The sequence below is a fragment of the Staurois parvus genome, unplaced genomic scaffold (genome assembly GCF_062004578.1).
Source record: "Staurois parvus isolate SC_StPar_1 unplaced genomic scaffold, SC_StPar_1.0 ptg000658l, whole genome shotgun sequence".
NCBI lineage: Eukaryota > Metazoa > Chordata > Amphibia > Anura > Ranidae > Staurois > Staurois parvus.
In genome coordinates, this window is record NW_028318454.1 from 60804 (window position 1) to 204982 (window position 144179).

At 41.5% G+C, this 144179-nt stretch overlaps 1 protein-coding gene across 1 annotated transcript; it reads left to right on the forward strand.

Moving 5' to 3' along the window:
- Positions 1-36483: 36483 nt before the first annotated feature.
- Positions 36484-94003, forward strand: AP1S3 (adaptor related protein complex 1 subunit sigma 3). The gene is made up of 5 exons (XM_089694298.1): positions 36484-36612; positions 78913-79091; positions 85628-85736; positions 91486-91623; positions 93530-94003. The coding sequence occupies exons 1-5, from the start codon at positions 36499-36501 to the stop codon at positions 93563-93565; spliced, it is 576 nt and encodes a 191-aa protein (XP_089550424.1). The 5' UTR covers positions 36484-36498; the 3' UTR covers positions 93566-94003.
- The last annotated feature ends 50176 nt before the right edge of the window (positions 94004-144179 follow it).

Genomic DNA, 144179 nt, shown 5'->3' on the forward strand with positions numbered 1-144179 from the left:
GTCAGAACAGAGTAACAGCAACACAAAGACACAAGACACAAGTGCAAAGAGCATGTGCGGGCCACAGGCTTATATGTCATCAGCCACACCCCTCTGGAGGATGGACCACAGAAACCTGAAGGCATAAAAGGGCTCCCATCATGCACAGCAGAATCCAAGATGGACACCAGCACATGAAGTAACATAACCACAGGAAAAAGGTAGGACCTTGACAATAGGTGAGCTGAGTTGCAACCAATCTTTGCACCCCCCCAGCCACAGCTCAGCTCTGCACCCCCTAGCCACAGCTCACCTCTGCAACTCACCCCTTCACCCTGTCTGTGGCTCATATCTGCACCCTGTCTGAAACTCGCCTGTCAAGTCACCCCTGCAACACCTGACTGCAGCTCACAACTGTCATCAATCGGCCCTCTCCATAGTAACCCTCATCCACAACTGCCCGCAGCTCACCTCTGCACCCCCTATCCACACCTGGACATTTAAATAGTAAGACCTCCCCCAAAAATAAGACCTAGTGTGTTATATTTTTTTTGGCTCAAAAAAAACAACAAAAAAAAAAAGACCATGTCTTACACAGTGTTCCAAATTATTATGCAAATGATATTTTTCTCATTTACCTAAATAATTGATGTAAATAACAGTCAGCATAATTCTCATCTTATCAACTATTAAGAGTACAATTCACATTTTATTGAACAAACCTCCTAATAACAGTATTTTTTTTAAACATAAAACACTTACAATGCACTGTTCCAAATTATTACGCACAGTAAGTTTCAAAACACTTTACAGGTTGTAAAGAACTGAAAATTGTCATTTGTTGTGTTTGCAGCATATTTACTGAAATCAAAAGCGATTTCAATCAAACTTTTAACAACATTTTAACTTTTTAAACATTTTAACAGGTCACGTTACATTGTAACATAGGTCCCTTTATTTGATAGCAGCTTCACAAGTCTTGCATCCATTGAACTTGTGAGTTTTTGGACAGTTTCTGCTTGAATTTGTTTGCAAGATGTCAGAATAGCCTCCCAGAGCTGATGTTTGGATGTAAACTTCCTCCCACCCTCATAGATCTTTTGCTTGAGGATGCTCCAAAGGTTCTCAATAGGACTGAGGTCAGGGAAGGATGGAGGCCACACCATGACTTTCTCTCCTTTTATCCCCATAACAGCCATTGATGCAGAGGTATTCTTTGCAGCATGAGATGGTGCATTGTCACGCATGAAGATGATTTTATTACGGAAAGCATAGTTCTTCCTTCTGTACCAGGGAAGAAAGTGGTCAGTCATAAACTCCACATACTTTGCAGAGGTCATCTTTACACCTTCGAGGGCTCTAAAGGGGCCGACCCGCTCTGTTCCCATGATTCCGGCCCAAAACATGACTTCACCACCACCTTGCTGACGTCACAGCCTTGTTGGAACAGGGTGACCGTCTACCAACCATCCACTACTCCATCCATCCGGACAATCCAGGGTTGCACAGCACTCATCAGTGAACAGGACTGTTTGAAAATTAGTCTTCATGTATTTTTCTGCCCAATGCAGCAGTTTCTGCTTGTGAGCATTGGTTAGTGGTGGTCGAATAGAAGGTTTATGCACAGTTGCAAGACTCTGGAGGACTCTACACCTTGATGTCTGTGGGACTCCAGAGGCACCAGCAGCTTCAAATATCTGTTTGCTGCTATGTAATGGTATTTTAGCAGCTGCTCTCTTGATCCGATGCATGGATCTGGCAGAAATCTTTCTCAATGTGCCTTTATCTGCACAAACCCGTCTGTGCTCTGAATCAGCCACAAATCTCTTAATAGTGCGATGATCACGCTTACGTTTTCGTGAAATATCTAATGTTTTCATACCTCATCCAAGGCATTGAACTATTTCACTCTTTTCGGCAGCAGAGAGATCCTTTTTCTTCCCCATATTGCTTGAAAATGGTGCTCTGCTTAATAATGTGGAACACCCTCCTTTAGTAGGTTTTCCTTAAATTGGGCTCACTGGCCAATCTAATTATCACAGGTGTCCGAGATTGTTTTCAGTGATCAAAAGAGCCCTGACACACAATGCCATCCATGAGTTAAACTGAAAAACAAAATATTTCATCTGTGTGACACTTAAATAGAATTTGCATAATAATTTGGAACGCGGTGTATTTTTGGGGAAACACGGTACTGATAAATGGAGAGAACAGTTACAGGGTAACTCCTTGTCATGCTGTTTTTTCATTGTCCAATCAGACTGCTCAGGGACAATCCCTGTAAGCTCCAAGGAGCAGGGCCCTCGTAACCCTCTTGTCTCCCTTTAATATTGTAAAGTGCTGAGCAAACTGTTGGCGATATATAAATCCCCTATTATAATAATAATAAAAAGTGTTACTGAACTGCAGCAGAGAAAAATGGGGTCTACTGGCCGGTCAGACAGGTTATGCTGTGTTTTAAGCACTGTGTATATCTGAGAACTTGGTGGAAAGTAATACAAATCGTTTGGCAATCAAAAGAGCTCCCTTATATGTATTTAATCTGCATATTTAGATGTTTGCCTGTAGTTTGGATTTAACACATTGAACTTTGTTGTCATCCAAAATCACTAATCTAAAGAGTGTGTTCCTTATGTATTATAAACATCAGATTATTAAAATGGAACTCTAGCCAAAAATATTTAGTTTTGGCTAGACTGATGAAGGGTTAGAACAGGGGTGGGCAAACTTTTTGACTTGAGGGCCGCAATGGGTTCATATATTGGACCTGGGGGCCGGACCAAGAGTAGATGAATGATGTGTATGTGTGAATTAATATAAATTAAATTACCTTTGCTCCGCGCGTTCCTCTCGCCATGTTCCCGCGCCGTTCCGGTCTTCAGGGCGGACTGTGAGAGGAGCCTAGCTCCCCTCACGTTCGTCACGCTGCCCCGCCTACACACATCCTGACAGCCAATCACTGGCTATCAGGATGTGAGTGGCAGCGAGACTGGCCAATCATTGCATTTGAGCACGCTGAATGATGCAAATGTTTGCCTGCCCTGGCTGTTTTTTTTTCGTATCACGCTCTGCGGGCCGGATTAAAAGGTCCGCCGGGCCGTAGTTTGCCCATTGCTGGGTTAGAACCTATCTGGTTTTTTTTGCCATCTGTGACCCCAATGGACAACAAAATTTATACCAAAAGGGGAGGCTCTGATGTGTATTATAGCACTCTGCTCCCAGAAAGAGGATGAAGGAAGTTGTACTATAATACCATGCTGTCTCTATCATGACTATACAGTGTGCCAGGGGTTTGTGTAAGTGAATAAATTGGTTAAAGAAAATACCAATATATTTGCACGCAAGAGCTGATGATTTCATGCATGTATATTTAGCCATAGACAGAGGTGTCCCTAGAATTGATGTCACCCGCTGCGGTAACACTTGGTGACACCTCCTCCGTCGATCCCCGCAGATTGGATCGGATCTGCGGATTGAGCATAATGGATCAATCCATTTTGCTCAATCCGCAGATCCGATCCATCCTGCGGGGATCGTCGGCTTTCTTTACAACTTACCTTTTCTTGGAGCAGGTCCGTAGCGGCAAGATGTGTCTCCCATGTAAAAAATAAGTGGAGATCCTCCTGTGCTATTGAGAGTGAAGGAATAATTATATAAGCAGCCAACACCTACTCCTATACCTAAACTAGGATAATATACAGAGTGGTGCAGCGCTATTTACTACACATAGAATAAAATCAGTGGATACAGATCAGTAAGCATATACAATTGTAAAACCTACAGGTGCCATAGATCTGCCAGGATCTTTTTAAGGTGGTAAAAGGTACAGAAAAAAATATATGGTCCAATGGGATCCAAATGCGTGTCTTGAACCTGTCCCTCACTGGGACCAATCCCCAATAGTCAGGTGTGATATGCACAAAAGAGTGGGTCCCTATACAGGGATACGTATCGCAAACAGCAAGTGCTCAGTGTGACATTCACAATTGTTGTAAATCAAGTGTAAACACTAATGTCCATATTAGGCCATCATACATGCTAATGGCAAGAGTATAACAATATTGCTCCTTATACGGGTGCTCCAGTGTTAGTGCAAGCGGTGAGTATAAATCCTAAATAGCCAGCATGCCCGCTCAACTTCCTGCTCCGACCCTAAAGGGTCAAAACACTTTTTGGATCTCCCCGGATCCTGCACACAATCTCCAGGTAGGTTAGATACCACAGCCCCTTACTGGTCTCTCCTTCACTTTCAACTCCTCTTCCATGTACAGGTGACTATAGGCTTACGTAAAGACCATGTTGGAATCAAATAAGGACAAAACAAAGATCCTCCATAGTGCAATATTGTATTTATTGGTAAATAGGATAAAAACCGCCAAGTAAGCAACTCAAATTTAGGTAGAAACAGTCAGGCACTTTACACCACTAACCATGGGTGTACTGCAAACACTTTGGAGTCCTAAGATGGTGCTCGCCGGAAGTGCGTCACCACGCCGCATCGACGTGTTACGTCACGCCCTCGTAACTTCCTCAGGAACCCCCATGTAGATATATCCCCCCTGAAGCAACTGCTCATGTCCCGGTTTCAGGCACGATCAATCGATGATAGAACTACTGTATCCGACCATGTACTTTTTGGTGAAGTAACCCATTCCATGCCAATTTGCTTCAGGGGGGACATATCTACATGGGAAACACAACTTGCCGCTACACCGGCCCGCCCATGTCACTGACCCCCCTACATATCACTGTCCTCCCCATGTCACTCCCTCCCCCATGTCACTGTCCTCCCCACGTGTCTGTACTCCCCATGCCAATCCCCCCCATGTAACTGTCCTCTCTCTGATTGGCTTCTTATGTCTGAAACCAGGACATGCGCAGTTGCTTCAAGGAGGACATCTCTACATGGGAGACAAATCTGGTGTCACCCCGTATAGGTTGCAAGCCGACGATCGACGATCCCCACAGGATGCAACCTATATGGAGTGACACCGGACGTGCTCCAAGAAAAGTTGTAAAGAAAGCTGATGATCCCCGCAGGATGGATCGGATCCATTCTGCGGGGATCGTCGGCTTGCTTTACAACTTTTTTGTGGAGCGGGTCCGGTGTCACCCCTTACGGTCGGTGTCACCCACCCAGTGCGGACCGCACCCCCGCGGGATGCCACTGGCCATAGGGCTATACTTTTTTGACATTTCTGAAAAAGAATTTAGTTTGAAAGCCCTTGCCTCTGTATAAGGTATAACAATAGACAATTTACCCCTGCAAGTATTCAGGACATTTTTTAAGGACTGTTGCCATTGATAAAAGCTCAGCCTGTTAATCATTTTCTACATGATCAATTGAAATTAACTTTAGTCATACATAGCTTTTCTAGTGTGCACAGTTGCCAAGCAACAGCGGATTGATGTGTGTAATTACACAAATTCAACCACCAAGCAAACAAAACTCAATCAGAGTAGGTAACTAATAAAATGTCAATTGCAATCACTGTCATCTAAGGAGAGAAAAAAAATACATCTAGCTTGTCTTTGCAAGATGGTGGCAATGCAATGAACACTTGATTGCTTACGTTAGTGATTTTATTCAGTCTTCTACGGTTGTAACTGCTTGGTTTAACCTGTAAAGCAGTCCAAAAAGCAACAACATGCAGTTCATCAAGTATTGTTGCTCATTTGCTATGGGAAACTGCATTTTGCGTATTGCTTTCACTTTTTTAAGAAAAAAGCCTTCTATTTTGCAAATCTGCTTATTAGCTTATATAGTTTTCAGTAAACATCTCATCAAACCATATAAATGTAAAATGCTTACCAGATTAATATTCCCACTTTACCTTTTAGTTATTCAGTATCTGACATAATCTGCATCCTGTTCATTTAGAATGGTGTGGTATTAGCATTCATTGCTTACATGTTGGCAGCAGAATGTCACAGTGAAATATTGCTGGTATCTTCAGCAACATTTCCTCCTCATAATGGTTGAATAGGGAAATGACTTGACTGTATTTTTTTTAAAAGGGCAATTCTGACTTGACTGTAACTCAAATAAATTGCCTCTTTTAGAGAATGCATTTCATTTTAATCAAATTAAAAATCTCAGTGACTAAAATTTAACTTTGTTAATATTGTTAGGTAAGATCTCTCTCTCCCTCCTCCTCTCTTCCTCTCTCCTCCCCTCTCTCCCTTTCTCTCCCTCTCTCTCCCCCTCTCTATCTCCCCCTCTCTTCCTCTCTCCCCCTCTCTCTCTCCCTCTCTCTCATAAATATACTAAGCAGGTCCAAAATTCCAGCAGGAAACCACTGGTCAGTTGAGTATAGACAGTTTTTGAGGTGTGGTTAATATTAATAGTAGTGCTAAAGACAAATTTTTGTGTTTTCCATTTTGGATAGAGTAAGAGAGCATTATAGCCCCTCTCATTTTTTTTTTTTTTGCCATCTGTATCCCATTTGGCAGATTTTCACTCATTTCCTTTCCCATAGCCAAAACAGAAAGTGAGAGAAAAATCTTCCAAAATTAGGGATTTTCTGGTTGTTGCCAGAACTAGGGTCCTTATGGGAAGATTTCCCCTGTGCTACTGTCCTGGGACACCCCAAAATTTGGTAGTTTCTTTTACTTTCACAAACGACAATAAAAATTTGACAGGTGTTCTAATCTCTCTCCACTATATACAACACTGAAAAAAAAAGGTTTGCTTTTAGTGATATTCTAAAGTAAACCTGTGGAGCAATTCTTAAAGTTCAGTGCAGAAGCACTGCAGTCATCTCAGCTTCTTTTAGAAGTTTAGTTCACTCTGCTCCAGCACCCAGAAGACCTTCTCTGTATATACATTAGAGAACAGAGGACTACCAAGTCACTTCTGTAATAGGAGAGAAGGGTGAGCCAAGTGGTGCAGAGAACTTTGGTGTTTCTTCTGTGACCTTTGAGGATGAGTTACTCCATAGTGCCAGCAGTCAGTGAAGGCTTGTTTAAGACATACTGTTTGCTAAAAAGTGTATCTGCTGATTGGAGCAAAATAGGATCTGTCCCCTGATCCCCTGCTGATAGGAACAGTGGGTCGATGACAGGTCTGCGTCTACCCAGACAAGGACTTGAGCCCATTCTGCTTTATGGATAGCCGGGTGTATATGGACTTCACTGTCCATTTACACCTGACTGCCCTCAGATCTGATCCATCTACATGGAGGAGGATGGATCACAATTTTTTTTTTAACAGACTTGAGGTAGGCAGGTGTAAACTGACACAAGTCCACTTACACCTGCCTGTCCATAGCGGTGGATGGATCATCTGATGAGGTCCGCCTGAAAAACTGACAGACTGACCTGATTGAACCTTTCATGTGAAAGGGGCCTAATGCATTAAAATCTATTGTGTAGAAAACAGATTTATATAATGACAAACTGAAGGTTCGGTTTGGTGTGGAAGCCGGATGTTACAACTGGCAAGTGTAAGAATCGGGCTGTTCGTTCACAAGTATGTCTTCTTACATATACAGTCAAGAATCTGCAATGACCCCTAGTTATACGGCTGAACAATCCTGTCTTTCAAATCTGTATTTTGTGATGATTTTATCCTCAACAAGGGAAACATTGCATACGTGGAAACGTTTTGGTGATGCTACATTTCCTTCAAAGTTTGGTTTTGCCTCTCAATTCTAACACTATATGATCATTCTGTTCATAGATATGGTTTGCTAGGAGACATGGCCTTTTCTAGAAAACTTCTAGCAAGCTATGTTAGTTGCTAGTTCATTTTTATTGCAAATTGTGCAAAACAAATTCCAGTAAATAGTTTTGTGTTACAGTTGTGTAACAAGTGCCTGCTGTACAAATTAAAGCTTTAACAGTCTAGAGTAGCTGGAAATCTTCTTCATAGCTCAGTGCAGAGATAAGCCAGCACCAGGTCAACCTGTAGGGAGCACTTCCTTGATGTATCCGATAACCTGAATCCAACTTTACAGGCATTGATATAACTGACAAGAACTTCCCATATGAGTCATATATGCTTATCTACATCTTATTGTTTACATAATTACACATTTAATGTGTAACTGTGTATCTTGGGACTGATGGTCCTCCAGGATCATGATCGATAAGATGCCCTGTTTTAGCTGGTTATGCTTTAACCTGGTTTTCATAATCTTGTGTGTTTTATCTAGAATTCCCAAGGGCAAACGCTGGGGGGTATTCCTGCTAGAAGTACAATGCAGTGAGAGGGACCTGCTTCTTATTCCTAGAATCTCTACAAGGTGAACTGAGTTTATGCTGAAGAAGGAAATCATGACTATTAGGCTCCATGCACACTGGGTGTTTTAATAATGCTGGTAATGTTAGCTTTGTAAAGTCACATTAAAAATGTGAGTTTTTCAGCATTTTTGCATTAGCATTTAGCCGCGTTTTTTTTTGTTAAACTCCTCTAGAAACCCACTAATTCTGTTTTTTGTTTTTTTTTCTCCAGCCAAAAAACACCCCTGCCAAAAACCGCTGATTAAAGTCTGTGTTTATGGACACATAGGGTAACATGCTGGGGAGTTTACTGGCTGAAGAAAAAAAACCACCAAAAGCCAAAAACAGCAGCTGTAAAAACGCCCAGTGTGCATGAGGATTAAATGTCTAGGACAATACTGTACACTCAATAAGTCCTAAGGCAGACTTGTCACATGTTGCACTTGATAATACCGTGGGTAGAGGTGTTTATACTGGTCCTAAACTCAAGGAGAAAAGATTTCATACTGTAGGTTAACTGTGCTTAATCAGTGCTACAATGGATTTAAATTCTGTCTTGAATTTCACCTAAAAAAATAGTGGTGCACGTCCTGGTAAGGGTCCCTATGCACTCCTGTGCCTACAGTCTTTTAACTGTGTATCTGCAGTATGAGAGCTAAGGCACTGCTGCCTCTGACTTCCACTCTCAGGAAATTTGGAGTGAGATGGGTGACAGCACTATTGTGCTGCTTGTTTCTCCTTCCTAGAGAAGAAGTTGTACCTCAGGACTTTCAGTACAAGGAACCCCTTGCTCCAGCTTCATCCTGCGCATTCCTTCACCTCTGCTGCTGCTCCTTGAATATACCTCCACCAGTCATCAGATTACAACTCATTAAGGGGGCATCTTTGACATGAGGAAGCAAAGCTCTGCTCATCTACCAAGATGGCAACTTTCACACAGACAGGCTGCAGAGCAAAGAGTAGCAAGTCAGTAATGGAGGAAGATCAGTTATAGAGACCACAGTCAATACTAATGGCTTTTTTCCTCTGCTTGCCTTTTGGAGCACAGTTTAAACTGTTAAGGTTCTCTTTAAAGTAAAACTAAATCTAAAAAAAAAAAAAATGGCAGATTAGCTTTTTATGCCAAAAGAGAGCCTGATGGTCTCTTTTGTCATAAACCCTTCTCCATGTTACATAGTTTGGCTGAAAAAATACAAAAGTCCATCCAGTTCAACCAAAAAAATAGTAATAATCCTATACCTGCAATGGATCCAGAGGTAGGCAAAGCATGATCCAATTTGCTCCTGCAGGGGAAAAACATTCCTTCCTGATCCCCCCGAGGGGCAATCAGATATTCCCTGGATCAACTTTACCTATAAATGTTAGTATCCAGTTATATTCTGTGTATCCAAGAAAGAATCCAGGCCTTTTTTAAAGCAATCCACTGAGCTGGCCAAAACCAACTCTTGAGGGAGTCTATTCCACATTTTCACAGCTCTTACTGTGAAGAAACCTTTCTGTATTTGGAGATTAAATCTCTTTTCCTCCAGACATAAAGAGTGCCCCCTTGTCCTCTGTGATGACCTCAAGGTGAATAACTCTACACCGAGTTCACTATATGAACCACTGATGTATTTATACATGTTGATCATATCCCCCCTTAATCTCCTCTTCTCAAGAGAGAATAAATTCAGTTCCTCTAATCTTTCCTCATAGCTGAGCTCTTTTATGGCTCTTATCAGATTGGTTGCCCTTCTCTGCACTTTCTCCAGTTTCCCAATGTTCTGTTTGTGAATTGGTGCCCAAAACTGAACTGCATTTTCCAGATGAGGTCTTACTAATGATTTGTACAGGGGTAATATGATATCTCTCTCTCTGGAGTCTATACCTTTCTTAATACAACAGAGGATTTTGCTCGCTTTAGAAACTGCAGCTTGGCATTGCATGCCATTATTAAGCCTATGATCTACCAGAACTCCCAGATCCTTCTCCACCATTGATTCCCCCAGTTGTACCCCCCCCCAGTATGTATGATGCATGTATATTCTTAGCCCCCAGGTGCATAACTTTACATTTATCAACATTAAACCTCATTTGCCACATAGTTGCCCAACTAAACAGTGCATTGAGGTCGGCTTGTAAATTGGAGACATCCTGTAAGGACGTTATTCCACTGCACAGCTTGTTGTCATCTGCAAAGACTGAAATGGGATTTTTAATCCCAGACCCTATATCATTTATGATTATATTAAAAAGTAAGGGTCCCAACACTGAACCTTGGGGTACACCACTGACAACCCTAGACCATTCAGAGTATGAATCATTAACCACTACTCTCTGATTACAATCTTTTAGCCAGTTTTCTATCCATGTACATACAGATTTTTCCAAGCCCGTAGACTTTACCTTACACATTAGCTGTGTGTGGGGAACTGTGTCAAATGCTTTTGCAAAATCCAAGTATACCACGTCCACTGCCACCCCTCTGTCCAAGGTTTTGCTCACCTCCTCATAAAAAGAAATCAGATTTGTTTGACAACTCCTGTCTTTCATGAATCCATGCTGTCTGTTGCTTAAAATATTTTTTTCTAGCAAGAACTCATCTATGTGGTCTTTTATTAAACTCTCCAGTATCTTCCCAACTATAGATTTTAAACTTAACAGGTCTATAACTTGGTAAAGATTTTGACCACTTTTTAAATATAGGCACCACATTGGCCTTACGCCAATCCAATGGTACTATGCCAGTCATTAAAGAGTCCCTAAAAATTAGAAACAATGGCTTTGAAATGACAGAGCTCAATTCTTTAAGGACCCGTGGGTGTATGCCATCCAGTCCAGGTGCTTTATTCACCTGTATTCTGTCTAAATATTTCTGGATCATATCAATTGTGAGCTAATCTGGATCATCTGAGGCTGTGTCAATACCATGCCCATTATGGACAATAGCTCCCCATGCTCCTTTGTATACACAGAGCTGAAGAAGATATTTAATAAATTTGCCTTCTCTTTGTCCCCAGTCACCCACTCTAGATTATTTTATAAAGGGCCTTCATGCTCGGACCGGACCTTTTTACTATTAATATATTTGAAGAATTTTTGGGGATTGGTCCTGCTATCTTTTGCAATCTGTCATTCGTTTTCAATTTTTGCAGCCTTGATCTCCTTTTTACATACTCTGTTATATTCCTTGCAATGTTTAAACGATGATAGCGTTCCTTCATTTTTATATTTTATAAAAGCTCTTTTGTTATTATTTATAGCTTTTTTAACTTTGGCCGTAAGCCACATAGGTTTGATTTTTAGCCTTTTAAACTTGTTGCCCATGGGAATATATTTTGCAGTGTGTTCACATACAGTCTTTTTGAAGAACTCCCATTTCTGTGTTGTGTTCATCCATGCCAATATTCCCTCCAAGTCTTTGTTTTGGAGAGCAGCTCTCAGCCATGCAAAATTAGCTCTTAAAGATGAGCTTTTTTATTTTTCCCGTATGTGCTTGTCGTTTACAGCTAATAATAAATGAAATCATGTTATGGTCCAGCAGAGCATCATTCCTAGTTGGGGCTTCTATGAACTGTACCATAAAATTGTCCTGTAGTAAGTTTATACATTTTTGCCCTTTAACTGTTCCTGCAGTGCCATTACTCCAGTCAATTTCCGGGTAGTTAAATTCCCTATTATTATCACTGTCCTAGCTCTTGCAGCCCTTTTAATCTGTGCAAGGAGCTAAGTCTCCACCTCCTCATTAACACTGGGTGGCCTATAACAAACTCCAACGATTACCTTTGTAGTACGCACCCCCATGTGCAGTTCCACCCATAATGCTTCAGCATCATCACACTCTCCATCAACTAGGTCCTCTTTCATATTTGCTCTGAGATCACTTCTCACATAGAGACAGGCACCACCACCTTTCCTTTTTACCCTGTCTCTCCGAAAGAGCATATAGCCAGGAATATCAATGGCCCAGTCATGGGAAGAATGAAGTTAAGATTCAGCAATACAAATTAAAGCATAGTTCTGTTCATGCACCAAAGCATCCAACTCATCTATTTTGCTTGGCAGACTTCTGGCATTGGTGAAAAAACACTTTAATTCATTGACACCTTTTGCACACGTATTTTGCTTATTTTTTATTTTCGTTCAAATGGTACCAATTCCACTGATTGTTTGTAACATGGGCACCTTCTTATCACCTGCCATAGCCCTCCCCCCATCCTTTCCCCATTCCACCCACTAATAAGGACTGACCCCTGTCTGACCTGTCTGCCCCATTATAATCTAATTCTCCCTCCCCCCTCGATCCTAGTTTAAATACTCCTCCAGCCTTCTCATAAACCTCTCCCCCAGTACAGCAGACCCTCTTCCATTTAGGTGCAAACCATCTCTAGCAAATAGGTTGCATCCCAATGAAGTCAGCCCAGTGCTCTAGAAAGCCAAATCCTCCCCTCTTACATCAGGTCCTTAGCCATGCATTTAGTTCTCTAATCTCCCCCTGTCTTTCCTGAGTTGCACATGGCACAGGTAATATTTCAGAGTATATTACCTTCAATGTCCTTCCTTTCAACTTGCAGCCTAGTTCTTTAAATTGATTCTTAAGGAGCCTCCACATTCCAGGTATTCTGTCATTGGTTCCAATAGGGACCAAGACAGCTGGGTCATGCCCAGCCCCTCCCAGTAATTTATCAACTGCCACATGCCAAACCCTGGCACCAGGGAGACAACAAACCATTTGGCTGAGGCAATCCTGGCGACAAATTCTATCAGTCCTTCTGATTATAGAATCCCCTATTACCACCAACACATCAGCATTTGTGTATGCTGAGCCGCACATGAACAGATTAGCATACATGAACTACTTGTAAATGTACTGTGGGTGGGCAGCATGGGGAGCCTGGATCACGTGCATATACGTCATCCATCCTTTTCCAGGTTGGGAGCACACATTGTGCCACCTCCTCAACTGCTATGTCCACTGAACATAGTGGATTGCGGCTCCTGATACCCCGCCACTTTAAGTGGCCTGGGGATCATGTGATCGCCATGTGATCACATGATCACAATGTCAATAAAGCTGTTATGAATGACTGATATAACTGCTGATGAGAAAAGGTGTTTAGCGGTTTATATTTACTATAATAATTGCATGTCCATGTTCTGTGTACTATGGGAGACCAGATTTAGTGAATGCATGGTCCTGGGTTTAGTAACACTTTATTTGACCAAGCTGAAGTTAGAAGCTGATTGGCTACCATGCAGAGCTGCACCAGATTTTGCACTCAGTTTTAATAAATCAACCCCAGTGTGATTTTGCGGAAGTGACTTCATTGCAGCCCAGCCAACAAAGCAGCCAAAGAGTTAGAACCTGGAAGGAGAACTGGGATGAGATGGCAGTGCCCATAACTGACAGGAGATCTGACAGCGCAGCGCTGGAGGGGATAACTACCCATGTAAGTCTGCCATAATATGCTAATATGCTGTGCGTACTAACACATTATTTCTAAAAGCTCATGGGGCCCAATTTCAAACATTTTTTTTTCTGGAGAGGTTTAATTTCATTTGGCCTGGGGGTTGAAAATAGCCCATTGAAACTACAATACTTGTACAGTACAGCTCTTGAGAGTACTTTTTCTATTGTCTTCATTCATCAATAGAAATCTAAGATGTGAGATACAATGGTATGACCTGAGTCTATTGCCCGATACACACAATGAGAAAATCGGATGAAAAAAAAAACGCATTTGGAGAGATTATTATTATAATACAGGATTTATAGAGCGCCAACAGTTTGCGTAGCGCTTTACAATATAAGGGAGACAGTACAATTACAATACATTTCAGTACAGAAGGAATGTGAGGGCCCTACTCGTGGAGCTTGCAATCTAAAGGAAGGGGGAGATGATACAAAAAGTAATAGCTGTGGGGGACGATCTGGTAGAGGTGATTCAAGTACAGATCTTAGGTGGAGGTGGGGTAGGCTTCCCTGAAGAAGTGCATTTTCAAAGATTGCCTAAAGGCAGACAGGGTGGGGGCTGACCGGACATGCTGTGGTAGGGAGTTCCAGAGGATGGGAGAGGCTCTGGAGGAGAGCGTGGGAGGAGGTGATGAGGGAGCTAGAGAGGAAGATATCATGGGAGGAGCGGAGTGGGCGATTTGGCTGATATCTGTGGATGAGGTCTGTGATGTAGCTAGGGCAGTGTTGTGGATGGCTTTGTAAGCTGTGGTTAGTATTTTGAATTTTATACGTTGGGTTAGTGGAAGCCAGTGGAGGGATTGGCAGAGAGGGACAGCAGTCGCTGATCGGCTGGTAAAGTGTATGAGTCTAGCAGCAGAATTCATAATAGACTGAAGGGGGGACAGCCTGTGTAACGGTAGACCAGTGAGGAGGGAGTTGCAGTAATCGAGGTGGGATATAATCAAGGCATGGATAAATTGTTTTGTGGTGTCATTAGTCAGGAAGCGGCGGATTTTGGAAATGTTCTGGAGGTTGAGGTGGCAGGATTTAGCCAGTGATTGGATGTGGGGCCCGAAGGAGAGGTCAGAGTCTAGGATTACACCTAGCACCCTGGCATGAGGGGAAGGACCAATGGTTGTGCTGTTGATCTTAATGGTAAAGTCGTGAGTGGGGGATCGGGGAGGAGGAAATATTACAAGCTCAGTTTTTGAAAGATTGAGTTTGAGGTAGTGATGTGACATCCATGCTGATATGTCGCTTAGTAGATTTGTGATACATGAGGAGATTGATGGGGTGAGCTGGGGAGTGGAGAGATAGATCTGGGTGTCAGCAGCATAGAGGTGGTATTGGAAGCCATGGTTATCAGTTGGCCCAGGGAGGAGGTATAGAGAGAAAAAAGGAGGGGCCCAAGAACAGAACCTTGAGGTACCCCAACAGAAAGTGGAAGAGGAGCGGAGGAGGAGTTATATGTGACACTGAAAGTGCACTGAGAAAGGTAAGAGGAGAACCAGGAGAGAGCAGAGTCACGGAGGCCGATGGAGTGGAGTTTACTGAGGAGGAGCGGGTAGTCGACTGTGTCAAATGCAACGGAAATGTCAAGGAGTATGAGTATGGAGTAATGGCCATTGGTTTTAGCAGTTAGTAGGTCATTAGTGAGTTTTAGTAGGGCAGTTTCTGTGGAATGTTGTTGGCGGAAGCCAGACTGTCGGGGATCAAGAAGGTTGTTGTCGGTGAGGTAGCACTTCATACGGTTGTGAACAAGGTGCTTGAGAATCTTGGAGGCAAACGGGAGCAGGGAGATGGGTCTTAAGTTATTCAAACAGGTGGGGTCCAGCGAGGGTTTTTTGAGAATGGGGTAACCAGTGCATATTTGAGTGGGGAGGGAGAGGTGCCCATGGAGAGTGAGAGGTTGAAGGTTGACTGATAATGTATCCTTTAGTCCAAAGCTTTCAAGAGCTGATCATGACAGTTCATGCGAAAATATCCAAAGTGAGAAGCAGGAAAATTTTTTTCATAAGATAACAGAGTGAAAAAATGAAGTGACCAAGACCACACATGATTGGAAACAAAAGAATATATTACAATGCAATACATTACATCACTTCTGAAGTTGTATTCTGTCGTACGAGAATTGTTGTAACCTATTAATTTTCAATATGAGACTAGCATGCAAAAAAATATGATCATTCGTCCAAAATTCTCATTATGTGTCCTAAGCATATGGACTACTTTACCGTTTATTTCTCAGGATTTTGCACAAAGATTTCTGACTTGCCTGATATACTCCTAGGTACACAGCCTAAGTAAACGTCAACTAATACAATCTGTTTTCTTGGCAGTTAAACTAGCATATAGCAACAGTTTAAAATGAACACTCCATTTTTTTTCTTAAAGGTGACATCTAGACTAGATGAATTCATGATTAATCAAAAAATGTATCAGTTTATATAGACACGCTCACAAAATTTCTCCATATATGGAAACGGTGTGGAAATTTCCCCATATATGGACAGTCTCCTTTCTTCTCTTTTTTCGTAAAGTGTTTGTAAACCCAAAATGTATTTTTCAGTATGTTTGCCATTGTGTTGGGTCTGTGAATCTGTTGCAAGGCTGCTTACCTGGAAAATCCGCCATTAACAGTACTTTTTGTTGCAGGCTGATAACACTAAGCCATCACCTCGCAATTAGCAGCAGCACTTTCAACCCGCCATAATCATCAGTATCCCTAGGATGATTGGCTGCCCATTTGCCCTGCTCTGTGCTCTAAAGCTGGCCATACACTGCTCAGATTTTGATGATTCCTGCAGAATCGGCTGATATTCATGCACTTGGAAGACCTTGTTGGCATTACTTTCCCCAACAAAGTTTGACTGAAAACTCAAAGGAGCTGTTTGGGAAATTGTGAGATGAACAGTTTCTGTGTCCCATGCAGTAACTCTTTGGGTCTTCAGACAATGCAGCTTTTTAAAGCCCAACTCCAGACAAATGCTCACACTGCATGGGTTAACTGCTTGTTTTGTCTAGGTGTGAACACAGAGCCTATACTCACCCAATGATTCAATCCCCCTGAAAATGGCACTTCCCCTTGTCCAGCGCTGGACTGTTATTGACATCTTCACGTTCAGAGCTGGTCTATGGGCGTGATGAAGTCAGGAACAGTCCACTGCACAAGACTGCTAGACCGCATGGGGGCAGGAACTGCAGGGACCAGTCTTGTGTTGGGAGGATCGGCGGATTAGGTGAGTATACCTCGGCTCTCCAATCCCCTAGACAAAAACAAACAGTTAACTCATGTAAGTGCAGGCACAGGCCCACTGCATGGAAAAAAATGCCAGGTGTTCAGCTTTAAATACAATAGCACGAATGGAAGTATGTATTTGGGTTCTCACATGTTGAGTCTATGGACTGAATGAGAGAAATCTATGTGTGTATAGTTAGCATAACCATCTCTATCTCCCACACTATGTAATGATAAACTGCTTCTTTGAATACCACTTGCAAATTGCCATTCACGCAATCTAATAATCCTTCACATACAAGTAGTCTGTTTTTTATTGTTCAGTACTGACTGACTATTAGGCTAAATGTAGTCATTAGCAGACGTTTGCTATTATTATACTGGTGAGATTTTGATCCTCCCTTTTATTCTCTGTGCTTACTGTAGATTCTTTATAGCCTTATTGTATTATGTTGTTCTTTCCGAGTTGCACTGTTACTATGTATACAAATGTTATAAATGTCAATACGCCTCCTAACCTTGTCTGTAAGACTTCATTCATGTATTTCTTTATTCTTTCAACTCAACAGAAATGATATTGAGACTCAAAAACAATATATTTAGAACAGGGAGAAATAAAAAAGCTTTGACTAGATTTACCCTATAAAGGAAGAAATGTGTTCTTTACAAATAAGTGCTAAAATGTGTCATATCTGATAAACATGTTTATGTCTCTAGGGAAGAAGCATTTCTTTTCTGAACAGCTGCAAAGAGCATATAACAATTTCCAATGTACAATGGTAAATGATATAAAGGCTAAAACTGCAAAATAAAAATTGTATAGACCAACGATAAGACACATTTTAAATATAATAGTATATGCAGTGATCACCCCCGGAGGGGCCACAGATAATATACTCAGGTCTCCCTTGCTAGTACAGAGGCTGCCAGTCACATGCATAGTTCTATGGATGCCAACAATACAGGCTCAGTTTAGGGGGGTGTCTTTTTAGAATTTAATAACATGAGCAGGAGAGGATCTCAGGGATCGGGATACTCCAAACAATAGCAGAAATAACAGGACTTAACACTTTTCTGGAGGTACCAGGGCATGGTCAGTATATCTAGGGCTCTATAAGAGCAGTCCCAGTCCATAAAGTATCCTCTGGCACTTAGTTCCCTTCTAGTATGTACACCCAAGAGTCCACAGCAAGGTCTTTACTCACAATGTCCCAGGAACTGTCTGCCACCAGGTATCTACAGGTAGTTCCTCAGTGAGGGAGCAAAAAGGTCCTTCTCCAAACCAGTACTCCTGGATGATGTCCATCAGCAAATAATCTCCTCCAAAAGGGTGCTGTTAGAAACCATGGGGCCCTATACAGCCAACCTGACAGACCCCCTCCCCCCAAAAAAAACAGTTTACTGTGCTTCAGTTATGAATGAACACTGAGTGATGGGTACCTATCACTCATTGTGTTTGTTCAGGAAATAAAGGGGCTGGTAAATGTAACACATTTACTGGACCCTTTCCCCACTCTCCATCCTGAAGGATTCTATTGTGTGCTTGCAGCTGCCGGGGGGAAGGAGGGGAGGGAATCCGGCAGTACTGCTAGGGTGGTGGCACGCTGGGGGGGCCTGGGCTGCAGGGAAAACATATGGTGCACAGGGAGGGCGATGGGTGCAGCACGGGGCGGGGGGGGGCTTACTGGAACCGATCCCCTGTATGGATCTTCACCCAGCTGCCTGGGCCACGTTCAGGAGGATTGGGGGTACCTCCTTGATGATGGCTCTGTTCTCCAAGCCTTCATCCCACCACCTTCTGAGGCCCAGACTGCAATTTCGTGTCTCACTAGCTATCTCTTAGAGACAGCAGCCCCGGGAGAACTGGACCCTTCCCTGGAGAGGAAAGAACATTCTGGAAAGGCCGCCCAAGCATTTATCACCTCCTGGATACCTCCTTCCAGTGATTGGCTGGGGCATTATAAATGTTCATACTGGTCATTTGACTCTCCCTGCCCTATATTCTGATAGCTTCTTTTAGAAGCAGGAGGGAGGAATCAAACACCCAGCTTAAGAAAACCCTGACCAGATAAAAACGATAGATCACTGCTACACTGAGTACAATGAAGCCATAAACTAAACTTAGTTTAAGAACCATAACTAGAGGAGGGCACTACAACTACATAAAGCAATGTGGATGTTTCCTGACTGTAAAACATTGGGTCATTGTATATTTGAATAAAGCACCAGTAAAAGAATGTTTTTCTTCTGCGGTGTGCTGGGGTGGTTTATTCATAAAGGAATGGGACCACCATTTTTCTTGTGTTACCGCTCAATACAGTACTGCAACACATCAATGTGAGTCCAGTTTAAAGTGTAATCTGTGTAATTGCTTGTAAATAGTGTTTCCTGCAATATGTGGGTTCCTCAGTGTGCTCTCTCAGGTTTGGGATTCGAGCAATTTGGTTTGATGGGCATAATCCAAATGCATTCAATCCTCCAATGCCTCCAAGCATTTTGGTGTCCATCAGGTGTTGTGTTATAAGTGGCAGGTATATGTAGTGCACACACTCGTGGAATACCTACATCTTTGTACTTTTCTTTACAGGCCAGGTTACCAACTGGCCTGAACTAAAGGTGGGATCAAATTTTTACCTGAAAATTCCTATTTACTGTATATCTATTATGACATATGTTCATGTATCAAATATTATTGTTACGAGAATGGTTCCCTTTTGTTTTTCTGTTAGATTTCCTTACGTATGTTCATTCAATTGTGTTTAACCGCTTGCCTAACATGACATTTTTTTATTTTTTTTTTTATTTTTGGCACTTATATTAAAATCTGCATTTTTTGCTAGAAATTACTGTAACCCCCCCAAAAAACGTATATATTTTCTGAAAGCAGAGACCCTGGAGAATAAAATGAAGATAGTTGCAATTTGTTATGTCTCATGATATTTGTGCAATTACTGTATTTATCAAACATATTTTTTAAAGAAAGATATTAGTGCAAACAAACACGGTATTATAGAAAATTTTTGTCAACATATAAAAGACAGGGTTGTGCCGAGTAAATAGATACCAAGCATGTCAAATCTTAAAATTGTACATGACTCTGAAATTGCAAAAATGATAGTACCGAAAATTCTTTGTAGGCGATGCTTTAAAAGCCTTTAGGTTATCAGTTTAGACTTAATTAAGAGTTATGGTCCTAGAATTATTGCCCTCACTCTGATGCTCAAGATGATACCTCACATATGTGGCGCAATTGATGTTTACATACTTGTGGTTCCCCTATGCCAGGCTTTTTATATGTGTGTGTGGGGGTGGTTTACATTTTTTTTCCAATTTTTTATTTATTATATGTAATTTTTTTTAACACTTTTTGTTAATTTTTTTTACCTTCATTGCTATCACAAAGGGGCTAGCAAGATCTCTATGTGATGGCATGCACAGGTGACAGGTCTATTAACCCCAATGTCTTCCCCGCCCTCCATTGCTGTTACACTAGCTGAGGAATGACAGCTGTGACCAGGAAGTGATGTAATACACATCGCTTCCCAAGTCATTAGCCAGGGAGGGATTGGGGAACAGATGTATTCATTTACGGAAAGCTCCCTTAAAGCTGGTACCAAGCTCACAGCTGTAGCTATGAGCTTGATTTAAACACTTGTCTACTACGCCGGTAACTTACCTTGGTAGACAAGTTGTAAATGTTGGGATGAAAGTTCAACCTAAGCACATTTTTCCCACTCCACCCACCCTTTAGCTTATCTATATTTATTTCTTAATGAAACTAAAACTTGTTTTTTTTTTTTTAACATTATGACCATGTGAAAAGCCATGTGCTGGTATGCAGTGTGGGAAGTTCCTTCTTGCACTATGTCCTTCATGACGAAACTATCCATTCACTATCTGAATCATCCAATAATGGCGTTTCCAGACTTCTCAGGGGGTCTCAATTTTGCTTGTTTTTTTTTTCCTTACGATTTAAGTAGTAATCTTAATCTTTCCCTTGACCCTGTACCTGAATTTCAGTTATGGCCACTTTTTATGCTGACTTTTTAAATACAGACAAATACTGATTGCCATTTTTTTATTGCAATCTATGTCTCCACCAGGACGCTTACCCCTGGAGGAAGGTAGAAGTGAAGGAAAAGCTTCCTATGGGGAGAAATATTCTGGTGACAACTGTCTGATGAGAATTCCCCTTCCTTTGGCCTGATGGAGGGAAAATTTTCCTATCGGGAGAAATATTCTGGTGACAACTGTCTGATGGGAATTCCCGTTATTTGTCCTGTTGGCCATGTAATGAGTCCAAAAGAGGATTCAACGAAAGAGGTCAAGTCTGCACACTGTATTTACCGTGTTGAAACAAGCTTTATTACTTGAAACAGATTACGTCTCTTGTCATGCTCAGGTCATCTTCTTACATGTTTCATCCTTTGCCAAGGCAAGTAGCATTGGCAATAAAGTTTGTTTGAACACGGGAAACATGCTGTGCAGCCATTTGGGATTGTGCAGAAACCAGCTAAAAGCTGACTGGAGAAAGAAATAAGGAAGAAGTGAGGGAAAATCTTCTTATGGGGAGAAATAATCTGGTGACAACTGTCTGATGAGAATTACCCTTCCTTTGGGGGGATTTCCTTACACTTCCTGTTGTATGCATGAGACAGGAAGTGACAGAAAATTCCCCTACTAGGACCCAGACAGCAAAAACATAAGAGTTTAAACCCTTCCCCATTCTATTCAAAACTAAAAATGTTCTGGTTATATGTGCAAATTATTATTTAACAAGTTATAGAGGTAGGATAATAGTAACTATATTAGTAATAGAAACTGTAGCAAATGTTCTTGGTCACAAAGCTGATTTTCTCCTACACTCCAAAGACATGCTGGATGGTTAATTGGCTCCTGTCTAAATTGGCCCTAGTGTATATGAATGTGAGTTAGAGACCTTAGATTGTATGCTCCTTAAGGGTTAGAGACTGATATGACTGTATAAAAATATTTATATGTACAGTGCTGTGTAAATTGACGGCGCTATATAAGTACCTGTAATAAATAATAATACATATGTAAAGCGCTGCGTAATTGATGGCACTATATAAGTACCTAAAATAAATATTGCTTATTTTAAATAATACAGGCCTAGAAGCATGAAGACTGGGCTTTTTCCGGCCTTTTCTCCATGCTTTATTTTGTCAAGAAATCACTTTGAAAAACACCACCCTAGCTGCAACCATCTTGAATAAGGGCAGATGATTCATGTAGCATTTACTTCCTGGAATCGATATGCCTTAGCTCAGGCATACAGGCGTAGGGGAGGGCTTAGCTGAGAAAGCCCCTTCTTCCCTCCTCAGATGAAACAAATGCACATGAAGACTCCTGGAATGTATGACATCATTTTGGCCTAGGCCAGAAACCAGGAAGCAACTGAAGAAATGTAAAAAAAAGTTTAAAACAAGTCAATATATTATATCTTCCTATTTATTTGCTAATGCTAGCAGCATAAGGAATACAAATAGTTAATGTTGATTGAGAGAGTAAAATTTTGATTTAAGCAGTTACAGCAGGTTTTTTTCTTTTTGGGATAAAGCTTTTACATAAATGAATAAAAGCTGAGCATTGTAAGCAGCCCTGTTAGTGGTAAATGGTTTGATTCAACCCTCTAACTGACACTTTTTCGGCACAGTTTGGTCTGTAAAGGATGATAAAAAAAGAGACAGCATTACTGGCAAGAAAATAAAGGAAACAAAATCTGAATTCCAGAATAAGAAATATCACCTACATACAATGGTTATATGCATTGTTACTGGAATTGTGGGGTGCTTTGTGTCTTTCTTCCAGATCTGTATAGTAATCCAGTGTGTAACATTTCCTCTGTACAAGAGTTTCTAGTTATTGTAGCCCTACCCCCAAAGGAGCCGCTGATAGATTTGGATCTGCTGCTCTTCCTTGGCCCTAAGTGAAGCCCCACACCTGCTGATACCAGAATACCTAGGTCGGGAGTCTCCCGCCAGTCACACAAGAAGGATTCACACCAGCTGTGAGAAAATAAATGGGTTGTATTGGTAGAAATATGATAGTAAAGCAAAGCAACAGTTTAAATGTTAACCATTAAGACACAGTGAATCAACACAGTAACAATACAGTACAGGCGGTACAATATACCATATATGGTGGGGATGCCCAAAAATACAGATATTCTGGAAGACAATAATCCACTTGATAGGAAAATTAACAGAAATAGACATAGATCTAGATCCAGAAGTATGTATTTTGCATAACATGGACATAACAGTAAATAAATATAAAAAATCAGGGATATGGTACTATATAAATGCTGCAAAAGCTCTGATACCCAAGTTCTGGCGGCGAATAGAGATACCGAATGAAGAGGACTGGATTGAAAGAGTTGAGCAGATCAAAAAGATGGAAAGGTTGTGTCATATCCAAGAAGATAGGATGGAGGCTTATTATGGGAAATGGGAGAACTGGGAAAAAGCTAGATTATATATGAAGTATAGGAAAGAATAAAGAAAACAGAAAAACTTCACTTGCTGATATAAGAAGACGCAGAGAAAAGGTAGGATAGGCAGAGGGGATTAGGGTGGGGGGCGGAGGTGGGAGGGAAATGTTGCATAGAGTAAATAAAGTAGAAATGTTGGATATTATAATATTATAAAATATATTTATATATATCTATATATATATATATATATTGTGATGATGAAATGTATTTAAAATGAAAAATTAATAAATATTTAAATTATAAAAAAAAAAAAAATACAGTACAGGCAAAAAAAATCCTTTAAAATGGAACCACTTACAGTTGTGTTCAAAATAATAGCAGTGTGTTGAAAAAAGTGAATAAAGCTCAAAATCCTTCTAATAGCTTTTATTTCCATACACACAAATGCATTGAGAACACTACACATTCTATTCCAAATCAAAACATGAAGAAAAATATATCAAATTTGTGTTGTTCCTCTAAAAAAATTGAAGAAAAGTGAATATTAGACTGTTCAAAAAATAGCAGTGTTTGTATTCTTCTTTGCAAACTCAAACATTCACTATATAAACTGAAAAATGTTTGAAGATTTTGCTTTCCTTTGAATCACTTAATTAATATTTAGTTGTATAAGCACTGTTTCTGAGAACTGCTGTACATCTGTGTTGCATGGAGTCAACCAACTTCTGGCACCTGTGAACAGGTATTCCAGCCCAGGATGATTGGACTACATTCCACAGTTCTTCTCTATTTCTTGGTTTTGCCTCAGAAACTGCATTTTTGATGTCACCCCACAAGTTTTCTATTGGATTAAGATCCGGGGATTGGGCTGGTCACTCCATAACGTCAATCTTGTTGGTCTGGAACCAAGATGTTGCACGTTTACTGGTGTGTTTGGGGTCGTTGTCTTGTTGGAACACCCATTTCAAGGGCATTTCCTCTTCAGCATAAGGCAGCATGACCTCTTGAAGTATTCTGATGTATTCAAACTGATCCATGATCCCTGGTATGCGATAAATAGGCCCAACACCGTAGTATGAGAAACATCCCCATATCATGATGCTTGCGCAACCATGTTTCACTGTCTTCACAGTGTACTGTAGCTTGAATTCAGTGTTTGGGGGTCGTCTGACAAACTGTCTCCAGCCACTAGACCCAAAAAGAACAATCTTACTTTTATCAGTCCACAAAATGTTACGCCATTTCTCTTTAGGCCAGTCAATGTGCTCTTTGGCAAATTGTAACCTCTTCAGCACGTCTTTTTTTCAACAGTGGGACTTTGCAGGGGCTTCTTGCAGATAGCTTGGCTTCACATAGGCGTCTTCTAATTGTAACAGTACTCACAGGTAACTTTACACCTTCTTTGATCTTCCTGGAGCTGATTGTTGGCTGAGTCCTTGCCATTTTGGCTATTCTTCTATCCATTCGAATGGTAGTTTTTCGCTTTCTTCCACGTCTTTCAGGTTTTGGTTGCCATTTTAAAGCATTTGCGATCATTTTAGCTGAGCAGCCTATCATTTTCTGCACTTCTTTATATGTTTTCCCCTCTCCAATAAACTTTTTAATCAAGGTACGCTGTTCTTCTGAACAATGTCTGGAACGACCCATTTTCCTCAGAATTTCAGAGAGAAATGCACTGTAACCAGCATGTACAACATTTGCTGCCTTCCTTCCTTAAATAAGGGCAATAATTGCCACCTGTTTTTCAAAGAATGAATGACCTCACTAATAGAACTCCACACTGCTATTATTTTGAACATGCCCCTTTCAATTAGGGATTCAATTACACAGAATCAGCAGCATGCATGTCATGACTGTTGGGTCTGTTGGATTTCTATTACTCTACTACACCTGCTAGTAAATTATTTGCCATGTAGAAATATCATTTCTACCAAAAACAGTTATTGATCAGGTTAGTGATGTCTGACTGCTATTATTTTGAACACAACTGTTTGTCCTGCAGCACTAAAAGCATAAACAATATCCCTGACTGGGAGGTCGCTCCTCAAGTGAGGCGTATAAAAATAGCAAGGAAATAACAGGCAAGCTCATTTGAAGGCCTTCAGTCAGGAGAGTCTAGGTTTAAGCCTGAAAATCTGTAAGACCTCGTACACACCAGTATAACTAAATGAATAGGCCCAGAGTATGAAAACAGTCTGAAGATTGAGACTTCTGCTGGTTTAGCTGGGGCCCTTACGTTGGTGCGCGATGTAAGATGCTGTTCCTTTAAGGTGTGAAGACGGGGCTGTCAAAACGGGGGTGCGGTGACCAGTCCATTTGTAACATTTTACACCCTGAATATGGGTGTAATGTAATATGCTATGAAAGGTGAACTTATCTTTTAATATATGAAGGTGTCAGCCATGGTCAATTTAAACTGGTGGAATTGTAGGTTTGGTTCACTTTAAAAGGCAAATTCAAGCTTAACCAGCAAAAGCACCCTCTGTAATTGGCTATGGCCAAAGTACATGCAGTTACAGGGATGAATTCTGTTTAGCAAGAAGCAAAGGGTTGACTCAGTTCAGCAACCTGCAGGCAGTTGCCATGCTAGCAAACAAGGAATGGCAGCTGGTGCCAATAAAGAGTAAAGATATGTTTGTTTCTACTATAGGCCAACACTGAAGGCCTGGATTGTTTTTTAGATACACAGAATACAACAAGATACTAACATTTATAGGTAACGTTGATCCAGGGAATATCCGATTGCCTCTCGGGGGATCAGGAAGGAATTTTTTTCCCTGCAGGAGAAAATTGGATCATGCTTTGCTGTTTTTTTTTTTGCCTTCTTCTGGATCAACTCCGGGTATAGGATTATAACTTTTTTTTTAATGGTTGAACTGGATGGACTTTTGTCTTTTTTTCATCCAGACTAACTATGTAATTGAACTCAGCAATGGCTGGCAATAAAGACTAAGGCCTTGCTCAAACCACATGTGCAGAAAAACTGATGGAAACTGACGTGCAGATTTCACTTGCAGAGACATTAGTTTCCATCAGTTTTCATGCATGCTTCAATAAGCTTTATACACGTTGCCGATTCCTGCGCAGAAAAAAATCAGCAGATGATACAAGTGTTGTGGTGTGAACAGGGCACATAGAGAACAATTGATTTTGTTGTGCCCTTGTAGTTGTGTGCAGAAAAACTGACGTATCTGCATCATTATGTGAACGAGCCCTTAAAGTAACTAATAGTTTTGATGCGTAGGTAAGCGACCCATTCACCCAGTCCTTCTGTGACAACTCAGCGATGGTCATCCAGTGCTGGGGGGGGCCCCCTTCAACTGAAGATGCGGCTGTGACGTCTGCGACTCCCGCACTCCTGCAGCTGAACGGTCTCCCCTGAGCAGCATTCTCCATGCAGTGTTTGGCTTAAGCGTCTCCTTCTCAGATTCCCCAGCTATGCTGTACAGTCTGGAACGACACGACCTGGTCTGAAAACAGCATGGCTTGCCACAAACTCTCACACACTCCTTCCCTCTACAACATCTCTCTCCCACACTTCTCTTGTCTTCCTAGGCTTTTTCCTTTTATATCTTCATGACCCTTGGCAATTGCCCATGGGCTCAGCCTACAACTCCCAGATGTCTCTGAACACCTGTATTAAGGCTACGCAAGTATAAATACTGAATGCTGCCATCTTGTGGATAAATACAGTTCTGCAATCTCAGTAACAATGCACAGTGTTACATAATAAAGACCAGTCACTGATGTTCTCTCTCATTGTGCAAGGTGACTGGTCCTGTCTCTACCCTCCTCCTCTAGTGTTCTGAAGGCAGCCTGTAGAGGGTGGAGCCTGCTGCGTCCTTCTTATAGCTCTGCTCTCTCCATAGGCTATGTACAGCACTGTGCTAATGTTACTAGTACTTTTACAAGGTAATATCTGGGTTTGCAAAGGCCTCTGGTACACACAAAGTGGATTTGTATCCTTTGTGGCTATTTAGGAATATATTTACATTAAAAATGTTTGTGGTCGGAGGTCAGCTTTATGCTTAAAAAAACCTAATGCAGACAACACATTTAAGAATTGGTGGACTGCAGTGTATAAGATTTTTACTTTTGGGTTAATATATGATTTAAGGAGGGTAGCATAGTAGCAGCCACAAAAAAACAAAAACATCTTAGCAATGGCAACTCTCATATTTCCATCCTGACATGTGCCCTTTAAAGATTGCATTCACATTTCTCTATCTTTCAGTTGTATTCAGTAAGGCGGCTTCCCTTTGTGTATTCTGTGCATAATAGAACTTGTTTGGCAGGACTGATGGAGGAAGATAAACAGGCTTGCTGAGTCTGACGCACAGTGACATCATTACAGTCTCAAACCATGCAGCCAATTTACCTGAGCTAAAAATAATCCAATCTGAAACACAGGGTGAACGTGAAGCCAAGCTCGGGGGCCAATTCACACAGCTGGAGATTTAATTGGACAAAAAAAGATCAATGTAATTTGGAAGTGTGTTAACCCTCTCACTGTGATTCTGTTCAGCTTGGCTGTTCATAGCTGTAGAAAGAGCAATGTACAAAGTACTGTACACGACCAAGTCCTATTATATAGGTATGAGGACATGCCTAAGGTGCTCTGTGATGGGGGGTGGGGGGACTGTGTGATTGGTGGGCTCTGTGATAGGGGGGGACTGTGTGATTGGTGGGCACTGTGATAGGGGGGACTGTGTGATTGGTGGGCTCTGTGATAGGGGGAGACTGTGTGATTGGTGGGCACTGTGATAGGGGGGACTGTGTGATTGGTGGGCTCTGTGATAGGGGGGGACTGTGTGATTGGTGGGCTCTGTGATGGGGGGGACTGTGTGATTGGTGGGCTCTGTGATGGGGGGGACTGTGTGATTGGTGGGCTCTGTGATGGGGGGGAACTGTGTGATTGGTGGGCTCTGTGATGGGGGGGACTGTGTGATTGGTGGGCTCTGTGATGGGGGGAAACTGTGTGAATGGTGGGCTCTGTGATGGGGAGGGGAAACGTGTGATTGGTGGGCTCTGTGATGGGGGGATTTTGTGATTGGTAGGCTCTGTGATGGGGGGGACTGTGTGATTGGTGGGCTCTGTGATGGGGGGGGGGACTGAGTGATTGGTAGGCTCGGTGATTGGGGGACTTTGTGATTGGGGGGACTGTGTAATTGGTGGCCTCTGTGGGATTGGTACTTTCTGTGATGGGGGAGGGGGGCTGTGTGACAAGTAGGCTCTGTGTGATGGGGGGACTGTGTGATTTGTGGGTTCTGTGATGGGGACTGTGTGATGGGTGGGCTATGTGTGATTGGTGGGATTTGTGATGGAGGGACTGTGTGATTGGTGGGCTCTGTGATGAGGGACTGTGTACTGGTGAGCTCTGTGATGGGGAACTGTGTGATTGGTGGGCTTTGTGATGGGGAGGCATTGTGATTGGTGGGCTCTGTGATGGAGGGACTGTGTACTGATGAGCTCTGTGATGGGAGAACTGTCTGATTGGTGGGCTGTGTGGGATTGGTAAACTCTGTGATGGGGGACTGTGTGACTGGTGGACTCTATGATGGGGGGACTGTGTGATTTGCGGGCTTTGTGATGGGGTGGAGCCTGTGTTAAAATGAACACCCTAATTCTAACAAAGAAAAATTAAACAATAGGACGACAATACATAAAATATTAACCCCACTCTACCCTACTCTAACAAAAAGAAAATGATAATAAATGAATAATAATAAAACAAAAGAAATAAAAGCTGATGGAAAAGCTAAGGAAGCTGAAAAACATAGCAACAAATGATGCAACAGGTGATATTTTTCTCTATTGGCTAAAAAAAAAAGACCAAAGCTCAAAAATGCCTGAAAGACGCTGTATGAAAACGCATATAAACATGCAAAAGTCGTACAAAAAACCTTCAAAAATTGCTCAAAGACGCTACACCCAAATGTGAATCCAGCCATACTTTTGCCTTTGATATTGTAGACTACAATCTTTTGCTCTATCACCTTGAAACATTATTTAGAATCTCAGAATTGGCTCTGAAATGGATTAAAGCGGTAGAACACCGTGTCCAAAAAAAAAAATAAATCCTTGGAAGGTAAAGACATAATGTGCTAGTATGCATTTCATACTAGCACATTACGTAAAACTTACCTTAAAATGAAGCCCTCCAGCAGCACGCTGCCATCGCTGCACAGGCTTCCATCTTCACCTGGACTTCCTTCCAGGTTCGCCAGCTCCGGCCATCTGACTGACGACACTCAAGCATATGCGCACACGAGTCTCGGGAGACGGCACAGTGCTCTGATAGAACGGCACATGTATGCCATTCCTTCAGACCACATGCGCCAGCTGCATAAAAGGTTCACGTTTAGGAGATATTCATTTAACCTACAGGTAAGCTTTATTATAGGTACAAATCTACAAAGTGGGGTCACTACCACTTTAAGACATACCTTACTGATGGCTGACACTTTGGGGTTTATTTACTAAAGCTGGAGAGTCCAAAATCAGACTCCCTTCTGCCTAGAAACCAATCAGCTTCTAACCTCAGCTTGTTCAATGAAGCTTTGGCAATGAAACCTGGAAGCTGATTGGTTTCTATGCAGAAGGGAGTCTGATTTTGGACTCTCCAGCTTTAGTAAATAAACACCTTTGTTTCTCTTGGCAAATCTCAGTCTGAAGTCGGTCCAGTCAACTACGGTGTTCCTCAGGGCTCAATCTTGGGTCCCTTACTTTTTAGAATGTACATGTTTCCACTTGGCCAGCTGCTTAGCTCACATGGGCTCAGTCAACACTTCTATGCTGACGACACTCAGATATACATCCACACCAAACCTGATTCTACTTTGGCTGCTTTTCTCCTATCTAACTATTTGTGATATAAATACTTGGATGGCCCATAATTTCCTTCAATTAAACTGTGACAAGACTGAAGTCAAGCTTATTAGCACCCACCATCAATTATGTAAGGCCAGTCCTGGTAGTCCATCTATAGATGGCACTGTACGTAAGGTTCAGTCTAAATTGAGAAACCTAGGGGTTACATTTGATGCTAGCCTAACCTTTGATCCACATGTACACAATGTTGTCAAAACATCTTTTTTCCACTTGAGAAACATTGCCTGACTGTGTCCTGTGCTATCGTACAATGTAGCTGAAAAGCTGATCCATACATTTGTGTTCTCCCAGTTTGACTATTGCAATGCTCTATTCGCTGGTGTGCCTAAATCCATAATTAATCAACTTCAATATTCAAACTTCTGCAGCCAGAATCCTGACTAGGTCCAGTACAAGTGACCATATTACCCTTAACTAGAGTCCTTGCACTGCCTACCTGCCAGGTTTCGCATTGACTTTAAGATCCTCTTGCTCACCTATAAGGCTCTTCATGACTTGGCACCCAATTATCTCTCTGAACTTTTATCAGCTTATGCAGGCCATAGACGGTTCGTTTATCGGCCGATTTTTCATCTGAAAAATGAAACATCGGTCGCTCTGTTGCCACCAATGATTGCGAAAATCTGCCGTTTTTTGCAAATTTTCCAGCATGACCGATAAAAGAAATGAGGAGGAACCGCAAAAATTGGCCGATGCCATTGCCGCACTAACAGTGCGAAAATCAGCCGATTATTTTTTCGGACGAAAAATCGGCCAATAAACAAATCGTCTATGGCCTGCATTACTCCCCCTTGTAATCTCTGCTGCTCAAATTCTGGTCTTCTGTGTGTCCCCCTTACTCACCTACACTCTATTGGAGACAGAGCCTTCTCAAGCTGTGCTCCAAAACTCTGGAATGCTCTTCCAAGGAACATCAGAGAGTCATCTTCTCCAAACTCATTCAAATCAAATCTAAAAACATTTTTCTGTAGACAAGTTTGCACTTAATGGTCCCTTTTTTTCCTTTGTTTTATCCTGTGTATTGCTTGTTTGTTTTCTTTGTAAAGCGTGTTGAGCAGCTACCTTTAAAGGCACTTTATAAAATAAATATTATTATAGTACTGTTTATACAATGTAATAGTATAGTCTGCGCTGTCATACACTAATCAGCCATAATATTATGACCACCCACCATAACCCATTGAGGCATGGACTCCACTAGACCTCTGAAGGTATGCTGTGGTATGTGGAACCAAGCCATCAGTAGCAGATCCCAGGAGTCCTGTAAGTTGTGAGGTGGGGCCTCCATGGATTGGCCTTTTTTCCCATCACATCCCACAGATACTCAATTGGATTGAGATCTGGAGAATTTGGAGGTCAAGTCAACACCTCATACTCATTGTTGTGTTCCTCAAACCATTCTTGAATTCATCAGACCAGGCCAATTTCTTCCAGTGTTCCGTGGTCCAGTGCTGATGCTCAGGTGCCCATTGTAGGTGCTTTTAGCTGTGGACATGAATTGGCATGGGCACCCTGACTGGTCTGCGGCTACGCAGCCCCATACACAACAAACTGCAATGCACTCTGTGTTCGATCAGAGCCAGCATGAACTTTTACAGCAATTGAAGCTACAGTAGCTTCTGTTGGATCAGACTGCGAGGGTCAGCCTTGTTTCGCCATCGCCACATTCATCAATGAGCATCGGCCACCCATGATTCTGTGGTGGGTTTTTCTTCCTTGGACCACTTTTGGTAGACCCTGACCACTGCAGACCAGGAACACCCTACAACAGTGGCAATTATGGAGATGCTCTTACCCAGTTGTCTAGTCATTATAATTTGGTTCTTGTCAAAGTCACTCAAATCCTTATGCTTGCCTATTTTTGCTGCTTTCAATACATCAACTTCAGGGACAACATGTTCACTTGCTGCATAATATATCACACTCAGTGTTGCCAACCTCCTGCTGCTTTTTTTACTGACAAAACATGGAAATTTACTGACTGAGCACATTTTTTACTGACAACCTGAAAAATGGCAGTAAAAAATTAAGGTAATTTATATTTAAACAATATAAACACCAGGGCTCAAAATTTCAAGTCCTGAGCTACTAGCCAGGACTTAAGAGAAACTCGCCACTGGTTGCCCCACCCAACCCTTACCCTGCCCCTAAACACGCCCTCGTAAATCATGAAATTGCACTGTTATATGTTTTATGCAGAATGAAGGAAGGGAAGGGAGGGAAGGAAGAAAGGAAGGGAGAGAGGGGTGGAAAGAAGGGAGGGAGGGGTGGAAGGAAGGGTGAGATGGGTGGAAGAAAGGGAGGGGTGGAAGGAAGGAAGGGAGGAGTGGGAGGGGTGGAAGGAAGTAAAGGAGGGGTGGAAGGAAGGGAGGAAGCTGCATGGACTGGAGCGTGGGCGGGCACAGGGGGAGGGAGAGCAGATCCAGACTCTCTCCCCTTTCTCCTATTGGTGCGAAGGATGAGAGGAGGAGCTGGGCACTGAGAAGCACACAGCGGGGGAGCAGAAAGAAACGGAACGATCGGGGATGATCAGTGCAGCAGTGGGAGCAGTGACAAGCAGCAATATCCCTGTATGGCTTTCAATGAAGCAGCTGGAAGCAGATGCTCCTCCTCTCCATCCTGCGACTTTCAGCTGCTACATTGAAAGCCATACAGGAGATCGCGGTTTGTCACTGCCCCCACACACCCCTAGTCCTGGTGCTGCTCGTCCACACCTTATTTCCATTCACCCAATGCAAACGGGCGAGTGGAAATTTCAAGGGCTGTGAACACAATATGGAAACACTGACAATACCCATAACAAGCAATTTGCCTGATTTACACTTACAAAAGTCAACACGCCTATCAAATCATCAGCCCCTGATATTTACAGACAGTTGTAAAAATCACTGATTACATTTTCTGATGCTGATGCTTAGATACCTAAGCTGGGCCATGCAAAGAACAACATTCAGCCGGTTCGGCAGGGACTAGTTGAGATTTGTTTCATCTATGGGCAGGCTGATTGCACCCAAGTTGATCCACTGATTGACTTAGGTAAAACTGGCTTGTCGATTTTTTTCTATTCTAATATTGCCAGTGGCTATAGCTGCTAGCAATAATCATTGTGTACTGCTGTCCGGGAAGGCTCACTGCCGGCAGAACACAATAGCGCTGTGGGAGGGATTCAGCATATTCAGTGCTGATGGGGGAATCCAGCAATTTTAATTTCTTCCACTGGTGCTGGAAGAAAAGAAAAATAAATTATCTACGGGCTGTCTTACTCTCAGGTGCCATTGTGAGAAGATATTTCATGTTATTTATTTACTGTCAGGGGTCTTAATGTTATGGCTGACCAGTGTACAGTCATACAATGTACTGGTGTAATCAGTGCTGGTATACAATGTAACAGTGTAGTCAGTGCTGGTATACAATGTAATGGTGTAGTCAGTGCTGGTATACAATGTAATGGTGTAGTCAGTGCTGGTATACAATGTAATAATATAGTCAGTGCTGGTATACAATGTAACGGTGTAGTCAGCGCTGGTATACAATGTAACAGTATAGTCAGTGCTGGTATACAATGTAATGGTGTAGTCAACGCTGGTATACAATGTAATAATATAGTCAGTGCTGGTATACCATGTAATGGTGTAGTCAGCACTGGTATACAATGTAACGGTGTAGTCAGCGCTGGTATACCAGGTAACAGTGTAGTCAGCGCTGGTATACCATGTAACATTGTAGGCAGTGCTGGTATACAATGTAACGGCGTAGTCAGTGCTGGTATACAATAGAACGGTGTAGTCAGTGCTGATATACAATGGAACGGTGTAGTCAGTGCTGGTAAACAATATAACACTGTAGTCAGTGCTGTTATACCATGTAACGGTGTAGTCAGCGCTGGTATACAATGCAACGAAGTTGTCAGCGCTGGTATACCATGTAACGGTGTAGTCAGTGCTGGTATACCATGTAAAAGTGTAGTCAGTGCTGGTATACAATGTAAAAGTGTAGTCAGTGCTGGTATACCATGTAAAAGTGTAGTCAGTGCTGGTATACCATGTAACGTTGTAGTCAGTGCTGGTATACCATGTAAAAGTGTAGTCAGTGCTGGTATACCATGTAAAAGTGTAGTCAGTGCTGGTATACCATGTAAAAGTGTAGTCAGTGCTGGTATACCATGTAAAAGTGTAGTCATTGCTGGTATACCATGTAACATTGTAGGTAGTGCTGGTATACCATGTAACGGTGTAGTCAGTACTGGTATACAATGGAACGGTGTAGTCAGTGCTGGTAAACAATATAACACTGTAGCCAGTGCTGTTATACCATGTAACGGTGTAGTCAGTGCAGTTATGCAATGTAACGGTGTAGTCAGTGCAGTTATGCAATGTAACGGTGTAGTCAGTGCTGGTATACCATGTAACGGTGTAGTCAGTGTTGTTATACAATGTAATATTGTAGTCAGTGCTGGTATACCATGTAACATTGTAGTCAGTGCTGGTATACAATGTAACGGTGTAGGCAATGCTGGTATACAATGTAACCTTGTAGTCAGTGCTGGTATATCATGTAACATTGTAGTCAGTGCTGGTATACCATGTAATATTGTAGTCAGTGCTGGTATACAATGTAACGGTGTAGTCAGGGCTGGTATACAATGTAACATTGTAGGCAGTGCTGGTATACCATGTAACGGTTAGGCAATGCTGGTATACAATGTAACCTTGTAGTCAGTGCTGGTATACCACGTAACATTGTAGTCAGTGCTGGTATACCATGTAATATTGTAGTCAGTGCTGGTATACAATGTAACGGTGTAGTCAGGGCTGATATACCATGTAATATTGTAGTCAGTGCTAGTATACAATGTAACGGTGTAGTCAGTGCTGGTATACAATGTAACGGTGTAGTCAGTGCTGGTATACAATGTAATATTGTAGTCAGGGCTGGTATACAATGTAACGGTGTAGTCAGGGCTGGTATACAATGTAACGGTGTAGTCAGGGCTGGTATACAATGTAACGGTGTAGTCAGGGCTGGTATACAATGTAATGGTGTAGTCAGTGCTGGTATACAATGTAACGGTGTAGTCAGGGCTGGTATACAATGTAACATTGTAGGCAGTGCTGGTATACAATGTAACGGTGTAGTCAGGGCTGGTATACAATGTAACGGTGTAGTCAGGGCTGGTATACAATGTAACATTGTAGGCAGTGCTGGTATACAATGTAACGGTGTAGTCAGGGCTGGTATACAATGTAACGGTGTAGTCAGGGCTGGTATACAATGTAACATTGTAGGCAGCGCTGGTATACCACGTAATATTGTAGTCAGTGCTGGTATACAATGTAACGGTGTAGTCAGGGCTGGTATACAATGTAACATTGTAGGCAGTGCTGGTATACCATGTAACGGTTAGGCAATGCTGGTATACAATGTAACCTTGTAGTCAGTGCTGGTATACCACGTAACATTGTAGTCAGTGCTGGTATACCATGTAATATTGTAGTCAGTGCTGGTATACAATGTAACGGTGTAGTCAGGGCTGATATACCATGTAATATTGTAGTCAGTGCTAGTATACAATGTAACGGTGTAGTCAGTGCTGGTATACAATGTAACGGTGTAGTCAGTGCTGGTATACAATGTAATATTGTAGTCAGGGCTGGTATACAATGTAACGGTGTAGTCAGGGCTGGTATACAATGTAACGGTGTAGTCAGGGCTGGTATACAATGTAACGGTGTAGTCAGGGCTGGTATACAATGTAATGGTGTAGTCAGTGCTGGTATACAATGTAACGGTGTAGTCAGGGCTGGTATACAATGTAACATTGTAGGCAGTGCTGGTATACAATGTAACGGTGTAGTCAGGGCTGGTATACAATGTAACGGTGTAGTCAGGGCTGGTATACAATGTAACATTGTAGGCAGTGCTGGTATACAATGTAACGGTGTAGTCAGGGCTGGTATACAATGTAACGGTGTAGTCAGGGCTGGTATACAATGTAACATTGTAGGCAGCGCTGGTATACCACGTAATATTGTAGCACACGGTGCCCCGGCTCCTCCTCCCTGTGATACTATAACGATATGACAGAGATAACGTCATGCAGTGCGGTGACCCCGGGTGTGGCGGTGCCCGGACGTACGTGGTACAGGGCTGAGGGCGGGGTTTGTGGGAAGAGGTGGCGGGACCTGGTTGCTAGGCGCCAGGTCTATGCTGTTGCTAGTCTCTCGGTATCTGTGGGCGGAGACCTGTGGCCTGGGTGTGACCGGCCGCGACAGGTGCATGTGTGGGCGGGGCGTAGTAGGAGTGGGCGGGGTGGCGGTGGTGAAGTGGCCGTACCAGTCTCACCTCTGTCGCTGTCACCTGTCTCTTCCTTATTCCGCCGGAATAGAGATGGTAAGAGGAGGCTGTGGGGGGACACTCGGGGGAATCGGGGTCACCTGAGCAGCCGTGCGGTGCAGACCGAGCACCCCGGAGGGAGGCGGTGTGGAGGAGGGGAGTGATGGCTGCTGATCACCTGTACTGGCTGCACTGCCGTCCCTGGATGGAGCTGTGTGGAGTAGAGCAGTGCAGGCTGCTCGTGTCCATGGAGGAGGGCCTGCCTGCGGTCACAGGCGACCCTCCTGTCCTTGTGATCAGGAGGTGATCTGTGTGCTGGGGGGTCACCGGAGTCCATGCTCTGTCATTTGTATGGCTTCATCTGTAGCACTCAAATAAATCCAATCCTCTCACTCATCATACTTGATATTTCCGTCATCCTCTGTCGCCCTGATGATCTCCTGCAGCCTCTTTGCAGCTACTTCCTCTCTCCATACACGCCACCAATGACTCCATGGCACTTCTTAAAGAAGAACTAAAGGCACAACATAGTATTTGTAAATTGTGGATCGAGTTATGGAGGGCTGCACACCTCCCAATGAAGACCCATGACCAAAACAGATAATCCCCACAAATGAAGGGAATTCCTTGGGGTCTCCCAGGTCACCTCAACTAGTGTCTCCATTGGACAAATTGTCCTCTATTACTGTTTTGGGGACAACCTAAAATGTGGGGTTTTCTTTTACGTTCACATTCAGGCTACATTCACATCTGTGTGGGTGGTGCCGCTGCGGATCCGCAAAAAAGTCTGTGCTGCCGCACCACCCACACAGAAGTATGCAGACCCGTGGGTGGGTGCCATTAATTCTGATGGCATGCCGCCCACACTGGAAATCGCAACCACAATGGGAGCCGAGGTTCCAAAGAAGTGCAGTGACTTCTTTCCTGCGTGTCCCGGGGCATGAGAGTCCATTCAAATGAACAGGCTCTTGTGCCTGCGCAAAACGTGGACCGCAGGAACGCACATATGTGAACCAGGGGTCAGGCTCCATGCACACTAGTGTTTCTGTTCTCCTAGAAGCTGACAGTGTCCTCCTATGTGTCCGTGCACACTAGTGTTTCTGTTCTCCTAGAAGCTGACAGTGTCCTCCTATGTGTCTGTGCACACTAGTGTTTCTGTTCTCCTAGAAGCTGACAGTGTCCTCCTATGTGTCTGTGCACACTAGTGTTTCTGTTCTAGAAGCTGACAGTGTCCTCCTATGTGTCCGTGCATACTAGTGTTTCTGTTCTCCTAGAAGCTGACAGTGTCCTCCTATGTGTCCATGCACACTAGTATTTCTGTTCTCCTAGAAGCTGACAGTGTCCTCCTATGTGTCCGTGCACACTAGTGTTTCTGTTCTCCTAGAAGCTGACAGTGTCCTCCTATGTGTCTATGCACACTAGTGTTTCTGTTCTCCTAGAAGCTGACAGTGTCCTCCTATGTGTCCATGCACACTAGTATTTCTGTTCTCCTAGAAGCTGACAGTGTCCTCCTATGTGTCCGTGCACACTAGTGTTTCTGTTCTCCTAGAAGCTGACAGTGTCCTCCTATGTGTCCGTGCACACTAGTGTTTCTGTTCTTCTAGAAGCTGACAGTGTCCTCCTATGTGTCCGTGCACACTAGTGTTTCTGTTCTCCTAGAAGCTGACAGTGTCCTCCTATGTGTCCGTGCACACTAGTGTTTCTGTTCTCCTAGAAGCTGACAGTGTCCTCCTATGTGTCTATGCACACTAGTGTTTCTGTTCTTCTAGAAGCTGACAGTGTCCTCCTATGTGTCCATGCACACTAGTGTTTCTGTTCTCCTAGAAGCTGACAGTGTCCTCCTATGTGTCCGTGCACACTAGTGTTTCTGTTCTAGAAGCTGACAGTGTCCTCCTATGTGTCCGTGCACACTAGTGTTTCTGTTCTAGAAGCTGACAGTGTCCTCCTATGTGTCCGTGCACACTAGTGTTTCTGTTCTTCTAGAAGCTGACAGTGTCCTCCTATGTGTCCGTGCACACTAGTGTTTCTGTTCTCCTAGAAGCTGACAGTGTCCTCCTATGTGTCCGTGCACACTAGTGTTTCTGTTCTCCTAGAAGCTGACAGTGTCCTCCTATGTGTCCGTGCACACTAGTATTTCTGTTCTCCTAGAAGCTGACAGTGTCCTCCTATGTGTCCGTGCACACTAGTATTTCTGTTCTCCTAGAAGCTGACAGTGTCCTCCTATGTGTCCGTGCACACTAGTGTTTCTGTTCTCCTAGAAGCTGACAGTGTCCTCCTATGTGTCCGTGCACACTAGTGTTTCTGTTCTCCTAGAAGCTGACAGTGTCCTCCTATGTGTCCGTGCACACTAGTGTTTCTGTTCTCCTAGAAGCTGACAGTGTCCTCCTATGTGTCTATGCACACTAGTGTTTCTGTTCTAGAAGCTGACAGTGTCCTCCTATGTGTCCGTGCACACTAGTGTTTCTGTTCTCCTAGAAGCTGACAGTGTCCTCCTATGTGTCCGTGCACACTAGTGTTTCTGTTCTAGAAGCTGACAGTGTCCTCCTATGTGTCCGTGCACACTAGTGTTTCTGTTCTTCTCCTAGAAGGTCCTGATGAATGGACCTTCTGATCAGGCCCTCTTGAAAAACTGACAGGCGGATCTGAACAGCCGTGTGAAAGGGGCTTTAGTAAAGCCAAAACTTTTTTTTTTTTTGTACTTTTGGATAGAGTGGAGAAGGATTAGAACACCTGTCAGGTTTTTTTTTTTTTTGCTGTCTGTGTCCCCATTAGGGAGATTCACCCTCTCTCTCTAATTTTCCTGCTGACTATTCTTACTGAAAAAGAAAGAAACCCCCTTGTCTTGGGTGCTCACCAGCAGAGAGGGGAAATCATCCAACAGGGACAATAGTTCTGCTGACATCTAGCGATTACCTCACTTTGGGGGATTTCCTCTCACTTCCTGTATTGGCTATAGTACAGGAAATGAAGGGAAATTTCCCCAATGGGACACAGATGGCAAAAGAAACCTCTTGGGGGTTATAACCTTTCTTTGCGCTATCCAAAATGAATTTAAAAAAAGGTTTGGCCTTCATTCTACTTTAAATCATTGTATGCAGGTATTTGAGGTACATTATCCATGTGTTCATTCTCATTAGTTGTATGGAGGAATAAAAGCAAAGCACACCCTGATCCTGACAGGCCATGTACAATGGCCGAGCACTACAGTTTGGAGATTCAGATGTGTCTGCGTTATCCACAGGACTCTGATTGTCATAGTGCAGGGCTGAAGATGAAAAGAATCCTCGTCTATGAATGTGGGTTAGTGGCTGTCATCGGCAGAACCATTTTAGTGTGATCTGTTCTTTGTGTAGTTGTATAATAATCCGGGCTGCAGCTCAGGAATCAGCCCTTTGGAAATGGCTTTTCTATGATACGATTTGCTTCGGATTGTTGTGAAAACAGCACAGATGAAAAGACATGTGCACCGGGCTGGCTGATCTATCACACTGTCAGCAAGCCGGCACTGCTCTGACATCCATTCATAGGCAGTGTCGTAGCATCACATTTCTATGACAGTGATCTGCCCATTACCTGGAAGAACACTTGGAAGTCTCATGTTTCCTGTGGGTACCTTTGTTTTATCTTCTCCTTCATCGTGAACAGGCAGATCTTTTATCTGCTATGACTAAACATTTCAATTTTGACTGTTTTCTGACTGATTGTATAATAAATCAGGACAGCAAAGTATTCCTATGAGCCAACCCTTTCCAGTCATAACATTTTAGCTTTTATATAACAATTTCCATGAATGGTTTGAATTCTGGCCTTTTCTTGGTAAATCTGGACCAATTTGAGTCATGCGTTGCCCTGCAAGTACCACCAGGCTTAACAAGTTGATCTAGAAATTGACTGAGCCAAGTGGAGGATCATTGACCATCCAGTGGCTGCCTCCTATCAGACGTACTGCCTTTTCGGGTACTCAGACAGCCACAGATATCACGGACTGGTAGATGACTATGCCATACACACCCTGTGCCCCACCTGTAAGAGACTGTATAACTCCGCTGATATACAGGGAACCTTTACCATATATAAGAATATTTTCTATTTCAATAATGTTTATTGGGTTTTAACAAGTTATAAACAAGCAATGACGATCATAACCAAAATAGACACACATAAAGGCAAAGGTGGCAGTACAAGGGTACTATAAAGTATTCAGAAACTGACACAGCAGCAGCAATGTAACACACCTCATAGGGTTCAGAGGGTAGAGGACCAGGAGAGACCCCCCCCCCTCCCCATGGTGGGAGTGGCCTCCCTGGGGCCGCCAACACCATGCAGAGCCACCGTCCACAGCTCATGTGGATACAGAAGAGTAAGGGCAAAGGGCCCAAGTGCAGAAGAGGCAAGACTAGAGGAAAGGGCAGCAGGTAAGAAGGAATGCAAACCTGTAGATGAGGTAGAAAGAAAGGCTAAAAAAAAAAGGAAAGTATTGGCCCGAGGGCCCGAAAGCAGGAGAGGGGGAAGAAAAGGTCTTGGGAAAAACGGGACGGCCCGTCAGAGTAAACCTTAACTGGCTCAGGGGAGGGTGGGAAAGGTATACGTCAACCATGGTTCCCAAACCTTGAGGAACTTAGCTTGCAAGTCATTGAGAATACTAGACATATTCTTATTAACCATCAGGGTAGTCATATGACTTCCACCCTTTGAAAGGGGTCATACATTTTTTTCCAAGCTTGAGTTATCGTTCTGGTGGCTGACAAGAAAAGGTAGCCTCCGCTGATGAGCATAAAAACCTAGTATGGGGCAATGTAGTAGAGCAAACTTGGCCTTTCTACATATGGGTAAGTGGAATAAGGTAAAGAGGAAGCCAAATACACGGGACCAAAACCCGACTAATTTAGGGCCGGACATACTTGTCCACCAAGTATACAAAACATCCCCTCGTTTGCCACAACCCCGAAAGCAGCGGTCGCTGTAGGATGAGTTTGCACGGGCTATACGGGCTGGAATCTAGTACCAACGGAGTAGCATCTTATATGCTGCCTACAAGGTAGCCATGTTAAATGGAACATTTAGCTACAGAAGACCAGGCCCTGCTCCAGTCTGCTAGATCTACATCAGTTTCCAGATCCTGTTCCATTGGGTGACATAGAGGGCAGTATGGGAAGAGCGACTGGTCAGGGAAGCATAAAGGGCTGAATAAGACCTGGGTAGCCAGGGTAGTGTTGGCAGGTATGTTCAAGTGCAGTTTTTCGGAACAGATAAGTGGATATCCTGCACAATGAGGTTACCCAATGATGGAGTTGGAGATAGCAATTGAGGGATACGATGGGAATCGTGAAGAGAGGCCCATGTGGGAAAGGACCTAGAGGCCAAAAAATGTAGAACATGAGAAAATCCATTGTTGACCCACCAGGAGAATGCCATGGCCCAGAGAAAACATAGGATCTTGTTCTGGAAAAAACGTAGAAAGTGCAACGGGACCCGAACGGGAAGGGTGCGACAGTAGTATAGTAGTTTGAGCAGAATGGACTTTTTCACAGAATTGATACAGCCTATCCAGGACAGGTGTGGGAGCGGTCAAGATTGCATAAGAGCAGACAGGGCTTGAAACAATGGATAGTAATTAGCTGTGAATAAAGAAGAGTAAGAAGTAGTCAACTGGATACCAAGGTGGTCAATGGAGGATGACGCCCACTGGAAAGGAAAGTGGGACCATAGATGTGTGGCCAGGTCAATCTCCAAGGTGACATTGGGATCCACAGTTCTGCCTAGATTAATCCATAGGCCTGATATCGCCGAACATCCATAAGAATATTTTAACTCCCACTGATGTGAAGACCTTCTTTCTGCTACTGACAGCCAACATGGAGATTTTCTTCCTCCCACTGATAACTGACACCGATATTCTTCCTCCAAGTGACAGAGGCATTCCTCCCACGGACTGCTGATGCAGGGGCATTCTCCCCCCCCCAACTGACAATTGCAACGGGGGCATTCTTCCCCCTCGCTGACAACGGACGCCTAGGCGTTCTTCCCCCTCGCTGACAACGGACGCCTAGGCGTTCTTCCCCCTCGCTGACAACGGACGCCTAGGCGTTCTTCCCCCTCGCTGACAACGGACGCCTAGGCGTTCTTCCCCCTCGCTGACAACGGACGCCTAGGCGTTCTTCCCCCTCGCTGACAACGGACGCCTAGGCGTTCTTCTTCCTCGCTGACAACGGACGCCTAGGCGTTCTTCCCCCTCGCTGACAACGGACGCCTAGGCGTTCTTCCCCCTCGCTGACAACGGACGCCTAGGCGTTCTTCCCCCTCGCTGACAACGGACGCCTAGGCGTTCTTCCCCCTCGCTGACAACGGCCGCCGAGGCGTTCTTCCCCCTCGCTGACAACGGCCGCCGAGGCGTTCTTCCCCCTCGCTGACAACGGCCGCCGAGGCGTTCTTCCCCCTCGCTGACAACGGCCGCCGAGGCGTTCTTCCCCCTCGCTGACAACGGCCGCCGAGGCGTTCTTCCCCCTCGCTGACAACGGCCGCCGAGGCGTTCTTCCCCCTCGCTGACAACGGCCGCCGAGGCGTTCTTCCCCCTCGCTGACAACGGCCGCCGAGGCGTTCTTCCCCCTCGCTGACAACGGCCGCCGAGGCGTTCTTCCCCCTCGCTGACAACGGCCGCCGAGGCGTTCTTCCCCCTCGCTGACAACGGCTGCCGAGGCGTTCTTCCCCCTCGCTGACAACGGCTGCCGAGGCGTTCTTCCCCCTCGCTGACAACGGCCGCCGAGGCGTTCTTCCCCCTCGCTGACAACGGCCGCCGAGGCGTTCTTCCCCCTCGCTGACAACGGCCGCCGAGGCGTTCTTCCCCCTCGCTGACAACGGCCGCCGAGGCGTTCTTCCCCCTCGCTGACAACGGCCGCCGAGGCGTTCTTCCCCCTCGCTGACAACGGCCGCCGAGGCGTTCTTCCCCCTCGCTGACAACGGACGCCGAGGCGTTCTTCCCCCTCGCTGACAACGGACGCCGAGGCGTTCTTCCCCCTCTCTATCATGACTACTGGTACCTATTTGTTGCTTGAATATTGTTACAACTGCCTATATATTGTCACAACTGTCCATTGGTTGTCATCGTATTGTCCTGGTCTGCTGTTTGGTTGCCATATTGGTTTGTTGCCTGCATATTAACTGTTTGATGCCTGTGTATTGTTTATGGATGTATAATTGTTGTTTGTTTTTTTTTTTCCTTGCCTATGTATTGTTAAGTCATCACTGTTTAGAGGACCTTAGTACTGTAATTTAGTCCCTGCAGGCATTTCAATATCAATCAAAGCACGCCGCTACTATCCTAATGTTTCGCCCCAGCACACTTATGTGTGCGGCTATTAAACCCTTGTCCACATTGCGCACGCTGTTATTATCCCTCTGCATTGCCGCTGTGTGCTGCTATTTAAAACCTTGAATGTTATTTTTTTATAAACATGTTTATGTACAACATTCACAAAAGGAAAATCTTTGCTGTCTCTGTTTTTTTCCTGTCCAATATTAGTATTATTATTGTTTAATCAGTTAATTTATCCTTTTGTCCTGAGGTTTGTGTCTGTCTGCAGTACTCACTGATGACACAGTACAAGAGTAGGTCCATCTTTGATGATGGAGAAATAAAGGTGATGGAAAGCATCCATGGGTTTTCTAAATCTGCTTTTGAGTTGTATTTGGTAGAGTAAGGCTACATTGACACAGCCGCTAAGGGGCAGCTGCTGGTAAGAAAGCAGTTCTAAGCACTGCCTGTGCACACTATGTGCAAACAGCGGCAGCCATCTGCGGTGATTGTAAGATATGTTTCAGCAGGGACCAGCTGAATATCTCTCAATCTTTGGCCATTTCCATTCATGAGAAGTCAGTGTTGATGGGGGAATCCTTCCCGCTGCGCTATTCTATTTTGGTAGTGGGAGGTTTCCGACGTCAGAATACAGTGATCACTGCTGGCGGCTATAGCCAGCAGCAGTGATCGTACAAAAAAAAAAACAACTAAAGGGCTGGTTGTCCTGAAGTCATGCGATAGATTGACTTCAGTACAACCAGCCTGCCCATACATGGATTGCAATTCATCTTGTTCCTGCTGAACTGGCTGAATTTTGATCCGTCTATGCCTGGCTTTAGTCACTAATACTTCCATTCTGTCCTTCAGTAGATATGCTCCTTTAAAAACTCTCTGTACCTGCTGCCTAAAATGTTTTATGGTTCCACACCAAAGCATAGATGTCTGCAGGGAATTCTCCACTAACTGACATGCTATAGAACAACACAGGGACTGGGAGATACAATTTTATTAAAGCACTATATCTTACTGAAGAACAGCAAGAAGGCCATTTACACAATACACTTGCCTTCCTCTCTTCCTTGAGAAAATGCAAAGTGTTCCTTGAATTGCAAAAGGCAAAAGGGCAGCCACTCCACATTGAACTCGGAAGCTGGTGGAGATCACTGGAGTAGCGGTGTCTACCACAATGATTTCCAGCTTTCACAGGTATGGCAAATACATGCTTACTTTGGTCCAAGCTGCACCAATGTACCTATGTAAAAAGATCCATACCTGCAGGGGTGTGGCAATTTTTTTTAAAAAGTATTTGTCCAAGGACTAAATCAGGATCCCAATCTACTTGTCCCTCTTGGCAATCTAATTTTCTCACTTAAAAAAAAAAAAAAATTATTAAAAACTGTATTTAAATCTGAGGTGCTTTCAGCAATGTCTGGGGCTTTTAAAAACGAAAGGGGCTTTATGGCGACTCTTAATTTTTATTTTTTTTAACATTGCACTGTTTAATTCCTACTCACCTCCCCTCCCTGTCTCCAGCACCACACCCAGAGGCTAGCAGGGAGGGGAGAGACCTTGCAGTGTAATGAGCACCGATTGGGTGCCCATCAGGAGGGGAGTGTCGGGCTCTCAACGCTCAGCAAAAGCGCGTCTGTAACTGAAAAAAAAAACGTTATTTTTTTGCATATAAGAGCACTTTGGTGCCCAGTACTAGCACCTGCTGAGCAGCCAAATCAACCTCCGGTGTCCACTCTTTTAAAGAATAAGTTCACCTTTAAAAAAAATTATAATAAATGTACATTTTCTGTAAATAAAAAAATGTATTTTTTCTTCTTTTTTTTCTTTTCTTAGGAGCCTGGAAAGCATTGCACAAGCGATCGGCAGATTGTGGATGTAATGCAGGACTCCTGAGAACTGTCAGTGTAATCTGTCTGTCCATCCATCATACATCGTACAGGCAGGCAGTTTCACACTGACATGTAGAACCGGTGAACTACTAGAGCGCTCACACATGCTGTGGTAGTTCATTGAGAACTACAAGTCGACATCCGCATAGAATGTCAGTACCTGTAGTTGATTCATTCACAGAACTCTGAATGAATGATGCAGCCATGTGAGCAGAGCCCGCACAGGTACGCTTTCTTCAAAAAGTGACAGCTAGTAGAGGGAACAGGGCTCAGATCACTTAGCCACTGCAGGAGCCGAAACATGTTACATGTTCCACCCCAAAAACGGGAGGAACATGTAACGTGTTCCCAAAGGTGAACTTATATTTTACCCTTTCCCTGCCAGAGCCGTTTTTGAGTGGTTTATTTATTTATTTATTGCACACATGTTTAAACAATCATGTTAGGCCTGAGGTTTACATAAAACCCCCAAAACATTATATATTTTCTGAAAGCAGACACCCTAGAGAATAAAATACTGGTAGTTTCAATTTTTTATATCACACGATATTACTGCAAAAGTCTAGAAATGCTAAATATTAAAATCACATTAAAGTTAATATTAAGGCACAAAATGCAATAAATTACCCAATTTTTTTGTAAAATATAAAAGATGAGGTTGAATCAAGTAAATTGATACCTAACATGTCAAACCTTAAATTTGTGAGCACTCATGAAATGGCGACAAATTTCAGTACCCTATATTTTGTATAGGCAACATTTTAAAAGCCCCTATAAATCATTAGTTTAGCATTGTGAAGGAGGTCTGGTGCTAGAAATATTGCTGTCATTCCTGCATGCCTAGCACTTTGCAACATTTTGTATTGCAATCGCATTTTCATGGTAGGTGCCCAGATGCCTGTGTTTGTATGTGTGTATATGTGGCAGTGGAGGGACCTCAGTTTTTTGGGAGGGAAGGAATTTTATGTGCTTGAGTGTGACTTTTTTTTTTATACAATAAAAATCATTTTTTTACTTAACTTTTTTTTTTTTTCGCCACATAAGGGACTTTGTACCCTATGTACCGGGTCACACGTGCGATTTGTGAATTGAAATTGCATCTAATGAATGTGAATGTCAGTGTTTTAACATGTGTGAGTTTAGTTCTTGCATTACTTTGTCTGCAGTTTTGTTGCGATTTCACATACATAGAATATAATAGAAATCGCCCTGCAAATTGCAAGAAATTGTTGAAAATCTTCACAAGTAGCAATAAAGTCTTCAGAAATCGCGCTGAAATTGCACACAAATTGCAGTGTGACTGGTGACTATGTGATGAATTTTTGGTGACAGGTTCTTTAAAAGACCCTGCATGTCTCCCCTGTGCTCCTCTGAATGTAATGCAGTGCAGATCACACTGTATTACATTCTTTCCCTGCCTCGATGGCTGGGGAACACTGTAAATGGGGACCCGGAAGTGATGTCATACATGTCGCTTCCGGATCAGGAACAAGAAGGGCAGAAGAGCGGACATTTATCCGCTCTCCTCCCCTCTAACTGGCGACGCCTGCTAATCCCGACCTGGGCCAGCTGATGGGCAAGTTGAGCCCGGAATACATAGCGATTATACTTTCTTGGCTGTGGCAGTGCAGCCGCCTGAATGCTTCCACCTGACCAGCCCTGGTGCTTGCACACAGTGGGTCTAAATGTAAGCAAAAACTACCTGCCCAATGCCCACAACTACATGTCCCGGGCATTGGTACAAATAGTGCATACCTGATGGAATTTCTCTTTACCAACAATCTGGTTCATGGCAGGTAATGCATGTAAAATAGAATGGTTCAGTCTCTCCAGTCCTCGCCCATAATAGGTAGATTATCTGGTATGCACGAGTCATAGATAAAGAGAACAGGGAAGCCCCATGGAAGAGAAGGGGGCTTTAAATATGATATGCTATGGGAAAATTACTGGATCTGTCATACTCTTCAGTGAGGCACTCCCTTGACCAGATTTGGGAGCGAGTGAAGTAGGTTACAGCCTTTCTCCATATGCATTTTACATGATTATATTTAGTGACTTCCAGCTTTCTGTTTGCATCCTTTGTAACAATTTAAAAGTTTTCTTCAACCCAGAGTGTATATTATCATTACTCACATAGTTGTTTTAGGTGTTTGCCTGTAGATCTAAAGTTTACTTCTTTTTCGAGTGAAAATGAAATTGAATATTTTACTTGACCTTTGTGAGACAATCATGGGAAATTGATTCATGTTTAACTTCCTCCCGCCTGGCCTGTAGTCAAATGACGATCAAGCGGGAGCTTTCTAATCCTGGGTGTATGTCATATGCCGTCCCCCAGGTGTGCGCCTCCTGCCTGCTATAGAGCCTGCGCTGTGGCTTGATCTGTCACCCCCTGTGTCCACCAGACACAGTGGATAACAGCTTGATGTACCCAGCCAGACTTGGTACCATGTGATCGACCAAATACAGCGATCACATGTCAAATGTACACAATAAATGGCTTTCATTCATAGACATTCATTGTGTATTATTGTGATCTCTGTGATTGGTCAAAGTGAGCTCATGGTACAGACAAGGCCAATCAAAGCACATTTGTATTATATGATAGCTGTAGCCAATGGCACATGAATGAATACCATTCAGAAAAATTATTGCATATAACAGTGATCATAACAGTTTTCTAAGCAATTATAGGGTAAAAAAAAATCCTGATCACCTCCCCAATGTAGTACAGTGTTACTGTGGCAAAAAATAAAAAAAGATTTACTGACATACTGTCACATGTCAGTCTGATCGCTGCTACACCAGTCCTATGATGATGCTGTATTGCTCTGGTGACAGTATGTAAAAAAATTAGGTCAGTACATCAGGATTGATGATCATGTATTTCAACAAAGAAAATTGTGGGTTTTTTTCAGAATGTTCAAGATTTGTTTTCGTTTATATGGCAAAAAAAATAAAAAGCCCTATGGGGATTAAATGGCACCAAAAGAAAATGCTATCTTTCTGGAAAAAAAATATATAAAAATGTAATTTGCGTACAGTGTTGCATGACTGAGGAAATGCCATTCAAAGTGTAGCAGCACTGAAATTTGATAATTGGCCTGGGAAGGAGTGGGTGAAAGTGTCTGGTATTGAAGTGGTTAATGTACCTTTGATATGTCATTGCAGTTCATGAGACTCCAGTATGTATACATTACTTGGAGACACATAATCTCTTGTGTGCACATGCTTAGTGATCGTGTGATTCAAAAATAACATAGAAATAAGGTGCACTTCTGTTCAGGTAATAGAAGAGGGGAGATTTCTGGTCCATTGAACACAACACAGTTGAGGGATGTCCAAGAACAACGCTCTCCGGTGAATAAACACAACTGTAACACCTCGCTTAGCTCATTTACACAGACTCTGGACATGGCATTCACTTATTTCAGATAAGGAACCTTCACGCTGATACCAGGCTTCCATTGTGGATTGACTGTAAGCTTTCTTTATTCCTGCAGTCAGCAAAACGGTCATGTTTAAAGTCTGTGTTTAAGAGTGCTGACCAGTAGACTTTTTATGACAGAATAGAATGTGCCTGTCTCTTCTGTTATACAGTATCTCACAGAAGTACACCCCTCACATTTTTGTAAATATTTTATTCTATCTTTTCATGTGACAACACTGAAGAAATGACACTTTGCTACAATGTAAAGTAGTGAGTGTACAGCATGTATAACAGTGTAAATTTGCTGTCCCCTCAAAATAACTCAACACACAGCCATTAATGTCTAAACCGCTGGCAACAAAAGTGAGTACACCCCTAAGTGAAAATGTCCACATTGGGCCCAATTAGCCATTTTCCCTCCCCGGTGTCATGTAACGTGTTAGTGTTACAAGGTCTCAGATTTGAATGGGGAGCAGGTGTGTTGAATTTGGTGTTATTGCTCTCACTCTCTCATACTGGTCACTGGAAGTTCAACATGGCATCTCATGGCAAAGAAGTCTCTGCGGATCTGAAAAAAAGAATTCTTGCTCTACGTAAAGATGGCCTAGGCTATGAGAAGATTGCTAAGACCCTGAAACTGAGCTGCAGCATGGTGGCCAAGACCATACAGCAGTTTAACAGGACAGGTTCCAATCAGAACAGGCCTCACCATGGTCAACCAAAGAAATTGAGTGCATGTGCTCAGCATCATATCCAGAGGTTGTATTTGGGAAATAGACATATGAGTGCTGCCACCATTACTGCAGAGGTTGAAAGGATGGGGGGTCAGCCTGTCAGTGCTCAGACCATACGCCGTACACTGGATCAAATTGGTCTGCATGGCTGTCGTCCCAGAAGGAAGCCTCTTCTAAAGATGATATACAAGAAAGCCCGCAGTTTACTGAAGGCAAGTAGACTAAGGACATGGATTACTGGAATCATGTCTTGTGGTCTGATGAGACCAAGAAAAACGTATTTGGTTCAGATGGTGTCAAGTGTGTATGGCGGCAACCAGGTGAGGAGTACAAAGACAAGTGTGTCTTGTCTACAGTCAAGCATGGTGGTGGGAGTGTCATGGTCTGGGGCTGCATGAGTGCTGCCAGCACTGGGGAGCTACAGTTCACTGAGGGAACCATGAATGTCAACATGTACTGTGACATACTGAAGCAGAGCATGATCCCCTTTCTTCGGAGACTGGGCCGCAGGGCAGTATTCCAGCATGATAACGACCCCAAACACACCTCCAAGACAATCACTGCCTTGCTAAAGAAGCTGAGAGTAAAGGTGATGGACTGGCCAAGTATGCTTCCAGACCTAAACCCTATTGAGCATCTGTGGGGAATCCTCAAATGGAAGGTGGAGGAGCGCAAGGTCTCTAACATCCACCAGCTCCGTGATGTTGTCATGGAGGAGTGGAAGAGGACTCCAGTGGCAACCTGTGAAGCTCTGGTGAACTCCATGCCCAAGAAGGTTAAGGCAGTGCTGGAAAATAATGGCGGCCACACAAAATATTGACACTTTGGGCCCAATTTGGATATTTTCACTTAGGGGTGTACTCACGTTTGTTGCCAGTGGTTTAGACATTAATGGCTGTGTGTTTGAGGTATGTTGAGGGGACAGCAAATTTACACTGTTATAGAAGCTATACACTCACTACTTTACATTGTAGCAAAGTGTCATTTCTTCAGTGTTGTCACATGAAAAGATAGAATAAAATATTTACAAAAATGTGAAGGGTGTACTCACTTCTGTGAGATACTGTAGATGTGTTAACACTTTTTTTCTGTTTGCATACACTGAACTACGCATGAGCTACTCAGCGTACAGCCTCGGCAGTCTCCGCCATACTGTTTGACCAGGAGATGGAAGCAACAAAGAGGAGGGTTGATATCGCAGAGCAGGAGGGGAGCGCTATAGTAGCTAAACATGCCACAATGTGCAACAATGCTGTGCATACAAGCTGTGCATACTAGCACATTATTCTCTAAGTGTAAAATAACTCCATCAAGATCATTACGATAATTTAAGAGTTAGACCTCAATCAGACCAGTTCATTGTGGAAATGCAAGGTAAAACCACTGTTTTACCAGACATTACCATAACACGTTATCCACAGCGTTGCACTTCAGACTTCTACCTCTTCCCCTAACCCCCATAGTATTTGACAACTGTGATTTCTTATTGGTTGCTATGAGTTTAGTGACATCACCAATGTTTGGACTATTTATTAAAGCAGTTTTAAAGGCATAATTATTTTTTTCCTAAAATAATTAATATGTATTATACTTACCTGTGCAATAGAATTGTGTGGCCCCTTACCTCCTCTTCTGTGGTCCCCCGCTGGTACTGTCTGCTTCTCCTCTTCTGCAAGTGTCCCATAGCAAGCCGGCTGCTATGGGGGCAATTGTGTGGGTGTGCTCCTAAGTCGGGCTGTATGCATCCATAGACACACACAGCGCAGCTCGGCCATGAACCCCCACTGACTTCTCACAGGATTTGATTGGTTCCTGCTGCTGCTTCTGTTTCCTGTGAGAGAGAGAGAGCAGCAGTGCTGCACGGATCTGGATCAAAAGAGGAGACATGTTGGCGTTTAAGGGAGTGCTGGGGGAAGTTTATATTAGTTTTTTTTTTTTTACCTTAATGCAAAGAATGCATTTAGGTAAATAAATATGCTTTTTAGAACCACTTTAAAGCTTTGTGTTAGGCCAATGATACCATGTTGGCAGTCTGGGACTGTATGTGACCCTTTGGCTTTCACTTGCAGCCCTGGATAAGTGATAATGATTATTTGAATTATTTTCTTTTCTACTTCATCCATTGGTCTTCTCTCCATTTACATAATTTTGCAATGGGGCTGAAGAAAATAATTGAGCCTGCGCTTCAGTGGTCATTGCTTTTGCTTTCTGCATATTAAGGCACTGCTTAAAGTATAAGGAGATGATAGATTCTTTTTCTCGCAACCCCCCCCCCCCCCCTTCTGCTGCTGATGCTCATCTCTGCTGTGCTTACTCAATGCGCCATTTATCTTTTGATGTCCTAGGTAATATCTGATACCTACAGACATGGGGGAGCATTTGACTTCTACAGGATGCCATGCTCAGGCCTGGGGGGACAATCACCTTGTATGGGCGAGGGGAGGAGATCATTAGCCCTGTGAAGGCTCTGACATGGAGCTTACACTAGGAGTAGACTCAGAACATCTAGCAGGTAGACAGGGCAGCGTTGTTATGTAAGTAACTTGCCAGTCTATTTTTGAATCTTTTGAATCTTGGAAAAGCAGCTATTATACCTGGAGGAAACCTCTGCAGACTAGTGAATCTGTCATGAAAAAAAAAATGAGCGGATTGTCATTTCGTCCCCTGTCTGAAATTCTGCTAGTTGTCTGACAGCCAGACATGTTGCATTTTTATAAGGAGAGATCAGTAATTTCGGCCTCCCATGTTTTATTATAACAGGCTTTTTTTGACCACTTCAAGCCTGGACACTTTTACCCCCTTCCTGTCCAGGCCAATTTTCAGCTTTCAATTCTATCACACTTTGAATGACAAGTGCACGGTTATGCAACACTGTACCCATATGAATTTTTAAAAAATTTTTTGAGACTGATAAAACTTTATTTTGGTGGTATTTATTCACCACTGGGATTTTAATTTTTTTTTTTTGCTATATAAATGAAAAAGTCCAAACATTTTGAAAAAAGTTTTTTTCTTATAAAATTTTGCAAATAAATAATCTTTCTTCATAAATCTTGGCCAAAATGTATTGAGCTATCTTCTTAGTAAAAAAAAGAATAACCCAAATTAGTTTATAACCAAAAATTATAATTTTTCAAAATGTTATTTTTTTACATTTTTTATTTTATTTTTTTATATTATTTTTTTTTTTTTTTTTACATACTGTCACCCTAGCAGTACAATGTCACCAAAGTCCTCAAGACACAGTGGGCACCGGATTGTGGTCAAGGTAGTGTGCACAGGCAGGGAATGCGGGAGGATGTATATAAGCGGCCACCCGCTCCTGCACTGCTCCCGTCCGGCCATTTATGTACATGGGCCGGACGGGAAGTGGTTAAAGGTCCTGTGAAAGAGAAACTTTGTTCTAAACCTGTTTTTTTATTTTTTATTTTTTTTAGGCTACAGCTTTGAGAATTAAGAACTAGCCCCCTGCAGGGTCGCTAATGGAGGGGTAGGGGGTCAGTCTTCCTGTACTGGACCCAGGCCCTATCAGTTCAGCAGGGGGCTGGTTACTCTTTAATACCCTTTTGGGGGCATGCACAGTAATCCCAGAAGCCGTTTCTCATAGCGATTTAAATAATAGTTTGGACCCCATCAGTTCAGCAGCTGGGGTCGGTGACAGGGGGATATTTACTTATTTTCTGGAACAGACAGGATAATCCTCTGTGCCGCAGCTCCTGCGGCTGTATTGGGGGGGGGGGGCGCAGGGTGCATGGGATCCTACGATTTGTACTGCCCGCCCTGGACGGCAGTATTATCTGTGGTCTCCCTGCAGCTGGCCTTTCCCAATGACGTACAATAACTTGCTCTGCACAATAAATCTTGGTGGAGACAGGGCTTTGCTTCCTAATGTTAGAGCCTCCAGCAAGGAGAACAATGAGCACCACAATAGTGACCTCCTCAAATTTCACTTAAAATCTTCTGAAACCAGCAGTGCCTTATATCTCACATTGCAGATATACTGCTAAGGTGGTATGGGCACAGGAGTTCCTAGGGATACTTGCATCTTGGGAGGAAAAACAGACAAAAAGGTAAATTTTCCAGCATTCTGCTTAGGCAAAACTTATTACTTCCAGATTTTCCCTACAACATCATATATCGTACTCCCTTTTTTTTTTTTTTTTTGTTTTTTTTTTTTTGTTTTTTTCTTTAATTCTAGTCCAATTTAATTAAACTTTGTTTTCCTCTAGTCTAGATGACTTTGCAGTTTAGGTCAAATTGTAACTGCCAATATTATTGTTTAGGAGTGTTTGTATTTAAATAGTAGGGATAATATCATGTTTATACTGTACATGAAACTTGGCATTAGGTGTGTAGGAACTTCTTTCCATAAACACTTAGGATAAGATCAGCCACTTCTCTGTCTGTTTATGTTTTGGCTTGAAAGGCCAATTTCCATCACTTTAAAATTTGGGTCATGTTTCTGGTTTAACTGGTGGACAACAGTTAACATATGAATGGTATGGCAGACGGTTGGACAAGAAAAACAGGATTGTGTGACATATGGCCTGATATCCTGAAGTACAATAAAAGAAACCTGTAGTAAGAAAAATACTAAAATATAAATAAAAGAATAAGTATAAATTGTAAAAAAAAAAAAAAAACCTGCTCTCCGACCACCTAACTTAGATTTACAGCAACAGTCTGCCCACTGTGCGCTGGATTGCGTACCTAGGCGTGATCCGCACACCTAGGCAGGGGGTGCACACCCATCGGCCCGTCTGTTACAGCACAAGCCAATCAGTGGGTCCTGGCCAATGACTGACTGCTGGAACCCGCTGATTGGCTCAGTATTTCATGGAACAGAGCTCTGTGACCATAAACAATGCAGAACTCGGTTCACTGACAGGATCTTGCTGTGTGGTTTTTTTTTTTTTTTTTTGTGTATTTTATTCTTTTTCTTCTTTATTCTCTGCTTAGCAGAGAATTAAAAATTAAGTTCCTCAGAAAAAGCAGCATATATTACACACACTGCACACAGTTAACCCCATTGATCACTCCTAGATGTTAACCCCTTTCCAACCAGTGTTATTAGTACAGTGACATTATATCGTATTCTCACTGATCATTGTATTAGTGTCACTATTGATGTCTTTGTCAGTTCCTGTACCCTACAGCCAGCATCAGCTAGCCTCAGATTGCCTGCCATACTATCACAATCCCACGATAAGTTAATCGCCGCCATTACTAGTATACAAACAATTTTGAAATTCTAGTATATACTGTATATCATAGTTTGTAGATGCTATAACTTTCATGTAAACCAAATAATATACACTTACTGGGATTTTTTTTTTTTTTAAGAGATTAGACTTTTTTATTGGATATGTTTTATAGCAGAAAGAGAAAAATATTGCTTTTTTTTCCAAATCTGTGGTCTTTTTTCGTTTATATAATAAAGAATAAAAACCTAAGTGGTGATCAAATGCCACCAAAATAAATATTTATTTGTGTGGGAAAAAAAATTATATAAATTTAATTTGGGTTCAGTGTTGCATGACCACGCAATTGCCAGTTAAAGTAGCAAACTCTTGAATACCAAAAATTGGCTGGTCATGAAGGAGGTAAAACTTTCAGGAGGCCTCATTCACACTACACCTAGTTGAAACTTGTGACCCACTCATGGGTTTGTTAGCGCAATTTTAATGTGTGTCACCTATGCATGATTATAGCACCAAAGAAGCTCAGGGACAAAATTTTGTCCCTTAATCAGGAGTGATTTTGCACTTGTGTTTTGTTGCTCGACAGTCACGGAAAAATTTGGCATTTGTGTGCCATTTAGGATGAATGGTACTCAAACACGTCACACATTTTGCAGAGATTTGAAATCATGAGCAGAATTGCCACGATTCCAATAAGCCCATATGTGAACTGGGCCATAGAAAACACAGCCATTATTGACTTCTTCATTTAAAAATGCTAGTTGCTGATTCAGTAGCTTCTGAATGACTGACCTTGAATAAGTATGCATAACACTTGATGCTTACTTTATTCTAGATCAGCCAGAAAGCTAGGAATCTAGTATTTTCAGCAGAAAGTAGACAAAGATATCCTAAGTATTTCTCCTGCATAGGCTTCTTTTATTGAATACTGTACTCTTTAATGATTTTTTCCTTCAGCTTTGCACATGAGAGTAGAGAGACCATTTATGTGCTAAAACGTTGATGTAAAAAATATGTAAAAAGAAAAAAATCTTATGTAAAAATGCAATGCAGTTTTATTTTGAGAACAGATAAGTGACATTTTGGCCCCATTCTTGACTTTAACAATAAGTGGCAAAAATACTGATTTAATCAATATTGAAATTTTTTTCACTGCTGACGGGTCACAATCCACTTCTGTAATCTGAATTAATAATGAATTCATGGTATATTATTTATTCACATTTTTTTTTAAATTCTTGACATGAGGTTTTGTGGCTTTGTTTCTCTTCCTTCCTGGCCAATCTATAGACTTGTCTCTAGGAAGGAGTTCCACTTCTTCTTTATCTACACTATATGGCCAGAGGGTTGGGGACATCTGACCATACCGATTTTGCCAGAAAAATTACCCAACACTCCTAAACCCCAGGCGCATTTAGTGCTTGAGCATTCATTTATTTCAGTGGCCAGAATAAATTAATATTCTACCTGATGGAATGAATGAACGCCCAGATGCATTTGCAAAACACAGCTTTAGGTGCGTTTTTCACTCTGCTTTTCTCTTGCCAGGAGAAAAGGCGTTCAGAGGAGCTCAGCAAATGCCCAGTATGCATGGGGCCTAATATCGCTAAACAGAATTGTTTTTCCATGCTATAGTATTCCACTTGGCTGAGATTAGATTGGGTCAAAGCACATATTCATGTTGGCCCATATTTAATCCCAAGATAATTAAAGTAAAAGCTGAAGGTTTTTTACCTTCATGAATTCTATGTATGAAGGCAAAAAACCTTCTGTGTGCAGAAGTGCCCCCAGCCCCCTCAATACTTACCTGAGCCACATCGCAATCCAGCGATATGAATGAGAGCCTCAGCCGTCCCTGGTCTCTGCCTCATTGGCTGAGACAGCAAGCGGGAGCCTTTGGTTGTCAATCACAGCCAGTCAGCCAATGAGGTGAGAGAGAGGGGGTGGGCCAAGCTGTGGCTCCGTGTGTGAATGGACACACAGATCAGAGGGTGCCCCCATAGCAAGCTGCTTGCTGTGGGAACACCTGACAGACAGGAGGAGCCAGGAGAGCTTGCAGGGGACTCAAGAAGAGGATCCAGGCTGCTCTGTGTAAAACCACTGCACACAGGAGGTAATTATAGGCATGTTTGTTATTTTACAGAAAACCCCCCAAAAACCTTTAGAACCACTTTAACTTGTGTACAACCAGCCTGCCTGTACATGGATTGAAATTCAGCCAGTCCCTGCTAAACCAGCTGAATTTTGATCCGTTTATGGCTGGTTTAAAGTATTACTAAACCCAGGATCCTGCATTCACTATATCTGGTCTCCCACAGTACACAGAACATGGAAATGCAATTATTTTAGTAAATATAAACTGCCTTTTCTACAAAACTTCCTTTTCTATAAAATACTTTTTCTCACCAGCAGTTGGTGCAGTTTTGTGACTTCTATCAGTGTCCAGCAGAGCACTGATCAAGGCTTGTAGGAGGAGTTTTCATTCTTCTCTAGGAGGATGCAGGACCACTGACCTCTGTCTGGACAGTGCTGATTGGCCCTGTGCTCATCACATGCAAAAAAAAAAAACCTCTGTAGTAATACACACTTATTTGAACATGTGCAGAGTGACTTCAAACCTCTGTTCTGTCAGGAGAAATTTAGGGGGCAACGGAAGGGGAGGACCAGAGAAGACAGGATCAAACAGCCTTTTTACACATTGTGAACCCCTTAGGTTCCACAGTGAGTATAACAAGCATGTTTTACTGCATATACAGACTGATTTTACTGCTGTGGGTTTAGTAACACTTTAACTCAGGACTGGAAGTTCAGGGAAGCAGCACTGCGAGAACAGGAGCAAGAAGCACTGAATGTTGTCCACTGCAAGGGCTGGGGTAAGGATATTATCATTTAGTTTACTGGGGAATATTTATTTTATTGTGTGCAATGTGTTAAGCCAAAAACCCTTAGGGCTTAATACAACTGTAAGGGTATGGCCATGTCTGTATAGAAGCATCTAGCTTTCATTTTAGCTTTTCCTATCGATCCTGTGAAGCTTTTGAAGTTGAGTAGTTTTAATCTTGATGACGGGCAGTGTTCTGATCTTTAATAATTAGCTGCCGCTTCCACATTCCTGAGCATCTGTTGATCTGAGACCTGGGCTGGGCCGTTCTTTATTGACATTTGTCTGGTGTGCAGGATTGGTGTTCATGGCAAAGAGCATTCTTTTATCATTTTAGTTAAAAAGAAAAAAAATCCTGCTATGCTCTTCTGAGAAGACAGGAACAGTGCCCAGCAGATCACCATATTGGTATTGCTACTATTAATCTGGTGAGAACTCTAAAATAATAACACCTCAGCTACCCTTTTCACTCAGCTATGGAAAGTGTACGTTGACATTTCAAGAGAAATATCTTAGGTGCTAATGCATGGAAAAAAATGTTCACACATTACTAATGCATTACTTATATACAATGAAGAGACATACCAGACAGGACAGCGGATGATTATACCGCACTGAATGACACCATGTGAGGTCTGTGATCCTAGAATTCTGCTCAAAGAATTAGGGAAAAGCTATATCTTTAATTTTTTATTTTACAATTTTATTAGAAATATCAAGTCATCAGAAAAATCTAAAAGTGAAAGCAATGATACAAAGAAAAGAAGCGTACAATTCTTCCAATGAACAGCAAGCATAATAAATGCACTGAATTACAGACAAATAGGCAAACTAGGTACAGAATTACAACATGCAAGTAGATAAGATAACACATAACAAATTGCAGCAAAAATGAGCATACGGATGCCAGTGACCCATCGAGTAGAGGCCGTAGAGCAGGGGTGTCAAACTGGCGGCCCTCCAGCTGTTGCAAAACTACAAGTCCCATCATGCCTCTGCCTTTAGAAGTCATGCTTGTAACTGTCAATCTTGCAATGCCTCATGGGACTTGTTTGGCAACAGCTGGAGGGCCACCAGTTTGACACCTGTGCCGTAGAGGAACCTAAAGTTCGCACAAAAAAAAAAAAAACATAATGCGGAGCCATACTGGATAAACCTGAATACTCCAATCTGTAAGACCCCTAAGAGGGTCCAGCGAATATACAAAACAATCTTTACGTTTTTCAGAGAAACACAGTGCCTTAGATGTTCTACATTTTAAGTGTAATCCATACAGTTCCCTTTTATTATCCCAAATAGGAAACATGATGAGGACCATTATATACGAAGACAAGGTGCAGCATCAGTCAGTTTTTCTGGTTATAAATTTTGACTGGAGCTTTTCTACCTTTCTGGAAAACTTGTCAATTCCGTACATGGATACTGAACTGATAAGACAGCCCAGACTTCCTTGTCTGCTGGTTCCATGTGACCAATGGAAAGAGTGATCACAGTATTTTTATTTTTTAATTAAAATTGATTATTATGCACAGTGCTTTACTAAACTGAATGCAATTCACTGAACTCTAATTTAGTGCTATTGCTGCTGTTCTGGAGGATCCATAGCTTGGATATCTTTGTCTTGGTTTTTCAGGGTCATGCCCAAGTAGGGTGGGTGTAGTAGGTGAGGGGGGAGCGGATGCCGCTTGGAACCAACCTCTGGATTCGAGCATGTTGAGTATGTGTGTGGAGGCCTCAGCACCGTGTTAGCCGCACCCTCTGATGTGTTTTGCCATGCCCACTGGGGGGCGGGATCTTTATTTTCTGTTAAACACATCTCCATGCCTTGGATCACTGAAACTGGTTACTGTCACAAGAATAGATCTGATTTTCTGATCTTGTCTATTTGTGGCCAACCACTACACCCTGACTGTCAATTGTTGCTGCATTGATTTAAAGTGACAGTCATGTGAACAAATAAAGCAGCCAACAGGTATAAAGTCAAGGTTTGCCCATTGCCTCCCACCGTCTTCAGATTCCAGTTGGTACATCCCTACGATGGACTGACTCAGTGGTCAATAGCACTGTGCAGAAGGTGGAAAGGGGTGGACAGGCTACAGATAGGTGTAGGAGCTTTACTGTGTCAGAATGGTTCAGCATTTGGGTTTGCAGGAAGCAATAAAACCTGCTCCAGTAATGTGCAGACACCTTAATACCTGCTAGAGTCTTTATTTTTAAGTGAAAGTCAGTTTTAGCTCCTGCAATCCTGGAAATATATTGTGTGTATTATAATATACTTTTTTTTTCTTTAGCAATGCAAGCTTTTCTTTCAGCAGGGCAGGCAGACCAGAAAATCTAAACACACTCTGTTATTCCAACAAACTTCATCTTCTTTGGATTATGTCCAATGAGCTTGCTGAAAATCTATTTATTATCATTTACTACAGTAGGCAACATTCATGCTTTACTCTGACTCTGTACAAGTTTATCTTGGAATGATGCAATCACCATTGTCCAGTGAAACTGACCTGGAAAAGACACATGTTGAAAAATGCTGTAGGCGTGTGTGTGTTTTTCTGCACTACGTTTGACAGGAAAGTCCAGGATTTTCTGGATTGCTAAGGGCGTCCTGTTTCTCCAGGACAAGACACAAGCTCACACTGCTCACCGCACTATGGGCACATTATAGCAACTTGACTGGGTGGTATTACCACATTCCCCTTCTAGCCGGGAACAGGGGCAGACTGACAACTCATGGGGCCCCCGAGCAATAGGGGATCATGGGGCCCCTGTGTCCTTGCCCAAACTCAAAAAAGCCTATGAAAAAGGTACCAGGGGCATCTCATGGTGCCCCCTACTGACCCCGGGCTCTCGGGCAGTGCCCGAGTTTCCAAATGGTCAGTCCACCCCTGGCCGGGAACTGGCTCCAAGTGAATATCCACTTGTTTGGTGCACAGGCTGTGCTTGGGATGGGTGTCACGACCCCCCTGACACCCATTTTATGCATAGCCTGCGGCCCCTGAAACCAGTTCTATGCATAGCCTGCTCCCCTCAATGTGTAGCAAACTTAAAAGCAGCCCAGCGCAGCCAGTAACACTGCACGTGCACCAAGGTGTCCCTCCTGTAAGAGGAGAGGTCTGCTCTCCACTACAGCATTGGCCAAAGGACATTTTTGGCGCCTGTATTGGTTTGTTTATTTATATCAGCAAAATGCCAATAGGGCTTATTTTGCCCGAAACAATTTGGCAACCGTAAGTTTGGTGCATCCCTAAAGGGAAAATTTTATATATATATATATATATATATATATATATATATATATATATATATATATATATATATATATATATATATATATATATATAATTTTTTTTTTCATTTATTTATTTTTTATTAATATTACTAATGTAATCTAGAACCTGTAGCAACACAGTCTTTGCTGCCTAAAGGAATACCCCTCTAACAGGATTATTGCCATTGCACAGAACATTTTCTTCTTGTACAGGTCTCTACCCAGTTTACAGCATTGTGACTGTGTAGGTTTATATGAGATGACTGCAGAAGCTTACTGTGCCGTATGGTAAATCTGGCCATGCTCATAAGTCACTCTTTGCATACAGCCAAGACTCCTTGGCATAGCATTTTCTATTGGAAATCTTGTGTGCAGTCAATTTTGGGCCTAATTTTCTTTACTGTTACAAAATGCAACAGTGTGTTTCTGAAGCTTAAGTTGGAAGCATGATCAGATGTCCAGCCTTTCCTATAGGAACGTGTCAGGAGGGCTGTTCCTTATCACCTACCTATCTGTTCCTGCTATGGAGCGTTTACCTTCTTTGGCTTTTTGGATTAGACAAAAAAATGTCCTGAATCTTCGCATACAACCTTTTGTGAGAATATAATTTTTTATGCAGAAAATGTGTTTTTCCTAAAGACTACCTTTTTTTTTTTTTTTTTTTTTATCCTTTTATAGTGTTCTAAGTAGAAGTAGAAGAGGTAAAAGACTATTTCCGCTACAAGTCATGTCATTCTGTAATCTTTATGTAATGAGTGTCATCCTTTAATTAACTGAAAACGAGGGTCTCAAAGTTAGAGATTCCTCCATCTTAAAGCTGACCTTTGGAAAACTTCAAGGCTTTGCTTGCAGTGGGCCTGTGCCTACGCGGCAAGGGTTAACTACTCATTTAGTCTAGGGGACGTAAAAAAAAACACTATTTTACTGATCTTTTGTTTCCTTGGCAATTGGTGCTCCCTTCTACTCTGGTAGTGTGCTGTCCCTTGGTGTCCTCATGTGCAGTGAAGGGCTAAGTGCTGGTTCACATATATGCGGATTGGATGCAGTTTTAACTGCATCCAATCCGCATGACACATGAAATAACATGGTGCTATAGTGCCTGTTCACATATGTCTGGTGCACTGGCAGTGCGGATTGAAAAAGAGTCATGTCCAATTTCTGAGCAGTGCGGTTCACTTCAGGTGCAGATTATAGGCTATTGACTTCTATGGGAACCATTTCTAAACCGCACGTGTGAACAAGATAAAATCCTGACCTGAACCTGATGTAAACCTGACCTGAACCGTTGAACAGCTACCGTGTCAATTAGCTGTGAATCCTGAACTTCAATCTACACTGCACATGTGTGAATCAGCTCTAAAGGTTCTGCGTCAGTCTTGATGTCAGGGAAGAAGAGGCTGCAAGGACTGGTCTAGCAGCATGGAGGAGCCTGCAGGAGTAGAGGCTATGGTAAGTAAAACAGCCTTTCTTGGCCTCCTAGGCATAAATAAGCATTTTTTTCTATTTAACCACTTCCCGTACACCCTATAGCAGAAGTACTGCTACAGAGCGGCGTGTGTGTGTGTGTGTGTGTGTGTGTGTGTGTGTGTGTGTGTGTGTGTGTGTGTGTAAATATATACACAGTGGGGCAAAAAAGTATTTAGTCAGCCACCAATTGTGCAAGTTCTCCCACTTAAAAAGATGAGAGAGGCCTCTAATTGGCATCATAGGTAGACCTCAACTATGAGAGACAAAATGAGAAAAAAAATCCAGACAATCACATTGGCTGATTTGGAAAAAATGTATTTGCAAATTATGGTGGAAAATAAGTATTTGGTCAATATGAAAAGTTCATCTCAATACTTTGTTATATATCCTTTGTTGGCAATGACAGAGGTCAAACGCTTCCTGTAAGTCTTCACAAGGTTGACACACACTGTTGCTGGTATGTTGGCCCATTCCTCCATTCAGATCTCCTCTAGAGCAGTGATGTTTTGGGGCTGTCGCTGGGCAACACGGACTTTCAACTCCCTCCAAAGGTTTTCTATGGGGTTGAGATCTGGAGACTGGCTAGGCCACTCCAGGACCTTGAAATGCTTCTTACGAAGCCACTCCTTCATTGCCCGGGCGGTATGTTTGGGATCATTGTCATGTTGGAAGACCCAGCCACGTTTCATCTTCAATTGCTGATGGAAGGAGGTTTGCACTCAAAATCTCACGATACATGGCCCCATTCATTCTGTCCTGTACATGGATCAGTCGTCCTGGTCCCTTTGCGGAGAAACAGCCCCAAAGCATGATGTTGCCACCCCCATGCTTCACAGTAGGTATGGTGTTCTTTGGATGCAACTCAGCATTCTCTCTCCTCCAAACACGACGAGTTGTGTTTCTACCAAACAGTTCTATATTGGTTTCATCTGACCATATGACATTCTCCCAATCCTCTTCTGGATCATCCAAATGCTCTCTAGCAAACTTCAGACGGGCCCAGACATGTACTGGCTTAAGCAGGGGGACACGTCTGGCACTGCAGGATCTGAGTCCCTGGCGGCGTAGTGTGTTACTGATGGTAGCCTTTGTTACGTTGGTCCCAGCTCTCTGCAGGTCATTCACTAGGTCCCCCCGTGTGGTCCTGGGATTTTTGCTCACCATTCTTGTGATCATTTTGACCCCACGGGGTGAGATCTTGCGTGGAGCCCCAGATCGAGGGAGATTATCAGTGGTCTTGTATGTCTTCCATTTTCTAATTATTGCTCCCACAGTTGATTTGTTCACACCAAGCTGCTTGCTATTGCAGATTCAGTCTTCCCAGCCTGGTGCAGATCTACAATTTTTGTTTCTGGTGTCCTTCGACAGCTCTTTGGTCTTCACCATAGTGGAGTTTGGAGTGTGACTGTTTGAGGTTGTGGACAGGTGTCTTTTATACTGATAACAAGTGCCATTGATACAGGTAATGAGTGCAGGACAGAGGAGCCTTTTAAAGAAGAAGGTACAGGTCTGTGAGAGCCAGAAATCTTGCTTGTTTGTAGGTGACCAAATACTTAACACCATAATTTGCAAATAAATTCTTTCCAAATCAGCCAATGTGATTGTCTGTCTGGATTTTTTTTCTCATTTTGTCTCTCATAGTTGAGGTCTACCTATGATGCCAATTACAGGCCTCTCTCATCTTTTTAAGTGGGAGAACTTGCACAATTGGTGGCTGACTAAATACTTTTTTGCCCCACTGTATATATACATACATGATTTTGCATTTCCGGGTAGGGGGCTCTCGTCCTACCTGCGCTGCCACTCTTGGCTGCGGCTGTGAAGCACCAGGTCCTGCCCGGTAATTACTCGCCGATGCCCAGTGATTTCTGAAGATCTCCAACGGGGAAGATGACGGTGTTGTTTACTAACAGTTCTCCTCCCTTTTAGCTCGGGCACACTGCTTTGGATGGCTGTGCACAGCACAGCCATCCAGAGCAGTGTGATTACAGTGAAGCACACTGACACCGCCCCCCAGTAAAACACTCCGCGTACACAGTTAACCCGCACAGGCGATCAAATACCACTAAAAGAAAGCCCAATTTGTGGGGGGAAAAAAGGACGTAAATGTAATTTGGGTGCAGCGTTGAATGACTGTGGCAATTGTCAGTCAAAGTAACACAGCGTGTATCGCAAAAAATGGCCTTGTCAGGAAGGGGGTAAATCCTCTGAAGGGCAAGTGGTTAAAGCAAATATGGAAGCTGCCATTATTTCCTTTTGAAAATACTAGTTGCCTGGTAATTATGCTGACCCAGTGGCTTCAAACCTTCTGAGTAACTAAACTGGAACAAGTATGAAAATCAGGAAAGTAGGAGTAAAGTCATCGCTTCCGATCTGCCTGCTCGCTCTTGGATAGTGACTCAAACAACTGAGACCAGAGGGTCTGCTTGGAGGCCATGCAATATGGCATTTGCAGAATGACAGCCAGCAATGGCAGCCTCCACAGTTCCCTAAAAGTAGGACTTCTAGCTGATCAAATATGAACCAGGAGAATGACTGCTCCGTAGGAGATGTTCATGTGTCACTGTCTGTAAGTCCTTTCCGCATCTGCTTACCACCTTTCCTAGGATACCCTGCGTTTGCTATAACTGGAAAGTCTTCTTTATGAAAGGGTCTGATTCCAAATAAAGCAGAATGTAGATTCTTTCTATGACAATAGTCCTCCTGTATATGACAGGCCAGGTTTCTTTCATTTCATTTATGGATTTGGGTGTAGTGCTTGTCTTTCTGATTCATATATTAGAATACTAAGCTCTTACTATAGTTTATAATTAGAATTGTCACAATATAAAATGGGAGTTCCTCATGTGTGAAATGATGAAAGGCCTAAATGTAATGAGTTTCTGCCTCACCTTAGATTGGTTTAATCATTGGAGTTAATGTGAACTCTGCCCATATTCTTATAGTTGTAAAACTTTGAAGTGGAAATTACAAGAAAGCCTCAGCTGGATTCGTACACTAGTAACGGGGTAAGTGAGAAGTTGCTGACTGCAAATGAGGGTGTACAGCCAAGCCAACGCATCGACCTAATAACTAGTCATTTACTGTATACGCCAAATAATTGTTTATAGCTTTGAATGCACAGGAGGAAAATAGGAATGTCTGGCCGGTTTTTGGCAGTATTGAAGATTAGGTTCCACCATTTCCCTACTGTAATATATTTTTGTCTTTCTTTATCACCTTTGGGGAAATTTCCCATCACTTCCTGTCCTCATGATTCCTTGTCAATAGAACAGGAAGTGAGGTTGAAATCTTGCTGTGCCGACAGATTGGAAAACTAGAGAAGAGTTACTGATCTTTCTTCTGTCCAAAAATGTTAATAAAGTTGAACTTAACCATGTCAATTCCGGGCAATTTTACACCTTCCTGCCCAGGCCATTTTTCAGGTTTCAGCGCTCTCACACTTTGAATGACAATTGCGTGGTCATACAACATTGTACCCAAACTAAAATTTTATAATTTTCTTCACACAACTAGAGCTTTCTTTTGGTGGTATTTAATCACTGCCGGGGTTTTTATTTTTTGCTAAATTAACAAAAAAAGACCAAAACTTTTGAAAAAAACCCATGTTTTTCTTTGTTTCTGTTATAAAAGTTTACAAATCAATAATTGTTCTTCATAAATTTAGGCCAAGATGTATTCTGCTACATGTCTTTGGTGAAAATAACCCAAATTTGGATATATTTTTAGTTTGTAGGAAAGTTATAGAGTTCACAAACTATGGTATAGATCTGAAAATTGATCAATCCTGAAGTACTGACGGCCAATCTAATTTCTTGAGGTCCAAGAATGTCAGAACAGTACAGATATCCCACAAATGACCACTTTTTGTAAAGTAGACAGTCCGACGTAGTTCATAAGAGGAATGGCGAGTTTTTTGAAGTTGTATTTTTTTTGTCATAATTTTTCGGAAAATGAAAAAATTAAAAGTATTTTCAGTATTTTTTTTTTTTTTTTACATACTGTCACCAGTGCAGTACAGCATCATCATATAACTGGCATGGCGGTGATGGCGGTGAACAGGGACACTGACTCATGACAGTATTGGAAAAAAAAAAAAAAAAAAAAAAAAATATATATATATATATATATATATATATATATATATATATATATATATATATATATATATATATATATATATTTTTTTTTTTTTTTTTAATTATTTTTAATTTTTTATTACTTTTTTTTTTTTTAAGATTTTTTTTTCATATTTTACTATGACCAAGGTAGTACAATGTTACCATAGTAACATTGTACTACTTTGGGGAAGTGATCAGTATTTTTTTTTTTTTTTTTTTTTACACAATTTGCTTATAGGAAAGAATTACTTTGCTATAAGCAAGCATTTACCTGAATGACATTGATTCATTCAGTTTTTTTTTTTTTTGTGCTTAGCTGTGATTTGGCCACAGCTAATCACATGACATGTGCATGTGATTAGCTGTGACCATTCACAGCTAGTCACTAGTATACAATGGATGGCATGAATGAAGCCATCCATTGTATACAACTGTCATGTGACCTGCTGTGATTGGTCACAGCAGGTCACATGGTACCGGCAACAGGGGCCGGTACTCATATCTGTCATCGGCCATGTCCGAGGTACATGGCCGGTGATAGATCGCGCCGCTGCACGGCTCTGCAACCGCGTGAACTGCACATGTGCGGGAGGACGCCAACTGGCGTACACCCGGAAATCTAATGCCTTTTTGCGGCCGCCAAACGGCTATAGGCCGGGCGGCTAATGGTTAAAATGCCATACATTACACTGCAACAGATTCAGCTTTTCACTCTTATTCCTAGAAGTTAGAACCTGTGGCGTTTAGGCTCCTTGCACACGGGGCGTTTTAATAACACTGGTAACGTTAGATGTGTAAAGTCACGTTAAAATGTGAGATTTTTTAGCGGTTTTGCATTAGCGTTTAGCCACGTTTTTTCACATTTGCTAGCACCAAAAAACAGATGCTGGGTTGCTGTGATTTACCGCGTTTTGCTGCGTTTTTCAGCGTTAGAGCGTTTTTACAGCTAAAAATCTTCTCTAGATACCCACTAGTCCTGAGTTTATATTTCCAGCCAAAAAACATTCATTACAGTGTATGTGTGCATGGACACAGGATAACATGCTGGGGAGTTTACTAGCTGTAGAAAAAAACATCAAAAGCCAAAAACAGCCGCTGTAAAAACATCCAGTGTGCATGAGGACTTAGGCCTAGTTTACACATGCCACAGCCTTTCAGTAGTGATCTGCAGTGGATAATATGCGTTTGATGGGCAGTGAGGAGGTGATATGCCTGTTTTAGTCCTGTAGATGCTGTAACTGCATGTGTATGGGTCTTGTTCAATGGCTGTACTGCCCACCGAGCATGACAGTGGATAATGCTTGCTGTGGCCTCAAGGCAATGCATTGTGGGTGCGGCATGTGTACAACCCCATCCGGCTACCTTTGCAGCTTAAGGTCCCTTTCACACTGATGGTCCGACCGGGTCTACTTGTCTGTTTTTCAGGTGGACCCGATCTGACCTTCCATAGCCCTCTATGGACCGGCGGGTGTCAGCAGAGATGTGTCCGCTGACACCGCTGGCATCCAATCTGATCCTGTACGCTAAAAACAGACGGATGGGGATCCATCCAATCCCCATCCATCTGTCAGATTGGATCAGATGACAGTCAGGTGGAAGCGGACAGGCGGTCCTTTTCAATCCGACCACCTCATAGAAAAAAATGGGCTGCGTCTGCAGGAGCAGACACAGACCTGTCATCCGCTTGCTCAGCAGAGAGATCCCCTGGATCCGCTGGTGGGTCCACCCCATCTAAAGGGGACAGTCAGGTGTGGTAAAAATAAAGCTCAGGTGCCTGTTTTTTACCACTCTTGAGTGTAAACAAGTCCTTACAGTACACATTAATTTAGTTACAAAAGGGCCAGTGTCTTTCAATTCCCTGGATCAAAACATTTCTTTATTCCCTTTTTTGTAATGTCTTGCTTTTTAAAATAATTTCTTACCTGTTGCAATGTTGATTTTATTCTCAAATACCAATGTATAGGAAGATTCTATCTACCACGTTCCATATGCTTGTCGTAAAGCTAAACTCTGTCCCAAATGAATATTTCAGTTTTGGATTGATAATCACCTTGATCTTGTTTCACTTAGGATAGGAGTGTCAAAGTCAATTACAATGTGGGCCGCATCAGCATTATGGGTGCTCTGAAAGGGTCAGATGTATCTGTAAGACTATATACATTTATCTCTTCTTTATCCTATTATATAATTGCCTCTGCATTTGATTATTACTGGTTTTAGTAATAACTTCAGACTTTTTTTGTTTTGTCTTTGTTTTTTCTGTTTTTTTAATTTAAATATTTATTCATTTTCCATATAGAATACAAATTTCATCATTACTCTCATATAACATACAAATCTTTCAGATATATGCAACCCATTAATTATATCCCTTTTCACTCTTTATTCCCCTTCTATCTTTATACCCTTTACCCCTACCCCCCCCCCCCCCCATTACCCCCCACTCTGCATTTCTCATTACATTGTTTCCTAAGTAATATGTACTTTCACCTATCCCACTCTACTACTTCATATATTTCACCTTGGACACAAAATAACTTTAGACTTAAGCTGTGAAGGGCAGAACAGCATGGAACTTACTGTAGCAGATGGTGAAAGTCTGAAAAGGAGAGTCGCACACTGCTGGTATGATCCACAAGAATCTTTCTTGGAAACTGCTCAGACAGCGCATGGTGTTCTGTCTGAGCTGTCTCCATTAAAATTTCTTGTGAATGATACCAATGATGTGCGACCCTCCTCAAGTGGCTTAGCAGATGTCCACACTTCCACCCCCCTTTACATCACATGTCAAGAGCTCCCCCCACCTTCAGAAGTCAAAAGTCCCTCACCCTCCCTTACATTATAGTGCACCCCCTTACCTTGTGCTGCTGCTGAGAAGAAGCTGGGAGTGGAGCTGGGAGGCGGAAAGTACAGGGTCTGGAGGAGAACCAGAGGAGCTCTGGAGTCAACTGCCAGAGTCTGGCAAATGCTGAGACCAGGGGAGGCGAAGATTACGGGTCCTGCAACTGCACAGAGAGGCAAAGTATGTGTAGAAGGAGTTCTGTCCTCAACTGCTGAGATGAGGGGGGGGACGGACAAGCCTCTGCACAGAGAAGCACAGGATCTGGCAGAGGAGTTCTGTCATCCTCTCTTCTCTGTGGTGACGGAGATGAGAGGGGTGCCACAGCTGCAGGAGAGGTGCAAAAGCCACATGAAATGTCCTGCTGGCCTGGTCAGGTGTTTGGCACATGTGAATTGGGGACTGTTGAAATGTGCTTGCCAGTGTTTTAGTTCTCTTCCACTGAGTAAGGCTGGCCATATACACCTAGATTTTGTGTATACAGTGTAGATGGACAAGTCCAATGGCTATTATGGTATAGCTGATTGGATGCAGCCACAGTCTGGACGTCAATTTTTCCTCCTGGCTCCTTCAAGTTTTCATTTGAAAGATGTCAAACGGATGCTGACAGGGCGACCCGCAAAGCACATTTCATCAGGAAATTGTCAGCTTAAAGTGTCAGTGTCACACAAGCTTTTTTCGGAAGCATTTGCCGTTTACGACTCCCTGTTTCAGATAACCATCTGCTGCACTTAAAGTGCTCAAATAGTAGCTTGAGTGTTTTGTGTTTTTTTTGTGTTTTTTTTTTCAGCCAAGGACCATGCCACACTAGCAATTTTTTTAGCAAAGATTTTATAGCTAGATCTAGAGTTTTGTTATGTAGCTGCCTAAAATGTTTATCTATGCAGTTACAAATCGCTGGTGTCACATAATAATTATCATCATCATCATTTACATTGGATAACAGGAGTATTTACTGAAGCTGATGAGTTTGTAGGCAACTCCAAATGGAACAAAAGTCAACACTCAGCAACTGAGGTATTAATCACTGGAGTCACCATGACACTGACCTTTCATTGATTGTAGTTGATTTTATTTCTGCAAAAGAATTTCTAAGGAGAGTGATCTTGTAGCAGCTACAAAATTGCTTGTTTAACTTACGTGACAGGGGAATTAAAGAGAAATGGTGTTTAATGTGACAATTGCTGTGATGGACTGATTTATATTTGGTCCAAAACACTGCTAAGGGTGTTTTATTAGCCGCTGAATCTGTTTTGCCACCCCTGGGGCCTGGTTCACTTTAGTGTGATATGTTTTGAATGCGATTTCAGGTGCAATTATGTAGTGCAGGTACTGTGCGATTTTTGTGCATGTGTTTTGCGATTGTCATGCAATTTTTAGTGGTGTGTGTTTTTGGGTATGATTTATATGGCCACAGCGGCCTTTCCCAAAGTTACATTGAAGCTGTGTTGTATTGATTTGAATGGCGACCAAAACCGTTTTGATTGTTGTTAGATTCTGTACTTTTTCTTCTGTAATTATCTTTTTTTTTTTTCGTTCAACCAGAGGTATAAATTTAAAAAAAATTACTGAATACTGCATCCACACAAGCAAGAGGGATGCAGGAATCTCCCCCTCTGCACTATTGTACCATGACAGAGGGGACTCCTCACCTGTCAGAATACACTGTTCAGCCCTGCATCCATTGGTTTCAGTGGCAGATCGAATGCCGGTTTTCTAGCAGGGTCAACCGACAGAAGCCTGTGTAACGATCAGCTTCTGTTGAACAGAGAGGGCTACACACAGACTGAAATTCAGCCAGTTCCTGCAGAATCAGCTGAATTTCGATTCGCATGTGTTTTTACTGAATTTACTGAATATTCATTGCACTCTGTGAGTCAGAAGTATTTATCAGCCAGAGTTCCATGAAACACTAGGGCAGTGTTTTTCAACTGTTGTGCCATTTGGGCTCCCCAAGGGTTCAATGAACACGTGTTTTCCCTTGCCCAGTGTCATGCATTGGCATGCTGTTTATGGTCACAACAACCAATGAAGCTCTACTGCCAGGATGCATGGATTCCTGCATTCACTTTGGCTAAACATGGTACTGATCTAGGGAAGACTGCATGCAGGACCACCCCCAGAATTCAGAAGACCATAGAAGTGCACTTTCATCCAGATCTGCTCTGCCTTCTGCCTTGCTGCTGGAGTAAGGTAGGGCTTTGATGGGGGAGGGGGGCACTTTATGTTCAGGGGACTCTGATGTGAAGGGAGGTGTCAATGTTTGGGGAAAGGGGCTTTGATGTACAGGAGGGACACTAATAAGGGTTTTTGATGTGAAGGGGGAACTGTGATATGAAGTGGAAAGCTTTGGTGTGGTGGTGGGGCTCTGATGTGAAGGTTTTCCATTGATGGCAAATAACATTTACATTTTGTACATCATAGACTGCCGTGTCTTGAGAATTTGCATACTTCTAAAGGGTGCTGTGACTGAAAAAAGGTTGAAAATTGCTGTCCTCAGGTTCCTCCAGTGGTTGCTAGGGCTTCTGTGAGCTGTGGCTGATTGACCTTCCATTTGATGGTACCTGGATAGTTCTGGGTCTAACAATACTTGGCAGAGCCAGCTGTAGGATACTTGATGATCTTTTTAGCTGTCTGTAAGAGTGGCATTCTCCCCACCAGCCACTAATGTAAGGGGTATTTTCCCACTGACAACCAATTAATTGGTTTTAACAGACCCCAAGCCCTGAACATAATTTCAAGGGTTTTTCTGTGGGGGGGAAGGTTGAGAAAGGCTGGCTTAGATTGTCAGGACACTTAATCCCTTCATGAAAAGAGGTCATTGACACTTAGATGCTCGGATCAAATTTACCGGTGTCAGTATGCATCAGGTAACCTAACAGTGAATGTATGGCTAATTCGCCATTGTATTCTATTTTTTAAGGCTGTATGAGACACAATGATGGCTAAAGCTGGCAGGTTTGCTTGAAAACAAACCTCATGTGATCACCAGGCTTGGCTTTAATGGCAATCACGATCGGTTTACTGACCATTAATGCAGAGCAACAGCTGTTACAGAGAGCAAACAGTTGGGTGCTCCTAGTTCTCTAATGAAATGTAGGTTAAGTTCTGTGGACAGGGAGGAACAATGTTTAATAGTGGCAAGAAGAAGGGAAGGATAGTTCAAAAACCTGAAGTAACTGCACCAATAACTTGTTTTTTGAGCACCATCAAATTGAAAATCAAGGTACTCCTGGGTTTATGTTCCCTAACTGGGAGAATTATTTATTTCTTAATTTATTTCACTTATTTCAGATATGTTAAAGGATAACTTTCAGGTTTTTCAGTATGTTTCTGGCTCTACAAGAGTTACAGGATTTTAGGCAGACTTAAAAATGTAAAGCAGGATCTCATATGCCGATCAATGCAGTTTTGCACCTGAATGCCCAGCCAAGAACCATTGATCCCTTTTTAGAGCTGTCGGTACAAGCATTTGTCTGAATTAGCTGATCAAAGGGATGAGATGAGGATACAGCTGCCAAGTTAGAGTCCCCTACTAAGAAATCCAGTGCTTGCACCTGTTCCTTTAGAGGAAGATGAAGGTCTTCTGCATCAGACTAAGCCATATTCCCTGTGAGTGCTGCCTGGTACAGAAATTGCCTTCTTATCATTCTCATGGGGGTAGAGGATTTCCCTTTGTGATATATTTTTCCCCCTAGTAAACAAACATTGAGGTTGCACATACAGCAGGTAAAATAAGTATAGAATAAGTCACCATTTTTCTCAGTAAATATATTTCTAAAGGTGCTATTGACATTAAATTTTCACCACATGTCGGTATCAACCCATGCATTCCATACATACAAAGAAACCAGAACAAGTTCAGAAATTAAGTTATGAGTAATAAAATAGAATGACACAGGGAAAAAGTATTGAACATAACTTAAATGTATTTAATATTTCATTCAGAATCCTTCATTGGTAATGACCGCTTCAAGACTCCTCCTGTATGGAGAAACTAGTTGCATGCATTGCTCAGGTGTGATTTTGGCCCATTTTTCCACACAGTCTTCAAATCTTGAAGGTTCCATGGGCCTCTTATATGAACTCTGATCTTTAGTTCTTTGCATAGATTTTCTATTGGATTCATGTCAAGTGATTGGCTGGTCCATTCTAGCAGCTTTATTTTCTTTCTTTGAAACCAATTGCGTTTTCCCTTATCTTTGTGTTTGGGATCATTATCTTGCTGAAATGTCCACCTTCGTTTCATCTTCATCATCCTGGTAGATGGCAGCAGCTTTTATCAAGAATGTCTTGGTACATTTTTTCATTCATCCTTCCTTCAACGGTATGAAGTTTGCCAGTACCGTATGCTGATAAACAGCCCCACACTGTGATGTTCCCACCTCCTTGCTTCACTGTTGGTATGGTGTTTTGGGGTGATGTGCAATGCCATTTGACCTCCAAACATGGTGTGTATTATGGTATCCAAAGAGTTCACGTTTGGTCTCATCTGACCAGACTATATTCTCTCAGTATTTCACAGGCTTGTCTAAATGTTGTGCAGCAAACTTTAAACGTGCTTCAACATGCTTTTTCTTTAGCAGTGGAGTCTTGCGTGGTGAGCGTGCATACAGGCCATGGCGGTTGAGTGCATTACTTCTTGTTTTCTTTGATACAATTGTACCTGCTAATTCCAGGTCTTCTGAAGCTCTCCACAAGTGGTCCTTGGCTCTTGGACAACTATTTTATTCTTTTCACTCCTCTTTCAGAAATCTTACCAGAAGCACCTGGTAATGGCCGGTTTATGGTAAAATTATGTTCTTTCCACTTCCGGATTATGGCCCCAACAGTGCTCACTGGAACATTCAGAAGTTTAGGAATCCTCCTGTAACCAATGCCATCAGTATGTTATGCAGCAATAAGGTTGCAAAGGTTTTGAGAAAGCTCTTTGCTTTTCTCATTCTTGTGTGACACATTTGTAAAGAGACACCTTTTTATAGGCCATCAGTTGAGACCGGACTAGCTGCTATTAATTTGCACTGACTAGGGGCGGGATTGATTTCTAATTACTGATAGATTTCAGCTGGTGTCTTGGCTTTCCATGCCTTTTTTGCACCTCCCTTTTGTTCATGTGTTCAGTACTTTTTCCCTGTGTCATTCCATTTTATTACACATAACTTAATTTCTGAACTTTATTTGTTTTGGTTTCTTTGTACGTTTGCACAGCATGGGATGTTACCGACGTGGTGAGCTTTTCATGTCAACAGCACCTTTAGAAATATATTTACAGAGAAAAATGATGACGTGTTCAATACTTATTTTACCTGCTGTATCTCCACTTTTGCAAAGATGCATTGGTCTGTGGCAGAGTTGGTAAGTCAAATGCTGGAAAACAACCCATAGCAGAAAAACTGTACTTTTGTAGCATGTTACCGTTTATTTCAAGGTGTAGTGTGGATGGGGTTGCAGTGAATCTTCTTTCATTGAGGTTTTTGTGTGTAGCAGGTCTATTGACATGTGTTGTACAGCAGGCTAAGCAGGTCAAATGCCACCTCTTGCTACTTTTTTGTGTGTCCATGTATTTGTTTGAGCAGTGCTATGTTGGAGTGCAAATAGCAGCATCTGACAATGCCCATCTATATGAGCCTGCTTTAAAGCCTACACAGCCCATAGTAATTCCTATCTCAGGGGAGGAGACCTTTTGTGATGGGGCAACTCAGGTGGTGGAGAACAAGGGATAAAACCGTTCGAAGAGGGATTTGGACTACCAGCATCCACCCATATTATTATTATACAATATTTATATAGCGCCAACAGTTTTCTCAGCGCTGTACATTATAATGGGAGACAGTACACGAGAAAGTACAGTAACAATAAAATACACGAGGGGTTCGATCAATGTTCCCTGCATAACTACATGTGACTCCTGATTTAAAGTATATGTAAACCCAATCACTAAAATCCTTATAATCCCAACCATGTTAATGCAATTTCAAAAATAATTCTGTTAAAATAATACTTGGCAGTCCTGCCATGAAGGTCCTTGTTCAAGTACTTGTGTTTATAGTGTAACAACTGTCTCACAACTGTACTTCTCCATTGTTACCATATCCTATGCACCCTTGGTGGAGACTACATGCAGCCTTGCCAAAGCACATTGCTTAAAGGATAAGTACAGCCAAACATCTGTGGATCATAGGAGCGCAGTTTGTTCTGCACTCCTGTGACCCATTTTCAGTCGACAGTGGGCTGAAATCTGCTGTCGGCTGATGTCACTCAATCGATCCAGACTGGGGAAAGATCCCGACTTTAAAGTCATGATCCACCCAGATCCCTGAACCAGAACCTGGCTCAGCTTCTCAGCGATCCACTGAGAGCATGAGCAAGTCGCTCCCGTCCCCTCCACGGCCCGGTACTTCAGTGAGACCTTGGGGGGGGCAGAGCAGAGAGCGGTGACTTACTGTCACCAGCTCTCTTCTCACTGAGAACTGAGTGATCAGCGGTCTTTGATCACTCCGTTCTCAGTGTTAGAGCCGGAAGGGGACAGATGCAGCATCGGGCTGATGCCGCATCCACCTTCTGAAATATAATTTCTAAAAAAAAAAAAAAACCCCTAAACTTCTCTTTTTAAGTGTGGTCCACCGTTGTCTTGATCAGGAAACTAGTCCAGACCACTGATGTGTAGTGAATGGTGGAGCAATTACATTTAAGAAGGAAGTGGCTAAAAGAGGCTGGAGGAGATTAGCAACAATGAGATGCCACAAGGAATGAAAAACAATGCGAAAGCAGTATTTTATGAAAATAAAAATGTGGCATATGTTTGATACACAGTGCTTTAGCAATCTAAATTTCCTCCAGTTGAGGTTTGTCTACTTTTAGCATCATTGTTTTTCTTTTTGTCCTCCTTTTTACACCTTGTGCATGCATTTTTGAAGGACAGTGTTTTATTCACTTGCATGTAATGAACCTTAGTGAATGTTTACTAATTTTAGAAAAACAACCCTTTTTAGTGTTGTTTTTTTAAATAATGATAAGCCCTATTACAGTAAGCAGTATATTGTTAAGATGTTTTGTTTGATAAATACAGTTACAGCCCTCCAGGTTAGGAATTATCACACAGGGTTTCTTTGTTTAGGACTGTTTTATAATTCCTTGTATTCAGCGTGAATGACAGTTGGCGTCAGCAGATGGCAGCAGACAAGTGTCGGGGTCAATAACTGTTTTACAAGTTAGAATTTCTCATCTGAGTTTCAGTTTGTCCCTCTGGAGAAGAATAAAGATAACCCAACTTAACCACTACTATCTGAAATGCACCAATGGGGAGATTATTGACATGCATGCAATAGGCTAAGTGTGTGCTGGAGAGTTGACGCTAGAACAAATAGAGCTCTCCCTTCTCTCTCTCTTCTTTTCTCTCCCTTCTCTCTCTCTTCTTTTCTCTCCTCTTCTCTCTCTCCCCCTTTTTTTTCTCTCTCCTCCCTCTTCCCCTCCCTCTTCCCCCCCTCTTCTCTCTCCCCCTCTTCTCTCTCTCCCCCTCTTCTCCCCCCCCTCTTCTCTCTCCCCCCCTCTTCTCTCTCCCCCCTCTTCTCTCTCTCCCCCCTCTTCTCTCTCCCCCCTCTTCTCTCCCCCCCCTCTTCTCTCTCTCTCTCCCCCCTCTTCTCCCCCCCTCTTTTCTCCCCCCTCTTTTCTCCCCCCTCTTCTCTCCCCCCTCTTCTCTCTCTCTCTCCCCTTTTTTCTCTCCCTCCCTCCTTCCTCTTTTCTCTCTCCCCCTCTCTCCTCTTTTCTCTCTCTCCCTCCCCCCTCTTTTCTCTCTCCCCTCCTTTTTTCTCTCTCTTCCTCTGCCCTCTTTTCTTTCTTTTCCCCTCCCCTCTTTTCTCTCTCTTCCCCTCCCCTCTTTTCTCTCTCTTCCCCTCCCCTCTTTTCTCTCTCTTCCCCTCCCCTCTTTTCTCTTTCTTCCCCTCCCCTCTTTTCTCTCTCTTCCTCACCCCTCTTTTCTCTCTCTTCCTCACCCCTCTTTTCTCTCTCTTCCTCTCCCCTCTTTTCTCTCTCTTCCTCTCTCCTCTTTTCTCTCTCTTCCTCTCCCCTCTTTTTTCTCTCTTTTCCTCTCCCCACTTTTCTCTCTCTCCCCACTTTTCTCTCTCACCCCTCTTTTCTCTCCCTCACCCTCTTTTTTTTCTCTCTCTCTCCCCCCTCTTCTCTCTCTCTCACCCCCTTTTCTCCCTCCCCCTTCTCCCCCCTCCCCCCCTCTTCTCTCTCTCTCCCCCCTCTTTTTTCTCTCTTCCACTCCCCTCTTTTCTCTCTCTCTTCCTCTCTCCTCTTTTCTCTCTCTCCCCCCTCTTTTCTCTCTCTCTCTCTCTCTCTCTCTCTCTCCTCTTTTCTCTCTCTCTCTCTCTCCTCTTTTCTCTCTCTCTCTCCTCTTTTCTCTCTCTCTCTCCTCTTTTCTCTCTCTCTCCTCTTTTCTCTCTCTCTCTCCTCTTTTCTCTCTCTCTCTCCTCTTTTCTCTCTCTCCCTCCTCTTTTCTCTCTCTCTCGCCTCTTTTCTCCCTCTCTCGCCTCTTTTTCTCTCCCCACTTTTTCTCTCTCCCCCTTCCCTTCTTTTCTCTCCCCCTCTTCCACCCCCTCTCTCTCGCCTCTTTTCTCTCCCGCATCTGTTCCTCTTTTCTCTCTCTCTCCGTTCCTCTTTTCTCTCTCTCCTCTTTTCTCTCTCCCTCTCTCCTCTTTTCTCCCGCCCTTTTCTCTCTCTCTCCCCTCTTTTCTCTCTCTCCCCTCTTTTCTCTCCCCCCTTTCTCTCTCCCCCCTTTCTTCCCCCCTTCTCTCTCCCCCCTCTTTTCCCTCTCTCTCCCTTTCCTCTTCTCTCTCTCTCGTCTTTTCTCTCTCTCGCTCTCCTCCTTTCTCTCTCTCTCCTCCTTTCTCTCTCTCTCTCTCTCTCTCTCGCTCTCCTCCTTTCTCTCTCGCTCTCCTCCTTTCTCTCTCGCTCTCCTCCTTTCTCTCTCGCTCTCCTCCTTTCTCTCTCTCTCTCCTCCTTTCTCTCTCTCTCTCTCTCTCTCTCTCTCTCTCATCCTTTCTCTCTCTCTCATCCCTCTCTCTCTCTCTCTCTCTCCTCCTTTCTCTCTCTCTCATGTAACTAAATGTGTGATAAGAGACCTTGGTTATATCAAACCTCTGTACTGAATAAGAAATGTGTGGTCTGTCTTATGGCTCACATTTATACTCATACTATTTCTTTGGCCTCCCCTGCAGATTCGATTTCTCCTGCTGTTCAGCCGACAAGGGAAGTTGCGACTACAGAAATGGTATGTCACACTGCCTGAGAAGGAGAAGCGCAAGATAACACGGGAACTGATGCACATCATTCTTACCCGAAATCCCAAGACAAGTAGCTTTGTAGATTGGAAGGATCTTAAACTTGTGTACAAGAGGTAATGTTTCGGGTCTTCTTTTCTCTATGCTGGTCACCTCTACTTGCATAAAGCATTAAAAAATGTATTCCACATTTACTGTTTGGTTCTTAGAGTGCAGTTTCTTTAAGATAGGGATAGGCAACCTTGGCACTCCGGCTGTTGTGGAACTACAAGTCCCATGAGGCTTTGCAAGACTCTAACAGCCACAAGCATAACTCACTGAGGCGGAGACATGATGGGATTTGTAGTTTCGCTGCAGTAGGATAGCTGAGGTTGCCTTCCCCTGCTCTAAGGCCTTGCTCATGTTCCTGCACTCTAAAATTCTACCAGTGGACTTGCTGCTCTACAAAAGGATTCCATTATAGACTGCCCTTCACTGCCATGCATTATATAAAAAAAAAAAAAAAAAAACGTAAGTAGGAGACTTTTTAAAAGCAAATCATCATGATGCAAGTTATAGAGCAAGGTCAAACATTTGGTTAAGCTGCTATTTTACAAAACTGATTTAGCAACAGCACAAAGTGTTTCAGTAGTGTTAAACCCAACTTGGGTTTTGAGTTCTCCCCTTAAACCTGTTGGATCAGATAACTCAGATACATGGTAGGACTAGGGCCATCTTTGTTTAGTTTGGTGATGCAGATCCTTTTTGAAAAGGACTCCAATATAAAACTTAATCGCTAGCTTTGACGAACATCTTGCTGATGAAATCTTTATGACATAGAAGCAGTCAATATCCTTCCACAAAAAGGGAAATATCTGTTTAAGATGGACTGTCTCTTTAATATTGCGTACCCACCAGCATTTTGAAGAGAAAAATGGGTACACCTTGCCCAGTGCTTCCCCTGCCCTATTATTGGGCATATGTATTTCATAAATAGCAACTACTACTACTAAATTAAAGAACTTGATTACACTGTACAGCTGAACTTTCCACCCCAGTTGGGTGACTGACAGTCAGTTCACACTCAGGCCAAATACTTCAAAACCTCAGATTGGCCCCCTACCACAAATTGCAGTCTTGGTTCAAGCCCTTCTTTAGACCTCCGATTTGCTGCCCCTGTTCAGACCTCAGATCTTTGTCATGTGACCTTTTCATTGCATGACTAAAGGCAGGAAGTGAAGATATATTTCCTCATTCTTTTATGTGGGTACCAAGCTGGCCGGATCTGTGATACTTCAATCAGATGCTGAAGTAGGCTTTTCAGCAATCAGTGCAAGTACATGGAGTTGAAGCCAGTACAGACTGATACATGCCTCTGGAACTGGTAGGCATGTTTAAGAACTGATGCTGTATCAGGTAAATCAGTACTATTTAGAAGTTTTAATATGGAGATATTTGTCCAAAGGCAATTAAGTCATATTTTAAAGATGTTCTTCCCATTGATTTTTGCGCAGATATAGCTTTCCATGGCATGATTTCACCTACATTCTCCAACAAGAAAAGGTGCCCACATCTGAATATATTAAATGTATAATTACTACATAACCCCTCTAAATTACTTTAACATCTGATGATTAAAACCCTGAATCATTTCATAACAGTACACTGCTTTTGGCCTCCTAAGTCCAGTACAGCAAATTTCACAAACTGAAAACTAATGCACCACCCCCAAAAAAGGTTCATTGAAAGTTATTTGTGTCTGTAAATTGCAAGGGAAATTTAATTGGGCTTGGCGAATAAGGTGAAGCTCTGCTGACTTAAATCATCCAATCATGTTCAATTTTTATTTTTTGGGGGGGAGGGATTTTTTTTTTCCATTTTCTTTGCACATAAATGGGTATTCTGTGCAATTAGAATTTCTAACACATTCAACAAAAAAAGAATTTGCAAAGTGGATGTACTCTACACTCTTCTCTTTAGTAAATCAACTGTCTGTGATTCCACTCAAAACGTCTCCTAGTTGAACTTTAGGGGTTTATTTACTAAAGCTGGAGAGTGCAAAATTAGGCTTACTTCTGCATAGAAACCAATCCGCTTCTAATCTCAGCTTGTTCAGTTAAGCTTTGTCAATAAAATCTGGAAGCTGATTGGTTTCTATACAGAAGTAAATAAACCAGCTCCAGCTTTAGTAAATAAACCCCTTACTTTTCAGTAAGGTAATTGAAAGTGAAAGTATAAAAAGTTTCTGTCAGTACTTGTGTTTCCATCTAAATGTCACAAACAGGTTTTTCTCGAGAATGTCTGTCTGTCTCTCATTCCTTTTTCTGGGAACAGCACACGTTCATAATACTAAGTTTGTCCTGCCAGTTCAATTATCCTTTTAAATTTTTGGTAGTTTTATAGTATCTACTTTTTCACATGAAATGTTTTGTGAACCCCTTTCTGGATTGCTGCTAAGAAGTGATATTGACTTCATCTAAAAATATAGTCTTATTTAACAAACACATGTGCCATCATTTCCATATTTTCTTAATTTAACCAGCTGCAGACTTTGGGCGTGCTGCACATGCTCAAAAAAACGTCATCATTGTACATAGGGCATGTGTAGCATGTCCAGTCTCTCTGCCCTACTTTTGGGACTCTTCCACCTCCCAGTATACAATAATTGTCTGCTTTATTTAATCAAAGCCTGCATTGTTATATACTCAGAGAAGGTGTCGGCAGCTGTAGCTCTTAAAAAAATCAGTCTGCATCAGTTTTTATAAACACTGCTCTAGGCAAGCCTTTTTCAATGAGGGTGCCCAGGCAAAATGTCTAAAAATTTCACAAAAATTGTATACAAGCCAGCAGATGGATCAAGCCTTTCTTTTAGTTACACAAAGCCACAGGTTTTCATTGTGCACCAGGTTGGATAAAAATCAATGATTTTTTTTAAAAAATCAAAAAAATCAGATTTTTTTTACTTAAATCGGATTTTTTTTATTTAAATCAGATTTTTTTTATTTAAATCGGATTTTTTTAAATAAAATGCTTTTTTGAGGAAAATATATTACCATCCAAAGGTTATTCCATCATGAAATAAAGATTAGTTTTTTAATTATGTAGAATAAGCCTGTATATGTTTAATTGTTTTGGTAAATAAATTCCATGAATCCATTCACAATGTCATGCTCTTCCAGAGGTTTTTGTAAGATTATTGGGCAGTTTCTCTGCCTACAAGATATTATCACAGATGCTTGGTTTACTTTTGCAGTTCTCAAAACTGAATTTGACTCAGCGGAGATCACATGCCTCTTCTTCACAGCAAAAATGTTATAACATGAACAGAGTTAAGAAAAAGACCTTAATCCTAACTTCTACAATCCTATGAATACAGAATAAACCCCTTCGGTGCTAAGTTTCAAGAAGTTCAGTGAATAGAATAGAAACAATATTTTTCTGATTGTTTGGAGTGGAATAGATCTGTACAAGAAGAAAGTGAAACTAAGTGTGAGGAGGAAGGGGCTGACAGTCTAAGTTTCTTAAAATATATATATTTTGTTTAGCCAAATTAGTTAACAAACATGGATGTTTGTTTAAGCAAATAACATATGCTGGAATGTTATTGTTTCAGATGAATAAATCTATTTAAATTGTTGTTATTAAGGTAAAGATTATTTTTCTCCTTCCTAAGTACAACAGAAAAGTTGTCCAAATATGAATGATTAACCTATTAAACTGGGGAAAAAAAAACTAATATGAAAAGTTGTTATTCTAAAAATCTTCATCTACTTGCATGTTAAAGTTATACCAGAAAGAATTAGCCTTTATGTAGAAAACTAGGATTTAAATCAAGCCTTACTGACTAGTGATTTAAATCGTGATTTAAATCAGTTTGATTTAAATCAAATCCACCCTGTTGTGCACCATTATAACCTTTTCAGCTTCAGGCATCCTAACAGCCAATGATATCAGTTGATAAGGAGGTGGCCTGTTTTCCCTCTCTCCATCAGCACCAGGATCACATTAGCTGAATGAGCAAGAGAGGGAGAAATTGAGGTAGAAGAGGAACCCTGGAATACTAGTCAGTTGCAGTGTGCAAAGGTGCACTTGCTTGGTAAGAATAAATTGACTTTAACGTTGGGTGTCCTACGTGTGTGTGTTGCTGCATTGTGTAAAACTATTAGTTTCGTTTTTTACATTTTTGAATGGGATGCCCCAACATTGTCCCTAATTGTAAAGTGTGCATTGGCTGAAAAAAGGCTGAGAAACACTGCTCCAGACCGATTTACAGAGATACAGCATAACATATTGTTACTTGTATCTATTACTTGTATCTATTCACTCATCTGCAGATCAAAGGGATAAACTTAGATCTGCAAATTATGTCAGTTAATGACTTCTGACTGCCCTATAGCAGAACTACTGCGGCAGGGCTGTGCAAAATCATGTGTGTATATATACGTGATTTTGTATTCCTGGGTAATGGGTGCACGTGCACCTTACCTGTGCCACCATTGGCGGCTACTGGTGTCTATCACCGGGTCCCGGCCGGAGATTCCCTGTCGGCACCTGATGATCGCCGAGTAACACTGACGGGGGAGAGGTGTGTATGTAAACAATACAGATTTCTCCCCTGTCAGCTCCAGCACGCTGCTTTGTATTGCTTTGCTATACAGAGCAATACAAAGCAGCATGCTTACACAGCACACACTAGAACACACACAGCACACAGTTAACCCTTTGATCACCCCAGATGCTAACCCCTTCCTGCCCAGTGCCATTAGTACAGTGTCAGCGCTTTTTATTAGCACTGATTATTATTATTATACAGTATTTATAAAGCGCCAATAGTTCGCTCAGCGCTGTACATTACAAACGGAGACAGTATATTCGACAGTACAATAACAATACAATGTGATACACGAGGGGTTCGAGGGCCCCACTCTTTCGAGCTTACAATCTAGGAGTATCACTGTATTAGTGTCACTGGGGATGCCAGGGGCCGTTAATTAGTTCCCCCCAGTGTCAGAATGCTGGCCGCAGTCCCGCTATAAGTTGCTGATCGCCACCATTACTAGTATAAAAAAAATAAAAATTCCAGTATATATATATCGCCATTTGTAGACGTTATAACTTTCACATAAACCAATTAATTTACACATATTGGGATTTTTTTTTTAGCAAAGACATGTAGCACAGTACATTTTGGCCTAAATTTATGATGAATTTTTTTTGTTTGTTTTACTGGACATGCTCAATAGCAAAAAGTCAAAAAAATTGTTTTTTTTTTCCTCAAAATTGCTGGTCTTTTTTGTTTATAGTGCAAAAAATAAAAACCGCAGAGGTGATCAAATACCACTGAAAGAAAGCTCCATTTGTGGGGGGAAAAAAGGACACAAATTTCATATGGGTGCAGCGTTGCATGATTGCGCAATTGTCAGTTAAAGTAGCGCAGCGCTATATCGCAAAAAATGGCCTGGCCAGGAAGGGGGGTAAATCATTTGGAGGGCAAGTGGTTAAAGCAACCTGACAAGTTAAAAAAAAAAAAAACATTAAGAAAATGTTATTTATTTATTTGTTAAATAAAATGTTCCTCTGTGTATCCCCTTATTAACACTTAGATTTTTCTAATCAGCCCTAATGAACTCATTTTGTCTCTTCTCTTAAAACTATTATCTTCTTGCAGATTTCTTTCTAATTTATTACCTATTAACTAAACTTTTTTTTGTTTTGTTTGTTAATATTTTTACACATTTAACACTTTTTGCATAAAAAGAAAAATGCTAAATTAAAATACAAATTACAAAATAAAATGCACAGATTTTATGTGCAGTAACACTATTTATTTTCAAACACTGCTCAAAAAATGAGTGTGTTTTGTTTAGTTACATTGTGTTTTATAGTGTGTGGATTGCAAGAAAAAAAAAGCATTGTTGGAAGACAATATCATGAAAAGAAAGCATTGTCCTTATCCTTTGAAAAATAATGACAAAGTTATTGCCGAATAAACAGGTCCATAGCAGGAATGTAAAAATTGATGTGGTCCATAGGGTGTGAAGTGTGAGAGGCAAAGCGGTTAAACAACCATAAAGCAACATAAGCCCATCCCTCTACAGGTTCGTATGTCAATAACAGTGTATATTATCCATAATTTTTCACAATCGCGGATGGGCAATGTGGCTTGATCAAGAGATATTTCTCTTTAGTTGAAGAGCATAAACCTGAAAAGGATGACAAAAAATGATTTTTAAAGATTTGGGTCTTGTTACTGATCGTAGGTGAAGAATGCATTTCTAAAACAAGTGACAACTCCAGAGTAACAACTAAAGATGTGCTGTAAGCTCTTACACTTCATAACATTCGTATTAAATGAGTCTACTATAAGAAAAACGCTAAGCTGTGTTCATGAACGGTTATCACAGAGAAAACCTTTGTTCTTCAAAAAATGTGCTGTGTGGTACAAATTTCTAAAGACTGCTTGAATATATGACAAGAAGAGAAGGATACGACCATGAATAAACCACCTGAATGGTCATGGCCAATGCTGAGTCTTCCCCATAAATAGTCAAATACATTGCCATTGTATAGTAATGTATGGGAACAGACCATTACACAGCTTTAAAAGGCTAACCAACAGCCCTTAAGTGGTTTTACTGTATCATTTATGACTTCTTGTCTTCTCTGTTTGTAGGTATGCCAGCCTGTACTTCTGCTGTGCCATAGAGGATCATGACAATGAGTTGCTGACACTGGAGACTGTCCATCGACTTGTAGAGCTGCTTGATAAATACTTTGGCAATGTAAGTAATGCTTAACCACCTCCCGTCCGGCCGTTGTATATAAACGGCCGAATGGTGGCAGTGCGGGGTCGGGTGGCCGTTTATAAATGGTCTCCCCGCCCCCTGCTTGTGTGCACTCTCTGGGAGTGCGCAGCACCACGATCCGGAGCCCGCTGTGTCCTCCGGACACAGTGAAACACTGATCGTCAGACGGGACCTCTGTACGAGTTCCCGATCATGTTATCACTGATTGGCCAAACAGTGATCACATGCAGAGTAGTAAGCAAGATGTCACTTGTGACATCATTGCTTCCTACGTGTGAAATCTGTGAATGATCACAGAGGTCACATGGTACAAGGTTATTCACAACAGCCTTGTACCATGTGACAAGCTGTGACCAATCACAGCTCACTCAGTAGATCTCAATGGCTGCAAGAATGCAGCTAGAGAGAAGGAGAAATGATTGCTTTTACATCCTTTATGGGTGTAAAAGCAATCCAATATAAAAAAAATAAAAAATCTTCATCACCCCCCACAAGTAGTACAGTGTCACCATACAGTGTCACCATGGTGACACTGTACTGCTAGGGTGACAGTATGTAAAAAAAAAAAATATATATATATAAAAAAATTAAAAAGTAAAAAAAAAGTTTAAAAATTATAATTTTTGGTTATAAACTAATTTGGGATTTTTTTTTTACTAAAAATATAACGGAATAAATTTTGGCCAAGATTTATGATGAAATACTATTTATTTTCAAAATTTTATAAGAAAAACACTTTTTTTCAAAATTTTTTGACTTTTTAATGTACATAGCAAAAAAATAAAACTCCCAGTGGTGAATAAATACCACCAAAATAAAGCTTTATCTGTCTCAAAAAATGTGTGATAGCACTGAAAGCTGAAAATTTGGCCTGGACAGGAAGGGGGTAAAAGTGTCCTGACTGGAAGTGGTTAAAATGTTACTAAACCCAGGACCCTGCATTCACTATATCTGGTCAGAACATGGAAATGCAATTATTGTAGTAAATATAAACTGCTAAATACCTTTTCTAATCAGCAGTTAGAGCAGTCGTGTGACTTCCATCAGTGTCCAGCCAAGCACTGGTTAAAGCTTGTAGGAGGAGTTTTCATTCTGCTCTCGAAGGATGCAAAACTCCTGACCTCTTTCTGGACAGTGATAATTGGCCCTGTGCTAATCAGATGCACTCTTCCAAGAAAAACAAACCTCTCCTAGCAATACACACAAAACTGAGCATGTGCAGAGTGTCTACACGCCATATGTCTTATCAGGAGATAGGAGGGGGACACTGGAAGAAGAGGAGGATCAGAGAAGTCAGGATCAAACAGCTTTTTTACATAATGCAGAGGAATAACCCCTTAGGTTCCACAGTGAGTATAACAAACATGCTTTACTGCCTATACAGACTGATTTTACTGTTCGGGGATTAGTAACACTAACACATACCCAAATTATCTTATTTTATTGCAGGTATTTATTTAGAGCTGTCAATTTACGAAGGGCATTCACATCCACATTCACAAGTCCCTGCCCTCAAGGAGCTTACAATCTAAGGTCCCTTATTCACATTCATACATACCCATACTAGGGCCAATTTAGACAGAAGCCAATTAACCTACCAGCATGTATTTGGAGTGTGGGAAGAAGCTGGAGTACCCGGAGGAAACTCACAAAGGCACAGGGAGAACATGCAAACTCCAGGCAGATAGTGCTGTGGTTGGTACTTGAATCAGCAACCCTACTGCTGCTAGGCAGAAGTGCTAACCACTTAGCCACTATGCTGCCATACACATATGTGGATGAATCATATTTTTGGACCATAAAACTCACTTTTAAGTTAAAACTTTCCTGTGAAAAATATGTAGCTGCCATTATTGACCTGTTCAGAAAATATTTGCTGACTTTAAACAGGCATGCAGATCAGGAAAGTGTTATTTGTGTTCTGGCTCCAGCCCACACACTCAAAGTATGGAAGCCATAGGACCAGAATCAAAGCCTAGCATCTGGTAATTGTGAAGTCATCAATGGCAGTTTTCATGTTTGTGTCATGATAGGTTTCCTTTATGGCAAACTGAGTTTTTTAAGGTTAAAATGACACTAAAGCTTCGATTTGTCCAAATAACAAACATGTCCATACTTACCTGCTCTGTGCATTCATTTTGCCCAGAGCAGCCCCTATCCTCTTCTTTTTGGGTCCTCCCGGCGCTCCTGGCTCCTCCCTCTTAAGCAGTGCCCCCAGGGAAAGCCATTCGCCCTTGGGGCACTGCTGCACGTTCGTCCCCGAGCCGCTGCCCTATGCATCCATAAGACACATAGAGCCTTGGCTCGGCCCCCCTGCGCTCTCCTCATTGGCTGTGATTGACAGCAGCAGGAGCCAATGGGTTTCCGCTGCTGTCTCCGCTAATGGGTTTCCGCTGCTGTCTCAGCCAATGAGGAGGAAGAAGCCCCAGACAGCAGAGGCTGCCAAGAACGTCGCTGGATTGGACTGGGCATATGTAAGGATTGGGGGGGGGCTGATGGGGCACTGCTGCACACAGAAGGTTTTTACCTTCATGCATAGAATACATACAGGTATAAAACCTTGAGCCTTTACAACCACTTTAACTATGGAAGCACATTATATTTACAGTTTGATAGGACCCTCTCTCCTCCCTCCTTGTCTCCATGCTATTGTATTTGAAACAATTACCATACCCCAAAAAGCCTTAGTGAAGATTTGCAGAAGGACATGCATGGATTAAACAAAATTTTTTTTTATGTGAAGCTGCTGAGATATTTGAATACATCCTTTTTTTTTTTACACATATTTTTTTATCTTGGAAGCCTGGAAGACTGATAATGTAGAAACTAATTTAATATTCAAACCCTTTTTCTAATTTGAGTGTTAGTTCGCTGTCAGAATAGACTGAAAGCACTGCAACTGATTGCCTGCATGTGCTGAGCGAATGAAAATTTTCCATCATTTCCATTCCTTAGATCTACTCTGTCAAGCTGGTACGGCCATAGATTAATCAAAATTCGTCTGGTCCCTGCTGAACTGGCTGAATTTTGATCCATTTATGGCCAGTTTTAATCTATAAAAAGGTGAACTTTTTTGGCCAGTCGGAAGATTGACACTACTTGAGCTCTAGAAAGGTTTTACCCCCTTCATGGCCAGGCCATTTTTTTGTTATTCGGCACTGTGCTACTTTTAACTGGCAATTGCGTGGCAACACTATACCCAAATGCAATTTTGAAAAAAATTATATTATCTACTTTCTGTTATAAAACCTATCCAATAAAAAAAAATAAAATTTCTTCATAAATTTAGGCCAAAATGTATTCTGCTGCATGTATATATATTTGGAAATTGATAAAATCCTGACAGCCTCTTATTTCTTGAGGCCCTAAAATGCTTGGACAGTCTGAGGTGTTCAGTAAGAAGCATGACAAGTTTTTTTTCAAGTTGCAATTTTTTTTGTCACAATTTTTTGGAAAATGAGGGAATTCCACTTTTTTTTTTTTCTTTAAACATACTGTCACCAGTGCAGTACAGCGTCATCATGTGACTGGTGCTGAGGTGATCAGGTATACTGACTGGTGAAAAAAAAAATAATAATTTTTTAGTAAATTTTTTTAAACCCTATTTTTTTTCTAACTTTACACCCTGTCAACAGAGTAGCTACTGGACTACTCTGGGGGAGTGACTAGGGATTTTCCTTTCTTTCTTTTTACACTGAAGATCACTATATTAGCAATAGCTTTTGCTATTAGAAATGGGTTAACAGCTTGCTTTTGATTTTGATCTGTGATTGGCTAGGCTAATCACATGGTACAGGTAGGCATGTACCATGTGATTGCTGTGGGCCAGTCACAGATAACAATAGTAAACAAGCTGTTCATGAATGGAAAACCATTCATGACAGATTGATTATTGCTATCATGTGATTGCTATGACCAATCATAGTGATCCTGTGATACCTGGTTACCAATTACTGGTAACGGTAAATATACTGGTTAAAGAGGTGAAATGGCGCTTTCAGATACAGAGTTTAGGACAGTGGCGGCAGGATTTGGAAATAATATAGGAAGAGGAATGGGCTCAGGCTTTGAAGTCCCTCTCGCAGGTTTCTTTATCTCCATCACAATGCCTGACTCAACTGTTTATAATTCATAGAGTGCATTACACCCCACAAAAGCTTTACTCCTGGGGAAAATTAGATTGTCTGTTGTATTCTAGATGTCACTTAGATACTGGCACATTTATTCATATGCTATGGCGTTGTCCTAAGCTTCACCAGTACTAGTCCTCTATATTTATTACCCTTAATTCGATCTGTTCCATGCAGGTTCAACTTGGTCCCAAAGTTGCGTTATTGGGTATCATTTCTGAGGATATCCTTCCTGTGGAGATGCACTTGTTATGGATTAGATCTCTGTATAAAGCCCATAAACTAATCCTTCAAAAATGGATTTCCCATTTGCCACCAACTTATAGTCAGTGACGTAAAATTATAAATGCTATATTGAGAAGGGAGGAGTTGGCTTGCAAGCATAGGAACTGCCCTAAAAAAGTTAAGAAAATATGGTCGCTGTGGCTGGAGTCTAGTGATTTAACATTTTCATCTCTGTCCATGGGAATGGATGGGGTTTAGAATCCTGCTGTGGTGGGTGCAGTGTTACTACTGTTGAGGGATCCTTAGGATATGATGTGCTAGGATACGGGTTTTACTGGTGATTCTGACCATACTGGTTCTGAGTATCTTATACTTGTGTACTGCGATTTTGCACGATATCTGTATATGACAAAAAGTTTCTTTTGTTTTGTGGTTTATATGGCCTATAACCTCAGTTATTGTATTTTTTTTTTTTTTGTTTGGAATGTTCATATGACGTTCTGCTTTGCGTTTGTCGGTGCTGACATACTGTTAATCCATGTCATAGTTATGTTTCTTGTTTGTTGCTATGTGGAATGGGCAGATTCACTTTGACTTTCCAAAAAAGTTGAAATTTGCATACAGTATTAGTCTATATAAATTTACATATAAGTCTATATCACCTCATCTATTAATTGTTTTATAATAGGGTTCTCCGGAAGGTAGCTTCCACTTTTGCATTATTTCATCATATGCTTAAAGAGAAGCATGGAAAAACCTTTTCTGGCCATACTTCACTGGGCCACAGGAGCTCACTCTTGCTCTCCTGTGACCCAGCATCAGCTGACAGCAAGCTACTGGCCGTTGTCAGCTGATATGGCAGAGCTTCTTCAGGTTCTGAAAGGATCCTGACCATATTGTTAGGACCCACCCAGCTGCCTGATTGACAGCTGGCTCTGCCTCTCAGTGCAAGGCTGACAGCTTGAGCTAGCTGTGCCCACACCCTCTAGCCATCCTGGCACTCCAGTGAGTGCTGGAGGAGCAGAGCAAAGAGCAGTCACTGTTCTCTGCTCCAAACTGACAAAAAACTGAGCAATCAGCAGTCATGTGATGTGGGACTGCTGCAGCATCACTCCAATGCTGCAGCATAGAGGCGAAAAATATATATATATTTTTTTTAATACTCCCCTTTAGTTTTACAGTGCCTATTTAAATTCATATACACTGCTGAGCTACAATATCATTTATAAATTGTAAATGTAAATACAATACCCATTTTATATCTTCTAGGTCTGTGAGCTGGACATAATATTTCTTCATATACACTGCTGAGCTACAATATCATTTATAAATTGTAAATGTAAATACAATACCCATTTTATATCTTCTAGGTCTGTGAGCTGGACATAATATTTAATTTTGAGAAAGCATATTTTATTTTGGATGAGTTTCTGATGGGTGGAGAAATTCAGGAGACCTCCAAAGAGCTGGTGGTGAGAGCAATTGAGGATTCTGACATGTTACAAGAGGTAACAGTTGTTTTTTTTTTTTTTTTGTTTAATTATGATCCATTAAACCCCATTAACCTTCTGGTTGGTAGTTGCTGTTTCTTGCTTTCAAAACCCACAATTCATATATCTTTTTTTGTTTATAGGAGGAAACTCTCTGCAAATTGTTCATTTTCCATGCTTGTCATTCTGGAGTTTTTGGAGTGATTTAATAAAATGCTGTCAGTTAAGATAAGATGCTATTATCAGTTTACTCCTGTTTCAGATTTGCTGGATTTCAGGGTTTGTGTTCTTGTGTGGCCAGAAGGAATCTCTTGGTACAGATCATGCCTAAAGACCAGGAAAACCATATATGGCCCAATAACAAAGTCCCAAGGGTGGCTGAAGGTCTAAGAGCTTAGGTTATAAGGTGTTATAGCTAGCTATTATATATTGGCACCAATGCAAGTGTAAGGACCAATACATCCAAACCTAGCGGGCTGAAAGTCCATGACCTAGTCCTGAGTGACCTAGCCTTAGGCAGCCATAGAATGGAAATGAGACAATGAATCCAACCCTAAGTCCTATGGTTATGGAAAAAGTTTCAAGTGACCGGGACAGAATTGGACCTGAAATGGTCCCTTGGTAGTTCATAGAACAGGTTTTCCTGTTTTAGTTCTAGATACTAGTTAGTATAGTTATATATACTAAGCATTGCCCAAAACCTAAACCCTAAGCTGGAGAACCAATGAAGTTTGCACTCTGTCTAGTTTATTGCTCAGAGTTGTCTGAATATTAAGTATCCCTACGTACAGGAAAAACATTCTCTGGCATTTTGTTGTGAGCTAGAGCAAAATTTACTCTCCCAACCCAAGAAGACAGTAATATCTTTATAAGTGGGGAAAAAAAGTCCTTGTCAGCTTTGCCTTTAGTCTCAAGAGTCTAGGTTGTAGTTACGTAGAGGTATCAAGCCTTTTGCCAGTTAGGATTCCTGAGTATTAATAAACCAAGCCTTGGTTGGCAAGAGGCATCAATGGGCTCCAAGACTAAGGAGCTAATTCCCAAAGGGAATACTCCATTTTAAAGAATATGTTCACCTTTTGTAACATGTCACAAAAGGACCGCCCCGTCCCCCCACAATTCCCACTGTGACAGGCCACATCACTCAGTATTCTATCAGTGGGAAAATTACAATTCTGACAGCTTTTGCAGCTGTCAGCTTGTAGTTCTCAATGAATTACCAGGGCACTGTTGCGTGTTGTGGTATTTCATTGATCCCTCCTGCCAGCGTGTATCTGCTTGCCTGTACAAGCACACAGATACACTGGTGCAATGCTTTCTAGGCTCCCAAAACAATAAATAGTAAATGCACATTTTTATTTATTTATTTATTTTTTTGCAGTTAAAAAAAAATGTGCATTTACTGTTTTTTGCTTCGGGAGTCTGGAAAGCATTGCACCAGCGACCAGTAGATCGCTGATGCCATGCAAGACTCCTGCAGACCTGTCAGTGTATCTGTGTGCTCGTACCTCATACAAGAAAGCAGATACACACTGACAGGAAGAATCAGTTTACTACCACTGCACTGTCAAGCACAAAGGCTGTTGGAACGTGTAGTTTTCCCATTCACAGAATACTATGGAATGAGTGACGCGGTCGGGCTGGCAGAGCTCTGCATGGCCACTTTTTAAACAATTGTGACCGCTAGCAGAGGGACAAGGGCATGTTACATGTTACACCCTGAATATGGGTGTAACATGTTACAAAAGGTGAACTTATCCTTTAAAACAATTGGAAAATAATAACAGCTAGCACTGCTGTGAAATGGCAATTCAATAACATGAAAAAGTTCTGATGATCTTCATTGTTTTGCATAGTAGGACAGCAGTGTAAAATAAATTTCACAAATGCAGAGTTTTTGTAATATGTTGTAATTTTATTTTTGCAGACAATGGAAGAATACATGAACAAACCAACTTTTTAAGCTGGGAAATGGATTCTCTATCTTCTGTAACAAGAGCAGAGATTATGCTGAGGATTTGTTTGGACAACCAAGAATGCAGTCAGCCTCAGTGCTCTTGAAGAAGACATGGTACCGCTGGGCGGGCCACCTGCCAACTTGCAACAGGGGAATGTGGAATCATGTGGGACATGATTACCAGGACTACCTTAGGGAACCCTTTGCAGCAGCACGGACCTAAGCACACCCTATACACAGGGAATAAATGTATGCAAAGGAAATCTTGCTTTTTAAAATGACGACAAATAAAATATTTTTATATGTATATTTTGAGCACTTGTAATATCAAGGATAGCCACAATTAACAAAATACATATCACAGCGAACAGTAGTATAAAGAAAATCTTGACTCGTTTTAACAACTGCCATTATTTTCTATTCTATATAAATAATTTTCTTTAATGGTGTGGATTTGGTGAAATGTTTTCCAAAATGGAAGTTTTTTTTAATATACAAAAATATATAATACAGTATTTATTTACAGTGCCTTTGAAAAAGTATTCATACCCCTTGAGATTTTCCACATTTTGTCATGTTACTACCAAAAACGTAAATATATTTTATGTGATAGACCAACATAAAGTGGCACATAATTGTGAAGTGGAAGGAAAATGAAAAATGGTTTTCAAATTTTTTTACAAATAAATATCTGAAAAGTGTAGTGTGCATTTGTATTCAGTCAATACTTTGTAGAACCAGCTTTTGCTGCAATTACAGCTGCAAGTCTTTTTGGGTATGTTTCTATTAGCTTTGCACATCTAGAGAGTGAAATTTTTGCCCATTCTTCTTTTCAAAATGGCTCAAGCTCTGTCAGATTGGATGGAGAGCGTCTTTGAACAGCAATTTTCAAGTCTTGCCCCAGATTCTCAATTGGATTTAGGTCTGGACGTTGACTGGGCTATTCTAACACATAAACATGCTTTGATCTAAACCATTCCATTGTAGCTCTGGCTGTAGGTTTAGAGTCGTTGTCCTGCTAGAAGGTGAACCTCCACCTCAGTCCCAAGTCTTTTGCAGATTTTATTCTAAGATTGCCCGGCATTTGGCTCATCCATCTTCCCATCAACTCTGACGAGCTTCCCTGTCCCTGCTCAAGAAAGTCTTCCCCACAACATGATGCTGCCACCACCATGTTTCACAGTGGGGATGGTGTGTTCAGGATGATGTGCAGTGTTAGTTTTCCACCACACATAGCAATTTGTCTTTAGGCGAAAAAGTTAAATTTTGGTCTCATCTGACCAGAGCACCTTCTTCCACATATTTGCTATGTGCCCCACATGGCTTCTCACAAGCCGCAAACGGGACTTCTTATGGCTTTCTTTCAACAATAACTTTCTTCTTGCCACTCTTCCATAAAGGCCAGATTTGTGGAGTGCATAACTGTTAGTTGTCCTGTGGACAGATTTTCCCACCTCCAAACTTTCTAAACAAAGGGCCAGTTTACTAGCTCTCAGACTTTAGGGGGCCACACTATGGCCATTGGGAGTAGAAATTGTCCTGCGTCAACAATGCATCTTTGGCATTATGGGAGGAATAGCACCCTATTCTTGGTGTAAGTTGGATAATTAGTGCCCCATTGTTGGGGGAATTGATGATGGAACAGTGCTTCGTAATATGTTCAAAGCTTGGGATATTTGTTTATAACCTAATCCTGCTTTAAACTTCTCCACAACCTTATCCCTGGCCTTTCTGGTGTGTTCCTTGGCCTTCATGATGCTGTTTGTTCACTAATGTTCTCTTAACAAACCTCTGAGGGCTTCAAAGAGCAGCTGTATTTATAATGAGATTAGATTACACACAGGTGGACTCTATTTACTAAGTAAGTGACTTTTAAAGGCAATTGGTTCCACTAGATTTTAGTTAGGGGTATCACAGTAAAGGGGGCTGAATACAAATGCAGACCACACTTTTCAGTTATTTTGTAAAACATTTTGAAAACCATTTATCATTTTCCTTCCATTTAACAATTATGTGCCACTTTGTGTTGGTCTATCACATAAAATCCCAATAAAATACATTTACGTTTTTGGTTGTAACATGACAAAATGTGGAAAATTTCAAGGGGTATGAATACTTTTTCAAGGCATTGTATACACCTCTTTCTTACACAGGTTGGCCAGCATAGGTGTTAGGATGGGGGATGGAGCATTTTCAGGATTAATAAAGTATATCACAGAATTCTTCTTTAAAGTAACTTTTGAAAATTACATTTTTATAAGTTTGATATTCCATAATTTTGTTCTTATACAGTCTTGTCTTTGTTCAAGTCTAAACCTTTTTTTAAGACTTGGATAGGGTAGGAAAGACGGAACTTCTGTCAGTTTTTTTTTCAGTGACTATATAAAGGAGATTTTCCTCCCTTTGTGTCACTGTTACACCAGAATGATAATTAATGGTGTCACTGGGAAAGGATGATATGGACGATATTAAAGAAAAAAAGGCGTAAGTTCTAATTCTTACCAACTCTACAAAGAAGGTTTTCATTGCAGCCCCCTGGGGAGATGAGTAAGTGCTGACCTCACCATAGCAAGCTTGCTTGGAGCACACAAGACATATAAAAAACAAAAAAACATATCCTGATTCAGCCTCCCAGGCAATACCTTTACTGTAGCTAAAATATCACTTTTGGAGGGACTGACTCTTTAAAGTGCACCAACAATTGTCTTTTTCTCTTTTTGATAGAGTGTGTGAAGGGTTAAAAGTTATGTCAAGTATTGACCTGGATGAGATTTGTTGTCATTTACAGTCCTATGGAGCACACAAGTGAAGACCTAATTGACCTAACCCAAGATCTAACACTTTCGAAACAAAATAGGCTGGAGTTCCAGTTTAACACGCCCTTTCAAAACATTGGTTCTGGTGTTTGGAAGATTTTTCAAGGAGTAGTGTAATAAAACATAAAAAGAAAAGTTCATAAACTGTGTCCAAATGAGTCCATGTGATGCACATGCTGGGTTTCACTTGACTGTTCAAATCACACGTGCGCCAAACCAAAAGGTGCTCACACTGCAAAGTGTCCAATCCACACACCACGCTTGTTGAGCAATATTGACAAAAATAAAAAAAGTGAAATGCGCTCAAATGCACAGGATGTACCATACACTGGAACTTCCACCAGATACGCCAAAATGTTCCAATGTCCCTTTAGATTTCTCTAGTAGTTAGATCATGTACAGCAAGACCATTGCAGAAGAAAACGAGAGACAGTCAAGGCTGCTGCAGACTGTAAGGGTTTTTTTTTTCTTGTTTCTCCCAAGTGTGAACAGAGGAACAGCAGTAAAGTATCTGGCGCAGGTTGGACAGGTAGGTGTTTTCGCTTAGTAATGGGGACAAAAATGTACTATATGTATTAGTGGATTTTACATGGTCAGTGAATTCACCACTTCATATTCCCTTGGGATACAGAAATTGGAAAATATTTTTTGTAATGGAGTACTTACATTATTACAACAGCAAGAAATAATATATCTTACCCTTACTATTTTTAACAGAAAATTGTAATTTATGAAGTGTACTGGTAGTATAAATTGGGAAAAAAGGGGAGAACAGACAGCGAGAAACATTGGGAGAAAGTATTAGAAACCAGCATCAGTCTGTAATTGCTGAAAAGTTGAACATTTCAGAATGTACACCGTTTCTGAAGACTTTGAAGAAATCAGTAGTTCTACAAATATATATACATTACATTGTAAGATTGGAATTTGAAGAGAGGATACAAATGTTTGATATTATTAATACTCACTTTTCAATTTCTCTTTAATATAAAGTAGAAGTCATGATATACTGTACTATCTACAGCGAAAAGCTGGTGATTGTGTGGGAAGGAATTTTTTTTTTTTTCATCAACTTTGATAATAAAGTTTGTATTGAAGAACACAATTTATTAATACATTTAAAAAAAGGTAAAAACGCTTCATACTAGATTGTCATTGCTGGTAAAAGTGTTGTAGAACACCATTAACATGAAGTTTGCAAAGAAAACTGTTGGAATATATATTGCCCGCTCAACATTATAAATTGAAGCTAATAAATATAGTACATTTTAATGGAAATTAAAAAAATTCAAATTAAAGTTGTGTTTTTGTTTAGGCTAACAGAATATCAAACTCCTGAAATTTCAGATCTCTTTCTGATGTCTTCAAAGGACAGCAAAGTTCGTTCAAACGTGGGAACTCCTATAATGCACTTAGCGCATGGAAGCGAGAAATGTGTAAGAAGCACACCAATGTAGCTAAAATACACAGGGTTTCTTGTGCTAATGTAAAAGTCCACTCTTCAAAAAAAAATTATTTTTTTTAAGCCGTATCTTTGCTATGTACAGTATTTACAAACGCACAGCAGGCATTTTATTAGGTACATTCTTGTGGAAATTATGGCAATACATAAAGCATGCACAAATGGTTCAACAAATAAAATGTGGAAGATGAGTGATGTTGGCTTTAGATGAGGTACATGCAGTATGTTAGGAACTTCTGACCTCCTGGGTTTTCATACTCTACAATCTCGAGTGAATTGTGCGAAAAACATCCAGTAAGAAAGGTCAAAAGAGAATGGTCAAGCTTGGTCAAGCAGCCAGGAAGCCCAAAGCTAATAACCATTCTGAACATCACCTCTGAACACACTTGTCAAACCCTGAAGGATGAAGATGGGTTGCTTTAGTTGAAGACTACAATGGTTTCCTATCAGATAAGATCAGAACAAAAAGGATATGGCATCATCAAAACTATGGGGTTGGAGGCTACAAACATTTTGCAAGTTCTGACAAAGCTTGATTTCTGCTGAGGACAATTCCAAGAGAAAGATACAAGTTTACATAGCCATTAACAATTCATGTGAGTTTGAGTGCGCTGTCTTCACCAAAAAAAAATTGAATTTTTGTTAAGGAGTTATACAATCTGGCATTTATGCAATCACAGTTGATTACTGATGTTCTTTTTGTTATTGTGCAGCTTAACAGAAAACCTTGAACCTGTCTTACAGTGTAAAGATCATTTTTGTTGCTTGGCTTTGAAGCTGTCATGTTTAATTATTCCTCTAGTCATTAACAATTCATATTTCAATGGGTTTTAGGTTCCATGTCCCGGAAGTGGAAACACTTGAGGAAGGTATTAGCACCTGGAGGGGTACACTTCAAAAAGATAGATGCAGGAACTTATTTTTTGTATGATGTGAGTATATCACAGGTTTACCTTAAAACAGAAGGGAAGCTTTTAGTTAAGATGGAAGATATGGGCGAGGGGAGCTACTCCTACAGAAACCATAAAAGATGTTCATGAAAACACAAAGAATAGAGGAGATTTTGGTGCCTAGAAACCTGTTGCTTAGCAATCTCATCAAGGTCTTAACTCATCAGTGTGTAGCAAGAGGGAATGGACTTTAAGCTGACTAAGATCATACTGAGTGACTGGTAGAAATGTTATCTATCTATCTATCTATCTATCTATATCCTATCAGTCTATCTATTCATATAGTCCCTCTTAAAGAAATGTAGGGGATACAGTATACGGATTCTTTAGAGAACATAAAACAGTATTCAGGCTTCAATATAAAACAGTGTTGTTGTGGGATGAACACAAGAGCATTCAGAAGGTACTGTACATTCACATCTCCATTCCACAACAAACTTGCAAATTTAAAAAATTAGGTGGCTATACATGGAGCAAATTTCGGCCAGTTCCTGATGAACTGGCTGAAATTCAAGCTGTGGTTGGCCTTGTTGGCACCCTCCCACCTGACATCCTTTGCTTTGAAAATCTAAGGAGCCAGATGGAAAATTGCCTGCTGCTATGTGGCTGCAGCCAAGCAAAAGCAGTTACTGTTCAGGTATTCAGACAGCCATGGGTGACAGCTTTCAGAATGCAATAATTAGCAGTGGAAATTCCTTGATCCATGCTGTTTAGTGTGAATGGAGGAGTCAATAGACTTCGGGGTAAACAACAGCAGTCTTTTCTCATTTTAGGATAGAACCGTGCATGCTACTCTGGGAAAACTATACATCTGGGATCATTGACTTATAACACAAATACACAATATATATTGGTTCTTAACTGCATATACAGTTGTGTCCAAAATTATTCAACCCCCACTGAAATTGAGTGTTTTGGCCAGTTTGACATTGCTTTTGATCATTCAGTCATCTTGCTTACATTTACATTAAAGAGGCACTTGTAGGTCAGACAAATATAACATAACAGTTATAATGAAATAACCACAAATGTCTTTTCTGTGCTCACAGCATTATCAGTTTTATTCAACCCCCAAGTGACATTCAATCTTAGTACTTAGTACAGCATCCTTTTACAGTTATAACAGCTTTTAAACGTGAAGCATAGCTTGACACAAGTGTCTTGCAGCGATCTACGGGTATCTTCGCCCATTCTTCATGGGCAAAGGCCTCCAGTTCAGTCACATTCTTAGGCTTGCGCACTGCAACTGCTTTCTTTAAGTCCCACCAGAGGTTCTCAATCGGATTTAAGTCTGGTGACTGCGATGGCCACTCCAAAATGTTCCAGCCTTTCCTCTGCAACCATGCTCTAGTGGACTTGGAGGTATGCTTGGGATCATTGTCCTGTTGAAAGGTCCAACGTCTCCCAAGCCTCAGGTGTGTGACGGACTGCATCACGTTTCCATCCAATATCTCCTGGTACTGAAGAGAATTCATGGTACCTTGCACACGCTGAAGCTTCCCTGTACCTGCAGAAGCAAAACAGCCCCAAAGCATGATTGACCCTCCACCATGCTTCACAGTAGGCAAGGTGTTCTTTTCATCATAGGCCTTGTTCTTCCTCCTCCAAACATAGCGTTGATCCATGGGCCCAAACAGTTCTAATTTTGTTTCATCAGTCCACAGAACACTATCCCACAACTTTTGTGGTTTGTCCACATGGCTTTTGGCATACTGCAGTCGACTCTTCTTATTCTTTGGAGACAGCAAGGGGGTACGCCTGGGAGTTCTGGCACGGAGGCCTTCATTACGCAGTGTGCGTCTTATTGTCTGGGCTGAAACTTCTGTACCCACATCTGACAAATCTTTTCTCAGTTCCTCAGCAGTCACACGGGGACTTCTCTCCACTCTACGCTTCAGGTAGCGCACAGCAGTCGAAGTCAGCATCTTCTTTCTGCCACGACCAGGTAGCGTTTCAACAGTGCCCTTTGCCTTGAATTTGCGAATGATGCTTCCTAAGGTGTCTCTTGGTATGTTTAACATCTTTGCAATCTTCTTATAGCCATTGCCCTTCCTGTGAAGAGAAATCACCTCTTCTCTTGTCTTCCTGGACCATTCTCTTGCCTTCACCATGTTTGTAACCACACCAGTAAATGTCTAGAAGGAGCTGAGTATCACAGTCATTTTAAAGCTGCCTAATTGGTGCTTATTATGCTTGATTGCTGCTCGGTGACATCCACAGGTGTTTTCAATACCTGATGGAAAGCACCTGTATGAACCTCTGTTCTTCAGAGTGGTAGTCTTTAAGGGGTTGAATAATTGTGGCAATGAAGAAACCACATAAGAACCATTTACTACTGTATTACATAAACAATTGATGTCATTTTAGTTGCATTTGGGTAGTTACAACGTCCTTGTAGGATTTGATTCTGAATACAATTCCAAATGTACACTATAGTCCCTAAACCCCTTTACAGCATTGGGGGTTGAATAATTTTGGACACAACTGTAGATAGTCCAGGCTTGTGGGATGTCATATGTAGTGTATGGAAACCATGGCTTCTAAGGCCTTGTGAACCAAGAAGAAATTATAACCAGAAATTAAAAAAAATTAAAACTTGTGTTTTTGTTGAAATATATTAGGCTAACAAAATATCAAACACCCACAAAAATGTATAGGTTCTAGTCTATGACATGCAATGTCCTTCATTTGTTTCCCACCTTGGGGGTGTATGTGTTCTTGCTCCTTCCCTACACTTCAGATCTCTCTCTGGGGTCTTCAAAGAACAGCAAATGTAATTCAAACATTGGAACTCCTATAATGCACTTTGCGCAGGGAAACGAGAAATGTGTGAGAATAACACCAATGTATCTAAAATACACAGGGTTTATTGTGCTACTGTCGAAGTCCACTCTTCAAAAAATGCTATTGTAATATGATTTTTTTTAAAGCAGTGTCTTTGCTATGTACAGTATTTACTGTACATACACACATTATAAATTATAACCACATAAAAATTATAACCAGAAAGGTATAGATGAGGTAGAGTAAAATTAACTAAAAGCTGCCAACTGAACCAGAACAAGCTCAAGAGAGCCTTCTGCATGTCTTATTTCCATAATGGCTTTGTAATATTACTCTTTATCTGTGCTGTGAACCGTTGGTTATTCATGCACAGATGGCCCAGGTGTAAAAAAAAGGATTTGCATGACTTCGCTCATTATCCATTTCTTTTTAGAATTTTTGAAGAAATTGAGACATGCATATGCCTTCTTATTTAAAAAAAGTGCAACAGCACTTCACACTGGTTTAGTGACCTTATGGCTCCTTTAATCCACTATGTCATAACTTGTCTAGTTATACAGTTATTTCATCTTTAAAATGGTTACAAAACATGTGTCACTAGTGATACCAATAAATATTTATACACAATGGGTGACATCACTGCTGTCTAACTATCAATTGTACAGTATTGATAAGAAATGAATTTGCCAATATTAGCCAAATACATCATTAATTAGGATATCTTACATAGGTATACTGTATGTTACATGTGTATAGAAGTAATTCAAAGAAACCTGGAGCTTATATGGCACAACGGAGGCAACCGCTGCTGACGCCTTCTAATTGCCTGGCTATCATGGTCATCCTCAGGCTTCAACTACAATTTTCTGAGTTGCTAATTCTCCAACAAGAGATGTTAATGTCTTTAATAAAAGCTGGAAAATGGAACTTTCTTACTTTGGTCAACAAGGTTTTTTAAAAATATTTTAATTTAATAAATACTAAATCTATCTTGAGAGCAGATCTGCAATGAATTTAGTTCGCATATCCTATTGAATATATAAAATTGTTCACAGATGTTCCATGTGTCTTCTTGATTATCTCCTATATATTAGAAACAACAGTGCATAGAATTGTAATTGATTGAACCACAGATGTGTATAAATCACAGATGATGGATGCAATTATGACAGTGCCCATGCTTGTCAATAGAATGGCCTTGAAATAAGGAGAGAGAAGCACTTTGTGCAGGTTTGGTGTTGCCATGGTACTTACGGGGCACATGTCTGCCTTTGAAAGAGTAGAACATTTAGCAGAACAATAATCAAATGTAACAAAGCCACAGTTCTGCATATACAAGTTTACTTTTGCATTGTAAGTACTACTATAGTAATGAAGAATTATTGCTTCATATTGACTAGCTGAATATTTAACTGTAAACCAGATTTGCACTATATATCCAGTAATACGAGGTAAAGGGCATATTAATTAGAAAGGAAAGGGAAATGCATTACTTTTACATACAAAAAAATATTTTTTTTGTTATTGTGAAGAAATAAATGAAGTCAATTCATGCTTAAGTACAATGTAACCAAAATGAGTAAGATATGAGGTGACAAGGAATAACAATAACAGAATACAAGTATGTCATGGTTTGCAGGGTGACAAATCCTTTCAGCCCATGGTAAGTGCAAGCAGTACAGAAATGTGCACGTTGAAAAAACGTTTGTTTTGTTTCATTTCTTTACAAATTCATTTGTAAAGTCAATAATTTTGAATCATATTCGTTATGCTAGAATGATTTGTTTTCAGAATTTGTTTTGTATATTCGGATTAGTTTCGTACACTGGTTGTTCCAAATCATTTAGTATTTTTGGAAGCTATTTCAGAAGTGTTTTTGAAAGATTCAAATTCATTCTTTATATCCTTATGTTATTTCAGAGACTTGCTTGCAACTTGCATACAACTTTGATGTTATGGGACTTTGGCCTTGGCCAATCATAACAATGCAGAGTGTGACACATTATTCAACTTACAAAACCCTCTGAAGTTGCAAATGGATGAATACGAATGTTGTTTTCGTTATAATATATTTTGGATTCGTTGAAATGTGTTACTATTGTGATTCGGAGATACGAATACATTCGAATCTTTGAATAACGAAAATTTTGTATGAATTTCGATTCATAACGAAATGAATCGCACATGTCTTACAGAAATACAAAGCTATAGAAGTAACATAAGTAAAGTCAGCGAAATGCCCTTTCCACGTGCCCCTTACTTTATGAAGCTAGTTATAAATTGATTGGAGTGGTTGTTATTTTTGTTCTATTAACATTAATGTTATTATTATTAACATTATTACCCCACTAATTATCTAAAAATAGTAAAACCCCCCTAATTTCTTTCCAAAGGACATTTTAACCAGGTAATTTTACAGGCCAACAACCTGCAAATGTCCTATATTTTATAGGACGGATTTGATGAAATTGATTTTTTTCATATCCACTCCTCTCTGGATTTATACTTAATACTGATAAATTTACATTGTAATATGTCCATGTTTAGTAAGAGTTAAACAGCTAGGGAAAATGAAAGAAGAATGGATGCCTTGGTGAACTATATCATTACATTGTTGGAAAAAAAAAATGTATTAGGTAGTATTATACTTGCAGTAGGAGACATTTAAAGCATTTTAATTTCATCAACAAATAATCCTTAAATTACCAACAGGTAAACAAAGAAAGGTAAAGACTTATGCAAGTTTGGTATGAACAAATCAATAATTCTACTTATGCTCCTTATGCTGTCTTGATTTATTTTCTAGCCCTAGAGAAATTAAAGCTGCAATCTGACATGGATGGACAACAACGCCACTTTTCATTTCTCCAGCCTTTGGTAGATGTTGTAGAATTATCTTTCCAAATCTCAGTGTAGTCAGATCAAAGACTGATTAATGATTAGTTGCTGTAGGTTACTGCACATTCTTGTTTTTTGGCAATTTAAAGCCCCTTTATGTCACAGATTAACGGATTGTTCAGTAGAAAAAATGCCATTTTTTTAATGCTGCAATATTAGTTTATCACAGCGCTGAGCATACCCTTTGGCGCTATATAAATACTGTATAATAATGATCAAATGTATATACCTGGTAAACAAATACTACAGTAGTATCTGCTCAGGTGAAGGGAAACTAATGATCCTGGGTCCCTTTCTTCAGACTCTGGATCCGGAGGACACCAACCTGCTGAAACTTGAAAGGTAAGCATTAGTAAAATTGGCTCCATTTAACTATTTTTCTTTACTATATTTGTGCAGTTTTTTTTTTTACTACTGTTAGAAACAGTTTACCAGGGAAGGGGCAATCATCTACTTGTCTAAATTTGAACCAATAATGAATATGGACACCTCCACAAAGATCCCTTTACACATAAAACTGTACCAGTGCTTATGAACCATAGAATGTTGCTGGAACCTGAAAGGTAAGCTTTAGTACAACTGTCTCCCATGATAGGCAGATAGGTAGTCATAAACCTCTGCTTACCAACACCCTGTCCTAAGCCCCCCTCCTAAAGCACCCCCAATTTGAAGGGCATTCAGCCAGCATGCCTTGTGTGGGTCATATGTGGAAAGAAGGGCATGCTGCTTCTTTTTTCTTATTTAGTGACAGGTGCTTTGATTGGCATTCACAGTGCTTTAACCAGTTCCAGCCTGGCCAATAGCAAAATGACAGCCGAGCAGGACTATCTTCGTTTTGGGTGGGCGTCATATGGTGTCCTCCCTGAACGTGCCATGCTGTGGAAAGATCTGTCATCGGCTGTGTCCCACGGACACAGCCGATGACAGATCTGTGTACTGTTCCATTGCCAGTACCATGTGACCGCTGTGACCACTCACAGCAGGTCACATGACAATTGTAAACAATGGATGGCTTCCTGTTATCCCATCCATTGTATACAAATGTGTCCCTAGCTGTGATTGGTCATAGTAATCACATGGTACTGACTGGGCCAATCACAGCCCATCTGTATCAAGTGATTAGCTGTGGCTAATCACAGCTAAACACAACAAATCAATTTAATTCAGTTAAATGCTTGCTTATGGCAATGAAGGACTTTGCTATATGCAATCATAATGTGATTAAAAAAAAATTATTGATCACTTCCCCAGAGCAGTAAAATGTTATATATATATATATCGCACTCTCTTCGTGCATTAACGTAGTACACCAAGAATTTATTATAAAGCATAAAAATGCATACCCAAACCAAAGGGGGGATAAAAACAGACAAGAAGGCCCTGATTCACTATTGGGCGTGGGCGCATATTTATGGGCTTAAGCCCAATTTTCATGGGCGTCCGTCATTTTTTACCCTGCAACCTAATTCACTATTGAGCAGAGCCCATAAGCAGATGCCCAATCTAATTCACAAAAAGACACACGCCCGAAATCAGACTCACAAAACAGACTTGCTAAGAAGCAAGTCTAAAACCATGAAAAATCACTGCAGAGACATGTTCACTTAGAAATTTGCTTTGCCAAATATCAGGACTTCACTTTAAACAATATCTGCTATTTCCAAAAAAATTAAAAATGTGTTAAAAATCGTTTTTTTCAAGGAAATCGACACAGTAAAAATCTAGAAGCCCGTGCAGTGTCTTTGGCAGATACAACTGAGCATGTGCAGAACACATTTTAGACTTCTGCCATGGGCGTTTGCTTTTTAGCCACTGACTAATAGTGAATCTGATTGTGGATTCCTCTGAGAGCCGGCACTCGCTCGCGACTATTGTGTTTAATAAACAGCACTCGGCATATCTTCATGTAATCTAACTAGATTTCCTTAGTTCTAGTGATTCTATTTTTGTTTCTTATCCTTTATAATTATTTCTGTAATGATTTTACTTATTTCAAAGGTCTAGATAATATTTATTTTGACAGCTGAATGTAAAAATAAAGGTCCACAATAAAAAAAAAAAAAAAAAAAACAGCGTGGGTCCCCCCTCTCATCCATACCAAGCCCTTCAGGTCTGGTATGGATATTAAGGGGGAACTCCACGCTGAAATTTAAAAAAAAAAACAGCGTGGGTCCCCCTCAATATCCATACCAGACCCTTATCCGAGCATGCAGCCCGGCAGGTCAGGAAAGGGGGGGGACGAGCGAGCGCCCCCCCCCTCCTGAACCATACCAGGCCACATGCCCTCAACATGGGGGGGTGCTTTGAGGCAGGGGGGCTCCCCCCCCAAAGCACCTTGTCCCCATGTTGATGAGGACAAGGGCCTCTTCCCCACAACCCTGGCCGGTGGTTGTGGGGGTCTGCGGGCGGGGGGCTTATCAGAATCTGGAAGCCCCCTTTAACAAGGGGGCCCCCAGATCCCGGCCCCCCCCCTACGTGAACGAGTCTGCGGTAGATGCTCCCGCAGACTCCTTCACAAAAAAAAAAAGTGTGGTGTAAAAAAAACACAGTACAGGGTCTTTGACAAGTCCTTTATTAAAACAATGTCCCCCGAAGTAGATCCAACGTCAATCACGGCGGCGGCGGCAGGGACCCAAAAAAGAAAAAAAAAAAAAGGTTCCGCTCCCGTCGGAGGCTTCCAGCCATGTGAAGAAGAGGCTAGCTGACAGTTCTTATATAGGTATGGGGCGGGGCCAGCCGGGCACATCATCCCCGCCCCTTACCTATTTGAGAAATGTCACCCTGTCTCTCCGCTGAGGCTAACTAGCTGAATGCAGGAGACAGTCTGACATTTCTTATATAGCTATGGGGCGGGGCCAGCCGGGGACATCATCCGAGTGACCCGCCCCATGTCACATGCTTGCTGTTCCCGGCTGGCCCCGCCCCATAGCTATATAAGAAATGTCAGACTGTCTCCTGCATTCAGCTAGTTAGCCTCAGCGGAGAGACAGGGTGACATTTCTCAAATAGGTAAGGGGCGGGGATGATGTGCCCGGCTGGCCCCGCCCCATACCTATATAAGAACTGTCAGCTAGCCTCTTCTTCACAAGGCTGGGAGCCTCCGACGGGAGCGGAACCTTTTTTTTTTTTCTTTTTTCGGGTCCCTGCCGCCGCCGCCGCCGTGATTGACGTTGGATCTACTTCGGGGGACATTGTTTTAATAAAGGACTTGTCAAAGACCCTGTACTGTGTTTTTTTTACACCACACTTTTTTTTTTTGTGAAGGAGTCTGCGGGAGCATCTACCGCAGACTCGTTCACGTAGGGGGGGGGGCGGGATCTGGGGGCCCCCTTGTTAAAGGGGGCTTCCAGATTCTGATAAGCCCCCCGCCCGCAGACCCCCACAACCACCGGCCAGGGTTGTGGGGAAGAGGCCCTTGTCCTCATCAACATGGGGACAAGGTGCTTTGGGGGGGGGGAGCCCCCCTGCCTCAAAGCACCCCCCCATGTTGAGGGCATGTGGCCTGGTATGGTTCAGGAGGGGGGGGGGGGCGCTCGCTCGTCCCCCCCCCTTTCCTGACCTGCCGGGCTGCATGCTCGGATAAGGGTCTGGTATGGATATTGAGGGGGACCCACGCTGTTTTTTTTTTAAATTTCAGCGTGGAGTTCCCCCTTAATACCCATACCAGACCTGAAGGGCTTGGTATGGATGAGAGGGGGGACCCACGCTGTTTTTTTTATTATTTATTTAATTCACGGAAATAATTTAAAATTCAGCTGTCAGTGGGAAACCCCGATGACAGCTGAAACATTCCTTCTGTCCCTGCAGAGAGCTCCGCTATTATATTTGACATTAAAAAGTATAGAGACTGCAACATTGTATCCATTTGTATCCATTCCGGATATAGATGTTTTTATTCGGATACAAATAGATACAATGTTGCAACCTTTATACTTTTTAATGTCAAATATAATAGCGCAGCTCTCTGCAGGGACAGAAGTAATTACTTCGCTATTATATTTGCAGGCCATAGATGGGGCGAAAATCGAACAATTTTTTTGCCATTGGTGGTAACGTCGGCCCATTGAACAACCGGTTTTTTTTTTTTAAAACGGTCAGTTTTCGCCCCATCTAAGGCCTGCATTTTTCTTTTTCTTATTCTTTTTTTTTATTCTTTTTCTTGCAGGTCATGGCTCATGTGCAGATTATTTATCTGTTAAAAGATCAGCCAATTTGCCGATCATTGCAGCTAAAATCGGCCGATCTGCAAAATCGGCCAATTTTTATCCAAATTTACCAATTAAAAAAAGTTGCAAAATCCCCAAAAATGGCTGACCAATTAACCCACTAACGGGCTGAAAATCAGCCGATTTTTTTTGCGGACGATTTTAGACCCATGTAAAGCAGGCCATAGATGGGTCTAAAATCGGCCGATTTTTCTGCCGAAAAGAAAATCGAACGATTTTCGGGCCGTTAGTGGGTTAATTGGTCAGCTGTTTTTCGGGATTTTGGCACATTTTTTTTATCAGTAAATTTGGAACAAAAAATTTTCAACTTTACTGGTAAACAAAATATGCTAAAATCCCAAAAAATGGCTGACCAATTATCCCAATAACGGAAGAGGCCCTTGTCCCCATTAACATGGGGACAAGGTGCTTTGGGGGGGAGCCCCCCTTCCCCAAAGCACCCCCCCATGTTGAGGGCAGGTGGCCTGGTATAGTTCAGGAGGGGGGGCGCTCGTTTGCCCCCCCCCTTTCCTGACCTGCCGGGCTGCATGCTCGGATAAGGGTCTGGTATGGATTTTGGGGGGATCCCCAAGCTGTTTTTTTTTTATTTCAGCGTGGAGTTCCCCCTTAATATCCATACCAGATCCGAAGGGCTTGGTATGGATGGGAGGGGGGACCCCACGCTTTTTTTTTTTTTTTTACATTCAGCTGTCAGTGGGGAACCCCGCTGACAGTTGAAACATTAACACATGGCTGTCGCTCCTACAATCCCGCATGAGTTATGTTATCAACTCATGCAGCATTTTAGTAGCGAAAACCAATGCAGCGCTCATGTTTCAGCTGTCGGCGGAGTTCCCCACTGACAGTTGATGTAAAAGTATTGCAGGGAATTATAAACAATTTGTAAAAAACCCGGCGTGGGGTCCCCCCCTCATCCATACTAAGCCCTTCGGGTCTCGTATGGATGTTAAGGGGTAACTCCACGCTGAAATTAAATAAAAAACAGCATGGGGTACCCCCCAAAATCCATAACAGATACTTATCTGAGCATGCAGCCCAGCAGGTCAGGAAAGGGGGGGGGGACAAGCGAGCGCCTCCCCCCCTCCTGAACCATACCAGGCCACATGCCCATACCAAATTATTCAAACATTTGTAAACAGACCAATTAACTGAAATGGTTTGGCATTTGTACCCCAAATATGACGTTCCCTGAGGCATTGGTAAACCGAGGTACGCCTGTATTAGTATTGCAATCCTTTGTATTGGGATACATAGAACCATCATACATGTGAATTGGCAACATAGCACAACATTTGTGTCACATTGGAGATATCTGGTAGTTACACTGAACTTGCCCAGGGACCTAAGATTGATTCACAGCACAGAAATACAGGCTGGATTAGCAATGTAGCTCCGTGGATTAGTGGTTAGCACTACTGCCTCATAAGTCTAGGGTTGTCGGTTTGAATCCCAACCACGGCAAGGAAGTAGTATGATCTCCGTGTGTGGCTGTCTTCAAATAGATGTTCTGGCAACATCTTTGCTTTCTGTCTAAGTGATCCCTAAAATGTGAATTAGAATGAGGCCTTGTCTGTTGAAACACCTTCAAAGCTGTACCTTATGTGAATGTCATACAATGGGGTAAGATAAGAGCCTGGAGCACTAATAGATTTGATAATGATGGTTTACACTCAACCCACTTTTGTGAAGGATTTGGCAAGCAAAGAGCTGACAGAGAGAGAGAAGAGCGAGCCAGTGAGATGAAGAAGAGTGAGCGAGAAAAACATACTGAAGAGTGATAAAGAGAGACATACAGGAGAGAGAAGAGCGAGCCAGTGAGACAAAGAAGAGTGAGCGAGAGAGAAAAGACTTGGTTGGTGAATCCACACATCAAACTTGTCACAAATACTGGTATGGATTTTTCCACCAAATGCAAAGCAGACCGCACGCCTTCAAAGATTTATTTCCTTTGTTAATTCTCCTGCTTCGTTCACACTATATGCAAATGAAAATTACTGTTTAAGTTGCCAATTTTACTGTGTTTTCTAGAGAATTACTAACTAGTTGTGTTTTCAATTGTGTGTAGCATTGCGATTTCTATTTGAGTCTAGATGTTAAATTGCTAATAAATGGCCAAAATCTTCAAATACCTTTGAACTCTCACTGCAACAAATGGCGTACGTTAATACACTCACATTCACATTCATTATATCCAATATCAGGTACCATGTCAATTCACAAATCGCACCTGAAATTGCACACCCTGGATGCGACTTGTCATGCGATTGGCATGGCCAGCAACTTGCCCTTTGCATGGCAAATTGCACACAATGTTACTGGGGGCTAACACCACTGTCACATCTAATCCGATGCGGCAATTGCCCAACTTACAGTGAAGTTGCACGAGTTCACAATCCAATTGGATGTGAACAGAGCCTACAGTGGCCAATAGGGTGCGACTTGGTCTACGATTTGCAAGTCGCCTGTAATGCCAATTGCATGGCAATCGCAAACAATGTTACTGGGGGCTACCCGGTCACATTAAAGCAGATTTCTAAGTGGTGTTATTGACACCACAGTCACATCATGTGACTTGCATAGAAGTTGCATGATTTCAAAGTTAGGGTACATGGTGATTTCAAGTGCAATTTGCAAGACAATCGACACCGATCTCTCAGCAAATTGCATGAAAAGTAGTGTATTCATTACTCTATTATTACTTGCGGCTCCAACCAAGTTTGAACCACAACAATATGAACGCTCCAATAGCGTGCACATTGAGTGGGACTTGGCATGTGATTTGCACAACATGCAAGCTGTAAATCGTCTGCAAAGTCGCACCCTATTGTCTGCTATTAGAGCGACCACATGGGTGCGTTTCAAACACTGATTTCTATAGTAGTACATGTACTACTTTAGTGGCAATTTGCATAGAGATCTGTGTCAGATGTCTTGAAAATTGCATTGAAATGGTCAACTTTACTGTAAGTCGCAGGATTTGTAAATCAGCTTTGCCCAGAGTGTAATGTTTGGTGATGTTTGATTTCTGGAGTGTTTTGCCAATTGATGGGAAATTCACCATACTAGTCAAATCGATTTGTCATTTTCAGTATTGCATACAAGATGTGGTCATGTGACTGTCTTAACTCATGCGAGAATCTGGAGGGAATTGTGACCATAGTAGCAATAACAGTTCCAATTGGGGTTCCCTTTCACATCCCTGCTCAATGTTCTGTTGTATGCTGCACACGTACATTTCACTGTATATATCTTTCTGATTTGTGGGGCCTGTATACCAAGGGTTAATGCAGGTAGGAAGCGGATTCATCAGGTGAAAACACTTTCACTGACCAAACTAAGGTCAGTGGTGGGTGTGGCTTCATTGGGTGTGGGGCCTTGTTTGGCACGCTCCAAATACAACCTAGCTTATATAAAGATGTGCAGTAGGGAGTGATTTGGCCTGTTACTAGGCCGGGTGGTTTGTGACTAAGTCCTTGCATGGTGTGGTTTGGGGGAAGAAGAGATTTTGTGCTGAATTGCCCCAGACACCACTCAGGCTGTGTTTGGAAGTGGGCTGGAAATGTTTGCATATTTTTGGCCTTGTAAAGTGTTTGTGTGTTATTGTACAATGATTGTGTTTTTTCTTTTTGCATTGAAAGCCTCACACATGTCAATCGTTTTGTTTAAAATCTGCTCTTGTTTTAATTTTGTTTGCTTATTTAGACTCCAATGCATTTTTCTGACAAACCTGCTGACAAATGTATGTGTAGGGGATTTGTAGAGGTGGGAGGGGATTTGTAGAGGTGGGAGGGTTTTTTTTCACATGCTTTGTTTTCTTGATATTTTGATCTGAAGACTTTTTTTTTTTGAATGGATCTTTATACTACGTGATTGTGTAAGTAAATCCTATGTGCATGAAAATGTTACTTGATTCATCTTCCCCTTTGTTTCCTGCTATAACCTGAGCACACACAGTTCACTAGAAGTATCTTTAGATTGTAAGCTCTTATGAGCAGGAGTGTTTTCTTTTTGCCACATCAATCCTATTTTTGTGACTCACCAAGATATTGACTGTACCTACTTGTTCCTGCTGACCAAATAAATGACGATATATTTGATCAATAAATATTTGACCGATGTTTTTGTGTTTATTTTATGTTCAATATATGAACAACCTTAATAGTTACTTTGTATACTTATATAATCTGCTCAAATGTAGCTTGTAAGAGCGTGAATATGCAAGTGTGTGCAAACTGGCTTTTTCAAAACCAAAAAAAAAAAACCCACTTGCACCACAATATTGTTATGTACTAATGAATGTCACATTCACTGTGCAGCCAGCTACAGGTTTTCTACAATTCGATTTACAGTAATAAAATAGTTCACACTTTGTTTATTTTTGGCCTTTGGCAACAAATATTAGCCAAGGTTAAAAAAAACAAATCAATAAGAAACACACATTTGCGAAAGCTATCATAGCCGCACATAAAAATGCGCGATTGCAAACAAATAAGCACCAAACAGGTGTCCGCATGGCGCATGAACGGCTATCCTGGAAGTCCGTCATCACGTGCGCGCACACCCGGAAGTGGTTGTGGGGAGTGTAAGTGGATGAGAAGTGGTTGGAGGTTTTGTGTTGGTTGAAAATTTTGATAACCTTATTGGCATTTGGACATGGCGAGAGCACAGTTCTCAACTGAGGAGATGATCCTTATATGTACAGTAAGTGTGGCCATTGCAAACATGTTTATAACATGTGAGGGACAGGTAATTGCAATTTTGTGGGTGGGGCCTAGCAGAATCTCACTTGGTGCACATGCTACTTATCTGTACATTAGCTCCTGGGTATTGATGGGTCAATGATATTAACCACTTGCCTACTGGGTACTCCTACCCCCTTCCTGTCCTGGCCAATTTTCATCTTTCTGCACTGTTACCCTTTGAATGACAATTGTGCGGTCATGCCACATTGTACCCATCTTAAATTTATATCAGTTTTTTCAGACAAATAGAGCTTTCTTTGGGTGGTATTGACTTGCTGCTGTGTGTTTTACTTTTTGCTCGATAAACCACAAAATAGCTCATAATGAATAAAAGTCTGTTTATATTATAACATTTGGTAAACTGGTAATTTAGCAACACTGATGTGCGTTGATGAGGCAGCACTGGTGGGTGGCACTGCTGGCCACAGGTGGGCGTAACTGTTGGGTGGCACTGGTGGGCACTGATCATCGGGGCCGACCCCTGCTTTGATAACTGCTGGTTCTCGGCAGTACTTTCCACACATTCTGATAGCGTGATGAAAGTGCAGCCAAGACCCGGCAAATGCATTTCCCGGTGATCAGCGTGTCATTGGACATGGCTGATCACATGGTAAAAAGCCGCTGTGATTGGCCTTTACCACATCACGTGATCAGCTGTGTCCTTAGGACACAGCAATCACGGAGAGCGCGTTCTGCCAGGATGTCATATGACACCCTCCCAGAGCTGCCTGGATGCAGTGTAGCGTTATTCGGCTATCTGCGGTCGCCCAATAGGTAACCAGCTAGGCCTTCATGGCTAATCTTTGAATATCTGGACATGTATACTGCGTATAATGCATTACATTCTGCAATGTGTTGGTGTACATGGTATTACAGTGTGCAATGCGTTGCTGGATTCTGCATGACAGTGGACAGCGTATCACAGTGTGCAATGCGTAGCTCCATCCTGCATGACAGTGTACAGTGCATTACAGTCTACAATGTGTGGGTGTACACGGTATTACAGTGTATTACAGTGTGCAATGCGTTGTACACTGCAGTGTGCACTAAAGCATTTTACACTCATGCACTGTACACACTAAAGCATTTTACACTCATGCACTGTACACACTAACGTATTTGACATTTTTAGTGTGCAATGCGTTAGTGTGCAATGCCTTGGACAGTACAATACATGTGCATACCCTGAAAAAGGGTCCTGCACATTTTTGGCCCGGATGCGGTGCAATTTGAGGTGTGCAAAATGTTTGTCTCTAATTGCAACGCACACAAATTGCATGTGATTTGCCCAGGAGTGCGGTGTTAGACCACAATGCATGTATGTGAAGCCAGAATAAAAGGATGTGGATTTTGTCTACTTTTACTTGCGCATGTTAACATTATGTAAGTGCATTTTTTTTCTGTTTAACATGCTATAGAAATGCAACATGCATTTGGATGGAGTGTTTTTGTATGTGCATTTTGGAAGTATTCTAAACACACATTGACCCTAGGGCCACACCATATCTTATGCAGGCCATAGATGGGTCGAAAATTGGCCGATTTTTCGTCCGAAAATAAAATCGGCCGATTTTCGGATCGTTAGTGGGCTATTTGTTCGGCTGTTTTTCGGTATTTTGGCAGATTTTTTTTTTTCGGTAAAGTTGGAAAAAAAAACGGCCGAATTTGCCGATCGGCCGATTTTCGCGGCAATGATGGGCAAATTGGCCGATTTTTTACTGATAAAAAATCTGCACATGAGCAGTGACCTGCAAGAGGAAGACAAAAAGAAGAAAAAGAAGAAGAGGATGAAGAAGAGGATGATGATGAAGAAGAAGAAGAGGATGAAGAAGAAGAGGATGATGATGAAGAAGAAGAAGAAGAGGATGATGATGAAGAAGAAGAGGATGATGATGATGATGAAGAAGAAGAGGATGATGATGATGATGATGAAGAAGAAGATGAAGAAGAGGATGATGATGATGAAGAAGATGATGAAGAAGAAGAGGATGATGATGATGAAGAAGAAGAAGAGGATGATGATGATGAAGAAGAAGAGGATGATGATGATGAAGAAGAAGAAGAGGATGATGAAGAAGAAGAAGAAGAAGAGGATGATGATGATGATGAAGAGGATGATGATGAAGAAGAAGAGGATGATGATGATGAAGAAGAAGAAGAAGATGATGATGAAGAGGAGGATGATGATGAAGAAGAATAAGAGGATGATGATGAAGAAGAAGAAGAGGATGATGATGATCAAGATGATGAAGAAGAAGAGGATGAAGAAGAAGAGGATGAAGATGATGAAGAAGAAGAGGATGAAGAAGAAGAGGATGATGATGAAAAAGAAGAAGAGGATGATGATGAAGAAGAAGAAGAAGAAGAGGATGAAAAATTAGAGGAATTCCAGTATGGCAAAAAGTGTCCCTGCAGAGAGCTCCGCTATTTCTTTGACAGTTCCTTGACATTTACAGCGGTTGCAACATTGTATCTATTTGTTTCCGAATAAAAACATCTGTATCCTAAATGGATACAAATAGATACATTGTTGCAACCGCTGTAAATGTCAAGGAACTGTCAAAGAAATAGCGGAGCTCTCTGCAGAGACACTTTTTGCCGGCTGTAGACGGGATGAAAATCGGCCGATTTTTTTTTTACCATTGCTGGCAACGTCGGCCGCTTGAACAACCAATTTTTCATTTTTTAAAAGAAAAATCGGCCGTTTTTCTCCCCGTCTATGGCCTGCATAAGCATTAGTGTGCCTGGGGGAGGGGGGGACCTTTGGCCTTTCCAAACACAGTAGATGCTCCAAGAATGTTTCCTTGAACTCTTGAAATGGTTAAAAAGGAAAGACACTCTAGATAGCCTGCACTGAGAATTGACTGTCATGATGACGTGTCAATGATTATTTGCTCTCATTTTTCAGGAGTGGTACTGCTTGCGGTTGAAGCTGGTAGAAATCCACCTTCACGTCCTCCACTCACCTTCACTCGTGGCCAGTGGATATTTTGTGGCCGCAGGCAAGAACTGGCATCGAGGACCTGCATAATGACCCTGGCATGCCAGAGGTGGTTTGGAAGTAGCACAGCAATTTGACCATCCCTTTCCTCTATGTTGGTTTTAGGGGTGCAGAGTTGCTTCTCGTTCGTGAACGGACTGTCGCCGGATATCAGAGTCCCCATATTTTCAAGATATGTTTTAGCCATGTTGGCTTATTTTTATGTTATTTTCCAAGTGTGTCGCACCTAACCGCACAGTAGTGTGGTGCCATGCGTATTTGTGGCTGTGAATGGGGCTGTTTTTAATAGACGTGTGTAGGTGCAACAACGTTTTCATCATGGTACCTGCGCACATCTACATAGGGCATTGCATTTCTTTGCTGTGCTGGAAAATGTGTGTTCTTGCATGCGTTTCTGCACCACCAATGGTGTGAACAAGTCCTAAGGGCTGGTTCACACTATAGAAACAGTCTAGATGTGTTCCTGATGGGGTTTTTTCATGCCCTTTTGGCATGCATGTTTAGTGTGTTCCAGTACATTTTGAATGCGTTTTGGACATGTTTACATTGCATTTTTATATCCCTTCCACTTATTTTTTTCTATTTTCTTTGTATTCAATGTAGTTAGGGACATGTGCGTTTTAGTACATTCAAGGACGTTTCAATGTGTTCCAGTACAGTTCTGTGCAGAAACAATGCAGCGTGGTCAACTTTGTTTACAGCACCTGCAATGCACTGAAAATGCAAGTGCTGATGTGAACTATGACATTGACAACCATATAACCTTCTTTCTGTGCGTTTGTGATGCCGAAAAAGCAACTGAAACACATGTAGTGTGAACTGGCCCTAAAGTTTATTAGAGGTCAGGGAACGGGACTGACCAGGAATTGTGAATTCAATCAGACTAGTGGTGAGATACAATCAGCAATTGTATAATAATGTGAGATCTGAGCTGTAGCTGATAGAAAATGAGACACATTCACTTGATCAGTAAATAGATAGTTAAAGAGTGGGGCGGTGATCCATACATTTGCATATGGGACAGGTGATGGCGGGGTGGGGGAGGGGGTCAAGTTGTATAAGGAGACAGATTTAAAAGAGAAAAATGTTACAATGAAATATACACGGCATGAAACTTGCACATTTCCTAATTGGCAGAAGAGTACATTCATCCACTTTCTAGTCATTAGGCAAAATCATAATTGTTTGATCAATATTCCTGGCACTGACACAACCCAGAAAATTGATCTCGATTTTTTTGGGATGTTGCCAAGACTGGGATTAGAACCCATGACCCAAGTGCTGTAAGTTCTGAGCTCTAACCACTAAACCACTGTGGGAGACACAGTTTGAGTTATAATGTAGAATAGTTCCATTGTTTGAAAATGATAAAGCGAGCGCTGGTCAAATGATATAGACTAGTAAAATGGTATTACACAAGATAAATATAACCACGAACAGTAGTGCATGAACTCGTGAAAGGTCATCCACCCCTGTGACAGTGTACTACACTATTGAGCACCTTTCTGGCTCCTGTGGCTGAGCTAATTCCTCCCCAGGACCATTTGGGCACCCACCCTGATGGATGGATGGAGCTGGATGACTAACCCATAACTGCCAGCATACCGCTGCACCCCCAGATGTGTGGAGTGTATAACCCATACACATTAATACTTTTGTTCTGGTGAGTGTAGACCAGTCCCAAGGGTGGTTTACCTTTCACGAGTTCATGCACTACTGTCCGTCATGGAGAGACCACACGTGCCATTCATAGGCACTCTCTGAGTTGGTACTCTCACACGAAGGACATTCCATTATTCAGGAATGATTCTATGAACTTATTTTAGCACCATTTACAATATTACATCATTGTTGCAATTCTTTGCACTTTTTGGTTTTTACATGCGTTCATTATTGATCACATGCATTTATAGCGCTGCACTTGTCTTTACCATAGAATAGTTACGTGATTAAAGAGAATGAAGATATATAATTATATTGGGAAATTAGAAGTATATAAATTATTTGAGATATAAGTGTGTAAATGTTTAACATTTGAGTACAGAATGTTTGACATTCATTAGTAAATGCATTAGTTTCCTGATCATTTTGGAGACACAGCAAGAAAATAAATAGAAGAAAATAGAAAATTCTAATACAGGTGTACAGGTGTATTTAAAACATTCTAAGAATTCTTTTGCCATCATGAAAACGCCAATGTAAATAAAGCCCGCGCTTGTGCACCATCTAGCGAACATATCCGGTATTGCACCTAAAAATGTGCCAGTGATAGCAAAGTAGTCAATAGACGCTCGTCAATGAGCTTGCTAGACGCTGGTCAGACGACTGATTGATTGACCGGAGTCTGCCTGAATGGTCAGTCTCTGCTATTACACTCACATCTTAGTGAATCAGGGCCGAAGAGTCCATAATGACAGTCCAAAGTAACGACAGATCCTTAGTGAGGCAAGCTAATGCGTTTCGGAAGACGAACTCCCTTCATCAGAGCTCAGGGTCTGTCGTCACTTTGGACTGTTATTATGGACTCTTCTTGTCTGTTTTTATCCCCCTTTGGTTTGTGAGTATGCATTTTTATGCTTTATAATAAATTCTTGGTTTACTACGTTTATGCACGAAGAGAGTGCTGTTTTGCTTTTGTTCACCAGTATCAAGATTTCCCAATCTTTAAGGGCTGCACTTTTATGAATGACAGTTTCAGTTATCTTAGTCTGCATGAAGATTTGAGCTCTGGTTTCATTTGTTCATATATATATATATATATATATATATATATATATTTTTTTTTTTTTTTTCCAAAAAATTATGACAAAAAATTACAACTTCAAAAAACTCACCATGCCTCTTACCAGATACCGCAGATTATCTACTTGGAGGATATCTGTACTGTCCTGACATTTTTGGGCCTCAAGAAATTAGATTGGCCCTCAGTACTTCAGGACTGATCGATTCTCAGATATATACCATAGTTTGTGAACTCCATAGCTTTCCTACAGACTAAATAATAAATACTAATTTGGAATATTTTCACCAAAGAAATGTAGCAGAATACATTTTGGCCTAAATTTATAATTTAGAACAATTATTTATTTGCTAAATTTTATAACAGAAACAAAGAAAATGTGGGTTTTTTCCCCAAACTTTTCAGTCTTTTTTTGTTGCAAAAAATAAAAAAACAGTGGTGACTAAATACCAGCAAAATAAATCTCTAGTTGTGTGAACAAAATGCTAAAAATTTAGTTTGGGTACTGCATTGCATGACCGCAATTGTCATTCAAAGTGCGAGAGCGAAAATTGGCCTGGGCAGGAAGAGGGTAAAAGTGCTTTGTATTGAAGTGGTTAAAAAAGCATGTCCAATGCCACATTTTGAAGTGTAAATGAGCCCTTAATGACAAACATAAAATGAGTTGTGCACATATAATCTTCTGGGAAGCTTGTTGTCCAAATGAAGGGTCTGGTGACAGGGTCTCTTGAACCAATTGCCTCTGTTTTGATACGAAGTCATAGCTGCCTGACTGCCACTCTTGAGTAAAGCTTTAATGTTGTTACCCTTCAAATCTTAAAGCGGAGCTTAACTCTCCTGTTTTTTACATCAGGGGTCTCCAAACTTTCTAAACAAGGGCCAGTTTCCTATCTTTTAGACTCTGAGAGGGCCCGGACTGTGGCCAGTGTAAGTAGAAATTGCCCTGGCATCAATGGAGTAAAAAACGCCCCATCATTGGCATTAGTGGAAAAAATAATGCCCCATTACTGGTGTTAGTGGAAAAATTAGAGACCCACCATTGGTGTTAGTGAAAGGAATAGTGCCCCTTCATTGGTATCAGTGAGAGGGATAGTGCCCTATCACTGGTGTCAGTGGAAGAAACAGAGCCCCGTCATTGGTGTCAGTGGAAGGAACAGTGCACTATCATTGGTGTCAGTAGGAGGAACACTGCCCCATCATTGGTGTCAGTGGGAGAAATAGTGCCCCATCATTGGTGTCAGTGGGAGAAATAGTGCCCCATCATTGGTGTCAGTGGGGGAAATAGTGCTTCACCATTCGTGTCAGTGGGAGGAATAATGCCCCATCATTGGTGGCAGCAGAAGTAATAGTGCCTTGTATCAGTGGGAGGAATAGTGCCCCAAGGGCTAGATAAAACCAAGCACAGGGCCGGATCCAGCCACTGGGCCGCAGTTTGTAGACCACTGCTTTACAGCAAAGGAAGCAGTCATCTTAGTCCCTGTCTGATCTGAAATTGCCATGGTGCCGCACATATAATGAGTTCTGACACCAGACATTTGATGCTTTGACAATTCAGATGAGAACACAAGCAAAAGTGACAGTTATTAATCATGGCAAGCCTTGAATGTAACTGTTTTAAGAAACAGTAAAATTGATGAATTTAGTTCTGCTTTAATACTCTTCCCTTTAGCAGACTAGGTATGGCATACTGCAGGTGAGGTTTACACTGGTACAAGCTGTGGGTTGTGCAAACAGGCAGCCCGAAGTTATTCATCTGTGTAACTTCTCCACACGACGCTTGAATGGATATCCAGTCAGGTGTGGTTTTCCAGTTAAACAGCAAGGCTAGTGTTTTCCCCTTTGTAGGAGGAAACCAATCTCTTGGGTGTATCTGGCACAGCTACTACCTGTCAGAATTTGAACTGGACAGTCTGGTTTTGGCTTCTCTGAAGGCAAACCTAACAAGTGGCCTAATATGGTCGCTTGTCCCATTACGCCTTAACCTTCTTTCCTCATTCATCAAATAACTAGCAAAAGCGTTCTTGTTTGTTGAATAGGTTGAATGTGGAAGGGCACGTTGCTGTAGGGTTTCCACCTCATCCTTTTAAAACTGAACACACATTAATTACACAGGTTCTGAGTGTAATTTATTGCAGATAACGTACTAAGTGAGTTTAATTACCACCTTAATCAGACCACAGAACCTGTGTCATTAATATGTGTTCAATTTTAAAGGAACCCTAACTTTACTATCCAAAGTTTTGTGTATACCACTACTGCAGCAACCTAGGGTTGCCACCTCATCCCTTTAAAACCAAACACATATTAATGACACAGGTTCTGTGGTCTGATTAAGGTGATAATTAAACTTACTTAGTGCCTTATTTGCAATAAATTACCCTCAGAACCTGTGTAAATAATATGTGTTTGGTGATGAGGTTGCAACTCTACGTTGCTGCAGTAGTGGTATACACAAAACTTTGGATAGTATAGTTAGGGTGGCAATGTATACGTAGAGTGGTGACAGCCACAGAGGCGGGTATCAGTGCATTGGCAAATAAAGTGTGGACATGCAGCTAAGGGGTTAAGGGGTAAGAGCAGGAAGGAAGGGTGAGGGGTCAGTGTAGTGGTGAGCAGTGCCTCCACTGAGGAGCTGTCAGCTGCAACCCCCCGGTTCTGGAGGGAAGAGGGGACAGTTGGTGTTGTTTGCTGCCAGGCTGAGGATTACATTGTCTGTGTAAGCCACAGCAGAAGCCGAGGGGTAGGAAGATGGAGTGATCTGCTGAGGCCAGAAATTGGAGGTCTACACCCCCATTGCAATACAAACCTACCTGCTGCAGGGAATCAAGATATGCTTCTCATTGGACTTGGCTTTTGTGGATGGGACCGGTCTGCACTTAGATCTGTATTAACCACTTGCCCTCAAGAGGATTTACCCCCCTTCCTGACCAGGCCATTTTTTACGATACGCAAAAACATATTAGAGTGCCCACACTCTGGAGGAATGAGTAATGGAGACACATTTGGACAGCAGCATTGCCAGTCTGGGGGGAGAGGAGTGTTAGATTTCGATGCATTAACAAATTGAAGCCAAACTCCAGCTAACTCTTTTTACACAGTTACAACAGTTTTGTTTCTTTTGGCATAAGGGTTTCTTAATAAATAATGGTTTCACCTGATGATCTGACCAGTAAAACACCTCCTGTATTAAAGTGACTCCACTCTGGATGAAGGAGTACAGTGGGAATCTTTGGGCAGCAGCCTTAACAGTCGGGAAGGGGGTGGGGTAGATGTACTAGCAGATTTAAATACACTAACAAATTGAAGCCAAACTTGTGCTAACATTTTATGAGTTACAGCAGTTTTTTTTCTTTTTGTGATAAAAGTTTTACATGAATAAATAAAAGCTAATTATTGTAAGTACCCCTTTCAGTGTTAAATAGTATATCTTATGGAAATGATCTGCAAATGCTGTTTGGGAGGTTTCTTTACCCTTTAAAATAAATTATAAGACAGTTCTAAATGTGTTTCTTCTAGCCAGGTGCTTAGCTGAGAAAGTAGAGGGAAACACTGGCTGCAGCTGCTCTCTGTGGCTGCTACCCTGTGGTGCTGAACTGGTTAACAGAAATATCAGCAAGAGGATGGAGCTGCTGAGCAGAAAGAGTTCAATAGACTGAGTTAACCACTTGCCTTCCTGAGGATTTTCCCCCTTTCCTGATCAGGCCTTTTTTTGCTATTCGGCGCTGCACTAATTTAACTGGTAATTGCGCAGTCATGCAATGCTGTACCCAAACAAAATTTACATCCTTTTTTCACACAAATAGAGCTTTCTTTTGGTGGTATTGGATCACCTGTGCGCTTTTTATTTTTTGCACCATAAACAAAAAAATCCTGATGTTTTTTACTTTTGGCTATGAAGAATATATAGTAAACTCAAAGTTAGTCATAAATTTAGGCCAAAATGTATTCTGCTACATGTTTTTGGTAAAAAGAAAAGATCACAATAAGTGTATATTGATTGCTTTGTGCGAAAGTTATAGCATCTACATAGAAACTGCAATTTACGTCATTTTTTGCTATACAGCACTGCGCTAGTTTAACTGACAATTGCGTGGTCATGCAATACTGTACATAAATAAAATTTATGTCCTTTTTTAACCAAATAGTGATTTCTTTCAGTGGGATTTGATCACCAATGCGCTTTTTATTTTTCGCGCTATAAACAAAAAACCCCAAAAAATTTGGGGAAAGAATGATATTTTCTCATTTCTGTAAAAAAAAATCCAAAAAACTCAAATTTTGTCATAAATTTAGGCCGAAATGGATTCTGCTGCATGTTTTTGGTAAAAAAAAAATCCCAGTAGGTGTATATTGATTGCTTTGTGTGAAAGTTAAAGAATCTAAAAACTATGGTATAGATAATGGAATTTACACAGCTTTAACTTTCTGACTGCCCATCCCATTTCTTGAGGTGCTAAAATACCAGGACAGTACAAACACCCCCAAATGACCCCTTTTCAGAAAGTAGACACCCTAAGCTATCTGCTGAGAGGCATATTGAGTCCATGGAAGATTTTTTTTTTTACACAGGTTTTTGGAAAATGACACTTTTTTACACAAAGTTTTCACTTAAATGATATATTGCTCACACAAGCCATAGGTATATGTGGAACTACACCCCAAAATACATTCTGCTACTTCTACTGAGTATGGGTATACCACATGTGTGAGACTTTTTGGGAGCCTAGCCACATACAGGTGCCTGAAATCCAATGACCACTTTTAAAGCCTGAAGGTGCATAACTTCCTCATTTCACTTCCTCAATACCTATCATAATTTCAGAGGCCCTGAAATGCCAGGATAGCACCATACCCTCCCAAATGACCCCTTTTTGGAAAGTAGACACCCCAAGGAATTTAAAAAGAGGCATGGTGAGTATTTTGCAGATCTCATTTTTTCTCACAAGGTTTTGAAATATAAAAAAAGGCATCATCCTGGTAAAACCACTCAAAGTCCAGTGATGTACCAGTACATCGTTGGTTCTTGTTAGGTATATATGCTATGTTCTTTTTTTATGTAGCCTGTGGGCTGAATGAAAAAAAGAGGAGAAATCTCTGCCGCAAAAAGTGTGTGGTATGCTCACCATTAGAATATACCGCCCTGCATCCACCCACTTCTAATGGTGGGCAAACATGAAATTTGCCAAAAAATATTATAAAATATATATGCAGAAGCATAGGGGCCATCCACCCACTGGCTACCCCAGCTCACCATGCTTCGGCATATATGCTCTTTTTTTAGCTGCGGATGAAAAATTAATCTAACAGCACTGCACACACCTACTTATGTATATTCTGATAGCAAGACCCTGTTGCTGTCAGAATAAACAAGTCGGTGCTGCAGCTGAATGACATTCCTGCAAAGAAAACAGCAATGGTTGACAATAAAACAGTAACTCAATAAAACAACTTTTTTATTGAAATATCTCTACCAGAAAAAGTGTGTGGTATGCCCACCATTAGAATATACCTCCCTGCATCCACCCACTTCTAATGGTGGGCACACATGAAATGTGCCAAAAAATATTATAAAATATATATGCTGAAGCATATACCTACTTATGTATATTCTGATAGCAAGTTCCTGTTGCTGTCAGAATAAACAAGTCGGTGCTGCAGCTGAATGACATTCCTGCAAAGAAAACAGCAATGGTTGACAATAAAACAGTAACTCAATAAAACAACTTTTTTATTGAAATATCTCTACCAGAAAAAGTGTGTGGTATGCCCACCATTAGAATATACCTCCCTGCATCCACCCACTTCTATTGGTGGGCACACATGAAATGTGCCAAAAAATATTATAAAATATATATGCTGAAGCATATACCTACTTATGTATATTCTGATAGCAAGTTCCTGTTGCTGTCAGAATAAACAAGTCGGTGCTGCAGCTGAGTGGCATTCCTGCAACAAAAACAGCAATGGTTAACAATAAAACAGTAATAATAAAACAGTAACATTTTAACAGTAGAACAGTAACAACAACAACAAAAAAACTATAACTATTTTTGGTTTTTAACATTTTTTATATTTTGGGGGGATTTGTACTTTTTATTTATTTATTTTTTTTACCTTTTTTTATTTTTTAAACTTTAAACTCTTTAAAACAGATTGTAGGGTCTCTCCAAATGCGATAGCCAGTTTCCTGACTACCTAACATCTTTCGAGACCCTGTGTAAATATGTGCCCTGAACTGTGCCATGCTGTACCCTATATTAATACTCCACTAGTGTGTGGTAGCGACAGAAGCAGTCCTTGAGGCAGAGGACAGGATGGCCAGGACAGGAGGGACAAAAGAAAACAGGTGTCACACCTAATTCCATGTCTGCTACAGGCACAACATCTTTTTTGGAGTGTCCTTTGGGTTGGGGTACCAGGAATGGCATCAGGAAAATGTCTCTCATGCAGCTGGCTAACTGCATCTGTGTTGGGGGTTTGGGCCACAGCATCTTCTGGATACAAAAGGGCCATGATGATCTCTTCCTAGAATTTTTTGAAGGATCCACTTCGTCCAGTTGCTTTGTAAAGCACAAAAGCATTATATAGAGCCAACTGAAATAAATTGACACATTTTTGTACCAGCGTCTGGCTTTTCGGGAAACTAAGTATGGCTTCATCATCTGGTTGTTGAAGTCCACCCCTCCCATGTTAAGGTTATAGTCGTGAACATAGAGGGACTTCTCAACAACACTAGCTGCCGTGGCAGTTTGGATGGTCGTGTCTGCGTGAATGGAAGACAGAACGAAAACATCCCATTTGTCCTTCCACTTCACTGCGAGCAATTGCTAATTTCTCAAGCAGGCTTTTTACTCCTTTCTAAGACAGGTATTTACAAACTGTTGGGGGAAGCCCCGGCGATTAGGTCACACGGTGCCACATGTGCCAATTCCAAGATTGTACAAATGTCTAAATAGTGGCACGCTTGAATAAAAATTGTCCACGTATAAGTGGTGCTCCCTATGGAAAAAGGATGACACCAAGTCCCAACATATTTTGTCACTGCTCCCCATATAGTCCGGGGGGCTCCACGTGACTATCTTTTCCCTCGTAAATCTGAAACGTATATGTATAGCCAGTTGCCCTCTCACAGGTTTTATACATCTTGACCCCATATCTGTTACCCTTGCTGGGGAGAAATTGTTTGAATGCAAGGCAGCAAGAAAAACTATGAGGGACTCATCAACGCAGATGTTCTGCTGGGGAGTATAGACATCTGCAAATTTTTGGTTAAGATGATTTATGAGGGGCCAAATTTTGTGGTCAAATTCAGGGTCACCCTGAGGACAACAGAGTGTGTTGTCATTGAAATGCATAAAATGCATTATACTCTCATAACTATGCCTGGACATGACAGCAGAGAACACGGGTATATGATGAATCGGGTCTGTGGACCAATACAACCGCAATTCATTTTTTTTAGTAATGCCCATGTTGAGGGTTAGGCCCAAAAAACTTTCAATTCGGAAACCGCAGTGGGTTTATATGCGAATAGTCTGGCGAGGTTTGATTTTGGGCTGGCAATAAATTGTTGTGCATATAAATTGCTCTGATCCACAATCAATGCATACAGATCTTCTGTAAAAAACAGCTCCAAAAATTCCAGGGGAGCATTTAAATTTGCTGTTTCCACCTGAATTCCGGGTTGGGCAGTGAATGAGAGAAGTACGGGTGCTACAGAATTTGTGGGCTGCAAATCGGGATTTACAAGCTCATCCAGAAGGATACTAGGGGCTCTATGGGCCTGTGTGTGAATTCTTGGTGGCTGCGGGACACTACTTGTGCTCGCCACTGCATTAGCTTGTACTGCACTTATGGGACTTGCCACATCACCAAGTGATACTGCAGTGCTGCTATGTGAAAGACCAGGATATACTAGGCTGCTGGTGCTCGCCAGTTCACCAAAAGGTAGAGCGGCACTAGTACTGGCACTCTGCTGCATTTGAGAGTCATCATGTGTTTGGAACATCTCAGCAACCTGGGAATGGGGTCAGGTACGCCTGATCTTAACAGCGACCTCTTTTACATCGTCTGAGCTATCTGTCAGAGTGCCGCTGCTGTCTACAGGTTCATATTCTGAGGCTGATTGTGTCAGTGAGTCTTTCCCTTCGCTCTCACCTGACATGCTGCTCAGTATCCTGTAGGCCTCTTCACTAGAGTACCTTTCCATTGACATTTTGGCCATTAAATTTCCAGGTACCTAGTGCGACACACGAGAAAAAGAGCACCTGGCTGTCAGGGACTGCTTGAACCGCTACAAAAAAATTTACCGACAAGTGCTAACAGAGATCAGGCCTGATCCTGTACACACTGCGGTTTTGTGTAAGCGTAGGGGCTAAACGCAGGTGTCGGGGCTGTAACGCTGCATTTTTGGGGACACTATACTAATGTGAACGCTGGTATAGTGCTGATCTGATCAAAGATATTGATTTGTTCAGACACTATACTTGCAATGGAGGTTTATTGTGCATGTGAGCGTGTTCCTGGCAATCAAGGAGTTAAATGTGATTACTGGTACTGACGGGCAATCTGATGCTATCTGGGAGGGCTCTAACTGATGCTAATGCTATCAGAAGTTGCCGGTTACACTAACACAGTGATCAGCAAAAAATCTGTACACTGTACTAATGACTCTGGTGACAGGGCAGTGAAGGGGTTAACTGGGGGGGGGGATCAAGAGGTTCCGTGTGTCCTAAAGTTTTCCAAACTGTAAAAATGTGCTGCTTTTACTCACTGTGTGTCGATTCTTCGCTCTCTGGAACGGAATGTGCCCAGAGAGAGAAAATGTCATAATTTCCTGTACCTGTGTAACTGTAAACTCAGGTACAGGAAGATCCCTGATAGGACAGGGATTGATCATCTGACTTAGGCTGACCATCACTGGCCTAAATCAGATGATTGATCCCTTGGGGATCAAATCACAGTACCAATGGGTCGGCGGGGGTGCGTGCATGCCCCCTGGCCCATGAAAATTGCGGGAGCATGCATCACATATATATACGTGATTTTGCGCATCCATGCTGCCATGTAGCAGTATTTCTGCTATAGGGCGGTCGGGAAGCAGTTAAAGTGATACCAAAGTCATTGCATCTGCCTGTCGCTCAGCAGCCTTACCACTGCATTCCTCTTCCTACTGCACTCCTCCTCATTCTGAACTTCCTTTCACCCCTCACACTGCACCCCAACATCCCAGACAATGCAACTTTAGCACTATTGTCGTTTAAGCGCCTTGTATTTACTTATTGGTTTATTTGGGATTTAGTCACTGGGGAAGAGGGATATAATTGCCAGCCCACGGGGCATTATAGCATATGCACATTTGTGGGGGCCCTTTGTGTAGTATGGAGTTCAATTAATTTATTTAATTAATTAATTAAAGTAGTTTTTGGGAGAGGCAGCACAGCAATTTCTATGTTTGCACTCACACATTTGTCCATCGGTACACATTTGTGATTTTGCTAGCAGCAGCCAGTCTAATTGATCAGTCCTCTGCACAGGTTATACTCACACACCCTCCATTCACTATATCTGGTCTCCCACAGTACACACAACATGAAAAAACAATTATTTTAGTAAATATAAACTGCTAAATCAGCAGTAAGAACAGTCTTGTGATTTCAGCTGAGCGCTGGTCAAAGCTTTTAGGAGGAGTTTTCTCTAGAAGGATGGAAATCCTCTGACCTCTGACAGTGCTGATTGGCCCTGTGCTGATCACATGCACTCTCACAAAAAAAAAACAAACTCTCTAGCAATACACACCAAACTGAGCATGTGACTACGGATTCAGTCTGTATCAGGTGGTCATTTCAACAAGAGGAGGAGCAGAGAAGAAAGGATTAAACAACCTTTTTACACAGTGTAGATGAATAACCCCTTAGGTTCCACAGTGAGTATGACAAGCATGCTTTACTGCATATACAGGCTGATTTTAGTGGTGTGGGTTTAGTAACACTTTAAATATTACATCTAGTGATTTATTGATGGATACAAAGCAGCATTAATTTGTGCCCTTTATATCTGTCTGGAGTTCAGCTTTAACAATATTTCATAATAGCAGCTTCTTCATTTAAAGCCTTTGGTTGGACATCCTCCACTGCTCACTTCCAAAGCCAGCTCTAAAGGAACACTGTACTTCATACAGCCATCACTGCACAGTAATTCCTGCAGTAGCACACCTACACACCATCTTCCCTTGGCCGAGACATTGGCTTCTCTTCCCAGTCCTATCATCACTACCTGTAGGGCCTGTCAGACAGTATGCATTATTGTACTGCATTGTAAGTTATCATCAAATTTCATTTGCATAATAAAAATATATAATGTTACTGGGAAAGCCCTGAGCTAAATATGTATAGATTACCCACATCAAATTCTGTGTTAGCAAGGGATACTGTTCGGAAAAGAAGGAAGTTGCATGAGAACATTTTTCAGATGGCCACAGCTGTGAAGAACATTCCAATGGTAATACTGTATATAATGAAATACAAATTAAGACCTAGAGCTGTCATGTAAAGTGATGTTAACCCCTCATTTTCTAGGCACTTCCAGCAGCTTGTTTAATTCTTTCTGAGCATACAGCTTCTTTATCTTTTAATCCATTCCTATGCTCCAGTTTAAGCTCGTGCCATGACCATTGCCCCAGGTTTCCTGTTTTAGGGCGGCTCCTTTCTCTTGCAGCATCCTATGGAGTTACTGTGGCATGCAGGGACTGGAGTTGTGTCTCCTTACACGGTGTTCATCAATAGAAACACACATCCCATAACTTAGGATCGCATTGCACTCCCCTGCTCCTCCCTCCTCATCCCCCCCATTCCTTCTCCAACTGCACTGTCTGCGGTTAACTTTTTTCCCATCAAGACCAGAAGTTCAGAGAAGCAGCACTCAAACAGCAGGAGTCAGCAGCACTGAAGCTGTAGACTGCAAGTGCTAGAATAGGAATCTGAACAAATAGTTTACTGGGTTATTTTTGCCTGATTGTGCTCAATGTGTTAAGAAAAACCTGAGAGGGTTTCATACTACTTTAACCATGTCCCCGCTGCCCTATAGTAGAACTACTGCTACAGGGCATCAGGGCTGCGCAAAGTCATGTAAATATACATTTGTGTTCAAAATAATAGCAGTCAGACATCACTAACCTGATCAATCACTGTTTTTGGTAGAAATTATATTTCTACATGGCAAATAATTTACTAGCAGGTGTAGTAGAAAATGATAGGCTGCTCAGCTAAAATGATCGCAAATGCTTTAAAATGGCAACCAAAACCTGAAAGACGTGGAAGAAAGCGAAAAACTACCATTCGAATGGATAGAAGAATAGCCAAAATGGCAAGGACTCAGCCAACAATCAGCTCCAGGAAGATCAAAGAAGGTGTAAAGTTACCTGTGAGTACTGTTACAATTAGAAGATGCCTATGTGAAGCCAAGCTATCTGCAAGAAGCCCCCGCAAAGTCCACTATTGAAAAAAAGATGTGCTGAAGAGGTTACAATTTGCCAAAGAGCACATTGACTGGCCTAAAGAGAAATGGCGCAACATTTTGTGGACTGATGAAAGTAAGATTGTTCTTTTTGGGTCTAGCGGCCGGAGACAGTTTGTCAGACGACCCCAAACACTGAATTCAAGCCACAGTACACTGTGAAGACAGTGAAGCATGGTTGCGCAAGCATCATTTATCGCATACCAGGGATCATGGATCAGTTTGAATACATCAGAATACTTGAAGAGGTCATGCTGCCTCATGCTGAAGAGGAAATGCCCTTGAAATGGATGTTCCAACAAGACAACGACCCCAAACACACCAGTAAACGTGCAACATCTTGGTTCCAGACCAACAAGATTGACGTTATGGAGTGGCCAGCCCAATCCCTGGATCTTAATCCAATAGAAAACTTGTGGGGTGACATCAAAAATGCAGTTTCTGAGGCAAAACCAAGAAATAGAGAAGAACTGTGGAATGTAGTCCAATCATCCTGGGCTGGAATACCTGTTCACAGGTGCCAGAAGTTGGTTGACTCCATGCAACACAGATGTACAGCAGTTCTCAGAAACAGTGCTTATACAACTAAATATTCATTAAGTGATTCAAAGGAAAGCAAAATCTTCAAACTTTTTTCAGTTTATATAGTGAATGTTTGAGTTTGTAAAAAATACAAACACTGCTATTTTTTTGAACAGTCTAATATTCACTTTTCTTCAGTTTTTTTTAGAGGAACAACACAAATTTGATATATTTTTCTTCATGTTTTGATTTGGAATAGAATGTGTAGTGTTCCCAATACATTTGTGTGTATGGAAATAAAAGCTATTAGAAGGAGTTTGAGCTTTATTCACTTTTTTCAACACACTGCTATTATTTTGAACACAACTGTATATACGTGATTTGCATTTCCAGGTAGGGGCACGCACATGCCACCATTGGCAGCTAGGCATGTCAATCATGGGGTCCAAGCTGGAGATTCCCCGCTGGCACCTGGCAATTGCCGAGTAGAACTGACAGGAGAGAGACCTGTGTGTAAACAACACAGGTCTCTCTCCTGCCAGCAAGCACATGCTGCTGTGTATTTCTCTGCACAGCAGAGAAATACACAGCTGCATGTTTCCCTAATAAAACACACACAGCACACGATGTAAAACAGTACACAGCACACAGTTAACCCTTTGATCGCCCCAAATGTTAACCCTTTCCTGCCCAGTGTCATTAGTACAGTGTCAGTGCTTTTTAATAGCATTTCTCACTGTATTAGTGTCATTGGGATGTCAGTGACAGTCAGTTCTCACCCACTGTCAGAATGCCCACCACAGTCCCGCAGTCCCGCTATTAGTCGCCGATCGCCAGGGATGAACCATATATATATTGGATCCACAGCACACCAGTACATCTTGTGGGAAGTTCTATAACAGGTTTAATAAGACAGGTAAAACTCTGCAAATAGACTGCAAATTAACTTGGAAAATAGCAGTTAAATGCACTGAATACACAAACCTTCTAGAATTGGCACAATAACATCAATAAACACAATCTTCATGTATATACCGGTATAGCTATAGATTAGTATTAACCCCCTGCAACTATAGCAGCAATATGTCCCCAGCTAAACTGATCTCTCTTTAGGTTCAGTCCCAAATTCACTTGTATACTGTGGGATTGTAACACTGTGTGAATCTATGTGTTGCACAGGCCTGTGTTAGTGAATCGGTAGGGACTGACATGTCACTGGTTAGCAGTTGCTCACCACATCCATGAAGAACAGTCTCCAGGGGTTAACTCCTTGAAGGGATGATGAATGGGGCTCTGTCTCTCTGCTTTTTTGTTGTCAATTGTTGGTGCTTCACATTCTCTGAGGTGCCTCACCTGGGATGGTCACACGCCTCCTCTGCGATTTCCAACACTCTGACCTCTCTCTGCGGTGGGAGATGTCGTTGCTGTCGGTAATTGCCATCGGGGGTGACTGGTACCAATGAGCACAGTTGCTGCTGACTTCAGCTGCTGTAGAAAACTGTTGTCCTTAGCTACTTCTGCTGTTCTGGAAACAGTGTCAGTGTACTTCAACAGTAGGGGCTGCAGACTAGCTCCCACATGTCCTCTGCAAAGGCCCACATGGCTCATCCACCCCCTTCCTCCTTGCAAAGCATCCTGGTCCTGTAGTCCTGTGCAGTATAAAGTTACATTGTCTGCCTCTGTAATGAAACTGCAACTCCCACCAACACTCCAGCACTGCTGAGAGCTGAGCCAATCAAACCCTTTCTGACAACATGCAGTCTTAAAAGGGAAACAGTTCTTTAAAAGGGAAACAGCAATGGCCCCACTACAATATCTCTGACAATGTAACAGTTTCTTTGTCAGTGGGGCAGTTTGTCTGATAACATGGCAGTGCTTACTTTTACCTGCTCATCATCAGACTATGTGAGCATATTGAGATGTCTACCCACAATGTGAAAAAGGCTGCTGAAATCTACATATACAGGAACCCTAAAATATATAATTTGTAAATATCTTGGTATTTACAGTATCTGTGTACTTGACACGCAACAAGCCATATCACAGAGGGATGCTGTCAAACATAACTTTATCAACAAATCCGGCCCCTTGATGATGTCCCCTGTGACGAAATGCGTTGTGCAGAGCTTAACTCTGCTGCCATTGCTCCTGCTAGACGGAGCAGTGCAGTTTTCATGCTTGTCTCTGTGAATATTTTGTGAGTCTCTCTATTTTTATTCAATAAATGAGGCAGTTCATGCACTACTTCACTGTGCAACCTGTCTTGTTTTCCTCCTCATGGTAGGTGCTGTTTATAATTGCTGGATGAGTAACTGAGTAAGCTGAGTTAACTGAGTAATATCCAGGTGGTACTCTGATTTGATCCTGTGGCATTACTCTTATTAAAACACTAATGGCTAGAGATGAGCGAATTATTCAAAAATTCGATTTGGCTGATTCGCCGAATTTCAGGAAGAAATTCGATTCGATGCGAATTTATTTGCTACGAAGTTAACTTATAAAAAGGGTTTCTAGGCTTCAGAGAGCCTTTAAATTAGTGCAGAACACTGTACCTTTAATTTAAATGCCCTTGGAGATGAGGAAGGAGAAGGAGAAGGAGAAGGATGAGAAGAAGGAGAAGGATGAGAAGAAGGAGAAGGAGAAGGAGGAGGAGGAGAAGGAGAAGGATGAGAAGAAGGAGAAGGATGAGAAGATGGAGAAGGAGAAGGATGAGAAGAAGGAGAAGGAGAAGGATGAGAAGAAGGAGAAGGATGAGAAGAAGGAGAAGGATGAGAAGAAGGAGAAGGAGAAGGATGAGAAGAAGGAGAAGGATGAGAAGAAGGAGAAGGAGAAGGATGAGAAGAAGGAGAAGGATGAGAAGATGGAGAAGGAGAAGGATGAGAAGAAGGAGAAGGATGAGAAGAAGGAGAAGGAGAAGGATGAGAAGAAGGAGAAGGATGAGAAGAAGGAGAAGGATGAGAAGAAGGATGAGAAGAAGGAGAAGGATGAGAAGAAGGATGAGAAGAAGGAGAAGGATGAGAAGAAGAAGGATGAGAAGAAGGAGAAGGATGAGAAGAAGAAGAAGGATGAGAAGAAGGAGAAGGATGAGAAGAAGGAGAAGGATGAGAAGAAGAAGAAGGATGAGAAGAAGAAGGATGAGAAGAAGAAGGATGAGAAGAAGGAGAATTCCAAGCCGGCAAAAAGTGTATCTGCAGAGCTCCGCTATTTCTTAGGCTATTTCTGACAGTTCTGTGACATTCACTCCATACAGCGGTTGAAACCGCTGTATGGAGTGAATGTCACAGAACTGTCAGAAATAGGCTATTTCTGACAGTTCTGTGACATTCACTCCATACAGCGGTTGAAACATTGTATCTATTTGTTTCCATAAATGGATCCATTTATGGAAACAAATAGATACAATGTTTCAACCGCTGTATGGAGTGAATGTCACAGAACTGTCAGAAATAGGCTATTTCTGACAGTTCTGTGACATTCACTCCATACAGCGGTTGAAACATTGTATCTATTTGTTTCCATAAATGGATCCATTTATGGAAACAAATAGATACAATGTTTCAACCGCTGTATGGAGGGAATGTCCCAGAACTGTCAGAAATAGGCTATTTCTGACAGTTCTGGGACATTCACTCCATACAGCGGTTGAAACATTGTATCTATTTGTTTCCATAAATGGATCCATTTATGGAAACAAATAGATACAATGTTTCAACCGCTGTATGGAGTGAATGTCACAGAACTGTCAGAAATAGCGGAGCTCTGCAGATACACTTAGCGGAGCTCTGCAGATACACTTTTTGCCGGCTTGGAATTATTCTTATTTTCATCCTACTTCTTCTTCTTCTTCTTCTTCATCCTCATCCTCATCCTCTTCTTCTTCTTCTGAGGATGAGGATGAGGATGAAGAAGAAGAAGAAGAAGAAGAAGTAGGATGAAAATAAGATTAATTCCAAGCCGGCAAAAAGTGTATCTGCAGAGCTCCTCTAAGTGTATCTGCAGAATAGAGGAGCTCTGCAGATACACTTTTTGCCGGCTTGGAATTATTCTTATTTTCATCCTACTTCTTCTTCTTCTTCTTCATCCTCATCCTCAGAAGAAGAAGAAGAGGATGAGGATGAGGATGAAGAGGAAGAAGAAGAAGAAGTAGGATGAAAATAAGAATAATTCCAAGCCGGCAAAAAGTGTATCTGCAGAGCTCCTCTATTCTGCAGATACACTTAGAGGAGCTCTGCAGATACACTTTTTGCCGGCTTGGAATTATTCTTATTTTCATCCTACTTCTTCTTCTTCTTCTTCTTCATCCTCATCCTCTTCTTCTTCTTCTGAGGATGAGGATGAGGATGAAGAAGAAGAAGAAGAAGTAGGATGAAAATAAGAATTCCAAACCGGCAAAAAGTGTATCTGCAGAGTTCCTCTATTTCTGACAGTTCTCTGACAGCTCCTTCACATGTACAGCGGTTGAAACATCTGTTTCCGAATAAAAACATCTGTATCCTAAATGGAAACAAATAGATACAATGTTTCAACCGCTGTACATGTGTTCCTTCTGTCAGAGAACTGTCAGAAATAGCGGAGCTCTCTGCAGGGACACTTTTGCCGGCTGATCGGGAAAAATCCGATTCGCGCACCCGAAGTAGGAAAATATTCGGATTCGACGCGAATCGAATTTTTCCTGAAATTCGTATCGAATTCCGGTTCGCCTGGTTCGATTCGCTCATCTCTACTAATGACCTCATAGAAGGGAAGTCAAATATATTTGGTAAGAAGTTGGTTTGTACATAGGTGGTGGAGCACTGAAGTGGTTAGACTTCTTTGGATGATATTGCTGCACAGATTTTGTGTGACATAGGATTATTTTTATTATATCACTGGCTGATGCTTAATGCTGGACTGTATATTCTATTGATTTATATCCACATTCATTATAATATATAATTATTTATATAATTGATGCATTTTTTTTCATTTAGGTTTAATGGGATAGTGAAACACTAGTTTTCATCTATATGTATGTCCTGTATTCAGATACAGTAAGTGTGGCTTTTCGGACAATATATGTATATTTTTGCACTAACTACAGAGTTTTTCACATAATTTTATTTATCTACAATGACATGCAACACCAAGGTCTCAGAGCAAGGTGAAAAGCACTGTTCCTGCCTTAAAAGAGAACTAACATTTAAAGCTAAATTCACCAAGAAACACCATATGGCAAAATAAAAGGTTTTAACAAAGAAGACAAAATCTCTGCTTTGCGGCAAATTCAAGCTCAGTGAAATCGCCCACTCATTCCTATTCTTTAGTATATGGATTTATCATTCAAATGAAAAGTCATATGAAGATTTGATCTTCGTTTAATGAAACATAATATTCTCCTGTTTATTGTGCCCCATAGTCTCTGACAATGTAAAGGTAGTATCTGCTTAATTTTTTTTTTTAAAGGGTAAGTCTGCTTGAAAACATTAGTTAAAATAGCTAAATTTCTATATTTCAGGATTATTAAGTAAAGAAAAAGGTAAAATGTATTTGGTTGGCTGATATTAGTTTATGCACTTTGCACATCATTAATGCTTAGTGTTAAAAAGCATCACCTTCAAACAATATATATTTTATATTTGTATTCTTCAAACTAATTAGGTTGCCTGAGCAATACAATGTTTATTGACCCTTTAGAACCAATTAGATTATAGTAGGGGGCCAACAGTAACCTGAGAGTCCTCTTTGGACTCATAAATTAAAAATGAATGTGGAGGTGCTACCTATAGCAGCTGGTTCCTAGAAATCATTTACTGCAGTATGAAAAATGAAAGCAAACATGTTTATCAGAGCTTGCTGTGTTCTCCCTGCATGTAATCTAATCAGAATATGCAGTTAACTTCTTGTTCCTAGGCAATAGGTGACCTGTGTGTCAATGGATGAACAAGCAGGTATCACAGGCAGCAAGTACATGAACGTGCCCTGCTGCTACTGGGGGACAATGATTTTGTTAAAGTAAAAGTACAATATTATTTCAATGAGTGAAATTTTTTTTCTCATTCTTAATTTACATTTTTCTTTTCAATTCAAAAGGGTATGCCAAAGTTTGGAACACTGTATCCAGTTGTCTGTACAAATCCACGTACAAAATTAAACAGGGTCGTGGCATACTTAAGATCCATGCATACTTTGGCTTAAAAAATGCTAAAATAACAAACAAAAATAGTGAGTGCTCAGAGAAAAAAAGCTGCTATCACTTAAGAGTAAACCAACCCAAAAACAACTGATATAATGATGATGCAGCGCTGAAAGAAATAAAATTAAAACCGAAATATATACCTGTGACAAAATATATTTAACTTAAGATAGTGATCAATGAGTCAAGACTACAAACTATGCACGAGTAATACACCCAATAAAGTGACTAAAGTGCTAAGTGCAAATAAATAACCAAATCTGCATAATTCATAAGGTGGTTATATAAATAATAAATAACAGCAAATAAAAAATATAAATCAGTCCATATATAATATAATGAACATGGGGACAGTCCAATCAAATTCACTTCAAACTTTGCTGTACTATTCCCAGAAGTGCAAATCTTTGGTGCAATCCACCTCCAGAATGCACTCGCCAGAAACTAGAGTGAATGATGCACAATCATATAATATTGCCAAGGAAAAAACGAGACCTCTCGTGGTGTTTCTTTAATTGGGAATACAGTCCATCGACCAGGATAGGAATGCAGACCTAAGATGGTCGCTTATCCAAGCATGGACCTGGCAGCGTGACGTCAGCACGTAACGCTCTACCCACGCACGTCTTCAAAGGGATACGCCTACCACCATGCTCAAAATTTTTTCAGCCAGCACTGGCATTTTTTTGAGCCCGTGTGGATGGACCGTTAACTGCTCCCCCTCCACCCTATAGCAGAAATACTGCTACAGGGGTGCACAAAATCCCGTATATATACGTGATTTCTCAGTTCCGGGTAGGGGGCAAATGTGCGCCCTACCCGCGCCGCCAATCGCGTCCTCGGCTGTCAATCACCGGGTCCCGGCTGGTGGTTACTTGCCGGCACCCAGTGATTGCTGAGTATATCTGACGGGGGAGAGACCTGTATTGGAAACAATACAGGTATCTCCCCTGTCAGCTCTTGCACACTGCTTTGTATGGCTCTGCATAGAAGAGCCATACACACTATGCTTACAGTGGAAAGCACATATACAGCATACTGTGAAACAGCATACAGCACACAGTTAACCCTCTGATCGCCCCACATGTTAACCCCTTCCTACCCACTCCACCATTGGCAGCTAGGCATGTCAATCACTGGGTCCAAGCTGGACTGACAGGAGAGAGACCTGTGTGTAAACAACACAGTTCTCTCTCCTGCCAATAAGCACATGCATGCTGCTGTGTATTTTTCTGCACAGCAGAGAAATACACAGCAGCATGTTTCTCTAGTAAAACACACACAGCACATCATGTAAAACAGCGCACAGCACACAGCACACAGCACACCCTTTGATCTCCCCAGATGTAAACCCCTTCCTGCCCAGTATCATTAGTACAGTGTCAGTGCTTTTTATTAGCACTGATCACTGTATTGGTGTCACTTGGGATGTCAGTGACACCAAGTCAGTCCCCCCCCCCCCCAGTGTCAGAATGCCCACCGCAGTCCCGCTATAAGTCGCTGATCGCTGTCATTACTAGTAAAAAAATAAATACATAGAAAATTCCAGTATATGTACCGCCATTTTTAAACTCTATACCTTTCACGTAAACCAATTAATTTACACGTATTGGGCTTTTTTTTTTTAGCAAAGACATGTAGCAGAATACATTTTGCCCTAAATTTATGATGAAATTTGATTTTTAAAATTTTTTTATTGGATGTTAAATAGAAAAAAGTAAAAATATTGTTTTTTTCTCAAAATTGTTGTTTTTTTTTGTTTATAGCGCAAAAAATAAAAACCACACAGGCAATCAAATACCACCAAAAGAAAGCTCTATATGTGGAAAAAAAGGACGTAAATTTCATTTGGGTGCAGCGCTGTATGCCCGCGCAATTGTCAGTTAAAGTAATGCGACTACGTAACGCAAAAAATGGCCTGGTCAGGAAGGGGGGTAAATCCTCTGGAGGGCAAGTGGTTAAAGTGATACTAAACTTAAAAATGTTTTTTACCTTTATGCATTGCTTGCTTCCTCCCCTTTGGATGGCGAGATGGCGGCCATCTTTTTTAGCCAGAGTATCGGCCTGGAACCTGCACTTGAATCTGACAGCCTTGCTCATTCACCAGCAATCCTTCCAGATCCACTGCAGTACTCAGGTGATGCTCTTGAGCTCTGCTGCTCTTCCTTCCCTTCTGGAGGCTCATAGGGAGTCGATGGAACAGCCTATCTCTTGGGAGGAGATTCGGAATGCCTTGAAAACTCTTGCCCCTCATAAATCCCCAGGCCCAGATGGTCTTTCTCATAACTATTATAAAGTCTTCCCTGATATCTTGATTCCACATATGGCCCATTATTTTAATTATTTACGGGATGGGGGACTTGTGCCTCCTGACAAAAACAAGGCATTCATCAGTGTTATCCCCAAACCTCATAAGGATGCTACTTTAGTCTCCAATTATTGACCTATCTCATTAATTAACTTTGATCTAAAGATTCTTACTAAAATCATGGCTTTACGCCTCCACAAATTTTTGGCTCTTTATATTCATGATGATCAATCAGGATTCATCAGCGGTCGACAAAAATCGGACCAAATTCGTTGGACTTTGGCTTTATTGTCAGCTGTACAATCCATTTGGGATAAATCTTCACAGAGGGAAGTCTTATTGTTATCACTAGATATTCATAAAGCATTTGACAGTTTATCATGGGACTATTTATTTCAGATGTTGGGTAGGGTAGGGTTTGGCCCTTGTTTCACGACATTGATACGCGCTCTATATTCTAACCCTTCAGCTCAAGTTTCCATTCGCGGATATAAATTAGCCTCCCTGTCTATAGAATGATGTACTAGACAAGGATGCCCCCTTTCTCCCTTACTATTTGCTTTGGCAATGGAACCACTCGCGATTGCTATCCGGTCTGATCCCACTATTTCGGGCATCCTCTGTGGTCAACGAAATCATAAATGTGCCTTATTTGCTGATGATGTCCTCATGTATATATCTAACCCTCGAACATCTTTACCTAGTCTCCTCTACTTGTTGCATCATTTCTCTGTGGCCTCTGGTCTCACTCTTAATTACTCTAAAACAACTGCTTTAAATATCTCCTTACCTGATTCGGAGGTCCAATATCTGCGGGACAACTTCGACTTTCAGTTGGCCTCTCGTTCTCTCCCTTATTTGGGGATTCACCTCACGAACTCTATCTCGTCATTTTATAAGACCAATTATCCCCCGCTTTTCAAACGACTCAAAACTGACCTACAAGACTGGGAGGATCTTCCCCTGTCCTGGTTTGGTAGAATTAGCTCTATTAAGATGACCTTTTTACCGAGATTGTTGTACTACTTTAGGACGTTACCGATCATGGTACCCAAATGGGAATTGTTACTATTACAAGCAGCAGTCTCTAGATTTATATGGAAAGGAAAACATCCTAGGGTTAACAAGTCAACTCTATTTTCCCTAAAAAAGCATGGCGGTTTGGGCCTTCCTAATCTTTTGATTTATTTTCAGGCAGCTCAAATGGCACAGCTATCTTGCACTACTGCTAGGGGTTATGTTCTGCAGTGGGTTGGCATCGAGGCCTTATCTTGTCATCCTTACGCTATTGGTGCTCTCATGTGGCTCCCTAGTCGACTGCGTCCTCCTATCCTATGTCATACGTTGTCCTATTCGTTAATGGTGTGGGATAGATAGGGGGCACACAAACCTCTCTGCTCTCTAAATACCCCATTAGCTCCAGTTTTTTATAACCCAGAGTTTGTTCCTGGCTTATCACCATCTGCATTTCAATGGTGGATGAATACGGGTTTACTGCATATTGAAGATTTCCTGGATGGACTTCGTCCTCGTTCTCTCCAGTGCTTTTTGACAAATTATCAGATTCCCTCCAGTGAATTGTTCTGCTACCATCAACTTATATCTTTTATTACTAGTAAACTCAAATTACTTGTAGAACCTTGCACACTCACTCCTCTAGAGATCTCCTGTAGGGCTACTGGGATGATGAGAGGTCGTTAGTCCATTATCTATGCTTCCCTTATCGATCCACTTACTAAATTATCTTACATGACTCAATGGGAAAGGGATTTGAATAGCTCACTAGACCGGGACATTTTGCGGAATATGGCCCATACTCTATCAAAGATTTCGATTAATACTGCCCTTATCGAATCCAATTATAAAATACTACTTCGCTGGTATCTAGTTCCTACACGCCTTGCTAAAATGTTTCCATCAGTATCACCTAATTGCTTTTGAAATTGCGGACAAGAGGGCACTATGCTCCATATCTGGTGGAAATGTCCAGTATTGAATTGATTTTGGATCCGAACGTTTAACTTAATTTACTCGGTAACAGGAATTACCATTCGTAGATCACTGGAAGTATCTTTATTTCATTTGCTGCCCGGTGACATTCCCAAGAAATCAACTAAATTTATTCTTTATCTCTTACTATCGGCACGTATTACCATAGCTAGATGTTGGAAACAATAATCAATTCCGCTAGACAGGGTTAAACAAAAACTTAATTGGATAATGATAAATGATAAACTCATGAGCATCGTCAATAATAATACTTCTAAATTTGAGGTTACGTGGGAAACATGGATCAGATATATTTCTATTATTTAATAGAACTACGGCTGACCCTCTCTTTCTCCCTTTTCCTTTTCTCTCCCCCCTTTTTTCTTTCTTTTCTCTTTTCTTCTTCTTCTATTCTTACTCTTTTTTTTTTTTTTTTTTATTGTTGTTAAATATCTATATGAAACTGCCTATGCATACTGACTGATGTAACATTTGTTACCCTATGGGGATGGTGTTTCCTGTTTACATCATCGACTAATGTTTTCTTACGTGCCTATATATTTTATAAAAATATAAACATGTTTGTTCACCCCAACTCACCATGCAGGTGGGTATTGTTTCTATTTCTGTGTATACCATTTTTTCAATAAAAATATTGAAATATTGGTGGTTAGTAGAAGAAGTGCCCCCTTACACTGGAAATCAGTATTTCCCTTTATATTGGTGGTTAGTAGAAGAAGTGCCTTCTTACACTGGAAATCAGCATTTCCCTTTAAATTGGTGGTTAGTAGAAGATGTTGTGACGGACGTGGCATCAGACCCCCAGCCCTTTTCACCAACTCGTGACCGAAGGACTAGCCAATCTAAAACCGCGCTGTCACGCGCACAACAATTCCACGCTCAGCTGCACCATGCACAAAGATTTTCCAGCTAATGGACCACAATCTATGTACCGCAGCCCGAGAGCAATTGTTACTGGGTCAGGTTAATTACGCAATTAACCCTTCACACTGCCACCACCGCCTTTTTGTACGGAGAAGGAGGAAACTCGCCAATCTTAGCAGTAACACTATGATGTTTGAATAATCATCTGTATACACACTGTCACTGCAGGCAGATGTATAAAGAGGTTTAAAACACACAGTAGCGCTCTTCAGAGATAGGGATTCTTAGTTTGCATTAAAGAGCTTTAGAAACAGTTCAACACTTTTCAGATAATAGGATTTATTACTAAAAAGGTCAAAAGGGTGCAATAAAAATATTTACAGACAAAGATGTAGCCAATATATATATATATATATATATATATATATATATATAGAAATACAGAGAGCAATACCACAACAGAGAGATGACAGATGTTTAGAGAGGTAGAATACTTGCCATCAGCCTTGGTTTAAGCAGCATTCAAGTGTCAGAGCAAAAGGGTGCCTTTTCTCCCAAAGTTGGTTCCTGATGTTAAAAAGGGAGGATTCTTCAACTTACTGCTCCAAGCATAACAGGCTTTTTCTAGGAACCCAGCAGGGTGTCTCCTTAAAGCAGAGAACCAATCGCCTCATTTGGGGAGGGATGTTTTAGGTGGGGAACTCAGGCTACGACCAAATCCCTTGCAGTTTATATCATGGTCAATAACCTTCCCTAGGTACATGTAGCAGCCTAGCCACTAGTAGATTAATATGCAGAATGATATCCTGAACGTTTAGACATCAAATATGCCCATATCTCACTATTTCAGCTATAACTATATGGCTTTCTGCTCTCCTGTAGACTTTAACTAGGGGTGTAAGATATCAGGCGACTCGCATTAAACTGAGCTATCCGAACATATGCTTTGTTTCATTGTAATTATTTCCTATCTTAAGATAAGAAATTATATGGAAAAGTGGGTTTTAAATGTGATGTTTGTTTTACAGCTATCTCGGAATGTCTTTCATGTTCAGTGAAGGACTGGTTTATAGCTTTACGATCACCTCCAAGCAAGAGTCTCACAGACATACTGGGCCCAGGCTAATTGCTGTTTATAACCATGAAGCTATCCCTCTGTGCCTGATGTCTGTAATCTCAGCATACACACAGACCACATTTCTGAGGGAGGGGGATGGGAGGGAGAGAGAATGATACAAGATGGAGGATCTGTAGCAAGATGGATGACCGCGTCCATCTCTGTACGTACAATTGCTACAGATGTGTCCCCCTACACTGGAAATCAGCATTTCCCTTTATATCGGTGGTTAGTAGAAGAAGTGCCTTCTTACACTGGAAATCAGCATTTCCCTTTATATTGGTGGTTAGTAAAAAAAAGGGATCCCTAACACTTGAAATCAGCATTTCCCTTTTAATTGGTGGTTAGTAGAAGAAGTGCCCCCTACACTGGAAATCAGCATTTCCCTTTTAATTTATTGGTTAGTAGAAGACGTGCCCCCTTACACTGGAAATCAGCATTTCTCTTTATATTGGTGGTTAGTAGAAAAGGGTTCCCTAACACTGGAAATCAGC

Excerpts from the sequence above, each read along its gene's own strand:
- AP1S3 (XM_089694298.1), top strand. The coding sequence starts at position 36,499 with ATGTGTGGGCGGGGCGTAGTAGGAGTGGGCGGGGTGGCGGTGGTGAAG. Across the intron at positions 79,092-85,627 it reads CTTAAACTTGTGTACAAGAG|GTATGCCAGCCTGTACTTCT; the intron begins GTAATGTTTCGG and ends CTCTGTTTGTAG. Across the intron at positions 91,624-93,529 it reads ATTCTGACATGTTACAAGAG|ACAATGGAAGAATACATGAA; the intron begins GTAACAGTTGTT and ends TTATTTTTGCAG.